The following is a 136,094-nucleotide window of genomic DNA, read 5'->3' as shown; positions in this document are numbered from 1 at the left end:
AGCGCAAGAACAATGACGACGGATTCCAGAGGAAGCGGCAGCTAATATGAACAAAATGTGCTGTTCATATAGCAGATCCGTAACACAATTAATTAGTAGGTCCTTAGAATTGCACCATAAATCAAATGCACTTGACTTGGGAGTGGAGTTGTGATGAACACCCCGAGGTTATAGTGTAGTTACAACAACCGGAATCCCTGCAAGGCAAAAATCCCCGTGAAATTCTGCTTCTCGAGTATACTGTAGCCACAAAATTCTTAACATTGAATGGGTGTAAACAAAGGTAATGCAAAAGAAAGGGGCCAGCCAAAGCACGTGGCCTTCAACTTTACATCACATCTAACGTCCATCCCTGCGTGCCGAAAAACCCTGTGTGCCGAAAGGACTTCATGGTTTGGGGGTCTTAAATCTCCACCACGTAAATATATAAAATCAGTTTGTTATTATTCTTTAGCTATTTCTCTACAAGGGGTTGTCTTGCAGTCAGAAAAATACTGCAGTTTGGCTATGCTGTCGATCGTCCTGTTGAGAGCGTCAAAAGCTGCTGTAGCTATTACCCCTTGCTCTATCATGACTATCGACCTGTCCCCAAAATTCGGGGCCGTGGCATAGAGTTTCTATTAAGTTCAAATATAGCTCCAAGGTTTGAAGACACAGAGTACAAGGAAACCTGCCTGCAGGATTTATCCGAACAAAAGTGAGAGGTACACAAAATGCCAGGCATCTTAATAAGCAAGGAAGGATTTATCGCCCCGTTTTATAAAGTCATATTCTAATCTTTAATAATTTAAGCACAGGTCAAATGGATAAGATAATATATTTAAAGGAAGGTATATAACTATCTTATAACTTCTCAACTGTTATAGAATATCCCTAATCTTGACCATTCAAGTCATATACCTTGTTCGATCCCAATAGATCAAAACACTTTAGACAAGCTCCTTAGCCAGACGCGCATGAAATAGAGCCAAAGCTCCCAATCTGACTGCCAGTGCAACCAAAAGTCTGACCACTGTGAATGCCGACAACCTGGTTTATACCCGAACAGTCGCCTGAATCGAAAAGCGTGCACTTATCAAGGGAAGATCCACTCAACCCTATGGCAACAGGACCAAAGCCAACGTTGATATTCACACAACCACTCTGCTCGTTGGGGCCAATATCGACCACAGTAGCCCCGTTGCACTTACAGTTGGTGCATGGATACGCGAACGCCTCGAGCGCCAGGGCGGGCACAGTAAAAGACGCCGAGAGAAGAGCAACGAGCTTTGTGAAATGCATTTTAATGACCTTCTTTTAACGTTAGAAAAGATTGAGTTAATATTATCAAGAGACGATTTGCAGGGTTATACTTTTATCTTATACATACGTTTGGAGGATATTTGTACAGCAGAATATTTTAGTTTGAATGTTGTGAAAGTAAAATAGAGATATCAAAACTAAGTAGTAACCAAAAGGTAAGTTAATCTATTCCTCTGGAGAACGAAATTTTTGAGAGCAGGTTTCAAGTATTTTATATTCGTAAAGAGAGCTAAATCCTGATAGTAAGTAAGCTGGACTGAGGTATATTAATAATTATGAGAATTGCTAACTGATTACCAAAGTCGGCCGACAATGCAGACCTGGTCACTGTGGGTAATTACTGAGGGCTGACTTGATTGCCATAGTCGGCCGACGATGCAGACGCGGTTACTATGGGTAATTATGAAAGCATCGAAGACCCTTAAAGCGGAAATAAAGACAAATTCTAACGCAGATTGCAGGATCACGACCCTGCAATTAGCGCATGCTATTTATGCAATTTGGAATAATCCTTCCAAACCCAGCTAGAGCTGACTTGATTATAAATACTAAACTATCAGGCAGGCTTTAATCACCTGTCATATTGCCGTCTGATGTAGGCCGCAGCAGCAAAGGGAGAATTCTGATACAGATACTTATTTCGGACTCAACTTCAATTTTTAATTTATAATTAAAATCCATTTTTAAGCTAGGGTTACCCTGGACCAGCAAATAAGACAGGCAGAAAACCTTGCATTCCGGGATCTACTGGGTCGAGCGAGAGCAGTCATATTAACGGAAGACTAACCCTGTAACCGAGTAAGATTTTGGTCCTCTATACCAAAAAAGACCCATAACCGTATCAAATCTGGTGATTAATGATCAAACTGAGACTAATAATAGCTGGGCCAATTATAACGCCGACGTAGCAAGCATAAGTAATGCGCTTAAAGATATAATGCTAAGCCTCTTTATAATTGTGGCTAATATTATACCGGTTTAGCGTGGATACTTTATGCGGGATTTACTTACCTAGTATACGTAGTACCTACTCTCTAGAAGAGATTCGTATAATTGAGAATATGCCTAAGCTAGAATTCATACCCCTTGAGATGCAGGCATTGAGCCCTACGAGACCGACTTCGTGGCTATACTGCATTGACTAATCATGCTAATATATTCGACAGGAGAGGATACATTTATATAGTATAACAGGTTGCTTGAGCCTAATTACTCTCTCAGCCGGAAGTGGCTTGCTAATAGTGAAAAATGTCGGGCCAGATATAGTGCAATCCTCCAAATACCTCAGCTAGGTAATAAAAACTTTATACTTAGAGGAATTTTCACGCTATTAGTAGCGCAATGGTAGCATAAAGTTTTCGAAGTCAGGTCAGACCGTCTTACCATATCTGCCCCCTCTACAAGCCCCCATATCGCCGGATCTCGCAGCATAATTAGCGTCGCAGCATACTCCCGAATCAGGTTAGACCCGTCGTCCCCGCTTCTTGTATGTCGCTCTCAAAACCAGCTTGCCTCCACGCGCACTTAGAAATTTCCTTTCCCCCCGTCAAGCAAGGGTCTTGAATCTGGCTAGCTAAAATCAGTTAGTATAGCGTAAGGATTCTGGATATAGATCTTTAACAAACTTCCAGAAAGGTAAGCCTTAGCAAACGGTTTTTATAATAAGCATAAGTACTATACAGTAGTAAGTTATTATAACCAGGTGGCCAGAAGAGTAAAAATGAAGCTTCTAGAATATTCTAGGTTAACTTATCCAACACCTTCAAAATCACCCAATGGTAGCATTTTAATATCTGAAGTACAATATATAAACTCTAGCTGCCCCAAGCCCCTCTTTATTAAAGTTATAAAATGTATATAATACAAATTATTCTACCAAAAACAGCTGTTGAAGCCAATAAAAGTCTTCTGGCTCAGATGACCCATGTATCACCAAGAGCTGTTCTACCCCTTCATGTCTGTTGAGTGCAGCTAGTTGTAAGGCAGTCCATCCACCTCTGTTCTCTATCCCCACTTCCGCGCCCTTCTTGAGCAGCAGCTTGACGACGGCCTCGTGGCCGCTTGCAGCAGCCCATAACAGCGGCGTCCGACCATCTTCGTCCTTTGAGTCAACATCGACCTTGCCTGTATCAAGCAGCAGCTTAGCGACAGCCTCAACCCCGAAGTATGCTGTCAAATGCAGCCCCGTCATCACCAGAATGTCCGAACCAGAATTGCAACAACGGTACCCGGAATCTAATGCCACAAGAGAGACCGCAAGTTCTGGATTAGTTTCCTGGCATTGTTTAGAGCAAGAAATTGACGGATAATCTTTAGGTCCCGGAAGAGAACATCTGGGACAAGTCCGGTTTACACGTCAGCCGCCACAAATCGGAAGGCACTATGGAAAGCAATAGTGAAGACACAGAATAGCAGGCTCAAATTGGCATTCCAAGCCGTGAAGGATCTACGCTTGGTGACCTTGAGTCTCCCTCGCTGAGGATCAGCAGTACAAGATCTGGTTCAGCGTCTGATTCGCTCTCACCCGTGAGCTCGAATACGAGTTACTTCTCTAGTTCTAGAAGTAGCAACGGCAATCAAGGAGAGCAACAATGAGATGCTGGGATGAAAACAGAGGAACAGAGGTTGAACTAAACAGGTTGGGAGATCAAATCCAACTTGAGATGGCTAAGTCCGTGTGGCCAGATACGGATATGCAATTTGTGCCCATAGACAGGTTACACGAGTTTGTTGAAAGGAGCATCGTCCAGAAGGCGCTCAACGCAGTCGACTGTGGCACGGAAAATAAGCTCAGCATCCGGCGGGATCACGCATCACTCTGTGATACGATCAGCGAGAGCACAAGCAAACTCTTTATTATCTTGGCCATGATGGACGAATTGCCGACGATTTTAGCCCTAGTCGACGAAGGCGTCCAAGACGGTCACCTCCCTTTTTTTCTGGAAGCCGGCAACAATACGGAACGCCACCTGTATCGCTATGTTGGAGATGAACTAAAGCGCATAAGGAACTTCGAAGACCACCATGGGAAGTGGTCGGCTGCGAAGCGCATTCAATTTTATCAATACTATCAGTGGCAAGTGCTCTCTCCTTGTTTCAGCTTGAGCAGTAATACCGGTCATGAGAAACTGGAACACGATAAAATAATACTACCGTTCATCGAGAAGTGGGTGCCTGATAATGATCCAATTATGGGAGGGACCTGCGCGGTACGAAGGGTAAAGATCCATATAGCTTATCAAAAGCATTATCTTCATGTGGGTTATTTCTGAGCGACCTTTTCGAGTCATGCCGACTCTTACTAACATGTTTCTAGAATCAGGAAGGTGTTAACCCCTTCTGCGCTCTCAAGAGTCTCAGCATTAATTGTCCAGTGGAAGAATGCAAAGCCGAGATTAGGAATCTATAGCGCTTCGCTGATCAAGACCAAGATCGTCCGACCCGGCTTCTGTGTGCATTTTAGCACAAGAAACAATTCCACCTGGTATTTCCTTGGGCAGATTCAAACCTGCTGGATTTTTGGATAAAGGAGTATCCGGGAGCTGAAACCCCTCCACGCGACTACTCTCTAGCTCGATGGGTGAGTAAAGTGATACTAGTCCTTGCCGAGGGTTTGCAAATGATTCACTGACCAGAGGTTCCCGGATCCACAGAAAATAACCGTGGAAGGCACGGCAATCTCAAACCAGAAAACATTCTGTGGTTCAAAGGTCCCGGCTGTGACGGCTTGGGTGGCCCAACCGGTGTCCTACAGATTTGCGACTTCGGTTTAGCCGATTTTCACAGCACACAGTGGGCACTTGTCCCGGCGGGGAACATCGGGGGCTTGACTCACGCATACCGAACTCCTGAATGGGACGTCTCAAACCTCATATCGCCATCATACGACATTTGGTCTCTGGGGTGTGTTCTCTTGGAGTTTGTCACATGGTACATGCTCGGAGCCAAAAAGGTCAAGAACTTCGAGGATAAGCGGGTAGCTGGGTCTCCCGAAATAGCACTTTCGACTACAGAAGACCCTTCTTCAGTTTATACAATCAGTCCGGTTGGCGTGGGTCGAGAGTGGCAGAGAAGAAGGCAGTTATAAAGGTCAGCCTCCTAGATTGTCCAAACGAAGAAAGAAAACTAATCTCATTTCTCACGAATTAGCACATTGAGGCTCTGCGAAAAGAAATAAAGTGCAGTCCCCTTCCTGTTCGACATGCTCAAACTCATCGAGAGGAACCTCCTTCAGATCAAGCCAGCGAAGAGGCTAAAATGCCCTGACATCGTCAAGAAGCTCAAAGAAATTCACGGCAAATGCAAGGATCCCGACTACTGCACCGCGACACAATACAGGAGGAAAGACATGGGAGTTGGCAGGTTCTTCCAAGCCTCCATACAGTGCTGCTGGAGTGGAACGATAACCGACGCCCCGCACCAAAACACGTCCCGTATCAAAACACGCGTTTCACACCTAAAACACCCACTTTTCACGACTTAATAACTTAAGAACTAATAGAGCGTTTAATATAAAATTTAAGACACTTATTAAACTTTAGTTAAATTTTATAATTATCTTATAAAAATATAAAAATGGACTTAAAAATAAGCAAATATTATTAAGCTTAGCCTTTAATTAAAATTTGTTTATTTTATAAAAACTTGTAATTATTAAGAAAAAGTATTTTCTATAGCTTATTTAGCCCTATATAAATGTATTAAATTAAGTAATTAAAGTATAATAGGGCTACTTTATTATTAATATAATTAGTTAATATAATAGCTTTTTTCTTTTATTTAATAAGCTTTAGTATAATTTAATTCTTTATAATCTTTTACCTAGAAATAATAATAAAAAAAGGAGAAAGATTATTTCTATTTGCCTAAATAGCCTTAATAATAATTATAAACCTTTAATTCTTAAGGCTTATTATATATATCTGTAATAAATTAAACCCGTAATTTGAATTCAATTATATAACTCGGTTATATAACCTTTATTACTATAGCTATAAGAGTATATAATATATAGCCCATATATATTTAGTTTATATAAGAATAAAATTCTCTTTTTCTTTCTTTAGTTATTTCTTTTTATATTAAAACTACTAGTTTTCTTTATATAAAAACCTGGCTTATAATATTAGAAATTACTCTTTTAATTAAATTATTATATACTAGTAGCTCTCGGAGTTCTTAGCTTTTTATTAAAATTTTATTGAATTTCTTTTAAATAAAATAAAATGGCTTTAAATAGCTAATAATTACTTTTTTAATAGCTAATATTCTCTTAAAATAAATTCAAGCCCTTAAGGGCCTTATATAAATCTTATAAGCTCGGCTTAATATAAAAAATGATTATTATTATAATTAGTTATCTAATATATTTATATTTAATAGCTTCTAAAAGAAATACTTTATTTAGATTATATAGCTATAAGCTAAGCTATAAATAAATATAGAAAATAATAAAAAAATTATTTATTTTTAGTACTATTATTCTCGATTATAAGAAAAAGCCCTATTATAAATTATATTATAAATAAAGAATATAGACTAATAAAAGATAATATTAGGGCTATATAATTAATTATATAAAAGAAAGTAAATAATAGTAAATAATAAATAATAATATTCGAGTAAAATAATAAGCCTTTTATAGTCTATTATATAGAGTTTAAATATAATCTTATAATTATAGATAAAGTTTTATAATTAAATCGGATTAAATAATTATTTTTGAAATCCGGTTTTTTAAAAAAGTTTTATATAGCTTTTATATTAATAGAAAAGGCTAAGAATTTTAAAGACTATATTACTATTATTTAATAAGTAATATTAGATTTAAAATAAGGCTATAATAAAAGCTATTAATTAATAAATATAAGCTTATTATAAAAAAGAAACTATAATAAGACAAAAACCTATATAAAATATACTAGAATACAAAATATAACTTAATAGTAAAATAATAAATTAAAAGCATAAATAGTATATAGTATATAAAAGCTTAATTAATTAAATACTTATAAGAGATTATTTTCTAAGTCTATAGAAAAACTAGCTTTCTTATATTATTTCCGCAAGTTATATATAAAAGGCCATGGCATTTATTATATAACCTAAATCTTAAAACTACTAAAATAATATGATTTTTAATAAGTATAGCCTGCTATATTATATCCGATTTCCTATTTATTTATACTTATTTCCTAAGTACTAAAAATAATAGAAAAATCTTATTTCAAGTCCGAAATAATAAAATATTTAGGATTCTTCTCTATTAGTTAATCTAATTTCTCTTTTATATACCTAAAATAAGACTTATTATTCTTAAATAGTCTTATTTTATATTCCCGAACTTGCTTAAAGATAATCCGAACCTGCTTAGCCATATTCTTATACTAAATCCAATATAGTTCTCTATATTAATTAGTATTTGCCTTTAATTATTACTTAATTTCTGCCTTTACTATAGGGTATTAAGGAGGCTTATTATAGTAAATCATATTATAAATCGCACTAATATACTCTAAATAAATAGCTTTTTTGAATTTTGTATTATTTATAATATTCTTAAATTAATCTTTAATAAGAAAGAAAAGCTCTAGATAAGAGATTTTAATAATCTTATAAGAGACTTCATTTTCATATATTTTATTCTTAATAGTAATTAGATTTATTAGAACTATAATAAAAGGCCTATTAAGTAGTAAATTATTATTAAGCTATCTTTTAACTTATATATTATTCGAGAATTAATACTTTCCTATAATTCTAGATTTATAAATTATTTAGCTAAAAGCATTTATTTATCTAGTTAAATAGACTATATTTAAAGTCTTTTCTCCTATTATCTTTAGTAAATACTTGCTTATTTCTTTAGCTATTTCTGGCTTAAATTTATTAGAAATAGAAAAGTAATTAATATTTTTAAAGAACTTTTTACTAAAGGTAATAGCCTTTTTATAGTCTATAAGAAAAATATAGCTAATATTCTAATACTCTTTACTAAGATAGAATTTACTATTTAAAGCTTTAGTAATAGCTAGATCTTTAGTATTACTTTTATACTAATTATAATTAATATTTCCAGAAATAAAGTATTAGACTAGCTAAGGATAAGTAACTAGGTAAATAGAATACTTACTTAATACCTCGTAAAATCCGAGCTATATTAATAGATCTGCTATTAAAAGTTAAGAGGCTAAGATAAAGTAGCTATTACTAAGATCTTTATATATTAATATATTATTTTTTTAGAAATAGAATTATAGTATCTCTATTTTCTTTATTAAGAGTTCTCGAATACTAAGCTTCTTAATTTATTTTAGGTAATTCTTTTTATAAATATAGCTATTTATATCTAGATTAGTAATACTAGATTCAGGAATAGGAACTATAGTATTAAATTAGAGCTATAGATTAGAGCGGAATTAATTAGAAATATAATACTTATATTTATACTTCTTAATTTCCTAGTTCTTAAAAAAGAAATCCTATATTTTCTTATTTACTCAAGTAATAGAAATATATTTCTTGCCTTTAGTAACTAGTTTTAGAATATTCTTGATCTCTCGTATATTAATAGAGAAAGTATTAGTAAATTACTAAGTATATATTATATAAGAAGCTTTAAGGAATCTATTATTAACCTTATAGTATTCTTACTTATAGATAGGTCCTAAAATACTATTATATATCTTTTTAAAAATATATTTATTTTACTAAATAAGTATTAACTTCTATTTAGCTAGTATCTTATAAATATACTAAATGCCTTTATTAAGTTTTCCGGACTTAATACTCTTAATTTTCCGCTTCTTAGTTCTGGGTATAGTTATGGGAATCTTTCTAGATAGTATTTTTCTCTTTAGAATAAAGAATTTCTTCTTACTTTCTTTTATTTTACTAATCTTATATTTGGTTTAGTATTTAGATCTTTATTATTTATTAGAAGTTTTAGGCTTAGCTTGCTCTCTATTCTTATTAGGTTCTTCTTATCTAGTTATACTAGTTCCGCTAGATTTACTAGTAGTTTTCTTACTAGGCTTTATTAAATTAGCTCTATTTTTCTTAGCTAGATCCGGTTAAGTTAAAGCTAAAATTATAATAGGGGCCTATTCTTTAGACTTATTTCGGAAAGCAGGAAAAGGCTTATTATTATAAACTTCCTTAATTAGAATTCCGGAAGTATTAAAGATATATTATCTAGCTTTAAGATTATTAGCTAATAATAGCTTAAATTCTAATTCTCTAGGTTCTAAAATAGCTTTAGTATACTTAAATACCTTAGTAATATTTACTTTAGTAAATATACTAGTATTCTAATATTTCTTATCCTTAATATATTCTAAAATAGCTTTATTAATTAACTAAATAGCTTTATATACTAAAGCTTTTATCTTAAAAAGAAAGTATAACTTTTTATAAATGTTTTTACTAAGGTTATTATAGATATTATTAATATATTAGCTAAAGGCTTTATTATATAATATAATTCTATTCTAATTCTTGGTTTCTAGACTATTTATTATAGTCTTAATCTTATTAAGCTTCTTTTATCTGCCTTTAGAAATGCCTTTAATAATATTCTCGAATTCCCTATTATTAGTTTAGTAGTTCTTTAGCTTCTTCTTAGTTAATTCTAGTCTAGTTCTATCTCTAATAAAAGTTTTCTACTTTAAAAGCTTATTATATATATTACTTAGCTTATCTAGAATATTTGTATTAAATTTAGTAATTATAACTATCTTTTCTAGTATTAGTAAGCTTTCTATAATTACTTAAGTTTCTTTAATAATCTAAACTTTAATATTATTAATCTATAGGCTTTTAATAATACTATAGCTTATAAGAACTAGCTATTATACTTTACTAACTTAAGAAATTTATTCTTTAGCTATTTTATTATTCTTAATAAATTATAAAGATATTATTAGTATAATAATTATAAGTTATAAAGTTAAAGGTTCTCGAGATTATAAGAATTTCTTTTAAATATATTTTAAAATAAAGAGTAAATTAGAATAGTTTTAGATTATATAAAGATATTATATATATTTGAGTTTTTCTTTTTTCCTAATAAGAAAATAAAGCTAAAATAGTAATATATATAATAGGGAAAGTAAGTATAATAATTAGGTATATTTAAGGTAATATAATTATAAATTAGAAATAATTATAGAAATAAAATATAAAATTAGGCTTTTATTATAGAAAAGAATATAAATATATATATCTAAGAAAATATAACTAAGGAAATAAATAAGATAAGTTAAACTAAATAATAATAATAGGGAAATAAGAAAGTAATATAATAAAAACATAAATATAGTAATAATATCTAAAGTATTAGAATATAGAAAAAAATAATAAAAATTTTATAATATAAGTATATTCTAATTTCCTATTTATTTAAAAATATTTCTATTAACTTAAAAAATAGTATAAAAGAAAAGAAATAATATAGAAAATATATAAAAGATAAGATATATAAATATATTAAAGATATTAGAAAAATATAAAGTAAATATTAATAGAAAAGAAGTTAGAATAATAGAATTAAGAAATAATTTAGAATAAGATATTACTTCTTCTAAAACTAATTCGTATTTCTTCTAAAAGCTAATTATATTTATTTAATACTTATTAAAGTTAACTTTATATAATATAAAATTATTTAGTTAGTTAGGACTTTAAAGTAATATTTATATTTATAAAAGTAATATTAAAAGTATTAGAATATATAGAAAAAAGAGCTATAAAATAGTATAAATAAGGTTTATAGTATTATTATTGAGTTTGGAATAATTAATATTAAAGTTAATATAAAATATAAAAAGATTAGATATTCCGAATTAGTATTAAGGATATAGGAATTATTTAGATAATATTTAATAATAAGAAATAGATTAATAATAAGAATTAGTAAATTATACTAGTTTTTTAAAAAAGTAATTAGTTTCTAGTAATAAAATAGTATTATAGTTAGAGAAAGAGTTCTATATAAGAGAAAATCTCTATAGAAATAGGAATATATATTATACTAATTAAGCCTTAGTATATATTTTTAAAGTAGTTATAATATATATCTTAAGTATAACTATAAGTATATAGGAAAAAAAGTAAGTTTTCTAGTATAAAATAGGCTTTAAATAAGCAAATCTAGTTTATCTAATATATAAGAGATTTCCAGAATTATATATTATTAAATATCTTTAGAAATAACTATTAGGTTTAATAAGGTTTCTTTTTTCTCTTATAGGGCTTCTAGTTTAGCTATTCCGTTTATATATAATTTCTAATTAGGAAGTTTATTTAGATATTATAAGAAAACTTATAATAGTAATTTAAATTAAAGTTGAGATTTATAAATATTATAATTAAGCTTTAGACTAGTATAAGCCGCAAGAATAGCTAGTTAAAAAAAGTAAATAAAGCTTTTAAAGAATTTCTAGTTTAATAAGATATATATAAAAGGCCCTTTTTCTTTTTCTTTTCTCTTTTTATCTTTAAATATAATTACTATCTATTACTATAGTTTGAAATTAAGAATTTATAAAATAACTTCTTAATTTCTTATTTATTTTTATATTAAAAGAAATACTTTATATTTAATTCCCAAGATCTAGTAATAGAATTTCATATATTAAAAATACTATCTAATAATAGTAATTAGATAATAATAAGAAATAAGTAATAATAAAGTTTATCTGATTTCTAGAATAGTAGTCTAATAATAATATTTTCTAAAAGTTATAAATAATAGCTAAAAAAATAAATCTAAAAAATATATAAGAAGTTAAAAGTAATAAGTTTTATTTTAGGTTAAGGAAAGCCCTTATTATTAGATACTTTTTTCTAGTTTTTTATAAAAGAGATATATTTTACTTTCTCTAATTCTAGTAATTCTAGAATATATATAATAATACTAGTAGCTTTCTTAATTTCCTAAATACTATTTCACTTATAATACTTTATAATTACTTTCTTTTCTAGTTCTATATCTATCTTAAAATATTTATTTATAAGTATATATTTATTATTAACTTTGTTTTTAGGGAAGTACTAGAATCTATCTCTTTTAATAAATTACTTAAATTAATTCCCGGTATATATTCTTTAGAGTATAATACTATTAAATTCTTTTAGTATATAGTATTTTTTTAGTTAATTTATATATCTTATTTTATATAGGCCAAGCTAATAATATAATAGCTTTATATTTCTTAACTTATCTTAATTTATTAATTTAATATTATATATAAGAACTAGATTCTTTTTTAGAAATAGGCTTTAAATAAATCTAGTAAATAATATTAAATTACTTTTTTCTCTTTTAGTATTTTTTATTTTTCTTTATTTTAGTTTCTTTAATATCTTTATTTCTTATTTATATTTATTTTATATATATTTCCAGAAATATTTCTCTATTATAAACTTTATTTTATTTAAGTATTCTTTAGATTAGAAAGTATATTTTTATAAGTAATATAGCTTTCTTATTATAAACTATATAAAAGAAAATAAATCTAGTTAATTTATATATAGTAGCTTAATTAGTAAATAGAATATATAATAATAAATCTACCTAAGGCTTCTTTCTATCTATTATAAGTATAATAAGTATTTAAATAATTAGTTAATATCTTTTTTTAATTATATTATTTCCTTTAAAATTATAAGCCAAAATAATAATTCTATTAATTCCTAGCTTATTAAGTTCCTAAATTACTATTTCTTTAAATTCCGATCTATTATTTATCTTAAGCTATCTAAATAAACTATATTTATAAATAATTTCTTTCTAAATAAACTTAGTAATTTTTTTACTAGTTAGGTTCTTTAAAGATCTAGCCTTAACTTATCCTGAAAAGTTATCTCTAATAATAACTAATAAGTTATATTCTTTATAATCTAGTAGTTTAATTATATTAATCCTAAGATAATAGAAAAGAAATATAGCTTTTATTAGATATAAAGCTTTTTCTTATTTTCTTTTATTCTTATATTAATAAATCTTATAAATATTAATATATTTCCGTATATAGTTATAATAATCTTCCTAATAATAATAGCTAGCTATTAAGTAAAAAGTACTCTTTTTTCTAATATATCTAATCTTATTATATAGCTCTTTAATAATAATTTCCCTTTATTCTTAATTATTAATAATAAGTTAAGGTAAGTATACTTTTAATATAACTCTTTATAATAATTAATCTCTTATACTATAATTTAAAGCTTCTTTACTTAACTTTTAAAACTCGGCTCTAGATATTTCTTCTAGTCTAGAGAATATTATAAAATATTATATAATATTCTAATATTATTTAAAATAGCTATTATTTATTACTTTACTAGAGGTTATATATAAAAGGCTATAGCCTTTATTATATAACTTCCGGATTTTATTATTTTTTAATATTACTAATTTGCTTCTAAATATAATAAGGCTTTAATTATTAATTTCATATAACTAGATACTATTATTTAAATATCTAGTAAAGGTCTTAGGAATCTGATTTCTTAAAATAATATTATATAACTAAACTAGAACTACTTTTTTTAACTAAACTTTCTATCTAATAAATACTATTCTAATAATATTAAGCTTTATTACTAACTATTTATTAATATTCTTATTATCTTTAGTATTATCTTCTTATTATAAATATCTTAATAATTCATTAGTAGTAATATATTTAGTTTCTTTAATATATTTGACTTTAAAGTTAAATAATTAAATTTATACTAGCTAGTAAGTAATTAGAGTTTTAGGAAAATTCATAGCTATTTTACTTAGTTATATAACAAGTATATTAGTATCTAGTTTAAAAATAAAATAAACTTTATATAGCTAGAATTATATTTTCTATAAATATTTTACTAGCCCTTAGTATTCTCTCTTAGTAATATTATATCTTTATTTAGTATTATTTTAAATTCTAGACTTATATTATATAACTTTCTTTTTTCCTTTATTATTATATTAATTAAGAGTTCTATCTTATTTATTTAGGCTAGTATTTATTACTAATATAATTATTTCCTAATTTTCTAATAAATTATAGTATAATTTATAAAGTATTAGAGTAATAGTAAGCTTTTTTTAAAGAATTTATATAGCTTACTTTTATTTATTATTCTAGTTTCACGTTATATCTTTTCTTATTAAGTAGTAAATAGGTTTAGTAATAATTATAAAGCCTTTAATCTAAATATAATAATAAATAATAATTCTAATAAATACTTTATTTTTAGTTATATTATTATAATATTCTTATTTTAAGATCTTAGTAATTCCTGAACTTAAAGAGCTTTTTTTAAATACTTTATAAATAAAGCCGCTAATAACTATATTATTATAATAGAACTATAATTTTTCTCTAATACTAGCTCTAGCTTATTTAACTTTATCTAAGGTTATATCTAGGTTTTAAAAATATTTAAATATAAAATACTAAATTTCAGGTAAAATAAGCTATTTATTATAGTTTATATAAGGTTTCTTAACTCTAATATTATTAATAAATAATATAGCGATTTTAGGAAATAAATTCTCTAGAATAGTTATAATAACTTATATAAATTATATAACTAAATTAGTAGCTTCCTAAAATAATATAGTTATTTTTAATAGTCTTAGAAATATTATAAATATAATTAAATCTCTATTATAAGTATCTAGTATAAGTTAATTATATCCGGAAAAGAAATTAATTAAAAAAACATAAATATATCTAGTAAATTTCTTTAAGATCTTATTAATAAACAGGAATAAGTTAATATTTTATAGGATTACTAAATTCATTTTTATAATAATATTAATTAGTCTATAGGTCCTAGTAACCTTTTTTATAACTAAGAACTATAAATTCCGGTAAGATTTATTATATTTTTTAAGAACTTTATAATCTAAATATTCTAATAATATTTTTATTATTATTAGTATTAAAGCTTTAAAATATAGGAAATTCTTTTCTTACTAGACTTTATACTTAATAGTCTTAATTAGAATAAATAGGCTAATATTCTTATAGACTTTTCCTATTTCTTTCTAATTAAATATAATTATATCTTCTTAATTAATTATTAATTCTTGAAATATAGCTAGTTTCTTTTCCTAGAGCTAGTTATTAATATCTAATTATTTAAGATATTCTAAAATAAGTTATAATTGTTTTAGAATAATTAATATTCTTAATAAAAAATAATTCTTATATTTCCTAATATATTCCTATAAGTATTTTCTAGCTTTAGATCTCTTAAACTAGTTCGGATATTTACTAGAGCCTTCTCTAGTTCTATTATTAGTATTTACTAGTTAAATCTTCTTGTTTTTTATTTTATATACTCCTATAACTAGAAATAGACTATAATTATTATTTTTTTCTTTAAGAACTATAGCTATTTTCTCTAGTATTTTTTTTATCTAATCTCCGGAATTTATAATTTTCTTATTTAGCTTCTTTTTAGTTAAATATAAAGAATGCCTTTTTATTTAGTATTTTAATATATCTTTCTTAAGTTCTTATATATTCTGGAATTCTTTCTAGTCTTAGATTCTATATTTCTTAGTTTCGGGAATATATTTCTTTATTATTAGGAAATATTATTTTATCTTTTTTTTAGAAATATTTTTACTTAATATTCTTTTTACTGCTTTTTCTATTAAATCCGGAACTACTCTTAATAATACTTTAATTAGAGCCTTTTCTGCTTTAGTTTCTCTAAAAATATTATTAATTTCCTAAATTTCTAAATCTAAAATAAAAGAATTTATAAGAAATCCTAATATCTTTTTATTTTCTTTAATATTATTACTAGTTATAATACTAGGCTCTATTTTTCTTTTTACTTTTAGTTTCCTGTTTTATATTACTTAATTTCTTAATTCTAGAAACTTAATACTCTTAAACTATTACTTCTTTCTATTTCCCGGTATTTTTTAAAAATAGAATAATTATAATAATATAGATATTCTAGTTATTTTTAGGATTAATAAACTTTCTATTTTATAAATTATTACTTTTATATATAATATTTATCTTTATTTTTACTAAGAATAATTAATTAAGTAAAATTTTTAGAGCTTCTTTAATTAGGAAAAATATATTTTTATATTTTATTTTATTTATAACTTTAGCTTTAAGTTTTACTATTTCTATAAATCCAAATTCTACTCTAATAATAATAGACATTTAATAATCTATAGTATTATATACTACTTTACTAATATTTCTTGAGATCTTTTTAAAGAAAATATTAACTTTAGCCCTAGTATTAATTATTTTTTTATATTTAATATTTCCTTAAAGTTCTTAAAATACGAATCGGAAATATAGAAATTATATAATATATTTATAAGCTAGTAATATCCGAATATTAATACTATTACTTTTAAATTAAATAATTCTATTAGTATTAGGTATTTAAGCTAGTATTTCTAATTCCTTAAATATTCTATTTATTATATAAGCTATAGCTACTAGCTTTATAGATTTTCTAGTATATCTAATTATACTTAATATAATAGTATTTCCTATTTATAAGATAGTAAGATAAAGAATATTATTCTTAACCTATTAGTTCTAAAATATAATAGCTAGATCCGGTATTTTTAAGGTATTAATAAATATTCTTATTTTTTTCTAAGTCTTTAGAAATAAAATAATTACTTTCTTTAGTAATCTTATTAGAATATTATTAACTTTAGGAATCCTATACTTATTATAATTAAGAATATACTAGATTCCTAATTTGTCTTATTTATTTCCGGAAGTATTAATATTTATATTCTTAGCTAGGCTATTTCCTTATTTATTACTTTTTAGAATAGTATTTTTCTAGTCTCTTATATAAGATAGCTTTTTTTCTATTCTAGCTTATTTTTAGAAAACCTTTTTAGCTATTTTTATCTCTTTTTTCTTTTTTCTTAATAAGAAACCTATTATAGTATTAATAGAAATACTATTTATAGCCAAATCTTAATATTATTTATTAATTCTAGAATCTAAAGTATTAGTAATTCTAATATAATTTCCTCTAAGGCAAAATAGCTATTTAGATTCCTTAGATATAACTTATTTATTTCTATATATAAATCCCGGTTAGCTAGTTCCCTTTTCTCTTTCTTATCTAGTAAACTAGATATTTCCTATTAATCTCTAGATATTTTTGAATTAAGTATTTAAGTTATAATTAAATTCTTTTTCTCGGACTTAAGAAATAATTTAGTTAAATTACTAGTATTTATTAGTAAGAAAAAAGGAAATGCTTTCTTATTTAGGCTTAAATAGTACTTTATATTATTTTTTATTAAATTAATAAGTATATCTATAGTTTATAAGCTCTTTTATTAGTAAGTAATAGAATTAAAAAATATAAATATATTCTGAATTAATATTATTATTCTTATTTCTATTATAATATCTATAGTAAATTTATTCTTTTAGTTTTAGGTCTATATTATAGGCTATATTAACTTAAATAGTATTTTCTAATTATATTTAAGACTAATTTCCTCTAGAATATAGTTATCTAGATTCTTTATCTAATCTAGTTTAATTATTATAGCTACTATAGTATTCTTTATAACTTCTACTATAACTTCTAGTATATTTTTTTTAAAACCCCGAATTATACTTACTAGACTATTAATACTATTATACTAGCTATAATTAATTAGATTATATAAGTAGGTTATAAATATCCTCCCGAATTATAATAGTAATTATATTAAGTTATTTTTATAGATTCTTTTAAGTTATAATAATAATAAATAGTTTTTCTAAACTTCTTATAAACTAGTTAATATTATTTCCTTTAGGTTTATTACTTTTAGTAAGTTTTATATAATTAGCTATAGGCTAGGTTCTTTTTTTACTTATATTTATAATAGCTTTAGGAAATATAATAAAAGAAACTAGTAAAAAATAATTATTTTCTGGTTTAGGAACTATATTATAAACTATTATATCTAAATATTCTTATTTAAGTCTAGATATATCTGAGTTATTAGTAATATTAAAATAATATTTCTTTTCTTTATATTAATAGAATATTATTATTTTCTTATATATTTTACTATATTTATAAATAGAAATATTTATAGGCTTAAAGTTTATATTCTTAAGAATATAATCTCTTACTAAAATAGATAATTCTCTTATAAATTCTCGGTATTAAGTAATTTTATTTATTTATTTTTTCTTTAGTAATTTCTTTAATACTTTATTAAATATATTAATATAAGATTTAGAAAAGATTTTTCTATTCTGGGTTTATATAATAATCCTATTAAGAAAGTTATAACTAATTTTAAGTATTTCCTAGTTATATTCTCGGAATTCCTTTAATAAGGCCTTAAAAAACTTGGTTTTCTAGTAATCTCCTAGATTATTAGTATAATACTTTAGTATAACCTTAATCTAATTCTTATAAATAGGAGAAATATAATAAATAATTCTCTTTCTTTTAGTATTATTAGAAATATAATAGTTCTTATATATATTTATATATTATTTCAAAAATATAGAAATATTACTTCCCTAAAACTATAGTACTTCAGGAGTTCCTATAAATAATAGGTTTAAACCTAATACTAGTATATACTTATTTTTAGTTATATTAATCTTAATAATTTCTTTTATAATTAATTATAGAGTTTCTATACCTGAGATTTTTACTAATAAGGTTCCTAAAAAACTAATTTCTTATTTAAGTATATTTTTTAATTTAGGAACCGGAATTAGAGAGAAACTAGTTAATAATAATAGATATAATTAAGATTCGAGTTTTAGTATTAGTAATAATAAGATAATAGCTTTTCTAGTCTTATTTCTATTACTTATACTTTCTTTTCTATTTCTTTAGCTTAATATTTATAATATTTCCCCTTGATTTTACTAAACTAAATATATCTATTAATATTATTAAAAGTAATAATAAAAATAATAAATATAATTTCGCTAATTTTTCTGATTTTTCTAAATTCTTTTTTGTTTTTCTATTTAGTATTTATTTCTTTCTCTAGAAGCTTCTCTAGTTTATTTATATAATTTCTTATTTCTTATTTCTTTTTAATTCTTATTTCCGATTTCTATTTACTATTTTACTTAAAATTAAAGGTATTTTCTTTTTTAAATATTTTTTCCGGACTTAGGAATAAGCTTTTTTATTAAAACTAATATTACCTCTATTCCGGTCTTTACTATAACTAAAAATAATATATAAATTAATAGTATAACTTTATTTCTAAATACTAAAGTCTATTTCTAACTAAGATCTAATTTATATTATCTTAGTATAATTTTTCTTATTTTATTTCCTTTACTTCTTTTTCTTCTATAATTAGCTTCTATTTCTATTACTTCTATATATTATACTAGTAACTTTATCTTATAGCTAACCTATATTCAAGTTACTAGATATATTAAAAATTAATATAAGATACTAAAATTAATATATATATATTCTTAATATTTTAGCTTTAGGCTTAAGGTATTATAATAGCCCTTTTCTTTCCTAACTTACTAAGCTAATAATCCGCCTTATAAATACTTCTTAGAACTTTATAAAAGTATTACCTTAATTATAAAGTTTCTATTTTCCCTATATTACTTATTATAAAATATATAAGAGAGAAATTATAATAAAACAAAAACTTATATAAAGTATATTAGAATATAAAACATAATTTAATAATAAAATAATAAATCAAAAATATAAATAATATATAGTATATAAAAACTTAATTAATTAAATACTTATAAAGAATTATTTTTTAAGTCTATAGAAAAACTAGCTTTCTTATATAATTTCCGTAAGTTATATATTAAAGGCTATAGCCTTTATTATATAATTTAAATCTCAAAACCGCTAAAATAATATAATTTTTAATAAGTATAGCCTATTATACTATATTACTCAAAAAAATAGATTATAAATAATAATTAATAAAATTAAAGCTTTATAAATTACTACCCTATTAAGATATTATTAAAAGATATATATATTAATTTTAGTTATTTAGCCAGATAAATTTACTTATAAATAAAGCTATTATAGCTAGTTAATTACTTTTAATTAAAGTAGACTAATTTCCGATTTGTTCTTAATAATAATATTATATACTAACTTGAGATAATTATATTAATTAATAAAGACTAAAATCAAATAAATATTTAATAGATTTTTCTTTTTATAAGAAAAATAATAATAGTATTTGAGTAGTTCTCTTATATCTAAATACCCGAGACAAGTATAAGCCCAAATAGTTCTTATAAGTTCTTTTTATTTAGAATTAGATTTGGATTAAGTCGAGTTTATATTAGTAGAGGCTTAATAGATTAATAAGGCAGATTTAGAAGCTATATTTAAATAATAGAAAATAAAGTACTATTATATATTAAAAAAAGAATAAAAGAAAGTATAAAAAGTTTAATCTTTTTTAAAAGAAATAACAATATAAATCTTAGTTTTATATATTAAATACTAGCTAGTTTATATTATATAATAGACTATTAAATAGAAAGTATAATAGTATATTTATAATAATTTACTTTTATATTAATCTTTATACTAATTAGTTTATAATTAAATTAGAAAGCGAAATATTTATATAATAGAACTTACTTAATAGCTAGCTAGGCCCACTTTTATTAATAGTATTATTAAGGTAATAGGGCTCGCTTAAGGGCTAGCTAGGCCTACTTTTATTAATAGAATTATTAATAACTAGATTAAATACTAGCTAGTCTATATTATATAATAGACTATTAAATAGAAAATTAAAAAGTCTAATAATATAGTAATAATAGTTTACTTTTATACTAATCTTAATACTAATCGGTTTATAATTAAACTAGAAAGCGAGATATTTATATAATAGGGCTTATTAGCTAGCTAGGCCCACTTTTATTAATAGAATTATTAAGGTAATAGGGCTTGCTTAATAGCTAGCTAGGCCTACTTTTATTAATGGAATTATTAATAACTGGATTAAATACTAGCTAGTCTATATTATATAATAGACTATTAAATAAAAAGTTAAAAGGTCTAATAATATAATAATAATAGTATACTTTTATACTAATTTTAATACTAATCGGTTTATAATTAAACTAGAAAGCCGTAATAGAGCTCGTTTAATAACTGGGCCCACTTTTATTAATAATAATTATTAATATTAATTATTTATTAATCGCTTAGCTAATAATAATTACTAATTAATAATTTTAATTAATAATTTATTAGAGCCTATACTAGTTATATATAAAAGGCTATAGCCTTTACTATATAACCTAAACCTTAAAATTACTAAAATAACATGATTTTTAATAAGTATAGTCTGCTATATTATATTATATAATATAATTATAAATTAAGAAACTGCTTTAAAAATATATATAAAACGGGTTTTAAAAAATATAACTAAAGCTTATAAAAAAAAGAGTCTTTATTTATATTATAGTAATATGAGCTATTAAATACAGAATTATATATATTTAATACTAATTAAATTAGAAGCTAATTCTAGAAGTTATATAATAAAGATTAATATTTTAAAAATATATTAAATTAATAAAATTCTAGAGAAACTTAATTCTAGTAACTTTAAAAACAAATAGACCTCTAGCTTTATAGAAAGGAAAATAATATAATAGATTAGATATATAATTTGAATTCAATTATATAATTTAATTATATAACCTTTATTATTATAATTATAAAAGTATATAATATTTAGCTTATATAAGAATAAAATTCTCGTTTTCTTTCTTTAGTTATTTTTTCTTATATTAAAACTATTACTTTTCTTTATATAAAGAGCTAGCTTATAATAATATTTTTTTAATATTTTTTATTAGAGCCTTAATTCAAGCTTCTAATTTATTTATATTAATAATATTTTTAGCTTTTATAATTTTATACTTTTAAAGAATAATATAATAATTATTAAATTACTATTTAACTTTTAATCTAATATAAGAATAAAGTTATATATAAATAACTAGCTTTACCTTAATAATTCAAAATATTTTATAATTATATAACTAGTTAATAAATTATTAAAGAAAGTTTTATTTCTAATAATAACTAATTAAATTTAGAATAAAAAACCTAAAGATATATAAAATAAAGGAAAGTAATAGCTAAAAGTATTATATTATATATTATTTTAATCTTTTACTTTTATTATTTATAATAATATTATTTAATTCTTTTTTTATATATTTTATTTAAAATCTTATTATTTTTATTATCTAAATTATATAAATTATTTATATTTCGCTTTTTATTCTTAAATTATAATATTAGCTTTTTTAATACTTCTTTCTTAATATAATATATTTTAGTAAATAAAGCTAAAATTTCTATAAAATTATTTATAACCTAAAAGTATATAATATTAAAAGCTTAATTATAATTAAACTTGGTTTTATATAAGTAATAGTAGTAATTAAGAAAGAATTATCTAATATAAAATAAATTAATAAGAGGAATTCCGGATATATTAAATGAAATATAGGATATTAATTATAATAAAAGAAACTAAATATATAATAAAAAGTTGTATTTTTCGGGATATTTTACTAGCCTCGGATTTCCCTAATAAAATACTTGATTTCCCTGACTATTAGTAAAGCGGATAAAGAAGAGAAACCGACTATTAATATTTCTTTAAAATATTAGTTTTTCTAGTATCGAATACCCCTAAGCTAGTATAGTAAAACAGATATTAGCAAAAGCGAGTTCTTTGCAAACCCCGACTTTTTAGGTTTAGCGAAACTTAACTTGTACATAACTTACCGGACACGTGAGGGGCTAGCATTATTAGCGACCGCTGCCGACGAGGCTAGCGTGTAAGGAGCTGCTTCTACTACCTGCTGGGTTGTCTGGATGTGTTACCCCATCTCCCTCCCTTTATCCTCCATTCTTGTCGATAGCGGCTATTTCCTCTTTCTACATCTAGCCTCCCTCCGTTGAACCACGACCTCGACACTATCGACTCCAGCCGCTACCAACGACCGAGCGGTGCTCCGGAAGGGGCGCAGCAGCCATCAGTGCATTTAGTCTCAGCTCTGCCCACTTTTCAGCTCTTTAATCAATTCCTCCTTTTTATCTGACAGAACCCGAGCCTCCCCAACCGCGATACAGCCTTCCCAAAGCCCTATCAAAAGTCAGAGATTTCTCCTGTCTTATTCCCAACACGCCAAGTCTTAAAACTTGCGAAGGTCTTTTACGACTTCCGGTTACGATATTCCTTGCCCTTGCCGGACACCGGGACACTTGTCTTGCCTTGACGACGAGCAGCCTTTCTCCTTCGTCCGATATTGGTCTCGCGACCCCGAGAGCCTCTGGTATCAGGCGTCGACAAGGTATAATCCCTGAGCCAATCAAATATCAACATTGCTCAGTTCTGACATTCTGATTTGTTAGTTTTAGACCCTTGAGGATATTTAATCTGCCTGCTACCACAGCATGGAGTCGATGCAAACTATATATCAACCGCTAGACCAGCGGCGCTCTCAAATCCGCCTCATTGAGATCATCTCTATCGGTGGCAGCGAGAAGGTCAAGTGCAAACTAAGCGTCTCGTCGCTCGAGGACAATGTGGAGTTCGCAGCGCTTTCTTACGTATGGGGCGACCCAAAAGTTACTAAAGACATTATTCTTAATAATGAAATCTTTCCGGTTACGACAAACTTGGCGGCTGCTTTAAAGCATGTGAAGGCTCACTGGTGTAACGCTTTCCCCGATCGAAACCCAGGGCTCTTCCGAATTTGGGCGGACGCTATTTGCATCAACCAAAAAGATCCGGAAGAACGAAGTAGCCAAGTTAATCTCATGAGAGATATATATGCGAAAGCAGAATTAGTCCTCTCATGGCTTGGCCATAGAATCGATGAGATCGACGTCGCTCTTAAGGCTCTTAAAACGATAGCGAAGGAAACAAGGGAATTAAGTAGCCCAGAGGCTAGTTTTGAGTGGTTGAAAAGCTACCCTACTTGGTACGCTGAACCCAAAGAGACTGGGGATGAGGCACCCTGGGATGCGTTTCCAGGACCCTGGAAGGCGACTCGAAATTTCTTTGGACTTCCGTACTGGCAGCGCGTCTGGATATTTCAGGAGCTAGTATTAGGGAAACGAATTCTCTTGATACATGGATCCACATCTCTAACATATGAGGAGTTGGATCAAGCAAGCAGCTGGTTTAATTCTACCAGAAAATGGATCTTGAGCGGCAGCCTAAAAAGGCAGAGCTTTTTAGGCCACTGGATTTGGTTCATATTAAGCTACAATCAGGTTAATATTGGGCCAATGCTTAGAGTGAAGTTATACAAAACAAAGGACCCGGGGGACTCTTGGGATATTTTCTTTTTATCATCTACGCTCTGTGCTACTGATCCACGGGATCATATTTACGGACTCCTTGGCCTCCAAGACTTTGCTATTGTCCCAGACTACCGGAAAGATCTCTGTTCAGTCTTATATGACCTTGTGGATACTTGGATAAAGGATTCCAACAAATTGGACTGTCTATTATACGCCGGTGTCGGAACTTTCGATCGAGGGGGTGCTTTCGAGAATTTGCCATCGTGGGCCCCAAACTTCCAATTCATTTCACAGAAGGGGGGGCATGGGTCGTGGTGCTTTAGATTAGGCCACGCAGATCAGAACGTATTCCATACAATCCAAACTCCGGCATTCACCGATTCGGCACTGCATATTTCAAGCCTTTTGGGTCCGCCAGTCGTCAAAGTCCATGAGGTCGTTCATTCCCTTGCTGCACAACTATTGGGGTTTACTCAAGATTTTGTTCGGCGTGCTCCTTCTCAAGCGAGAGGGATCCACCCATTGAAAGCTATATTTGAATTGGTCACGAACATGGTCAAAGAAAAAGAAAGCGACAAAAACTCTACCGTCGTCTTTGGAGAGCCAATTGTAAGACTGGCTATTGGCTTTCTTCGGTGTCTTCGACACCCCCCACCGGGTACCAAACAATCTCTACAAGCAAATTTGGAATTATTCGACACATTTTCCGACGCTTTCTTCAATATTTTCTTCCCTGGTCAAAGTTTCGAGAGGCAAGAATTTTTGGACAAATTTTTGAGCCAGGAGTATGTGGACAGAGAAATGAAAAGAATACAAATAGCAAATGAAGCTGTTCAAGAGTATTTCCGCTTTATAGAGGTTGAGGGTGGATACTTAGGTATGGCACCTAGGTTCTCACGTCCTGGCGATATAGTAGCTATTCTAAATGGCTGCAAAGTCCCAGTGATTTTACGAAAGCAGGAAGACTACTATATCCTTATTGGGACATGTAATATCCCTGGGCTCATGGAGGGTGAGGCTAAGGAGCTGTGCGAAAACAGAAGGGCAAGGTTCGAGGAGATCCAGATCCGATAAATGTTTCTTTTGTTATGTCCTTTATAGCCTAACCTAACCTAACCTGTACCGTGATTCCATACTCCGGGGAGCCCAGACTTGGGTTTCTTGAGCCATGATTAGCTAGTCTGACTTTCGTGTGGGTTTACTCATTTCGCTTACCTGTCCCTGGTATTCGGGTTCGGAGTCGACCGGATCAGCGTAGGGATTGGCGTTACCCCCCCCCTTGGATCTGGTAAGCGCATCGAACAAAATAAGCTATCGGAGCCGGTCTAAGGTAGGGTATAGATGTTTCTTCTTTTTGGTACGGAGTGAAAGCCACGCGATGGTTAAGGAAAATGGCATTGAAAATTGGACTGATAGGATGGAGGAAATGGATGAAGGAAGATGGGTCGAAAAGGGGGTTGTGGAGGAAGTAGCCTAGGAAATAGCTTGGGAAGGGACCGAGGAAGATATGGGCGGGGATGGGGTTGGGAAAGGAGTTGAAAAAGGAGTTGGGAAAGGCATTGAGGAAGGAGCTGAGAAAGAACTTGAGAAAGAGGTTACTGTAACTAGTCTATTCTTTATAAGAGATTAACTCAGATTAAAGTAACTGCAATTCCTAAATTTTCAATACTATTCAATTATTCACGCTGAAATATTAGTAATACTGTAATGGGGATATAAAACACGGAGTAATATAGAGTGTAGAATGGGCTTCCACAGTGTGGGATCACAGCGTACGAGTGAGACCTGGAATTAGAGAGTGAAGGTTGGTTGATTTCTAAGAACTAAGAAGGAGAGAGGGGTAATATAAGCGGACTGCGGACTATACGGAAGTCCGGAGGTCACATGACAAAACCACGTGACCCAGGAAATAAAATCCCCACCACAATACAGTAGTATATCCGCTATACTATTAGCTAAATATATAGAATAACTAGTTAGGACTCTAATACAAAAATAATAATATAAGATATCGGGAATATAAGGTATTATTTTATAAAGGCTACTAAATCCCCTATAATATCTTACTTTAATTTCTCTATAACTAGTTCTAGTTTCCTATAAGCCCTTATAAGCTTACTAAAAATGCCCTAAAGGCTTAATATAGGCTTATATAGCTTAATAGGTACTAAATGCCTCTAAATGCTTATAAAAATAGGCGAGTTCACTAATTAATAGCAAGTAAAAAAAGAGTAATTAGCCCTAATATATATCTTTTTATATATATTTAATTCTAAACTCTAATCCTAATTAATTAGAAAAATACTTTATATTTTTTACTTTATTTTAATTATTATTATAGCTATTTTTAAAGATTTATTTAATTTTTCTGATTTATTAAATAACTAATTAGAGCTTTTATTTCTTTCTAATTTATTAGATAATAATTTAGCTATATTAGTTCTTTTAATATTTGCTTTATTAACTACTTTTATATTTATTACTTTTAAACCTAAAAAGTACTTTTATTATAGGCTAAAGTATTATATAAAAAAGATTAGTAGTTTAATTAACTAAATAGAATTTTTTAAAAATAAAAAAAATAAAAAAATAAAAAGAAATAAAACTATATTTCCTAAAATATTTATATTTTTTAAATAATATATAATTACTTTATTTACTCAAAAAAAATATTATATAATAAAAGCCAGAGCCTTTATTATATAATTTAGTAAAGGCTTTTAGCTAAATATATAAATCGGGTTTTTATTTACTATATTATTTCTTTTCTTATTTATAAATATTAGCTTTATAAATATATAGGCAAAGCTTCTTTTTATTAAATAACTTTTTTCTAAGCTTCTAATATTATTATTTCCTTAAATATAAAATATAATTTCTATATAAAATATATATAATTCTTTTATTTTATAAATAGCTTTTTTAAGAGCTTCTAATTATATTTTATATATTTCTTATTAAAAATTCATTTAATTTTATACTTGTTTTTATTACTTATAAGTTATAGTTATAGCTATAAGTTATATTAAAACTAGCTTAGTAATAGGTTTATTATAACTAGTTAAAGAAGCTTATTATAATATATATTATATATTTCTAGGAAAATATTAAACTAAAAACTATAGCTTTCTATTACTTTAATTATTATATATTTAATATATTTCGTATTAAGCTTTTTAATTAGCCTATTTATTCGAATATTCTAGAAATTAAACTAAACTTTATTTCTAATCTTAAATTCCGGAACCTAGTTTTTTTTTTAGTTTATTATTTTCTTTTGAAATTACTAAACTATTATTATTATAGCTTATATTTATTCTTATATATTATAAAGCTTATATATAATATTATCTATTATTTAAATAAATAATAGTTCTTTGCATTTTTTACTAATTTTATTCTAGAATTATATTAGCTTAATATAATTTCTATAAATAAAATATTCCGATTATTAATTACTAATTTAGTATATAATAAGAAAGTTATTTAGTTTATTTAATTATAATTTATAAAAATATAAAGAAAAGTTTTAATTATCTAGTTTATTCTTTTTATAAACCTATTTATTTTAGAATAATATATTATAAATAATTAATAAATAATATCTAGTAATTTATATATTCTAGTCTATAATACTTTTATAAATTATTTTCTATAATTAGAAACTATTATTTTCGGAAACTTATATTAGTAATAATAAATTCTTATAAACTATTTTACTATTATTTTTATTATAATATTTATTATAGACTCAAGTATTACTTCTTTTTCTAAATAATTTATAATATTATTATATTAGTATATTTTTTATTTAATAAAAGTTCTATTATAAAATTAATTAAAATCTTTTATTAGATTTAATTCGAAATAAAAAAGGCTTTAGGAACTTCTAATAATAGTTTCTTTATATATTTCTTTTTAAATATTATAGTTTTATATAAACTAGTATATTTATTTTAATATATTTAACTAAAAGAATTATTATATAAAAAAGGTATTTATAATATTCTATTCTAGATAGCTATACTAAATCGAGTTATAAGTTTATTAAATTAGCTTTATATAAAGCTTTTCTAAATCGGGAATTTATTATTATTTCTAGAAAAGAAATTATTTTAATTAAAATAATAAATATTTCCTTATTAATATTTTAATTTTTAAATTAGTAAAAAACATTTATTTCTTTTTTTATATTATTTTAATTATAGCCTAATATAGCTTGCTTTTCTTTTAAGTATTATACTAAAGCTTTTATAATATATCTTAGGTATTATTTCCTATTTATTACTTTATTTATCTATTATTATTATAGCTTTTATTTTATTTTTAGCTTCTTAAGCCTAATATAGAAAGATCTTTTTATTTTAAAAGAAATGCCGTTTTCTTTTTTTTTACTTTTTTTACTAATTTATATTTATAAATTAAATCTCTATATTTTATTAGTTTTCTAGCTAGGTATTTCTTTTTTATTTTTTATTTTTTAAGCTAAGCTTAGAAAACTAAATAAAGCTTTTTTTAATCCATTTTCTTATTTATACTAATATTATAAGAATTATATCTTTAGAAAAATTATTAAAGCTTTCTAGTTTTTATAATATTTTAGACTAATAATAGTTATTTTCTTTTTTATTAAAAAAGTTCTATTCTTATTTTAAAAATATATTTACTTATTTATTATTCTTTCCTAAAATATATAAGATTTCAAAATTATATTATAAGAGAATTAAAAATTACCTTATTTACTATTTAGTAAGTTTCTATATTATTATAAAATACTTTAGATTTTTATAATTTATTTGGATTTTAAACTAGTAAATATTTTTTAGTTTTATAATTTATTTCTTTAAATAATAAATAATTATAAGTATTTTCTTATTATAGATTTTATAATTATATTTTATAAAGTTATTTTTTTCAAGAAAAAAATATAAAGTTATAAGACTTTTTTTTTATTAATTTATATAAGAATATTATTTATATTTTATTCGAAAAAGTTTATTTCGAGAATTATTTCTCAGTTATAATTAAACTATACTAGAATTAAAGCCAAAATAAATATTTTCTTAAACTTTTAAAAAGTAGTTTTTACTTTATTTATTTATAAGAATACCTGATTTTTATATATAAAATCAAATAATAATTAAATAATTTTTAAAAACTCTCAAATAAAATATTAGTAAAAATTAATAAATTCTAGAAAACTTTATATATCTTTTATTAATTTCGGGGCTTTCTAATTTAAAATAGCTTTAATCTTTATTAGATTTATATAAATATCTTTTCCGGCCTCTATAATAAATCCTAAATATTTTATTAATTCAATTTCAAATTTATATTTATTAATATCTAGCTATAAATTTATTTCTTAAAATTATTAGAAAACTTTTTATATATATTTATAATACTTTTCTTTTAATTTTAATAAATAAACCAAAATATTATTTATATAAATAAAATAGAACTTATTTAGAAAATCCCTAAAAATTTAATTAATATATTTCTAGAATATTTTTCAGGTATTTATTAGATTAAAAGTAGTTACTAATTATTTACAGAATCTATATCTTATATAAAAGACCGTTTTTTTTTAATAATATAAATTTTATAAAAACCTATTATAATATTAAACTTTATAAACTATTTTACTTTTCTAATATTCTAAAGAATCTTATAAATTAATAAAAGCAAGTATTAGTTCTTTTTTTTAAGCTTATTTAGACCCCGGTAATTTATATAAAACTATAATTTCTTATTAGGTTTTTATATAAAAAAATAGAAATAGTAATAGAAAAATAACTTATTTAAATAAATTCTTTATTTAGTAATTCTATAAGTAATTTTTATAATACTAGAAGCTTATTTCAGGATATATTATATAATAAGTTCTATAATATAATAAGTTCTTTTTTATTAACTTTTTCTAATTTAATTTAATAATTAATTTCTTTATTTTAATTAGATAAAATATCTTTTAAAAACTCTTATACTATTTTAGAAGCTTTATATAAGAATTAATTTTCTTTTTCCGAACTAGGGCTTTTTAAATATTTATTAAATTAGCTAAAAAAACTTTTATATTTCTTTTCTTACTTTTTTTAATTAAATAAGAAAATAAAGTAATTAAGACCTATATATAATTTATTATTTATAGGCTAAGAATTAGTAATTTACTTATTCTATTTTATATTAAGATTCCTAATAATAAGATAAATAGCTATAATCTTATAAATAAAATTATTATATATTTAAAACTATATTTAAGCTAGAGATCTTAGAAACTATATAAAGAAAAATATGAGATTTGTAATAGTTATTAATATTTATACTAAATATTACTATTTTACTAATTATATCTAGTATTACTTTATTAAAAGCCTTTATTTATTTAGTAATAATTAGTATATATTAGAGATTATATTAATTAGTAAAGTAAGAATTAATTATTTCATATAATATATATCTAGTATTAATAAAAGTTTATATAAAATACTTTTTATTAACTATTATTAATATAAGAAAAGAAAGTCTAATTATATTTTTCTGAAATTACTTTTAAATTTACTAATTTAACTTTATTTCCTTATATTTCTAATAGTAATTTTTATTAGAAACTAGTTTTTTCCCGAATTAAATAAATTTAAATTCTTTTTATTTCTATTACTATTTCTATTTAAGATATTAGTATTTTTTTCCCGAATTATTTTTGCTTTTTTAGAGCTATTTTTAATATTTTTATATTTTTTATTTTTACTTTTATCTATTTTTTCTTTTTTTTTCTTTTTTATTTATAAGCTTAGAAAAAAGAGCTCGAATATAACTTTACTTAATAATTATATATAAAATAATTATTTTAATTATATTAAAAATAAAGTTTTTTTTTCTTTTATTAATTAATTTTATTCTAAAAGACCTAATTAGAAGTACTTTTTAATTATTATCTTATATTACTTATAATAGGCTTCTATTCTATTAGCTAAATAAATAAAGTAGTTTTAGGTATAAAAAAAAGACTCTTAGGTCTTTTATTTAACTAGTTCGAGTAATAGGCTTTTATATTTTTAATTTTAGCTAGCTAATTATTAATTATTTATAACTAGAAATAGTACTTTTTATATAATTCTTCTTTTTTTATTTCTATTATTTCTTTTATAAGCTTAGTTATAATAATAACTTTAAAATACTTTTTTTTAATTTTATTTTATTATTTCTATTTTTTTATTTCTAGAATTAAATTATTTAAATTATTTAAGAATTTACCTAAGGAAATTAATTTTTACTAAATTCGATTTAATTTTACTAGGGCTTTTTATTATTTTTGAGAACTATAAAAGACTAGATTTATTTATTTAAATAGTTTTTTAATTATAAATCTCTCTTTTTTCCGGATATATTCTAGCTATAAATATATCTAGCTTATTACTTTCCCGGACAAGTATTTAAACCCGTATTAAATTCTTTCTTTCTTTTTACTAATTAAATTTTTATTAATTTCTAGTTTTATTTATAAGAGTTTTTTAAACTAGAAATATAGAACTAAGTTATTTCTATTAAACTTATTAGAATTCGGGAAGCAGGCTTTTAATTATCTTATAAAAAGAAATTAAAGAAATATATAAAATAAAAAAAGTATTTATATTTATAAAAAATTCGAAGTTATTATATATTTATTAATTAATTTAATTTATATAGCTAGATTTACTATTAAGTTTACTTATTATATAACTAGCTTTAATAACTATTAGAATTATATTATAAAAGCTTTTTATAGCTATTAGGGAACTTTATTTACTATTTTGGCTTTATAATATAGCTATTTATTTAATTAATTAATTACTAGAAGTATTATTCCTAAATTTTTATATAATAAAGAAATCTAATAGTTTTCTTTTTTTAAGCCAGGCTTAGGAAAACCCAAATAATTCCTACTATTAACTAGTTAAGTTAGTATTCTGGCTTTTATATATAATTTCGGGCACTTTTTATTATTAGCTTTTATATATTCTAAAGTTTACTAAAGTATTAGCTTTATAAATAGTTTTAAATAAAGTCTATTTCTAGCTTTATTTATTTCGAGCTTTATTTTCTATATATAAGTTCAGGTACTTCTTATTTCTAGCTTTATATATATAATCTCTAGTTAATAAAGATAAAAAAGAAAGAATTCTAATATTATAGGCTAGATCTTTATATAAAGAAAACTAGTAATTTAATTAACTAAATAGAATTATATTCCCTAAAGTATTCGAGTTTTCTAAATAATATATAATTATTTTATTAACCCAAAAAGGCATATTATATAACTTAGTAAAGGCTTTTAGCTAAGTATATAAATCGGGTTTTAACTTATTATAACTTTACTAATATTAGAATTAAAGCCTTTATATATCTGAGAATAAGAAGTTTTTAAAATAAATTAGAAAAGTTATAGAAATATCTAAAATAGTTCTTTATTAATTTATAGTTATAGCTAGAAAATATTAATAAATAAAAAATAAGTATATACTTTTAGAAATCTTTTATATACTTAATATACCAAGATTTAATTAATTTATAATCTTTTCTAAAATAATTAAATATATTTTAAAAGTTGTTTTTTAAAATACTATTATAAGAGGCTTTTCTTATATTATAATTATAAAAGAAATAAAGAAAAGAAACTATAAAAAAAATTATATTTAAAACTATATAAAAGGTTTTTACTTATATAGGCTATTTTTAATATAAATTAATAATTGAGCCTGGCTTAAATAGCCTTAATAAAATAGAAAGATTAGCCTAGTACTTAAAATAAGAATATTAGATATTTAATAATTAGAAAGATGTAATTTTTATAAATAAGATTATTTTTTAATTAGAAGAAATAAGAGAAAAGAAATATATTTAAAAATTATTTAAAGAAGTATATAATAAGTATTATATATAAAAGAAATAAAAAGAGTTTTCTGAGTTTATATTTTGGGATTCTTTCTTTTACTTAAAAAGAAGCCTTAATATATATAGAAAAAGAAGACTTTATAAAAAAAAAAAGAGATTATAAAGCTAATTTTAATATAAGGAATTCGTTAGTTAAAAAGGCTAATAAATAAAAGTAGAGAAAGAAATAAAGGAAATAATTTAGAAAATAGAAAAAGGCTTATAGGAGAACTTTTAGAAAAGTATAAAAAATATAAAAATATAATAAGAAAACTAGTACTTTTATTATAAAAAATAAATAAGAATTAATTAATTAGTACTAATATTAAAACAGGATCTTAATTAAGAAGCTCTTGCTCTTTATAAGGAAATACTAAAAGAATTATCTTTATACCCTTATATAAGAGAATAGTATAAGACCTTATAAGTTATATTATTAAAGGAAGGTTTATAATCTATAAAAGATTATAAAGTTACTTTGGTTAAGGAACTTACTTAATCTTAATATAACTGAAAAAGCCTGGTTTTGGATGAAAAAGGAGATTACTAAGCGGAGACCTACTAGTAGTAGAAAGAAGCTAAGAGTGAGATGGGAGAAATGCTGGGAAGACCTTTCCCAGAGCAAGATTCAAGAGTGAATTATAGTAATTCCTGATTATATAAAGGAGATAATATGTTTGGAAGGGGGAAATAAGTATAAAGAAGGTAGGAACAAGGGCCAAGAGAAAGTGGCTATATATTAGATAGTTATTTTTATAGATAGAATCAAACTAATTAAAAAATAATTGAAATCAGAGGTTTAGCGAGGTAAGCCACATTTCAGGGGACCCTTACAGGGCTTACAGGGGACTAGGACTAGCTATCCCTTCGCCCGGTGAGACATGGTCCGTACTAGCAAGGGGGCCTGGCTCAGGGCAAAAAGGCGATTTATGACTAATAAGTTTCTAAGCAAAGGTACGTCTTTTCGCCCTGAGCCAGGCCCCCTTGCTAGTACGGACCATGTCTCACCGGACGAAGGGATAGGGAAATTAAAGTAAGACCTTACAGGGCATTTAGTGGCCTTCATAAAATAATGCCCTGTATTCCCGATACTTTATGCCGTTATCTTCCCGACAGCTGTGGGATGGTCTTGCAATGAACTGCTTGTCGAAGTATGCCGGAAGATGATCTGTGTTGTGAATCTTGTGCATAAGCCACTGTCTCCGAGGAAAGGGGAGCTTGGGGAAGAGAGCCAGCAATGTCTGACAATGAAGATATTGACTGGTCGGCCTGTTGATGCTAGAGAGGCGCTTGCTATGGGACTTGCGAATCGGGTTGTGCCGAAGGGGAAGGCGTTGGAGGAGGCGACTGCTATTGCTAGTCAGTTACTGGTTTTCCCGCAGCTGTATATGAATTTGGACCTTGATTCGTGCTGTTATAGTGCGTATAATGCGAGCTCGTTCGAGGGTGCTATGCAGAATGAATTTGAACATGGGGTGGATGTTATTAGTGCGGAAAGCGTCAAAGGTGCTGCTTTGTTCAAGGAGGGCAAAGGACGGCATGGGAGTTTTGAACAGCCACAAAGCTTTGAACAGTCTAATAACAATCTCTTTTTATTCTCATCCTTATATAATACTGAAAGCGGGAACATTTTGCAGAGCATCACAAATCTCAGTTTGCTGAAAGCCTACGCGGTCTGCTTCTCACCACCCTCTTCTCTTAAAATGTCCCAGAAAACCCCGTACAATCTTCCGCAAAGCAAATAAAGGAATATTCCATTCGGAAGGGGTGTCATCCGGGCGGATCAGCCGGTACGCCTCGAACTTCTTGCCCGTATCTCTCCACTCAATCTTCTCGTCCTTGACCATAGCGAGAACAAGAGCTGTTTTTCGTGGCTCATACACTGCGTTCACCGCGCCTCGAAGAATCCGCACTACGTTGTTGAGATTGAACGTGGCTAGGTATGTGGCGAGAGCTACGAGGACAGAAACCCAGGCGAGAGTCTTTCGTCCATAGGCTTCGTTGATGCTCCAGACGGACTTTTGACGGCACCCATCAGCTTGAAGATTTTATGGACTTTTTAAGTGTTCGAAACTTACCATGCAGAATGCAAGAGGGAGGAAGAAGATGGTTATGTACGTCAGAAGCATGACGTTTTCGCCTAGTCGAGTTGCTGAGCGACTCTCGATAACAGCGCTAGCGTTGAAGAGCTGTTTGGCGTCAGACAGTTGCTAATCTCATACGTATCAGAAACCACTTACCCCATCCCTCATGACTTTCACTTCCTCCAATCTGCTTTCAAACCGCCGCCGTAAGCCCTCTAGCTCCTCGCAGGCCGTTGTTGCCGCCTCGCCGGCGGCCTTGACAGAATACCATGGCTTGCCCATGTTTTTGGCGATTCTGAAGTGTTCGGTCTTCGGTACGATGAACCGGGCCACACGAGCTTCCCGGTACAATTTCCACTGCTGGATGTCGTCGCTCAAGTATTTGACGAACTCGTTAATCGATTTGATAGCCCAATAGAACTTTCGAGACTGAGAAAATGACTCATTCTCGACGAAAGTAGCTTGCAGTTTCTCTGGGTACATAAACATGTGACCATCAATGATTCTTTCGATGCCTTTCAGTATTGAGTCCCAATGGATCACAATTCTTTTCATAGCTGCTGCGATATAGTAGATTGACTGACATTTGAGGGATGGTGATTATAGTTTCTCGTCTTGAAATGCAAATCCCTCGGCCGTGAAGCATAGAAAAGTCCAATAGTCTGTATCTAACTTCGTCGTTTCTCCAGGCACTGACAGAAGCTTGGAAAAGTTAGCATCACGACTTTTTAATGACTGAGGTTTCTAGTCTTACAGTGAAGGCGCTCTTTTGGAACTTTGGCAGGTCTGGATTATAGAAACTTTCAATATCCCAGCTGCCTATGGCCTGCGAATAGGAGCTCAAGATCTCGAAGTAAACAATGTGAAAGCCTTCATTTAAAATTCCCCTTCCATATGAAATTCCACAAGGATTTGTAGAGACCATATGAGATGTTTGAGAGAGACAGTGAGTATGTAGTGCCAGGTGCTTCAAAATTGTCCCGTTGTCGTGAGACATCAAGAGCGGAAATTCTTCCAGGATACTGGCCTCCCCATCCAGGGAAGGACTTCGGGGCTGAAAAGTATTTTCTTTGGAGAGAAGTCTGTAGATCCCCTGGCACAGGCTGTTTTTCGGTAAGCAAAACACTTGTCGTCACTTCTGCAACACTCACATCAGGCGGGGCCAAGGTTTACCGTGGCCGTTTATGGTGTCTTTATATTTCCTAGGCCTGTAAGTTAATTGCTCTCGATTCCAGACAACTTCTGCTCGTTGCGATAACATTCCAACACGGTACACCAGGCCAGATGAGGGTCGCCACTGGCCCTTCGGCCAGCCCCAATCAAGGATGTAGAAATCCCCACCGCAGTGGAGAAGGTCTCGATAAAAGGCCATTACTGAGCGTAATGGATGCATGTCTGAGCGTAATGGATGTGGGACACCGCTTGAGGAAGGGGCTAAGCGTATCAAAGAATCCATCGCGAAAGTCAAATCCACACGGCCATCGGCCGGTAAAGACCAGGAAGCCTCCGGGAGCTCCTTGACGTCTGGATCGCCATGCAGGGTTTCGGTATAATCCACTTGTTCGTAGAATGTACCATCGGTCACCAAGTCCAGTTCGTACTCTTGCGAAGTGACAGTAGCCAAAGACTTGTACAAGTCTTGTTCAGTCAATTTCCTATGCTCCGAGCTGGATGTTTCGAGTGCCGTGCGGACAGTGTGTCAAAAAAAAATCAAGGGTAATTAATTATAATTAACTATAGTTAATTATAGTTGATTATGATTTGATTCAGCAAATTTTGACTTGATTTGATTTGATTCAGAGGCTATAATCAAATCAAACTAAATCATTTGACACGCTGCGTGCGGACAACTTTCCTGATTTGTGATCCATTGAGTGGATATATCGTAAACACATCTTCGATAGCAGTGTAAATTGCTGTTATGTCAAGCACAGCCTCTGGTCGTAGCTGATTTAGGAACATTTTCCAAATACTCGTACTCTGCACATCAGTGAGGCCAAATTGTGTAGTAACTATCAGATCAATGTAATTGGAGAATTGGGGGTCAATTTCATCCTTTGAGTTACCTTGTGACCACTCTAAGACTCGAGTGAGGGCTATAACTTTAGTTACTGTCACCTGCGATTTGGATTTGACATACCGACTGCCTTCGATGCCGACTGGTCTGTTGTCATATCAATGATCGGCGCTGTGTCTTGCCTGAGGTCCTGGTTAGCTAAAACTTTAATTAAACATAGAACAGGTTATCTTACACAATGATAAAAGCCTGCCAACGCAGGGCTAAGTCAAATAGAATATGTGAAGTATCGCCTCTGTCATTGTTGTCAATGTCATCGACATTGATAATGAGCATTGGACAGCTGAGATGTTCTGCTAGAAGTTCGATGGCAAGCGTCCGTCCTGTGCCGGGGCTCCCTGTACTTGGTCAGCACGTCTATAAAGAGAGAGGCGAGGTATCTAACCTTTCATCATCACACGAAAGACCCTGTTATATTTTTATTGTATCAGATCTCTCACGAGATTGTCTTTGTGCGAAGCCTTTCAACGAAAGTCTCAGCTCTCATATTGAGCAAGTTGAGTGTTTCTCTATCGCTATCCGAGAGGGCCATTATATTGAACTCAGTGTAAGAGTCGCTGTATGAAATCGGTGAGACATTTCGATGGAGAATTGTGCCCATTTTTTGCTGTTGAGAGCAAAGCCAAGATGTCTCCAGGGTAGTAGCATCAGAATATCTTTTCCGGGTTTCTCATTCTCTCCCCCGAACCTCTCATCGCACACATGGGCTTCTAGACAACGTCTATAGCCGCATCTAACATAATTGGTTGTAGATTCCCAGTTACCTAGAACTGCTCTGGAAAGCGCGTGTTGAGAATAAGCTAAAGGGTCAAGAATCACTCGCTCGTTTAAGAGAGCCCGGTTACATTAGCAGCATATCAGAGGACGAGGACTAGTGACGATAAATCTCACCTTCGCAAATTTGACTGAACCCGAAGACGATATGCTGACTTGAGAGGATTTGTACAACCCTATGTGAGACAGATTCCCTCCCTACAAGCGAGAGTCAACGATTTGTCAGATCCTTTGAGACAACTTACTGCAAGATTCTGTTCTAACATCCATGCTGGCCCATCATACAAATAATGTAACCCACCTTCAGACCGACTCCTTTTGCATATTTCCCAAAATCGTTCCCCTCGTTCCAAAAGACGATCCAAGGTCTCTGACTCTTCTACTTTTGTCGGGTGATATTTCAAGGGACAGCATGGAAATCCCTCCAGATGTCTCTTACCAGCATATCGTGGTATTGACATTTTATAAGTCACCTTCTTCAAAGTATTTTGAACCCAATCATACATACTGCAAAATACATCTTGACTTTCATCATCGCCATGTTGCGCTGGCTTGCAAGCTTCAACCTTCATCAATTGGTCGTGGTCAGAGACAGCAGCCACCACAAGGCTACCCGGAGGGAAGAAAGTCCACAGAAACTCAAAGGTCGTAGAACCTGTGGTTTCGCGGTTCTCGCGACTTGTGACATACCTCCTTACCAACGGTACCTCTTTGACACACTCAAGCAGGGTTGCTAGCGCATGAACATTGATGATTTCAGAGGTGACTTCTCCGGAATATTCTGATCTCGACTTTCTCTCAAGGCTATCCCAATAATGCAACAGAGGATCAAATGGTTCATGAATCGCAAGTATCCCTTCATCAAAAACGAGGCCCGGATAGTCTTCGAGCTCTTCTTCAAGAGGCTTGAGGAGGGATGGAGCGCAGTTTCTGGAGGATGGCCCCGTACAGTAATGAGAAGAAGATGGAAGTAGCACCGGAGTTGATATTTTGCGCAGGGATTTCAGTGGCTGCTTGGAGGAAGTCTCGAAGAGAACGACTAGGAGTTTGCGATGAGAGAGTGTGTTCCAGAATTACGTGTGGATGAATGTAACGATCGTCCGAAGTGGCAATGGCGAAATCAGGATTCTTCAGCAAAACCTTAAGACTTTCGATCTGTTGGAGCAAGCCGCGGTCGAATTGACGATAACTTTGTTCCGGCGGATGCTTTTGTTGAAATTAGGGGCCTGAGGTCCCTAAAAGGCTTAGTAAGCCCTGGGACGGAGCCTCAGGGGCTGTGCACTAATGGGGCTTAAGCTATAGGCTTATTACTGAGTATATTATGCCCTGTAAGTTTGATTCAGGGCATAATATGCCCTGTGAGGCTAAATCGGTTCAGCTGAGGTTGAATGGTTCAGTATAAGACTCTTTGGTTTAGGGGTTTAGTATATGTGACTTAGGGAGTTCAGGGCTATATAACAGGCTACTTACCACTATAGAACAGCAGTCAATTCAGTACGTATTACTTGGTTTACATTGCAAGCACGTGATTCTTAGCTTTATTAAGCTAGTTCAACAGCTTTATGCCTGCCGGCAGACCCCCGAGCCCCACCTCTAGGTCCGAGATCCATGAGTTCTCACGAGCTACAAAAGCCCTCTTATCCCTGTTTGATAGGAACGTGGTGCTAAAAGAAGATTGGTATTCCTCTTGAGTGATCTTTTTGGCTATTCGTATGTATATCCAAAGATACATGTAAAATTCCTCAAGCCATATTGGACGTTGTTGACGGTCTCTATGCTTCTCGATTTGAGCAGGGATGCTTTGGAGTATAGTCCTGGCAATCGGGCGAAACCATTGAGGACAACGAAAACATGGGTAAATCTTCGCCAACTCTTTCCTCACTCGGGCGAAGATTTTCCAATCAATAGGCGATGACCCGTAATGAACAACCAGATCAGAGGCCAAGCCGATCTCCTGAACGATCCAAAGTCTGTTCCAATAAGGAAGCTCGGTACCAGCAGCCAACGAGATCCAGTCAGCTACGTATTGTCTTTCCTGGATTGCGGACAGTAAGGTCTCCACCCTGCTATCTCCTTTATCTGAATATACATTTCTGCTAAGGATAATTCCAAGGCGATGGAGAAATGGAACAAAACTTGAATTCTGCTTATCAGGCATTCCGAGCCAAGCATGAACTCGGCTCGCCTTCCGATAGATAGTTGCCATTTTCTGAACCTGGTGATTGCGCTCCAGGATATTGTGCTGGTCAATACACAAAGCGTCAACCCAGAGGGGACTATCTTTGATGGTGGGCTGAGCATCTGCCAGTGCCATTGAGAGATTGGGGGTAACAGTGATGAGTTGTCCCTCGATCATGATCGTCACCTCTGACTTTTCATCTCCCCATCTGTACGACAGAGCCTCATACCTTATGTTGTCATCCAGACTAGCATTGAAGATCTTCCATTGTGGAGGATAGGCAGAGGAGTCGAAGCGGAGAAGCCGAAATTGATTCAGCGTGAGATCCAAAGGCTGGTAAACCAGAGTCCCCATCGCTGGCCAGTCTGGGCTCCGCGATTCAAAATAAACCCAAGATAACAGCAGCGCATGCGGCTGAAATATCAGATGATAGATAGAAGGATGTTTGCAAGGCAGCCGCAAGCAATAAGAGAATTTGTTTGTTGAGGCAAAAGGTTCGCATTTCCCAACGAATTGCACGCACTTAACCACCTACCACCCGAACGAATAGCGATTGCAGCCGGCAAGGCTGAGGCGAACAATTATTGAGAAATCAAATAAAGAAAAAATAATTCTTCAGACACCGAGGGACTCCAAGCTTCTCTCAAGTCGAATCATTAGCCTCACTAAGGAAGGCGTCTTCTGGAGACTGTTGAACAGTCCCACCGGAGTGATCAACTTGACTTGAGTAAGATTGCTAATGACATCCAGGCTGGTCTTGGTGTCTGAAGTCAAGTGGAATGATGTTCCCAGAAAAAAACGCTGGGTTGCAAGGTGTGACGATGGACAGTATCAATTCCATTAGCCGTAAGATTTTGATAGAAGGTATCTGCGGAACCTTAGTTTTGGTCAACGTTTGACAAGTGTACTGGCGGGTTCGCATACATGTTCCTAGATTAAATTGCCTAATGTAGGTGCTTGGGACGACATTGGGCTTTACAACTTTGAGCAAAGTAGTTGCGGCAGAAGAAGAGGCCGCCAACACAACCAAAGGACCTGTCGAAAGTCGCATTTTTCAGATTGGTGGATTTCTTGTGTTGACTTTGTGATAGTCGGAGACCTTCTTACAGTTTATTGAAGGATAGTGGCACTATTTATCACTTACCCATTTTAAGCTATATCTGGATGCCATGGGTTGACCCTGCTCTATTGCTTGCGAAGTACTCCCAGGTTCTCTACCATCAAACTCCTGAAGTGGGCGAACCTCTTATTGGGCGACAGGCCGGACAGTTGCTCAATCTGCGCTCACATACTTGCATCTCGTTGGCCGAACATCATCTTCTTGCATCTCTGTGCAACCTTATCTTGCTCGATCGATTATGGTACTCCCAAAGGTAGGTCCTTTCCTTTCCGCCGTACACACGGTCCTCTCTCCTTCGCAGAGATGCCAATTCAATAACTGCTCGTATAACCAGATCGGAATGGATAGTCGCAATCGTTCGAATCATGCCCACTCGTGCAGACTGGGCTCGTGGAGACATTTCTCTGACTTCTTTGAATTCGAAAAGTGGGGCCGCTAGCACCGGCTTCATCGCTCTAAACCCGGGAAGAGGCTAATCCGACCACCAAAATTGTGCCACTCGCCAAGTTACTAATCTTGGGCACTTTTCCGAGGTGGTGCGCTGCTTCTTCGACATGAAGTTCTGGTTAGTTTTCCGCAAGTTCCCTGTCATCAGTTAGGAAGGTTGAGCCCTCAGCCAGCATAATTCCAAAAGAAGTCGATTACCTGGAGCCGCCAAGGCTGGACAAGTACCTGCAAAGACTCCCTGTGACTTCAGAACGTTGTATTTTGGTAACTAGTAGCGATACGACGCCGTGGTCGGGGACCCGGATAGCAAAAGCTTCCATTGGTACTCCTCGGTGCAAGAATCAGAGCAACTAAGCGGCTAGTTTCCGACGCTGACGTGCCGAAATATATGAATGTGTCCTATATTGTCGCCTTGCCACAGTTGTTTTCCCATATAAACATCGCTTCGTCTTTGCCCGCGAAACTTGGCATCTCAATCCTGCAGACCTTCTCCCAGTCAGTCATTTCCTTCTCAAAGTACTCTTCCATCGTGCAATCAGTGAACCCAGTGTATCTGTTTCTGTTTTGTGTTCCAACAACAATAATTCTGTCTCCTCGATATGCTTCCAGCAGTCTCCTCGTGAAAGTACCTGCTGTGACGATATAAACCATCAGCAACACCTTTCCCTGCCCGCCAGCATTCTTCCTCAAGTATTCAATTCCATCTGCCTTCACCGTGTTCGAAATCCACATTGTCCGATATTCGCTCGCCATGTTGTCAATAGCAACGACTTCAACATTCATGCGTCGCAGCATGTATGTCCAGTATCCATTCCCACTCGCCATGTCAATAACTCCCCCCTTGCCCAGTTGTGCAATGATATTCAACGCCTCCCAAGTCGGCACAACACATCCAAAATGATGATAAAGGACGGGAAGCACAGGGTGCGTCTGTTTGGCATTAAGAGGGTGCGAGTATGAGGGATTGGGAAGGGGGCCGAGGAATGTCGTCAGTTGGCAGGATTGTACCCAAACATCGTAGTATGGATTGATGTGCGCTTTTGATTTGGGGATCTTGAAAGGCGAAAGACGTCGTGATTGGAGGTATTCAGCAACAGTTGCTCGTGGGGAACCTTTCTTTGCATTCGAGTGGAAGGAAGTCAAGGCCCCGGCGGTATGAGTCGTCGGGGAGAAGATCGAGGTGTATGCCGTTATGTCCGCAGACGGAATCTTCAGTCAGTTAATACTGCTGTCGACTGCACACCCTCCCACAGAGCTCACCTCTATCTGCTGCCCATGCGCTTGATATTTCCATCTAAGGTTGCCAGTATGGACTTGCTCCTCGATCTGTCTTAGCGTCATCGCGAATGATTCAGCTCGATAGACGTAATTGTCTTCTGACGGGAGCTCGAACGTTGTTCGTATAGTCGCGAGGATGTTATGATCGACGAGACCACGCCAATTGGCGAATATTTCATCTGGAGGGGGCATGTTAGAGACATCTGGGTCGTTGAAGGTTTGAAGAGGAGTTGGGGTGATTTGAAGGTTGAAAAGTCGTGACGTCGGGGACTCTAAAACTCTCCAATTTTTTTAGCGACCCCATTATCCCGCCCCTGAGTGAAGCGAGAAAGCCCCTTAAGCCCCTTTTAAGAAGTTAGCGCTTCAGTATATCTTCAGGATCCCAAGTGTTTTGAGGAAGACCACAGAGAATTTATCCCATATGACACATTAGCAAGCATTTGTGACCCTCAGAGTGCGCTATCGCCACCGAACGGAGCATTAAGCCAGTCATGGCTAAGTCGGCACCTCAGGATCGGGGAGGGAGCACATTTAACCGTCGCAACCGACATACCCCGCCTAGAAAATGCTGACCCAGAACTCATTCCTGCTTGCTCACCTGCATATGAATCATGTCCGAGATTCCCAATCCTTTTCGAATTGCCATCATAGGCGGTGGAATTGGTGGCCTCTTCTCAGCTCTTTCGCTGAATTGGCACTGCAAAAATCATGTTCAAATATCAGCCTACGAGCAAGCTTCAGAGTACAAGGAGATTGGTGCAGGTGTGGGAATTGGAGTCAATGCTGCAAAGTTACTGTATAAAATTGGACTGGGAGAACGCCTGAGCGGGATATCAGGGAATACGGAAGGATTCTGGATCACCTTTCGACGATTTGACACTGGCGAGGAAGTTGTCACGGTACGGGAGGAGCTTGCACAGAAATTCAGAAACTCTCCGGTTCAAAGAGCCGAGTTTCTAGATCTGCTTCTGGCTGCTGTGAGGGAGCGAGGTGCGGCATCCTTGTTTACGAAGAAGTGTTGCAAGCACGTGAAGGTGTATTTTCTCCACCCCTTTAACTCCTTTATGCGGAGAACTAACTGTAGGCAGAGATTTGACAATCATGTGACCATTATTGGATGCGATGGCATCCATTCTGCCTTGAGATCCCAGTACGTCACTGACAGGCCAATATACAGTGGCAGGATTGCCTGGAGGGGACCTGTTGAGGTGCAAAGTATCGCAGAAGGGTGGCGTTTTCCGACCAAATCTGTCCAGTGGATGGCCCGAGACAGGCACTTTCTCGTCTTTCCAATCAGTCAAAACAAATTATTGAATGTGGTGGGGTTTGTCACCAAGGACCGGGTCGAATTGGGAGATCTCAAAGAAAGTTGGTCTTGCACAGGTGATATTATGGATATGAGAAATGATTTTGCTGGATTTGAAGAGACTGTTTAAAGGGTTATAGGTAAACTTACATCCACGCCGTCAAAATGGCTTCTCAATGATCGAGATCCGCTTGCAGAATGGGTGTACGAGGACGGCCAAGTGGTATTGGTGGGAGACTCCGCTCATGCCATGCTGCCATACCAAGGTACGCATCCAAACCCATATACTTTAACCTAATAACAAGTCAGGTGCTGGTGCCGGTCAGGCGATTGAAGATGGTTACATTCTTAGTCGCGCAATGCAGGACTTCTTCAAATCGTCTGTCGACATAAAAGACTAGCTGCACCTGTATCAAGAGGTGAGGTTACCCAGAGCTCAGAAGGTTCAAGAGACGACAAGAGAAGCTGGTGACATCTACGAGATGCAGTCGCCAGATATGAGAGGTCTCACATTTGATGATTGTATGCCATTAGTAAAGGCGAGGATTGAGAGTAGGATGAAGTGGATTTGGATGGAGGATATAGATGCCATATATGACGCTGCAAGGATCAATTTGAGGGGTAGTAGCATAAGCTAGAAGGAGAGAATGGCAGTCTCTTCGCCGCAAATAGGTCCAGTATAGAACCTTAACGTTTCCAACTGGATTCCGGCATAATTATCCACAATAGCAGCGACCCAGTCGCTGTAGAGGGCTGCCAATACACCTGCCCCAACGCAGAGGCACAAAACCCCCGTAAAGGCAGCAAATATATGTCTTGTCATCTTCCGATCATATGGCTCCGCATGCCATACTACTACAGCTCCAAACAAATAGAAAGCTCCTGTGATTGCAAGAAATCCAACTGTCAAGCACCAGACGATGTGATTTTGCCAGGACCCACGAACGAGCGAAAATAATCCGGCAGATCTAGCAATAGTGCCAGATAGAGGGAAAGCCATCATAAAATCTTCTGGTGGTCTGTTGGAAGCTTCCGTCGCCGCACAATTATTGAAGAATGAGTGGCGATAACAGACAAGATCAACGACATTGCCATTGTCCAAGATGCAATAACCATAAACTCCCACCCCTGTCTGACCTCAACATCGTAATATAGAGGTTGCGAGGGTAAAGAGTAGACCAACGATGGCCAGAAATGTGTTAATATCCCATGGTGATTCTCTTGAAATCGACATGGACTCCGACCCCTTGCCAACATAACGATGGTGTAATATGTGAGGAGGTGTGATACAAAGCCAATGCCCTCAAATGGGAGAGCATAGTATTTCAACTCGTCGCGGAGAGTTTGGCCCTTTGAGGATAGTATTATCGATCCATTGAACAATACTGGTGATATTTAGAGGGCTGACGGCGCTTGGGAGAACGAAAAGGGGAAGTGGATAATAATGCTTTGCGTGACGGAGAGTGACATGGCAGACAAAATCATTGAATTGAATTTCGGCTGCGATCGTGTTATAGTTTTTCCTGCGTGGGTTTCTTGGAAATGACCGAGAAACAAGTGATGCCAAGTGGGAATACTGGGGTGAGGATGAGGAACCAGCAGGGACTCCGTTTAACGTTTTCTAGACTCAGTAAACCCAGAGCCGCCACCGATCAAGAGGACTCCAGATAACTCAAGCCATTATTAGGAACCAATATACTGTTTCTGGCAACTGACATAGCGCTTACGCGGGTGCACGCTGCGTGGCTGGGTGAAGTGCCGACTTCAAACACCCACCAAGCCACTGCGGTTGTGGACAAATTGAAAGACACTATGAGGATACCTTATCTCTCGCAGGTTAACATATTGCTCTTACTCGACGAGCTGCTTTCCGCAGTGAATACGGTGCATGGACGTGGTACTTCAATCTTAGCTTATTCATTTTCGCAAGCGTTGCAGGGCGAGTATTTGAATTTGCAGACTGAGTCGCACCAAGTGATCGCAAGCTTAGGAACGCCAACGAACTATAAACACCCTCCTCGTATATTGTCAGAACGTCGATATAGACCTCCGGGGGCTGAAAAGCAGCAACAGGGATAGCTTCTGGCACAGGAACTTGTTCCTAAGTGGCAAGCAGCTTTTGCTCGTAGATGCAAGTGCTAAACGCTCATTAATTATAAGTGCGAAGATTTCTCTAATGAGTTCTCCAATTTTAGGGAACTTGCATACCATATGTGTGTACTTTCTTGTCCTTGAAGGCGGCTATGAGCTGGGCAAAAAAACACTTGAGCCTCGGCGTCCTCCCTCTTAAGAACCGGAAAAGTCAGTTAGCCTGAGTGCCGTGTGCAAGAAAAAGACGAAGTTGTCCTTACTTGCAAAACCCGAGTCAGCAAGGCCATTGCATATCCTTCCATACCATCCTTAATATAGGCGCGGAACTGCATCTCTAATTCCTCCGTTTTGGGGCCTGCTGGTCAAATGCCGATGGGGAGCTTGTACCTCTTCCCAAAAACGTTGACAAAGCTGGCTGCTTCCAGCCATCCACCTAACTTGAGAACCCTTAAAATGTTTCAGAAGAAAGATAAATGAACAGGAAAATAAATTCCTCGCCTGAATATTTCCTTGTAAATAGTTGGCCAGTTTACGGAGCAGTCAAGCATGAAACACATGAATACGAGACCAGTGCTACTTGGGGTGAACATCCACTGGATTGATGCATTGTCAATTTCCAATTTATAGTGGGAGATGGAGAAGTTGGCTGAACTGAAGACAAGTTGGTGCCCATTGCCTGAGCGGAATTGTACTGAATACTCACTTCTCTGTTCGGGTCAGAAAGAACAACCCGAGACGAGGGGGGGCAGCCAACCATGTTGCCCAAATGTCCGTACCTGTGCCGATATCTAATATTTGCTGGCAATGTATTAGTTAAGAAGAGCAACTGAGGGCAATATTCACTTGCATGTGGCTTCTCGGGAATTGGAGCAAGATGAAGCTTATTGTCGGGCAGGATAAGCAAGATATGGTAACTGTTGCTTGTTGTTATTATACTTCCTCTATAATGTGCATGGAGCTGACCCAAGATCCCGAACACTCAGCTATATGTCGTTGTTCGGCTGCGATAATTTTCTTGTGGAGAGGATGGAAGTTGATAGACAATCATGTACTGTACAATCCATCCTTGTAGCCATGATATCGCCTTCGATTCTCGTATCGAAACTTCGCGACACCAGAAGACAATGAGGTAGTGTCACTCCCAGTGCTGCTAACTTTGTTCGTGACAAATCATCTCAGTCAACTTGGCCGGATATACTCATTGGGATTTGCTTCAATTTCGCCTTCCTGGAGAATACATTTAGTTCGTGTTCCTGATGGATAGGGAAGAAAACCTTACAACTTCAATTGACAGCTGGGTTGCTGTGCTTTCGGTGGCCATGTCAAGATGCGTCCGTGAGAGTGGTATGCGCAGGAGAAGCACGAATTAATGAAAGAGAACAAAACGGGAGGGAGATGAGGCATTGTGGAGAGTTTGCCGCCTACACCGGGTACCGTATATATGCACTCGTTCCTCACTTAGTGCGCGTTATGCGACATGCTGGGATTTGTGTAGAGAGGAGTATTTATGCACCTGTGCTTCGGGATCCACCCCCCTGTCTAAACATGTGATCGCATTCTGTAAAATTGCCTCGGTTATTGACTGCATGCAAACCTTTATTTGAATCCCTCCCAACTTTCGCCCCTTTTCCATCTCTCATATCCCATTCTCTCCCCCAGATCTATCTCTTTTCCAGAACCCAAAATGCCACCCCTCTCCTCCATCCCCGTCTTCCTCGTCGCCACCGAGCACATCTACATCATGGTCCTCGAATCCTTCCTCTGGACCTCTCCCCGCGGCCGAAAAGCTTTCCGCACCACACCAGCATTCGCTGAGAGTACAAAGGTCCTTGCCGCTAATCAAGGACTGTATAATGGATTCTTAGCCGCAGGGCTGTACTGGGGATTGTTCCATCCGGTTCGAGACTTCGGGAAACAGATTCAGCTTTTCTTTTTGGGATGCGTGTTGGCTGCTGGGGCGGTGGGTGGGGCTACGGCAAATAAGAAGATCTTCTTTATTCAGGGTATGCCGGGGATGGTTGGGCTTGCTGCTGTATTATTATCTTGAATGTTATAAACTTCAATCGGCGTCTTTAGAAATGCGTGATATTAATAATACTATAAGAAGCTAAGAAGTGGCTTTATTATCGAGAAGTATTTGTCTTATTTTTCTTAATTCTATTAAAATAAGCAAATTTCAGTAAAATATAAGTATCTTTACTTTAGAAACTATTAAATAATATTAAAGAAAATATATAGAAATATAATATAAAATAATAAATTAAGTAATTATAAAAATAAAATATATATTAAGTTATTTAAAAGTTTCTTTTATTAAAAGCAATCAAATATAAATATAAAAAGAATTTGAATTACTAAGGATTTAATATTATATTTTAAATAATTTTTCAAGAAAAGAAATTAATAATAATATTTAATATAATTTGAAAAACATATAATTATTAATTATAAAAAAAAAATTATTAATAAGTATTAATTAATTAATTAATAGTTTTATATTTTATATTAAAATTAAAATTATATTACTAGATTTAGTTATAGCTTTATTTTAAATTCAAGTAATCTATATTATATTGCTCTTGAATAGAGTAATAATAATAGAAGTGAAATTCACGCACTTTAAAGCTTTAAAGCAAGGCTATGTAGATCGAGATAAAGAACAGGCAATACAATAGGATGCAACGCAAACGAAACCTCTCAGAAAGCAGAGAAGAAGTTACTTGCCATCGGGAAAACCCTCTGTCAAGAACGCCACGCCATGGGAGGGACTCAACCTTGCCCCCAATATTACTTCACTGTCGAACCTTTTTCTCCCATTGCCACCAAACCTCTAATTTATTTTAACCTCAAGACTGCAACCCTGAGCTACATAGTTGGAACTAAGAGCGGTAATAGCAATGGGTTTAAGTCAAGGTAACTTAGCCAACAATCTTTAGCATAATAAAATCTATCTCCCTAGTAATGAGGGGCAACGCAGGCATAAAGGTTCAATGCAATGTGGCCTAGATATTCCATAAAATATGCTCTCGCTCCGTTTGAGTCTATTTCGGGTTCTGATCAGTTCTTTTTGAAATAATTGACACTATCCAAAAGTCTCGAGGCAATCATCGGCTGAGGTAGCCTCACGATCCCTTCGGACTTCTATTTTGGTTACCCTATTCCAGGTATGTATATAGTATTCAGGGATCATTTATTGCCATTCACATGGGGATCCTCGGAAATAGCATAGGAAAAGCAAAGGTATTATTATTAAGATGGTATAGTATATGCAAGTGCGACCTACGATAGGGCCTCGCAATAGTGATCCGTGACATCTGGGGCTGAAACATCAAACTTCTTAATTGGACTTGCCGTTTTTGGTTTCTACTCTCACCACCACAGGCACAGACGTGAAGACAGATGGCCATGCCAACTGAACATTATCTTGCTTAACGTCACGACAGTACCGTAACCATATAGCCCAGGTAAGGTTGAAATAAGCTGCAATTCCGGTGAAGATATGCCTGTAAATTGCTATTAGCCACTTTATCACCATCCAAATCAACAAAAATACTCACCACCAGCCATGGCCTTCTAGTAATATGCCCCATGGCAAGCCAATATCTCGGCGCCAACGCCGCAGGGTTCCGCAGAAAATGTTATCCAGGTTCCAAATAAGAAACCCACCCGCGACAGCACTGAGTCCGCAGGAAATCATCGTCCACATTGTCTTGAGAATGTCCTCATCTCGACGATTAACTCTGGCCTGCTCCGCAACATCGCTAATCAAATCGACGTCTCCCCCTTTAACTCGTCGTGATGGTCGAAGCAGCAACTCCATAATCCACATGCTCCTCAAAACGACGACGGTAGTAAGCAGCGCAAACATATTTTGGTGGAATACTGGATCCTGGAGGTAGTGATAGCAGCCCGTAATAAACACAGCAAGGGACAAAATAGCGAGGAAAATTGCAAGACAAGCGCGAGTGGATTGGCGGTGGGAGAATACCGCGTAGACCATAATGCACGTAGTGTAAATCATAGACAACTCGTCGAGAAGTTGCATGGGGTCTAGGTGAAGGTTAGCCTGCACCTTTGCCCCTCAGACCACCTACCTTCTTCTTCTATGGGCTGTCCTCAACCTAGCTATTCACACTTCCGGGGCAGTTGCTCTTTACCTCCGGGTCACAGTGAAGTCTCAACTGCCCTGCAATACGCCCTTCGATTATCTACGAATCCTTTTTACCCCCGTGTCAATGCAGCGGCCCCATACCATTAAAGTGCTTCCAGAAACATATTGGTTCATTGCAATTAGCTGGTTCACCTCCATTCTTACCGTCTGCCATGTTTTATACGGCAACCTTGCCTTTTCTAGCATGCTTTTCATCTCAGTGAAGGATAGCCTGCGGGTCATCTCTCGTTTTATGGCTTCGGTGATTTGCTGTCGAGTTATTCTAATGTACGAGCTTGCGACCCCTCGAGACTCGTTCAACTTCAATCCTAAATCAAAGGTGGGGATGCAGGGGCAGGCGGGGGAGTTTAGTAACGTCAGTCATAAAGGTTCCGATGCCGCGACGCGCACGGGAACAAAGGAAATCCTCCTAGAAGGAGGACATATAGAATGTACTACAAGTGGTTAGACGCTAAAGGATAGTTGAGAATTGTGGCCAATTCTAATGATAGTTGGGGTCAGTCTCATTAAATCTTCTAATAATTCAAACTATTCAGTCCTGCTTGGTGCTCGTAATCTTAATAGGCAGGCCCGAGGGTTCGCCAGGGGGTGGAGGCTTGTTGCTTGCGCTTGTTGGCTTCATACAATTTGCGTTGGCCAAAAAGACGTCTTGGAACGCGATCAACAATTTAACTTCATAACTAGGATCCACAAAAAAGCGCTTAGTGCATATATTGCGGTCGAAGGAGAGTTACAGGTCGTATTACAAGGAGAGATTCGAGATCCATTTCACTTCGGCGGCTTGAGACTTGGGTGCTTAAATGAAGTATTCTATCTGCACATCTAACAAAGTGCCGTGTATCGGCTGCCAAGTAGGTTCCCAAGAATCCCAAGACTCACAATTAGTAGACATACAGGGAGGACTTTTCTTAATTTATATCGGATTTTCAGATGTTCCCCCTCATTGCTTTTGAGGAATTTGTTAGATAATTTAGATTGCGATGGAGCAGTCTTGCTGCTTCGGTAGCTACAATTTAGTCGGGGCTTTATGGCACACGTAGGTATCTTGGCTTTCCTTTATCACATTTCAATTATCTTTCCCAGTGTATTAAACTGCATGAGTCAACGAGCCAGACGTTACTGAGCGTATGGAACTTTGGAGAAGAACAAAAGGCGAACTCCATGGCTACATACCGACATCTCAAACAGCCGGTCCTGAGCTTTGGCTTGCCTGCACGAGATGCTCTCGGTTTAGCCCCCTGCGCGTCCACCACTTCCGACATTTCGTCCTCGTTACCTCTCTACAATGTAGATGCAGAGGTGACGCTCTTTCGGTCGAGCCGCGATTCGAGCGTGTTCATCTTCCAAGGCTGACGGTCTGGGAAATTTATGTATTCTTGGGACAAGGTATATTTGCTTGGTAGATGCGATCCACCAACCAGCGTTCTCCTGATCAATGAGGTTGCGTAACTGCGTCTGTCACGTGTGAGTTTTCGCGCTTGGGAATACCCTGACTCAATTCGGCGAGTGATGCGATTGAACGAGCTTGAAGAAGAAAAATACAATTTCCGGAAATGGCAAATGCTTTCACACTCAGCTAGAGAGACATTGACACAACCTGAAATGCCTTAAGAATAAGCTGAAATTGGAGTGTTTCAAACTATTGGGATGGAGACCAAAACACACTTACCTCAGCTGATGGAACTTTGGGTATTTCAGAGTAAATCCCATGATCCTGCGTCAGTAATTGCATGCCCGATCAAAAAGAAATCTTCATATTGTGCAGATGACTCTCAGCAAGTAGATTTTTAAGCAGTTTGCCAGGCGTGAGACAATCTCTGCCCGAGTTGCGAAAATAATGTCAGGTTTCCTCCGATGAATTATTGTAAAGCTAGGTGGCGTTGGGGCTTTATCAAGATTAATTGTTCCTGTTTTTGGAAGCCAAGGCTAGGAACACGCGATTGTATTTCCATCTAACGCTTCTACTTTCTTCCAGTGAGTGCTCAAGTCGCAATATGTCAAATGGCGAGACTCAGCCAGAGAGCGTGGGAGGAAACACGTGTATTCAACCTAATACTCCACTTCCCAAAGCTTTCAAGCTCGCCTCATATCTACCGGGACTGTGATCAAGTAGCATGCCTCCACCAAATCTAATCTCCCCAAATCTCTTTTCCACATCCCGTATATACTTCAACACACTCCTCGTTGCAGGCCTCCCAAGACCTCTTTCTTCTTCTCCAACCTTGAGAAATGCATCCCTTTGCAGAACAGGCATTGTCTCAACAATGAAGACTTCGCCGGGAGGAAGAAGCTTCGCCGATAGCATGGACGCGCGCAATGCTTTCAGAGCAGAATAAGCCCACTGATCGTCTTCCTCGTTTTCGATGCCCGGTGGTCGATTGCTGTACCATTTATCCGCGAAAGTGCCTGTGATGCCTGCCCAAACACGATTTCGGACTTCGCCTTTTGCTCCTGAATCATCTGTTTTGAATGCTAGTGCGACAGCCTGTAAATCATGTAAAACTCCTAGTGAGAGATATGGCACAAGGTCTTGGCCATTGATAATTGTTGTGATGAGACCGCGAGTTGCAAGACGGAGTGAAGGGGAGAGAGTGGCAGGAGGTCCATAGGCGTAAACGTGTATCGGTCGGCCTGATGGCAGGGACACTCTTGGGAGTGGAGCTCTTCCTTTTTCCGACTCTGAATTTGTGATCATCAACTGCGGAGGCCTGTGATCTGAAGATGTGTAGAAAGTACTAGAGGTTGGGTCCGAAGATGGCTCGGATATCATGATTGCCAAGAGAGCAGTGACTCCTCCGCCCAGAGAATGGCCGCACATTAACAGTCCATAATCTGGGAATTCCTCCAATGACGCAGCAATGGTGGCCATGACTCTTCCACCCGCACCATCCAGCAACCTCTTTGCAGAAGCATGGATCCCCTTGTGGACTTTGTAGGACTTTCCCCAGTAGGAAAGCTCATCATAATCGCAAGTCATGTCTGTTAGCACATCTTCAAATCCAAGGGTACCGCGGCAAGTCAAGACGACAGCCTTTGATTCGTGGTCTAACGACACGAAATGTACCATTGGAATACCAGTATTTGTGTTTCCGGATGAGTCCGTACCACCCTGTGGGTCGACGAAGGATGAAAGAAGAATCGTATCTGGTGGAAGTTGTGTATGAGTTGAGAAGGAGTGGTGTTCATGGTGATGTTTGGTGTCGATTTCCTTGACAGCTGGAGATTTAGATGTTGCGATGCCCATAATGCGGAGGAAGCTAGCTCCGTATGACGCTGATGCAAAGCGCACAAAACGTGTAATGTTGCGAACTATATGATGCTGAGGGAATAGTCCGTCAACAAATCCCGTATGCGTCAATCTCTCCAAGGTTTCTGAGTCGACAAAGGCGCTACGGCGCGAGGGATTGGAAAGGACGAGGGAAGTTGCAGAGTTGTTGGTTTTCAAAGTGTAGATACTTGGAACATGGCTCTTCGATCGTCGATGGTTCAATACTTGTGAGGTCGGTTGTTGTTGTTTAACGATATTCTTTTCTGATCGAGCTCGCAGCAGGCTACTTTGGGCCTTCAGATGTGTTCGAAATGCAGTTGGTGAGCCCGGCCGAGTGTCAGCGGAGTGTATCGAATATGTATCGGTTTGAGACACAACAGAGTCACGTCGTCGTTCATGTATAGAGTAGTAACTCGCCCGCGAGGGGCTTCGAGGAATATCAGGTTGCATGACACCAAGATCCCTCGAGGAGAAATAATTGGGGTTCCCTTGCTGTGGTGGGCGAGGAGCATCGCGGGCTGGAATAATGCTTGAGATTCCTTGTGGGACAGGGAGATGGGATTTTGTGGATGGATTCGGAACACGCCAGGGGGGTTTCGATGGGCTAGCTTTGCTCGACGATTCAGTAGCAGAGTCTTTGTTCCACAGATTCGAGAGGGTTGTCCCGGATCCCTTTTTGAGAGCATTTCGAAAGGAGGCCCTCTTTTCAGCGTGAGTTGTGGCTGGTCGTTCGGCTTTTGACTTCCTTGTTGGTGGAGGCTTCGTAATCGCGGCTTTCTTGGGAGGCGGATTGTCAGAGCCACTGATGGATGAGGCAGAGCTCATTGGTTTTCTCGAACGCTTTTGATTGGCAACATTCTCCGCGCCCTTCAGCGCGGGCGTTGATGAGCTGAAGGGAGTTTTCTCCTTCCCCAAATCCACTAACTTTGATGCTCTGTGAAGTGTGCTGGACCTCACAGGGGAGTCCTTCTCGGGGAGCTCTAGCGCCTCACTTGTCGTTGGGGACGAGCTAGGAGACACTTCAAATCCAGAAGGCTTCCGTGTATCAAGTAAAGGAGCATCTTTCATCTCCTCGTCGTTCTCGACAGCGTCTTCGGCGTGTTCAATTGCTCCTTTTGCTTCGACAATGGCTCCTCGTAGCCTATTTCGAACGATCCGATACACAACCCGATACCCTGGTATTAGAAGACGTATCTTCTGTTCATTTGTCAAAACTTCCCCACTGAAATCATCGTTCCCAGTATGATGTGCGTTCTCTTCCACGATTTCCACACCGGGTGGAGGCGACAGATCTGGAGGCTGTGTGCCGGTAATCTCAACTGTGATGGTTTTCGTTGTCGTAGTCTCCGTCGTGATAGAAACGGAAGCATCTGCCGGGAGAGATTGCATGATCCGTTGCTTGAGATTGATCTCTGGCATATCGTCCTCGGAATCCTCATGACTTATCGCTTCCCTCTCAATCGTCTGCACGACATGGTCCCCATCGGTAGTCATGAACGACAGCGAGTCTGCTCGGACCAAAGCCTTGTCGTTGTTTGACCCCGCGTCTCCAACAACATCCGCTCGACGTCCATCGTCCAGGACGACCACATCCCACACAACCTCTTCCCATTTCTTCTCCCTGCACTCATCTTCCGTGATCTTCCGGCACCACCGTTGTAATAATGCTAGACCACAAATGCCCAAGAGTAGATCTGCCACTCCCACCTTCTCTCCCTCTTGTCCAGTGGCAGGATTCTGAAACTCCCTTCTAATCAATGTAATTATGCTGGCGATGGCTCGACTCGAATCGGTACTGCCCAGTATACTATCCAACGCCGCCAATAGCTGTTGAGATATATCCGTTGCAGAGTTCAATGCAGCTGCAGAGAAGTGAAAGCCCGTCGAAGCCGCGAAGGAAATGTTCGTGATGGTTGAGTGGAGGGTGGCAATACTTCGTTCCAAGATCCCCTCGGCTTCTGCTCTTCCCAGCTCTCCAGATGCGCGGTTTGACACATCTCGACCTGCCCGGCTTAATATGCCTTCAATTATCGCCCTGCTGAGTTCCAGTCCAGTTAAGGTTGTAACGCGTGCGCCATCGAGGGCAAGCCCACCGATGAATGTGCCGAGTCGTAGGTAGAGGGAGCTCGATCGAGTGACGAGGCTCACCACGCCGGCGATGGGTGCTGGAAGGAGAGTTGAGCTAGGTGCGTGTTGAATTTCGTTCCCTTTCTCGGTAACATCATCCTGGTCCATGGCGGGTTTGAGGATGATTCTGAATGTAGAGGGTTGCTTCTGCGTCGCAGTTTGGTGCGTCCATCAAATTCGTGGTTGTTGCAGGGGAAGACGCCGGAGGAAATGGCGAAAGAAACATAGTTTGCATTGGCAGGGTATGAAGTCTGTTTTGTTGAGATGTCCTGATCGCTGAGCGGTTGTAATTGGACTGTGGTGACTTTGACGTGTCGCGTTTTGCTCATGCGAGGACTTCAATGCAAGGGGCCTCGGCATGTGATAGTGGGATGAGTCAGCATACGTCAGAGGCAAGGGGCTGCCAAAAATGACACCCAGTTCTTGAAAGGTATCCTTGATATTTGGAATATAATTATGAATATTTAATAGTCATCTGACGTCTTACAAGCGTGCTCAATTCCTATAAATTATACCTCCAAGCCTAAAAGATGAACTCGCTTAGCAAAAGGGGTAAAAGTGCCTCTCGTGGCTTTCTTCACGCCGAATACAGTTCCTCAAAAGCCGAACGACATATCAGAGCACGAGGTAATCAGGTCCTGACCTTGACTCGAACCTTGTAGAATCCTTGCTTGAACCAAGGCACAGTATGAACTCTCAATTCATGAGATTGTCCCTGTACCAAGCTCAATTCATACCTCCGTATTAGTGTAGCAAGAATGAGCCGTAGCTCTTTTAAGGCGAACCTAGCCGGATTAGCATCTTCAAGTCTTGAATTCTGAGCCACTTACTGCTGCCCAATACAATTTCTTGACCCAGCCGAGAATGGCAGGAATGCTTTGCGATCTGCCGAAACGCCTTTGTAATCACCGAGCCATCTTTCAGGTATGAAAGTGTCGGGGTCAGGCCATATTCTGGAATCTCGTTGCATTTCATTGATCCATGCGGAGACGATTGTCTATTCATTTAGCTGTGGATTTCGACGGACTGAATCAACTTACATCTTTGGGCACTTCAAAGCCGCAAAGTATTGTGGTTTCTGGGACGAGCCTTACAATGCCTTCTTGAAGTTAGTAGAGATGTTCAACGAAGCATAATAATGTGGGAGTGTATTTTGAGACGCATGAATGAAAACACAGGTGGGAAACCGGTTCGTTGCACATCGAACTTTTCATAATAAGAACTTGTGCACGCTACAAGTGGCCTCGATGAGTTTCAACACGAGTTCTAAACATGAATTCTGAGTATAAGTTCTGAACATGAGACCTTATTATGAAAAATGTGCAACAAACTGAAATTCTTTAGTTGAAGAGTGGGTATACTGAGCAAAGGTGAGAGGAGTAGCACCTGTGGTGCGATGTGCCAAAAACTTTAGAGAAACACAAGATGAAAAAGCACTGGTTCTCGCCAAGAATTACAGAACTTACCAGCAGTGACGATTGGCATGATTCTCATACTCTCGTTAATGACGGAATTCAAGTACGGCAGATCTTGCGTTTTGGCGAATGTTATCGTATCTTCGAGTGATGGAAACGTCGAGTCGATTTCAGATATTAACTCCTTCAGCTTTTCTTGATTGTTGAGTAGCAGGAGGAGTGTGAATGTAGCTGTGAGACTTGTGGTGTCACTTCCTGCGATCCTGGATAATAATTAGCCTCTGGTAGTAGCGGATTTGGCAAACCAACATGAATAGAATCATCTCAGCTCGGATGTGCTTGTCGGTGAAGGATACCGGGTCAGCGTTGTTCGTGTCTATAAAGATCTGGAGAATATCCTTTTTCATGATGCCCTCCTCAATTTCCTTCCGACGCTTGGAAACAATATCCTCGACTAGGCCAGATATCAGAGAACTCGCTAATGGTACGCCAGGCAAGTACTTGATGAACGGGAATTGCGCATCAAGAGCAACCCGCTTCAGATATGAGGTGAAAATGTTCTTTTGGGTGTTGTCATCGGACTCCACCAGGTTGAATGATCCACCAAATGATGCTGCGCTCATGACGTCCTACCTAGTCAATACGATTGCCATGAAAGGGAAATGTAGACTCACGGATGTCAGATTCCCAAGCACTCTATTCATGTCCACGGTCGCACACCCTCCCTCGTCCTTACACCTAGCGTCGAGGACTTTTGTGAACGCTTGGAGACATTCATGCATAAGTGGTTCTAAGCCATTCAAATAAGTAATCGAAAATCCCGGAGACAAGAGACGTCTCTGGTGTCAAGTTAGTTTCTACATCTTCGCTCGGTGGATGTACTCACCTTCTGTTTATATTTCACTTTGTCTGTTTCTGTAATCAAGCTGGTGACATTTGGGTCTTCTCTAGCAGACTCATAGTCACGAGATTTTCGAAAGTCATCATCTATGAGTATCTTTTGAATGGTAGCCTTGTCCCTGAATATGATATCTGCCGGTCCTGCTGAAATGTTAATAGGGTTCCATTGCGTAAAGTTTTATATGCTCACCAACTCGGACGATATCGCCATACTTCTTGAATAACCTTGGTCCGATATTCATCTGATTGCCCTTGACGCATTGTATGATCCATGGCCAAGAGGTAAATTTGCCTATCATAGGTCCTGGAATTTTGGAGAGGGGGCCGGTGAATGCTCCCAGGAGAATGACACAACATCGTCGAAATACCTCTGCTACGAGGGCATAGATCAGCAAAATGCTAATGCTGTACATCCTGAAGGCTTGGATTGATTCGAAGAGGAGAAAGCTTCAATGGTGAAGAAGATGGGAGACGAGCTCTCGGATCGCTGGGATCCGTGCGGGGTTTCATATACGGTGACTGATCCGGGCTTGGCTGCAGCATGCGACTGGCCTCATCACTGCGAAATCCTAAGACAACTCTTCATAAAAACTTCTCTTTGAGAACTTTCACTTGACATCAGTCCGTATCCATGGAGTGCAAAAGCAGAAGGGTGTTGAGAGGAGGGAGGCAGGAACAGGCCAACTACCGGTACGCAGGCGCAGACCTAATGTTTGTTACACCGCCTTGAGTTCTGCTGAGCAAAAGTCGGCTACAGCGCATTGCTACAGGGCATTTCACCACAGCCCCTGCAAAGGCGGTGTGACAAACATTAGGGCCTGCACCAGCGCACAGAAGCTATAAATAGAAGGTTCGGCGCCTCGGCTGCTGCCGAAATGCTCTGCCCTGCATCAATGCCAGGAACCAAAACCTGATCATCATGACACAACAAAGAACAGTAACGAGACATCTTCTCTACTTCAGGACCTCAACCTCGACTGCTGCTTATCCGTTATCCACTCAAGACCAATTGGCTGGCTGATAGAGAGTCTGAAGGTATGCTCCCTCCCGAAGAGCTTCTGCATTCAGCATTTGTTGACGGGAAATCCCCAGCTTCATTGAACCACGACACCTTGTCCCCTTCGAACCCCAACACTCCAGACCTTGACGAATATACTCTCCAGACCACCGCAGGCATGCCTGAAATCATGGAACCCGCGAATGGTGTGCCCACGGAAGAAATCAACAACCTCAAGATCACCCCCTCCATCACAATGACCGCCGCAGACGACTCGCCATCAGAGCCAGAAGCAGGCATGTTCACCGACGAACTCATCTCTCATACCATCGCTGCCACCCTCCCACCTACATATGTCCTCCGCCCCTTGCGAAAATCAGACTATGCGATCGGCTTTCTCGATGTTTTGCGAGTCCTGACAACCGTGGGCGATATCACGGAGGAGGAGTGGAATGAGCGATACGACTGGATGAACAACCAGGGCAAGGGAGGATACTACATTATGGTCATCGAAGATCAGGGCAAGATTGTTGGAACTGGCGCGTTGCTTGTCGAGCGGAAATTGTACGTTTTGCAACGGCCACTACGTTGATCCCTTATTCCCTTGTTCCCTCCTAGAGCATCTGCTAACCTTTCTTCCCCGCAGTATCCATCACCTAGGCCTCGTCGGTCACATTGAGGATATTGCAGTCGCGAAAGACCAGCAAGGAAAGAAGCTCGGCCTCAAGCTGATCCAAGCTCTCGACTTAGTGGCGGAGAAGGTAGGATGTTACAAGTGCATCCTCGACTGCAGCGAAGCGAACGAAGGATTCTACGTCAAGTGTGGATATAAGAGGGCGGGATTAGAGATGGCACATTATTATGATGGCAGTACGAGTAAGGACATGCAAAGCAAGGCCTCGTAGGACGAGGAATGGTCGGAGTTGACTGTATATAGGGAGTCATTTGTAGGAGTACCGGTCAGAACTCAAGGCTTCTGGACCACGAATCGGGAATAGAGAACGGCCTTTGAGTGCGGAGGTCTCTTTGATGTTGATTCCACCCTGCCGTACGGTAGGGAAATGAAGCTACTATTCGCACCCAAAACCCAGGGGCATGTGCGACGGTCGCCGAATGATTCACGAGGGCGCAGGTGATGCCATGTCTCGCCGGTCTATTTATACCTGCCATGTTTACAGATCAACCTCGTTCTCTCCAGGCAACATTTGAGCCAAGATTCATCAATATCGTGTCTAGTCAACACGAGTTCCATCTCAGTTCACATCGAGCATTTATGCTCCGCCATGGCTTACTCTTTAGGATCCGATGCCGATGACGAAGATTGCGACTCGATTTTCAAAAGGGTGCGTTTTGTTGACGAGCGCTCCAAAGAGGCAGAATTCTTCAATCTTCTTCTTGAATCTCACATGTCAGACAAGGTGATCCGTTGGGACTGCTATGAGCATATTGGTTGGGTCTTCGAGCTGGAAGATGTGGTGCTGGATGTGGAGAACGGGTCCAGCGATACAGTCATAGTGCGAGTCACCTCAGGATCCATGCCGCGAGTTTACATCGACCCTTTACGCCAGGAATCGCGACGATTGGTATCGGCTGCGCTGGCTGGTCGGGGTGGTGTTCTGGACTTCGCTGTCACGCTCCTACAGCTAGTTGAAACAGCTGTCATCCATGTTCACGAATGGAAAACCCGAGGGAAGACGGAGGGGCACTCAAAGGGTTGGGATATTAGCAACGCTTCCGAACAGGACATTTTCGATAATCCGCTCGGTCTTGACCTCGACACCGTCGACGATTCTGCCTTCCACTTACTTGGCAAGACTGTAAAGCAACTTTGCGAATCTTTCGAGGATGATGAGTTCCGAGTCCTTCATGTCGAAAATGTCCTGAGGAATGATCTTTTGAAAGGGTTTAGAAAGAAACAAGGCCGGATGCTAAAGCAGTTGATGCAGTGCCCCTACTGCCCCTACAAGCAGATGCGTGAATGTGTCGCGCATGAAACCATTCCGTACGGCTCATCAATGGACAATCGTGATGACCTCGCTCGAGACCTATGCCGACCTCGACCTACCTTCCATGGCACAAATCGCTGGGATGTCTCCTCTATTGTCCGATGGGGGTTTGTCCTTCCTGGTCAAAAAGCGGGAAATCGCACTGTTGGCATCGCATTCGGAAGTTCGTTTGGAAGGGGTATTTACACCTCGCCCGACGCTGAATATGCATTGATGTATTCAGAATGGTCCGAGGAGTGCAACGCATGGGGGAAGATAAGACCAGCATACTTGCCTGGCATCCGTTTGATCATCTGTGCAGTCTTGATGGGCCGACCGCTCCAAGTCACACGCGAGGCGACTCGGCGGACTATGGAGATTGCAGACCAAACAGCAAATTCTCACGTCTCGCCAAACAAGTACGAATACGTTGTCTTCGACCCCGCTCAGATTATCCCCTGCTACGTCGTCCATCTTGACTTTGGTCTTGAGGCCGCTCGCGAATGGTTGAAGTGGGCTCCTGCAAACAAAGACACTTACAGAAAAAGAAAACGCCGCCGAAAGGAGTCTCTCTTGAAGCGGGATATGTTACCCGGAGAAGTAGAAGCGTTGAAGCAAGCCAAAAAGGCAGCCGCCTCAAAGTGGTTCCCATATGGTTACGGCCCTGCAACCGGAACCTCTTTTGTCATTGAAGAGATTGGTGCAGTATCAGACGATGAAGAGAGTTATGGCGAGTATCAAGGACAGAGACAGGAGGTTTGTGATGAGTTGAGGGAGTGGGAGATTGAGAAGGCCAAGGCTGGGAGTTGGTTTGACGAGTATCAGAAGTCAAGAGGGGAGGAGAAGAGGATTAGGACGGCAGGGAGTGATGACAATGACGACGATTGAACCGGCACCTTGCCAGCCTTGCCAAAAGAGCGTTCGATTAGTTTTGGATGTGTTGGATTTTTGAAAATGGAGGCGTTGACCATGATGTTGAGTTACCTCGGATCCGTAAACTACGTCTTCGTCTCATCTTTGGGAATCCCTATTCGAGCTAAAACCTTTCTTCGCTTTCACTTGGCTTGTCCGATTGTATGTTTGCTTTCCATTTTTTTGGAATCCCAGTGCGTGAAAAGCTTTATTCCTCGCTTGGTCCTCTCGGGGGAACTCCTTGTATTACAACCATATCCAGACACCTGAATTCTAACACCACTGGAATAGATGAAACAAAGAGATGTGAGCTTCGTTAGTCCTTTATTATTCAACAAGAGGTTGGTCAAGCTAATTCCAATTGTTTGGATAGGTATGAATAGCTCTAGGGCATTCGAGGGGGAAAGAGTCACACCGTCCCTGCTTGACAATGGCTTTGTGTATCATCAAAGGATGAATAGGCACTGTAACCAACGAAAGGGACATAGATCAAGTATGAAAATAAGGTATTATCTCCTTGTATAGAAGGACAATTCCATTCTCTTTTCTCTTCTCGGCTTTATCCTAAATAAATTCCATTACTGGAACCGCAATGAGACCAAGTTCATCCAACTCCTCGACGCACGCGCTGAGCATAGATGCAGCTCAACGAAAGTCCGTGCCAATATCCGGTACGACCCTCTTAGATCTTACATTCGCCCTTTGGTTCTCCAGATTCATCGGCTCTCATCAATTCCTCCAGGGGAATCTGGTCACCATTGTTATTACCTCGCTTCTGGCTAAATCCTGCCTTTCAGCACCCAACCTCCACGGCACTCCTTCTCCGTGCTACACTGGCATCTTCTCTGCTCGTGATTATTCCTTCCTTATATTCGCATGCCTCTTATCTCCGCAGAGGCTTCGAAAAAAAGAAAGAAAAGAAAGAAAAATTACATGGGCTGCCCACCGATCTTTTAGGTCTGCCATGCAATTTATCTTCGGTCTTAACTCATCTTGGTTTCAACCAGACCTTTCGCATAAGGCTCAATTGTGTGGAAAGTCGCACTTGGGCCACTGAAAGAAGGCGAGCAGAGGAAAGGAATTTTGCCAACCCGATGCCTATTAGGAGGTCTCGTATGAAAGGTTCTTGTGCTTGGCTCTCATAAAAGTGGAGGGATTTCACATTCAAGTGCAGCTGGGCCATGCGGCCCGCCAAATGGAGAAGGGTGACGATATGCAAACGAAACAGATTCTACAAGACCGCATCGCCGTCTTTCACAGAACCCTATATTGGGCTAAAGTTGGGGCTACACAAGGCAATGACTAACCAGTACGGAGGTTATTATTTCTTGGGGGCTGGGGGAAAGCTTGCCGAGCCTGGCTCAACAACACAGTTTCCTGTAATACATAGCTTCATTGACACGGAAGATACGCGCAGAAAGATGCCGAAGCTAGATGTTGCATTCATAATGTCGAGAAGACACTTCCAGAGAGTTGGAAATGCCCGAAAGCATTTTTAAAGGAGATGCAGAAACGGCATCCAAATCGATGGGTTGGAAGGGGTGATGTACAGGTTCAGGCACAAGAATTGTTCACAATGATGCAATTGATCCTGGAAGATAAAGCTATGAAGCGACTTAATCATGCTGCTTTTGCTGCGGGCCAGTAAACTTGTCGTCTCAAATAGATCGAATTTGAAAGCTCATTCATCTAACACTCTTAACCACAACTACGTTCCAACTGGTAATCCTGCCTGAATCCTGAGTAACTACAAAGTGACACATTCGGGTTCGCGATGAAGTTGAGAATCCTTTAAAATCCTGTGATACGTTACTGTATTGAAGAGCTGGATACGCGAGCCTTCTAGGTTGATCTTGAGGAGATAAAGAATCAGATTCGGCGAGCGGGTTTCATTTCGGCGACAAAGATGTGCCTCTCTGCAGACTGCGGCAGCATTTGGCCTCTCTTGTTCCTTGAAGATGATTCGAGATTGCGAAAGGAGTCCACGCTGTATACGTCCTGAGCATACCTCAGTTATCTGCCTCCGTGGCTAAAAATACATTTCACATTGAATCATTGTCACCAAAGCACAAAATGTAACCATGGGTACTCCGAGGAAACACAGCGCCGGGCCCAAAACCGCGACTGCCATTCCCTGATAGTTCATCGTCTCCTAGTTTTCTCGCCAGAATCCGTATAACTATAATAGATGTTAATTACTATCTGAAACCAATTTTGCTGCCATTGCTAATGCGGGACTTTTATTTTCATTTTTATTACGTTGGTCTACTGGCCCATTTTCAGAGGTGGGAGCTTTTTCAAATACCCTTTTTCGACAGGAGCTCTCTTGCGCTATTGCTTAGAGTATATTTCCTTAAAATCCTTATTCTTCCTCACGTTACTTCAACTTACCTCTTTCAAACAGGCCAGATACATCTATTTACAAGACCTCCTGCTAGAGTTTCTACACTATTTCGACTGCTTTTGGATTACATTCGAGAAGATAAGGAGGTATATTGCAAAGAAGAAGATAATTTGGAGGGGGAAACATTGGAGGATTATTGAGAAGCCATCTCCCTCTCCCAGCAACTGGGTAGAGCAAGAGCTTTGGACATACGCCACACGAGCCCAATTCAATGCCTCGAGCGACCGAACCTTCTACGAGGCAAAAATGGGGTGGGACGAGGATTGGCGAAGATTAAAGCAACCAGGCTATGCAAGAACCAAAGACGCACTTCAGGATTAGCAACAGGAGTTTGCAAAAATGGAGAGGCTGGGGTACTGGACGTAAAGATCGAATTGCGGAAAAGCGCAGAGGGATTTGATATCCTGACAAATCAAGAACGTCGCAATACAATTAATCAAGGAGAGAAGCAGAGGAAGACAAGGCTCGATTCAAAGCGGAGTTGGAAATTGAGAAGAGGAGACTGAGGAAGGAAGAGGGGCAGCCACTTCCAGTAGAGGAAGATCGTAAGGATACGGTGAAGCTGAGGATGAGAAATAAGTTTTCTTGCCCCCCTTTGGCCCATCAAGGCCGAAACTGACAATTATTAATCAGAAGCTAGTATTAGATATTTTAATGGAGTATGATATTTTCCTTTAATTACAGGTCAATAAAGAAGGAGAAACAAACTGCTTAAATGAAATGTATCCGTGAGATAATGTGTTAATGAGTAACCCTATAGTAGTATGTAGGGTCTAGTAGGAATCCTGTTAACGTTCCAAAATCCAACGACTGGATTGAACGGACTACCCTTATCAAAACCAACACGATCCACCTTTATGCAAACTCCAAATCCATCATCCGAACCATCAGTCACACTCACGGGCCAGGAGAGTAGTCGTTGCTCATCCATGAGGGCCATGGGCGGAATTCTAGGTGCAGTGCTTTGTGTGAATGGAGTGAAGAGATACTTCGAGTGGTAATCGTTAAAGAAGGCGTATTGTGGTCCAGATGTAGATTGTGCCATGTCGTCGGAATCGCTCAGATGCGTGTCATTGAATTTCCAGAGATTGATTGCATCGCCTGCAATTATATTCTGTACCATCCAATAATAAGGGGTGAAGACAACTTGCGTTGACTCGGGTCCGAGGAGCAAGAGGTTCTTGAATTTTTCCAATGATATATCATGGATGCTAAGCAGTAATTTGTCATCATCTCTAGGATCTAGGGAACTCGGTGAGGTGTCTCGTTCCGCGATGCCTAATATGTGCTCCGCAGTTTTGTTGAACATTAAGAGTGAAATCCACAAGGCCTCGGCAACAGTACTCAGTTGTCGATTTCGAAGTTCCCGAATGAGATCCCAAAAACAGTCTAATTGGTTGGCGGTAGTCATCCCCCATTTTTCATCCAGGCTGGAACTGTTTTTGGTGTCGGCTGGGTTGTTCGATAATCTTTTCTTGAATATTTCGGCAAAATCAGAAAAATCAAGGGTCTCATAGCGGTGCCACAACCACCCATATATATGGAGCCTAGGGTTTGAGTCAAGAAATTCAAGGGCGTAACGCTTATTGTCCTTACGTATGCGTGGCCGTTCTGTGAAGCCTTCCGCCAGGCGGGGAGCCCATGAGAATGTTGGTGGGCCAATCTCTATATCAACAGTCCGGTGAAGAACATCCTGCCCGTGGCCAATCTGGAGCGTGATATGATCCCATGAGAACTGCTCAACACCAAGGTCCTCGTATTGTATTCCGTCTGGCAGCCTCGCCAACGACAGGTCTCCATTCAATAGTGCCAAGCAGAACACAGATACAGCGAGATCGTATCCCAGTTCCTTAAGCTTCTGAGCGTCCAAACGGACCTCGTAATTGCAGAGATTAGCAATTATCGCAAGACGATTAGCAATTTAATAGTTATGCTTTGTCGAAAGAAACTCAACGGCTTCGGCTGCGGAACAATGATATCGTCCTTGATGTTTGCGTGCCACGCGGCTCCCCCGGCTTTTGCTCAGAAAGCTCTGGAAGTATATCTGCCACTGTTGGTCTGGCTCTATACTCGCTTTGAATTTCTCAATGGAGGGTGGTCTTCGGAAATCCCTGTTATGCCTGGAAGATCTCCGCCTATCATCGAACCAGTCATCTTCACCATATCGTGCTGCCGCTCGTTCATAATACCATACTGCTTTTTCAATGGTGTCTTGAAAAGCGCCAGCTAACTTAGCACACGCGACCCGGAACTCACACAGGGGCAGTTGAATTTCTCTGTCGAGACTGCCCATAGAGTCCGGACGTATCAAAGTGGAATGGCACCTCAAGAGCAGAATTGTGGCACTCGCGGCTGTATTTTCCTGAACTATCCAGGCTCGGCCGAAATAATCGTCCTCAGTGATCATTTTAATAACCTCGGCCATTGCGGTAAGCTCCTTGCGGTCAAGATACTCTATCCATTTGCGCCACTCTTCCTCGTTTAGAGTTGGGTGAAGACTGACGTCCATAGCCTTCGCTAAGGCGCCTATTTGCTCCTGAGAAGTGATCTCGCATTGGAGTACTGCCAAGCATAGAGACGCGTTCTCGTAAACAAGGTCCATGGCCTGGACACCTATCGTTTTATCTGCCATATCATCTTGCATGATACACTTCTGGTCGATCCAAACTAGCTGATAGCCATGATGCAGGGAGAACTTGGTTGCACGATCGATGACGGTGGATAGGTGGCCTGCGGCCATCTGGGCTTCAGAGTCTTGTGCCCCTTCCACTGCTGCCGAATCGGCATTGCTAACCCACCATCGGTACGAAACCGCAATATAGTGATGACAGTTGGGTGTCTCCTGTACCAGGCGGAATTCTTTGGAGTCCAGAAGGAAAGGAGATGCTGCACTAGCGCACGAACAACATGCTGGCAGAATCTCTTTGCCACGCTCGGCACTCTCCTCCCAGGCGTAGCAAGTACAAGTACACATCTGCTTGGTAGGTTTTGGATTCATAGTGTTATCAAGCCTCACAGTGGGTGTCGGTCCAGTGAGAAAACGCAGATTCGATGCCCAATCAGTGATGTTGTCTCGCTTGATCCTATACTTTTGTATCTGCTCTAATTGCTTTTTGAGACCAGTTGCAGTGCGCTAAAACTTCTCATGCATGCCGATAGTCTCGATTGGTGGACGCCAGGATGTCTTGGTTTCCCAGCGCCATGGAAAGAGATCTTGACTCGTTTTCTCGTCTTCCTTGGACGCAAAGCAGAGCAGTGGGATCTTGGTGTCGTCTTTCATTTGAGAACTAAAGTAGAGGTTAGCGGAGGGAAGAAATCTACTAAAATGTGCACACTTAGGCTCTCGCGCTTCTGGCGCCCAATTCCGCTCCCACTCCTCCGGAGCTGCTCGTTGCAGGTCCATTTGTGCTTCAGTTTGGAGGCCATTGCTCGAGCTTTCTGGAGATAAGGCGGATACGTCTCTTGAACTATCCATATCTATGACATGAGGCTAAAGGGAAGCATGAAGAGAATAGAGAAAACGAGTGATGCCTAAGAAGCGACTGGTGGCCCAATGGATTTCAGGCTAAATTACCAATCACGTGCTTATACTCGTCACATACCTTATAATTCTAGTATAGTATTGATGTATATTAATACCGGAAATTAGGTATTAAAGCCAAGCCCGCAAATATAACATAACACGATTTCTAATTCCGATATATAAGTGCACTAGATTTTTTGGCTAGTCAGGTTATCCAAACTGAATATTGATCTATCATGATTAATTAGCTATTGCTTGAAATCTATTTACCATGACTGACGAGAAGCCTATACAATATAGGTTCCACAGCACAGTCTACTTTCATCAACCTTTCTCGGCCGTCGCACGACATATTATCATCTCACCAACACTGCCAACCCACTCGAAACATCAAGAAGCCATTTTCCGCCTCAAAACCAACCTATCCTCATCAGCGCCTTCTAACGCCTTCTCAACGGCTCTCCTGATCCCTTCTTCCACGGGAACAAGCGGCTCATACCCCAACCACTCCCTCGCTTTCTCAATCGAGAAGTGCGTACCCCTCCCCAACCTTGCCATTCCCTCACTGGTAAACCTCTGCCTCCGCCTCCCCAGCGTGACCGTCCAACTAACCCAATCATTAACACTCGCTGTCGCAAGCGCAAGGTGCATCGGGACAACGCGGGTCCACTCCGGCTCTGTGCGGTCGCCCGCCGCGTACCAGACCTTGCGGGCGAAGTCGTACCAGGGCATGGGGCAGCCGTCGGTGATGAAGAAGGTCTCGCCGTCGACGCGGATGGAAAAGCCCTCGTCGAGGCTGAGGAGGAGGACTTTGGCGGCGAGGAGGTGCGCGTGCACTGCATTGTCGATGTAGACGTGCTCGAAGAGTTTCTTATTGGGCCCAATTTGGAGGGTGGATTTCCCTTGGTTCATCATCTCAAGGAGGGAGGGGATGACTTGGAGATCGCCGCCGCCGTAAATGGGAGGCAGACGGAGACAGAGGGTTCGGAGGCTCCAGGAGTTCGCGTTGATGACAGCTTGTTCGGCGAGGGCTTTGGACTTTTGGTACGGTGTTGCGTTTGACTTTTTTGTGTGAAGTTTTGCTGTCTCTTCTGTGAGGAGGTGGTTGCTTAGATCTATTTCGATGGCTTCGTCGCAGCTGGTGTATACCAGAGCATGCACGAATGGAGATTCCGCAGCACATTTCAGCAGGACTTCAGTGCCCACTATATTTGTATGGTTCTGGGACTTCTTGTTTGCATTCGGACTTGGAGATGCAGCGTGGAAGATAACTCGAGGCCGGATTCTATCCAGCAGTGATCGGACATCGTTTTCTTTTGTGATGTCTCCGGCGTAGTAAAGTGCTCCTGCATGTCGATTGTTCTGTATAGTGCGGCTTATAATCGACACCGACGAATAGCTGGGAGAATGAAGAAGAGCTAGGACAAGATGTGATCCAAGAAATCTACCTCGCGGAAGGATCAGCCTTGGTGTCCGCTCCACATTTAGATGGGATTCTGATATACCCGCAACCCCCAACTACAAGCACGGGAGCGTCACCTTTGACCAGGTCGTCTGTCTCTAGTGTTTCCATCTTCGCGACTCAATATAGTGGTTAGAAAAGACCTGCCATTCTCGGAGTTCTCATCGCGCAACGTGGATCTTGAATGGAAGAGAAGAACGTTGTCAATGAGAGGTAATTTACAAGATGACTGCGGCCGACATGCATTGCAGCGCATGTACCGCAGTTCTACCATCTTTACCACTCGGCTGGTGATGCAAGGCGTACCTTGCTCGAATAACATTACCGTTGAAGTTTATTTCCCTCGACCCGACCAACCAAAAGCCTAAGAATGATCTTCGGCAGCCGCAGTCAGGGCTAAAGTAGTTCAGCACTGTAATATTATGGGACCGAGAGCCGATCCAGCCCTACGATAGATAACGCTTTCTTCGGGCCAAAAGCTTGATATACCCTGCTGTTTTGTTAGTAGATCTGACATGCCCTCTCCACTGGCCCGTATTCAGCTGGCCAATCAATATTAATCCAATGCGAGGTACCCGTAATAGGTATTCACATCACTACAAATCGCGATATCCGTCATTCTATCGCAATGAACAGATAACTTCTTATAAGGAATTGAGAAAGTTCGAGGGTAATATATGCGATTGTTGAATTAAGCCTTAGAATTAACGGAGATAAAGCGCTGAATTAATTAGATCGCGATATGCTTAGCTAAAAAGTAGTATTTTTAAGAGTATTCAGGGCAACTGATGTCGCTATCGCCGTGCTCTGAAAATCGCAACCTCGCTTTACCTGATTCATAAAGTTTTGAGTAGTAATTAGGGCTATTTTACTGCATAATCATTGTATCTTAGACGAATTTATTAAATAATTTAATAATATGGAGAAAATCAAGTCTAGCGACAGCGATATTAATACAGTAGCATTATAATTCTTTCCTATTAATTGATTGGCCAACTTAATACGCCGGGTGGAGAAGGGTATGTCAGATTTACCAACGTCGCTTATTCCACTTCGGTCATTCTCAGATTTCCTTTTGTAGATACAAACAACTGGTTCGAGGTGCAACTTCGGCCTCTCATGACTTCCGGTTTGTGTTTCATACAAATTATTACTGAAGATTTAACATCGGCTCGTAAAGGGGTATTGGGGTCAATGGTGCCATCCATGGAGGCCAATCATCAAAATCCACTTGGCAGCTCACGTCAGAATCTAATAAAATGCAAGGCATGTCCCAAACTGGGTTTCGCTTGCCGTATTCAGAAGTTCGGAATACGCTTTCGCGGGACGTGGGATAAGTGCCCGAATTAGGGATCGAGTGAACGAACACGCAATGGATCTCTTTCGCGTGGCTACAGGGAGGTGAGATCTCCTTATCGACTGCTGGGATGCTGTGCCTCTCCAGCTTTCCGTATTGAAGAGTCGACGGCCTGTCTCCCAAGTTCTGACCTCGGCTCCACTTCATAACGCGTCTAAGAAAAAGGATGGAGTTGAAACCTGGGGGCATCAGTATTTTCTGTACTCACTGGAGTCTTTCTCGACTTGAAGGTTGAAAGACAGGCAGACAAAGCGACAAAGACGGAAAAATACAAAAAGGAAGGTTTGTTCAATTGGTATCAAAAATGCCGCTGTCCAACTGCAAGTATACATGTCTTCACAATGTTACTGACACTCGTCATCCTCCATCATCGCTCATCATCAAATCATCAGACCGCCTCTCTTGAAAGCTCGTATGGTAAACGCCAGCTCCCCAAATCTTCCCTGAAAGTCTCCCCCAAGATATCCACAAGAAGTCCCCAATCCACCCTCTCAGGAACCTCTCAGTATCTATAAATCGGTGCTTCGTTCCCCGCTTTAACGCCATACCCACTAATTCTGCTCGCGGGGCCCGCCGCCCTCTCCTCGACCGGACTCTCCAGCTCAGCAGCAGCATGCATCGTCATGTTCCCCCTGCTGCTATCTTGTCTATTCACGTAACTCTTGGTCTCCTTGAAGCCAGGATGATACGGCTCAATCCCCAACCTGTCATTGAACTGTCCTGTCGCTGCCGATGGTCTGTCTTCTGGGAATGGGGGGACTTTCTTGGCCTTTTCTGATGAATCTGAAAACGGATTCTCGTTATCGTCATCGAGACCTGTTGGTGCGTAGTCGCCAGGAGGTGGGATTTGAGGCGCTGGCTTGCGATTAGGTGTTGGTTTCGACAGCGTAGGGGGTGGGCCTGGAGGAGCTGCGAAGCCAGACTGTGTTCGATTCGGCGGAGGACCCGGAGGAGCAGGGAATCCAGAGTCGGTTCTATCTGGCGGCGTCAACCCAGGTGAACCATTTCCTAAGCCTGCAGCCTTCCTCGCAGCCAGTATAGCTCGCTGGTGTTGATTCATCGCGGAGGTAAGCTGCTCGTTGGTCTCAATCAACGTCTCCATCGTATCGTTGTCTGGGCTGGGGTTCTCGGCGATCATGTATGCTTGGATACTCCTGCTTGCACTCTTGCACCGATCTGCAAATTCGCGGAGCAGTTCGTTGGAGAGGATCTCGGATGGGGGCGTCGATTGCACGACTTGGGAGAGGAGACCCGCAGAGGTGCGTGCTTCTTCGATGCGGGAGGAGAGCTCGTGGGGTGGGGGAAGGGAGCGCGAGTTGTGGTTGCGAGAGAAGTAGTTTTGGCTGTTGGGGTCGAAAGGAGGGGCGTTCATTACTCTTGGTCCTGCTGGGCCCTGTAGACAAATGGTCAGTCAGGATCCGGACAGGTTGCATAGGGGAAGAGAAGGGAGAGACAAACATGGATCTTGACCATCCTCTCATGCTCCTTCTTCCACATCTCGTTCAGCAGCGCGAGTCCCTCATCCTCCGCCTTCGTCCGCTGAAAGGTATCCAGCGTCTCCATCAATATTTGCTTCACGCTTGGATCCCTTCCCACCCGCAAAAGTCCCTTGACCGTCTGCACGAACTTCGCGTCCATATTTCTGGTAAACGTCTTACCTGGATTGTCGGCCAGGATCCGGATAAGCATTATGCCATTGTACTGCACGTACGGCTTCGACGAGTTATCTTTCGAGAGGTACTTTCTGATGACATAGGCTGCTTTCTCTGCGGCGGCTGGGGATGATTCGCAGGACTCGACGATCGTGGGGAGGTAGAGGACTTCTTCGCCCTGCTCCAAAGCGCCAAATCAGCATTGCCCTTTACACCCCTTATGCCCATCGTAGTTGTGTTGTAGAGATGGGAACATACCGAGCCATTCGGGCCTCCAGACTCGCAGAACAGTCGCTGCGCAGCATCAGCATGTTTCAAGTGGACGTAATGCTCATTGCGAGAGAGATATACATACCACACTCCTCGCAGCATTTGCTTCGGGCGTGTCGAGCTGCGAGTCTGCGGACGCATTGTCGCCATTGGAATTCGCTGCAAGGTCAATCGTCAGCGTCGCGTCCCTTTTCTCCGGAGCGCGCGGGTCGGGTGCATCCTTACGTTTGCGCTTCAGCGAACCCAGCATGCGATTCATGTTCATGCTCTTCATTGCCTTCATCGTGCCGGCGCAGTGCAAAACAACAGTAACGTGGTCGGAGAAGGTGGAGATGAAGGAGAAAGTGGATGCTTGCAAAGCAAAGTCGCCGCGATTATTTTGGGTTGAGGATCTTGAGGATCAGAGGCGGCGCAGTCTGACGTTTATCCTGTGACAGTTTTGGTTTGACGCGAGATTGGCGGGTCGCGGTTGCGGTTGCAGTTGCTGCTGCTGCTGCTGCTGCTGCTGCTGCTGCCTCGTGGTGGTTCTGCCGTCTGCGGGTGATACTTTCAGGGACCACCGACCACAGGACACTTTCTCTGTCGTTTGGACGAACTTAAAATAGCTGCACCTGTGCGTGCTGCGCTCAAAACTCAAACGTCGTCCTTCTCGAACTCCTCTCTTCTCTTCTCTTCTCTTCTCTTCTCTTCTCTTCTCTTCAGACAAAAACTCCGGGTTGATATACAAGTACTATGCAGCGGTGGCCAGTGGCTTACGCATATCGAGATACCCGTACCCTGCCTGGCATGGAAGCCGCGGTACATCCGCCTCTGGTCGTCGTCATCTCTGGCAAAGTGCTCCTGTATGTACGAGTACCGCGAGTGCCAAGCACGCAGTCGATGCACAGCCTCATTGAGTTGTGGCCAATTCTCCTATCATTTCGTGACGTTTGGCTGCCGCTTGGCAGCCGTTGGGCAGCCTGCCGCGTTTAGGGGCCAACCACGGTAGTCCAAGGCAGATGCGGACTGGTCAAGTCTTGGGCCAAGTCTTGGGCCAAGTCAGCGGGTGTGGATTAAACGCGTGGAGGCAGTCAGACGACGAGAGGTTCAACGGTGAAGTGTCGCTTTGATTGCTGGTTTTCCAACTGGGATCTAGCTAGGACTTGAAGATGAGATGCCATTGTTTCGGGTATTTTAATTTTGGTGGTTCATACATAGTCTTATGTTTTTGAACCATTCTCTCTGAATAGATCATTCGCAGTCATTTCACCCATAATAAACTCAAGAAGAGGGGTTCAGCCCAAAATGGCCAGAAGCCAAGCTGGTCCTCAGAAGCAAAGAACAACACGTTGTAACGGATTCATCGGCCAAGTTCTCGTTCTGCAATTATTAGTATTTACATCTAAACATTAGTATTATCTAAGTTATCTCTCTCCTCTATTTCGCCTTTCCTCTTGTCTCATATCTCATTACATTCCATCCTCTCCATTATATCATCAACGTCCCCTTCAACGGCAGATCCCTCGAACTCGCGCCGACCCAAAGGTCATACCCCCCACCTTGCAACACCCATCCCTGACTCGCAACATCCCACGTACTCAGATCCCTCCTCATCAAATCGAACTCGACCGTCACTGTCCCACCTACCGGCACTCCAACTTTGCTAAAGCCCCTCAACTGCTTCAACGGCCCACCGGGGATGCGGACATATAGTTGTGCAACCTCGGAGCAAGTCATATTCCCGGTGTTCGTGATGGTGGCAGTGACTTGTGCGACCACGTCCCAGAGACTGGCGATTCCGCCCGGAATGATTGGGGAGGGAGGAGGAGTGGGAGCGGTGCTAACACCGTCGAGTTTCTTGATCACCAGATTGGAGTACGAGAATGTAGTGTACGTAAGTCCAAACCCGAATTCATATCTTGGCTTGATGTTCTTCTGATCGAAATACTTGTAGTCGATGAACACGCCCTCCGAAAAGGTGCTTTGCGGAAATAGTGTGTAGTCTCCCTCGGGCAGGCTGGGTTTGCCGCCATTCGTATAGGCGCTCTCATTCTTAGCGACTGTGTAGGGTAGTTTGCCGGAGAATGATTGTTGTCCGTACATGAGTTGAATGAGCGCTCGCCCGGAGTCTTGGCCGGGCAGGTGAGCGAAGATGACGGCTGTGATGTTGGGATGCTCGATCCATTGGTCGACGAGGCGTATGCCAGCGTTGTGGATAGTCACGATTGTGTTGTTGCATTTCGATGCCACGTTTTTAATAAGGGCATCGGAGTAGTCGTCTGAATATTGTCAGTGAAGGATAACGGAGGGAGGGACGGGGGCACTCACCATGCAGACCAGCCCGATCATCCGCCTCAGTAGCAAAAGCATTGATGAATACAAGGCAGGCATCAGTATTGGTATCAACCGTCGGATCCACATTCATGAAATCCCAGAACAAACTGGTGTCATCCTGGTATGCTTGCTCTTTAATCGCATCGAACGGAGCCGAAATATACGCTGGAGAATTTGCACCACTTCCTCCTCCACTGATGATCGTTCCGTTGAATGCTATCTGAGGCGGTGCAGTGCCAGAGATGAAAGGTATGTAGCCCAGAACAGACTCGTAGCCATACACCCAAGTTCCACCTATGAAATCGTTTAATCCTCCAACATTCATCTCGAGAGGGCTGGGTGCGTCGTATCCGTAGATACTGAGGAGCTTCGGTTTCTTCAAGGGCAAGGCGTTGTTCACGTTCTTGACTAGCACGTGACCTTCGAGGGCTCCGTCGATGAGGAACTGTTTAGATGATGGATCCCGAGCGTAGACGGGTGGATGAGGCGTGTAGAATATAGAAGGCATTCCAACGCCTCTGGCGGGGAAGCCTACGTCTTGACCCATTTGATACCAGCTTGCCACCAGTCGAGTGGCCATATCTGTCACTCTGGACTCCGCAAGACTGCCGTTCTTGACTGCTTGCGTCAAGTATCCTCCATCTACTCCCCAGAAGCTAGAGCTCGGCATCGCGACATCCAGGCCAGCTGTTGCTGAGGATAATCCGGTGTCTGATATGGGTTAGTACAGCCCTCGTTTCTGCATCAAAATACTTACGCTGTGCTCCCCAATCACTAACCACAAAGCCTTCAAATCCCAGCTCCGTCTTCAAAATGCCATTCAGCAACTTGCTGTTCTGACAGGAATAGGAATTGTTAACTCGGTTGTAGGAGCACATGATCGACCCAGCTCCAGCATGGACCGCATTCGCAAACGGCCACAAATACAACTCGTGCAGAGTCTTGTCGTCAATGTTAGCTGAAAAAGCCTCGACATCACCAAATGGGTTCCGGTTCGTCTCTTGTTCGTTGGCGATATAATGTTTGGTCGCAGCCGTCACACCAGCTTCCTGCATGCCTCGGACAGTTTCCCCAGCAAGAGTACCACACAGATATGCTGCCTCAATGAGAATCTTCCTCCAAATCTAACAAGGAGACTCACGATCATTGCTAAACCCCTCCCAATTCCTACCACCTTGTGCCACCCGTCCAAGCGGCCCAACAACCGGGCCTAACGCAACATGTACACCTTTCGTCTTGAACTCCCCTCCCATATGCAACGCTCTCTGGTACGCCAGATTCCGGTTCCATGACGCGCCTACATGTATCCCGCTCGGCCAGCCATTCACGAAATCCGTGTTTCTTAGGCCATTCCCGGCATCTGATATACACACGCCAGGCCAATTGAGTCGGGGAACAGTGCCTGTCTCGCCTGAACAGCCCGTCCGGGGCGTGTAGCCTACCGTGATGTTCGCTTTCTCTTCGAGGGTCATCTGGGAGACGAGGGCAACTGCTTTCGCGTTCGCGGCTGCCCATGATGGGGTCCCTGTCATGGGAGCTGAGAGCTGTTAGAAAATGAATTATTTAAGTTGAAGGCTCGTAGCCTTACGCGAAGGGTAGACAGGTGGAGATTGGCCATAGAAGTGGGTGTCAGAGGTGATCTCTGCTGCCGATGTGAGCGCCGTTGAGAGAAGTACAGCCCGCACCAGCTGCCATATTGAAAGCGAAACCATGACTGTCGTACTTCGCAATGAAGGCAGTTTTTCCGGGGAAGCTCAAGCTCATTTAAACAAATCAGTTGTGCTTGTTTCGGGTTGGCCCGTTTAAGACATTTGTGGCTGACTGCACGATGCCAATGTAACGCCGTATCGATGCTATCCAATGATTCGGATACGATGGAGGAAGGGAGGAGGCGCAGCGAAATACAGTAGGGTGCCATAAGTATTCGCACAGGGTCAGTGCTCATCAGCCAATCACTTCTCTTAGAAGTCTCAGTGTGAATTGTAGTTGGTTGAATACAGTGGGTCCGCACGGGCCATGTGCGAATACTTATGGCACCCTACTGTATTGAAAATTAGGTTCTTTTTACGATCGTGTTTGTGAGGCTAGGGAACCCGGCATGTGCAGCGTTGGACTTGAGTGGACTTATAATGAGGTGTCGAAAGCAGGGTCAGGTAGCGACAGGTGGGAGCTATCTACTTTAGGAGCTCAGAAGAGCGAATTGAACTGAGTTTCGTGGCTGAGATTTAGTGCTGCGTCAAAAGAGGGTCTTGAGGGTCTTGAGAAGCTGGGGGCGGGCAATATGAGAAGGGGGAGAAGATCCCCCGAGCTATGGAGATGAAGAATGAGGAGGAGGAGGAGGAGGAGGAGGAATACATCGCACTCTGTCTAGGAGTCCAGGAATCCAGGATTGATGCGGATTTTGCGGGGTGATGATTTCCATGCCATGCCATGGTGGCATTCCCTGCAATGTTGGGCCGAAATCAGGGGACCCCAGCCACCGCTTTTCCGGCGGTGGGGTGCGGGGCCTGTCGATCTTCTCTGGTTCTCAGCTTCTCTGCAACCATCACTCTTTCCCACAACAACACCCGTCCTCATACATCTATCTCACTGCATGTCCACCACGTACTGGCAACACTGTCGTCTGATCACAAGTCTCATCTACTTCGATTCATATCCGATCCGATGTCTGTGCCAAGTAGGCGACTAAATCCACCACTCTCGCCGTCCGCCGTTCTAACTTTGGCAGCACGAGCACGAGAGCTGGAACCCCAAGTGGGGTGCTACAATACCCATAGTAAGCTAGGTGAGTCCTGTGCATCAATATTGAATTGTCAAAGTATCTCAAGGAAGATATTCGATGTCTCTAACTACCGTGCTATTGAACGCATAACTCCAAAGCCACCAAAACTCGCGCAGACCTTCCAACATAGAAATAAGCCACTCCCCTATGACGTTGAAAGAATTCTCATCTTCCGCCATGGCCAAAATTGTGACGTTGAACAGCTTTTCCTCTTCTTGGAAGTTGCTGCTTCTTCCTCGGATCCTACTACCCTCGAGCTCACAGCGGTCGAATTCGACTCGGAACCTTTCAATTTTTCATATAAATTTATCTGTTGAAGTGCGGCAGCATATTCTCTGGCAGCCGTTTGGTCTGGAGTCGGTTCCTCAGCCTCCCTCATGTCTCGCAGGACTCTTCGCAGAATCTTCCCGGCGGGATTCCTAGGGATCTGCTCAACGAAGCAGACCTCTTCAACGTTCTTATATCGAGCTAAACGAGTTTCCAGAAACAACTTGATCTGGTCCGCATCTACGGAACTGCCCTTCTCAACAACTACGAACGCCATTGGACTTTCGCCGCATCCATCAGGTGCAGGAATGCCAATCACGCCTACGTCTAAGATATTTGGGTGTTCCATCAAAGCAGCTTCAATTTGAACAGGACTGACTTGCCAACCGCGAACTTTGATCCAGTCTTTTGAACGACCGACGGCGGACCAGTTCTTGTCTCTGGTATGGCTAATATCATTGGCGTGTATCCAGTTGTCCAGTGCGAATGCTTGGTCAGTTGCAGATTTGTTGTTGAGATATCCTTTCATCGCGAGAGGGTTGTAGATGTGGACCTCTCCAAAAACATTTTCTTTCGTCAAGACGTTTCCTTCTCGATCGGCGACTCTGGGCCATTTGTCAGTTGGTAATATTAGAAACTGTTTGTTCTACACTACCTCGTCTTACTTCCGGGCAGTAATTGGCCAATATTTCCCGTCGTGTCCTTCCGCTTCTCTTTCCAAAACGCTCCCGATCCATCCTCGGTCATTCCATCCCCAATTGTTATCCTTGCCTGGGGTAGCAACTTTGAATACATCTGTTCCTGGATACCGAGTGGGAAAGGTGATCCTCCAACAAGGACCTGTTGGAGTGATTGAGGCCTTGACGCCGGATATTTTGACAGGGTGAGCAAGATAGGCGGCACAGCTATAGTTCTAGTGATCTTGAATGTCTCAATTGCGTTCATGAAAGAATTCTCATCAAACCGTGGAAGGGTATATATTGTCATGTTGTTTCTGAGTGGTAAAGCATGTTGAACTGGCGCCGTGAACATATGAAATGGAGGGATAGCCACAAGATATGAGATCTGTTCACGTCAGTTATTATTACCCAGCAGTCTTTGCGACTCACCCCCTCCTTTGCTAGCAACTGCTTCTCTATGATCGCAGCTTGAGAAGTTAAGTACGAGTGAGGAATGATAGCTGCTTTGGGTAGTCCCGTTGTCTCACAAGTACTGACGTATGCTGCAGGAGTAGACAAGTCCTTTACTTCGATCCAGTCTTGGTCTCCGTGCTCCAGTAGAGCATTCCACGAGCGGTGATTTGTCGGAATAGTTTCATTTCGAAAGTTCAAGACGAAAATATTCGAATCAGGTATGCCAAACTCTCTGGCGGCTGCGATTGAGATGTCAAGTGTCTCCAATTCCGTCAGGATAAATTTCGCTGCTATGATTCTGACGTGGTGGGTTAGCTCGCGGGCATTGTAGCAAGGATTTGCTCCAGTGAAGCAACCTCCGGCCCCGATTGTCCCAAGATAAGCGGCAGTGTAGTTGATCTAGAACAATGTCAGTGAAATTCAACTGAGAGATTTTCCTCGAACACTCACGTCATTAAAGTTAATCATGCAGACGGTGTCGCGCCCCACTAGGCCATGATGATTGAAGCCACAAGTGAGCTGCCGAACCAATGTTCGAACTCCATGAGCAGAAAGTTTGCGAGTGGTATCATTTGCATCGATATAGGCCTAACATCTATTAGTCTGGTTTTCCAATTGTTTTTAGGTTGTGTGAGAAGCTCGCTGATTGATCTCGACCCTCTCTCATGCGACTGAATGCCCAAGTTACAATATCCATTTTGACAGATGTAGAAGTTTGTGTTTACGGATGTGTCAGGGAGCCAAGGTTGAAACTTAAGTACTCGTCAAACTATTTTCGTCTAGAGTTCCCATCCAAAAACCCCACTCCTAAGCCGAATTGTCATACTTCTGTTTCTTACCCAGGGCACCACACCAGTCCATTTCTAGCACTTTGAGTGGCTTGCTCGATTTCAAAGGTGTCTCAAGAATGTCTTGCAATGGAGCCTATAGTGCTGAGGCCATTCTTGGCAGGAAAGAAATTATTTGGAATTCGGTTATTTGGAATCCCCGACCCCCAATCGCGTAATAATGGAGGAACACCGATCGTGCTCACTCCATGCCAAGAGCGCAACATACTCAAGCTAAAATTCTCGAATTAGTTGAAACTCCGACTGCTCGTCGTTCAACTCTGCTGGTAACCCTCCGTTATCGCTCATTAGACGAGTAGTCTTTGCTGTCGTATTAGAATGTTGCCAAATCGATAATTCTATCCCGTCACACTGTGCCAAAGCCCAGCTGCACCAGAAAATTCTAGGTCAAATCACCCCATTGGAAACCTCAACTCTCACCCGGCTGCGACTCCCACCCCCGCTGAGCCCGAAAAAAAATGTATTGTACAAGACCAATGTAGCGCGGGGCTTGCAAAGCCAGCCAACGAAAGCATGGCTCGATCGAAGTATCGGCAGAGTTTCAGCATGGAGTTAATCCGTGCGCGCCTCTACCAGAACACAACCCCGGCGATCTGCATTCCAAATGTTGGAGGGCGATTACAATACTTTATCAGCACAGAGCACCCGCATGGTACATGCTTCAGCAATCCCGGTCCCGCCCGCTGCAAGTCAGGCCGGCCGGCGGAGCCGGCGGAAGTGGATCGGCCTTGGCTTTTGATATTATAGTACCCCAAGCTTGCCTGATCAGGCTTGAGAATAAGTCACAGTTGGTCTAGGCCTCAGTTGGGTTGTGACGAAACTGCACGCTGGGAAGCACGTCTTGTGTCACGGCCTGGACAAGCTGTGGAAGTGGAAATGTATGTGTTTTGGTATGAATATGTATGAATGATGGTGCCCTAATGGCGGTGAAGAAGCTATATATATGCCTGTGCGCAGCACGTGACATCTTGTCTGGCCAGAATGTTGACCGCCAATCGATATAGCGCCACGCCCTTTCAATTTGAATTTCACATCCGCTTCGCCAAATAAAGTCGTCCCCACCCCACGTCTTTCTATCCAAGGCTTCAAGTATCTCAAAAAAGACAAATCCGTCTCGTTCTCGGATCTGCCAAATTCTGAAAGCACACCATTCTTTATATACTGCAAAGAACTTCTGCATTCATTTGGCAACCGCTTCAATTGGCTCTGCAACGAACTTTGCAATAGATATTCTTCGCGGGAAGTCAAAATGGGAATCCGCGAGCGAAATCTCCACGCCTTCACGTTATCTATGCTACATATTTGCCTCTTCTAGCAACCGGTGTTGACTCCTCCGCACCCTGTGTTGGTAGGCGACATGGCACAGTGTCTGTGATACACAAGGCTTGTCTCCCTCTCAATCAAAGTTAGAGACACTAAATAAAAGCATCCCCTCAAAGTGGGGGGAAGCAAACCCTTCGAGGCAGGGTACGGAAGATCAGGTCGAATGAAAGAAAGCTCTGGCGCAATCAGATATCAGAAGCGTGATGTGTGGCAGCACTCCATGCTCTCTAGGATCCGAGAAGCAAGACTTCACAACAGACCTCAACCTCATATACGCCTCGGACCATGAACCTCTTCCTTCAAAGAAGCATGGAGAGTTCTTTCGCAATGCCCGGCATACATTCTTCGCTGTCTATCGAAAGGTATTTAGTGTCGTGTTTCTGCTGAATATGATTGTTGTTGTGGTTTTGATGGTTGGGAACAAAATGAGGTTGAACAATGTTGGCTTATTAGCTGGCTTGGCGAGCGTTGCGAGTGCCAATGCTATGATTGCGCTTTTGGTGAGGCTGGATTATGATGTTAACGGATTCTTGAAGAGAGTTGTGGGTTCTGTTATACCAAGACGAACTCAAAAAGTCCATGAATATAATTCTTGATCTCTATAGGATCTGCTGGAGCATGCCAGTCTTGGCCCCTCTTTGCATACGTCGAGTCCTCTGAAAAGCTTACGAGTACGGCGGAATCCCCAGCGGGGCGTTCGTCTGCTTAGTTACGTGGTTCACGCTCTTCACCGCCCTCTTCACCCAAGAGTCCAAGACTTTGCAATTTCGCCTTCATCGATCTTAACAACCTCTTAGACGCTCGTCCTCATCATCTTCAGTCTCATCATCACCGCATCTCCGAAATCTCCCATGATCTCACACAACACATTCGAAAACTTTCATCGCTTGGGGGGTTGGTTTTTACTTGCCTTGTTTTGGGTAGAATCGCTGCTCTGTGCCCAATGTCCATCCTCGCTTGACAAAACCTCCATAAAATTCCCCGCCTGTTGGTTCCTCTTAATCTTTACCATCCATGCGGTCCTTCCCTGCTTTCGCCTTTACAAACTCCACGTTGTGGCCGGGAACACTCAAACCATGCAATCCATCTTCATTTCACGGAGAAGATCGCCCTCTTCGTTGGGCACCGGATCTCTGCCTCGCCTCTCAGGGAATGGCATTCATTCACATGCATCCCCGCGAGAGAGGGATCAGGCAGAAGTCTGCTGATCTCAAATGCAGGAGACTGGACTCGGGATGCAACCGAAAACCCACAATTCTATCACTGGGTTAAAAGAATTCCAGTTACGGGTGTCCTACTCATGGCTCTCCTCTTCAAAAAGGTCATCATCGTTACAATTGGCTAGGGAATCAGTTTCTGTCTGGGCGTAATCCAAGATGTTCCATTTGTGGATACCAAAATCCGCGTGGTCTGGAGTACGCCGAGTTCGTTGGAGACTTATGGGTAGGAGATTTGTGCGGCTGTAAAGAAGGTCGATCAGCGAGGCGTGATTATTGAATATTGATACGGGGAAGATGAAGAAAGAGGGGAGGGGAAGGCCGGGCTCGACGAGGATTGTTTGGGTACTTCATAGGAGGGAGGAAGTAGAGGCGATTTTGTTATTTCCAATCCAAAGGTTAAGAGGAAGGTTGTTTATGGGTTAGAGAGCAAGGGTGTTCCTGCTTTTGGGCCGATTTGGGATTCGTAGAATCGTAAGGCAATACTCTCTTGAGGGGGTGGGATCCAGACGAGTTCGTTGGAGCTCTTTCTCAGATAACTTGTCGCGCGAACTAGAGAATGCATAAACAAATCCTCGCAACCCCTTTCCATGAGTTAGCTCGCTTGATTTCAGGGAAAGATCACATAACACGTGACAATCGTCTGAGACAATCTGTGACAGGGGCTCGTTTCAAGGATCTTCGCCGCTACTTTCATCCGTACTTCAGCCGTTTCCTTCCCTCGTCCCATTTTCTCCTTTCATAAACTTTCACCCCAAGCTATACTACATCCCATCTATAGCTCGTTTATAATTTCATAGCTAGCAAGTTTTGTTCACCATGGTATGTGGACCTCGGCTACAGCATGGTGGGCTGTGTTGACCGCTCTTAACGCTGGGATCTTAGGCTCATAAACCACTTTCCCCAGAGGAGATACAGATATTCAAAGACCTATTTGATTCTTATGTGAGTGCAGGCTTTTCCAGTAGAGTGCGGAAGCATTGGCTAATTCGAGACAGGATGCAGATAAAGGAGGTTCGTCACCGCCCCCCCCAAGCCAGCTCTTCATCAGCAGCGCTACCCCTCTTTCGCTTTGCTGACAGTAGGCCAGGAAATATCACAGTGGAGGAATTCGCACGGGTGATGAAAGAATCAGGCCAAAATCCCAGCGATGATGAAGTGCAGCAGATCATCAAGGAGGTAGATCCATAAACTTCGATGGTCAGCATCCCCCCATAGTTGCTCATACCCTTCCTTCTATACCCAAGCTAACATGTATTATAGGATTCATCTCCATGATGACAGGAGGCCGTTCGAGACACTCTGCCCCTGAACCGACCGCTCCAGCTCCAGGACCCGTCCCTACCCAGGCTGCAGCAGTGGCAGGCGACAGTGAAGCAGCCTGGAAAGAGTTCGATCCAAGTCTAAAGAGTTCCATTACTGCTGCGCAGTTCCGGCAGCTGATGGCAGGCCTTGGGGAAAACGTAACCGATGCGGAGGTCGACGAGTTGATTGGGACGGTCGATGCGGAGGATAAGATTAGCTGTAAGTTTTCTTTTCTTTTTCTTTTTCTCTGTTACAGAGGAGAGCAGACGGTGAAACAGTGCTGACTGTTGGCTTTGAAGTTAGGGAGTTCGTTCAATTTGCCAAGAGTAAAGAAGTTGACGATATTGTTGATGGGTATGCGTGAAGATGACGGAGTGTGGAAGCCTGGATTCCAAGCGTATTACACCATTGCGTTAAGATCAAGAATGCATCATCACCAATCGCAACATATGTTTCACACAATCAGATCTCGGAGGACTTCAGGACTCACTAGAAAAGAAAATTACCCAACCCCCCACACTAACCACAACAAAGAATCATTGACATACCTATTAGATAGCGAACCTGGGAAAGCCTAGTAAGAAGAAAAAGCTAGATCTCACGTCGCATAAACTCTTGACATCCCCACCTTGTTCTAGCATTGTAGCAAATGATGCTAGCTTAGCCAAATATAGTGAGTGATGAGGGCTTCGGAGCTCCTGATTTGTACCCCGATTAGTGCAACCTCTAAAGAACGTGCAACCGAAGAAGATCAAAGATCCTCGTATCGACGTAGAGCAAGAACAGGGCAGGGATGAGCCAATATCATTATCGTCCCCTCCTTGTGTCCAACAAAAACGCATGGTGTAACTATAAACAATATCTGTCCATTTCCTGATTTTCTTTTCATTACATCCCAAGCAGGTTCTCAAGGGCAAGGGAGACATGACACAATGCGATGGTGTTACCCCCCCCCCCCCCATACTTACCAATAAAGAGAGCAAGTCAACTCTAAACAATGCTTGTTCATTCACTATACATCTTTCCATCACGACCCAGCTATTTCTTAATTATCCCGGCTTGGGTCTTGATGGACGATGTCAGATGGGTTTACAGTTTCCGTGCAAACTGTATCAGAGCCCAAATTGGGGCGGCGAAGCGGACTGGTGGAGGTGGGAGTACGAGTAAGGGAAAAGGAAAGCGTGAGTGAGCTCTTTACTTGACATCAAATGAAATGGAATGTTCATAAATGAACAACATAAATTATTTTTGGATATGAGGGGTAATGAATGACAGTTATACGTAAATTGAGTGAGAATTGGGTGAAGAGAAGAATAGAAAGTGAAGATAGGGGCACTTGTCGCTTACCGAGAATTGGCGTTGAAGCCGGGTCGCTTTTAAAGAAATAACAAGGAATTCAGCACTGAATGGGCGGAGAAGTAACTTGACTTGTCGCTTTGCCAATCGTAATATCCCCTACACTTGCACTCGAGCTTATACAAACCTTTGTTTGTTCTTGTCCAAGCCTCGTTGACAAAAGAATTCCCGAGCCTTAATCATTGAAAGCTGCGACAAACAAAGTCACAATACACCCTCGCAACGCATCACAAGACGACTCCCTCGAGAACCCACCAGCGACAACCCTTTCTTCCTCTACATTGCCATCACGGCACATATATCTTGCAAGCCAATACCTCATTCAGACTCGATTCCGTCACAATGTGCAACAGCTACGAAATCCAATACACGCTCTGCGGCCATACTGTTGAAATTGGTACGCTACCATAGCTAGCTCACCAGTCCTTCCAGCACCAGGTTCAACCACTAATTTAGGGTTCTCCACTCTCATTTGTCATGCGTTACTCGCTGAGCTTACCAAGCTTACTAGTATATCGTCATTTTGATTACTTTTGATTTATTAGCTGATTGATAATGTATCGGAGAAAGCGGGCTCGGCATTACCGGTATCGCCGAAGGGTAATGGGAATAAATCCCTTACTTTAGACACTTTTCCTCTGTTTTTACACTTCACTCTCCTGTATCTAGTCATTCTACAGATTATCAACCTCCAACATATCGATTTTCCATTAATAAATCGATCACTTTCCAATAGGTTCTGAGCCCGGCTAGTGCTTTACTAAGCGATCCAAGCGTCACTTGACATTAGTACTCGCTTGTCCATTCCAAAACCATTTCCAAAAAATCATCAAAATCGTCAATTTTGGTGAATTTCACCCATTAGTTCGGCTTCGCGTCAGCAGAATTCGCCAAAAACACAGCCATTTTCGGCCAGAAATTCTCCGCAAAATCCAATATGCCGGATTCCAAAAAATCAACCCATATCACCTATAAAGGTACGAAAATTGAGCCTCTCTCGGACGACAATATCTACTCCTGGATAAACAACGCTATGAACCTCTTTATCGTCGAAGATCTATGGCAATTTGTCGATCCTGATCAAGCTCCTGCTCTTATAGAAGCAGGCCCAAAGGACGATAAATCGATTACTCGTTAATTTGCAATCGCCAGAGCGGTACTAAGTTTACTTATTACCCACGATACCTGGCAATAATTCAAGGAAATCAAGCTCGCATACCAAATTTGGAGCCAGATTCAAGCTAAAGCTGGATAGCTAAAAGCTTAAAAGGAAGCCCTATACCTTTAATAAATGGAAACTATCACGTTTAATACTACTATGGGAATGGACGACTTTATTAACCGCATTAGTCGCAAAGTAGCTAAAATCAAGGGGGTAAATAGATCGATTTCGGACGTTTCTGTATCCGGATACCTGATTCGTGGCCTCCTAAAGAAATACGACTTATACAAGCCCCTCCTGAATTCCATCAGAGCTGACGTCGATAAATTAAAGCTGGAATTACTCAAAGCGGACGCTTCCACTAAGGAGGAAAAGCTCAGGGCTAAACCTCCCGCTTTTAACCCAGATATCACTCTAAAGGCACTAGCTATCCAAGGGGATGGTGAAAATCAGTCAAATAATAAGCCGAAGCGTGGAAGAGATCCAAATGCCTATTATACGTTCTACAAATTCAAAGGACACGATATTAAAGATTATACTACGTATAAATTAGCCCAGGATTACTTTAATTCCAATGGAAAGGACTCTAATTCCACTAATTAGGAGGCGCTATTAGCTCTATTAGCTCTATTAACTATCTATAAAAAGGCCTATACTGCCAAAAAATCAACTACTAGAAAATCGACATTCAGTGCCCTGCTCAGTAGCTAATCACATGACGACAATTTTGCGAATATCTGGTATATTGATTCGGGCGCTACGGACCATTTTACGGGGAGTAAAAGCTCCTTTATTACCTATAAAGATATAGAACTATTCCCTATTACCCTTAGTAACGAATTTACGATTCTTATTAAGGGTAAGGGAACTATTATTCTATCTACCACTCCTGAGCTAAAAGTATAGCTAAATAACGTACTATATAGCCCCTAATTCCGAAACACGTTATTATTATCGATTCCCAAAATTACCCAAGCTAGAGGAAGCATTAATTTTTCCACTGGGAAAGCCCATATTATTAATGACGGAACGACTATAGTAACCGGTATATATAAACCATTCACTGGGTTATATTAGCTTGACTAATTTGGTTTAGGGCGTGCCCTAAAATCGTTAAAATCGGACGCGCTAGCCTCCCTGGAAACCTGGTACTAGAGATATGGCTACCTAAATACGAAGTATATCCTGGAATCGGTAAACCACGTTAATGGACTCTAATTCAAAAATCAAAACCCGTTTGACTGCGATCCCTGTAATATGAGCAAAATTATTAGGGCTAGTATGAGCGATTTATACCCTAAAAAACTGCTTCCAGGAGAGTATATCGCAATCAATATGTGGGGGCCATTAAGGGTAGCCTCCCTTAGTGGAAACACTTATATGCTGTCCACTACCTGTAAGGGATCCAAATATCGTATGGCAGCGTATAATTCGGATAGAAAGAGCTATTTTACCGATCTCCAAAATCAGGTTACCTTCTCTAAAACCCAAACTGGGAATAAAGTCAAATGCCTATGTCTTAATAATACTCCGGAATTTGTATCGGGCCAAATCAAGGAATAGTGCAAATTAAAGGGTATTCGCTTGGAACCAACTACTACTTATATGCCTGAGCAGAATAGTGTTTCTAAACGCAGTATGCGTATGATTATCGAATCAGAGCGTACGGAGCTAGAATAATCGGGCTTACCATACGAGTTTTGGGAGGAAGCCGCTACACATGGGATTTACGCCTATAATTAGTGCCACCTGCCCAAAATCGGTATGACTCCGTACGAAGCGTTTTATGGGGCTAAACCGGACGTTTCCAACTTACGCATATTCGGCTTCTTGGCATACGTTCATATACCTAAGGAAATAGCTTCATGGTATAAGCACATGGCCAAAGCCTTTAGGGGCATTTTTACCGGCTATGGTGGTTCTGGATACCGAATTTGGAACCCGCATAAGCGGATATTTGTCATTTCTAACTATTGTACTATTAAAGAACACGTCAAGGGAGTTTTACTCCTAAACCCAGCGTCCCAGCTATATAGAAGACTAGTGGGAACTACTACAGAATCTGATAATGGTTCCACCGATAATTCGGACAACCCCGATACAGATTACGGAGATACCATTATTATTAATACTGGAAATCAATAGCTTAATGATCCATCAGAAAACGATGGAGAAAATCACTCCGATACCGAAGGGGGTGCTACTGAAAACGCGTCACGTGACGCAATTAGGGGTGCTCCTGACCTAAGCGAGCCCCCTGAGCCCCTATTTGAGAACAACCAAGAACCTGTAGCACCCACAGGTGCTTCTAAACAGGGTTCTACAAATCAGGAGGCGCCCAAAATGGTCAGTTTTAGGGGTAAACTACTCCCTAGACGTCCGAAATCGACTAGAATTGCCGGGGAAACAGTGGATCACCGAGCTTTAATAGTTAGTAACCAGAATACAGAAGCTTCCAAAATTCCATCGTTAATTAAAGAAGCTCTCTCTGGTCTAGATGCCCATCTTTGGAGACCTTTAATTAAGAAGGAACTAGACTCCCATTTGCGGAACCATACCTGGGATCTAGTGGTACGAAAACACCAAAAAACCATCGGATGCCGCTGGATCTTCAAAATTAAGTCTAATGGACGCCACAAATCTAGGCTTATAGTACAAGGCTATACGCAAGAACATGGCGTAGATTACTTTAAAACGTTCGTACTAGTTACTAGACTTTCTACTATTCGAATCATGTTAGCCCTAGCGGCTAAATATGGGCTATATATCCAATAAATGGACGTTTAGATAGTGTTCCTATATGGAGAATTAGAAGAAGAGTGCTATATGGAACAACCTCCTGGTTTTACCAAAGGAACGAACCTTATTTGCCGCTTACGGAAGAGTATTTATGGCCTGAAACAAGCCCCTAGGGTTTGGTATCAGGTAATTGATCGTTTTTTCCACTCTATTGGGTTCTAGCGATCACTTAGTAATCCAGCGCTCTATATCTACCGGGAATACGAGATTAATTAGCTACTAATTCTAATTGCTATTTACGTGAACGACATGATTATTATAGGAAAAAACATGAACCATATTAATAGAATCAAAGCTCAATTACATCAGAAGTTTGATATGACTAATATGGGAGAAATTAAAACGCTTCTGGGTATGGAAATTATACGTTTGCGGGATGGTTCGGTGTTTTTACACTAAAATCGATATCTTATGGACATGCTCCTAAGGTATTAAATGGAAGGTTACATGCCTATTACCACTCCAATGGCCGAACCTATGGCACCTGATGGAATTAATATTAATATTACTAAATATTAAAGTCGAACTGGATTACTTATGTGGCCATTATTAGCTTCACGACCCGATTTCTGCTTTGCCGCAGGGTACTTAGGACGTTCCAATTCGTGTCCTAAAGCATCGCATGGTACCGCACAGAAGCGTATAATGCGATATATTAAGGGGTCACCTGATATGGGCATTCTATATAACGCTTCGTCTAATAAAGGGCTTATAGGGTACTCAGATGCCGATTATGGAGGCGATTTACAGGATCGCAAATCAACCTCCGGCATGGTTTTTATCCTATTTGGTGGTTCTATTAGCTGGGCTAGTACCAAGCAAAAAACTGTCGCTATAGCCACTGTTATAGCTGAATATGTTGCCCTGACGCCGGCAATTAAAGAAGCTTTATGGCTAAAGCAACTGTTTGAGGAAATATCGATTCCTATGGGCTTAATCGAGGTAAAAACGGACGCTCAGGGAGCTATGGATCTAGCTACGAACGCCCGATTTTCGCAAAAAACCAAGCATATCGATATTAGACACCATTTTATTAGGGACCATATTAATACCAAGGAAATCGATCTCAAGCACGTTCCTACGGGGGAAATGACGGCCGATATTCTCACCAAACCACTCCCTAGACCGGCTTTTGAACTGCTACGATCGAAATTGGGGCTTATTAGCCTCACTGACGTCGAACCTCGACTATAAGGAGGAGGCGTGTTGAAATTGGTACGCTACCATAGCTAGCTCACTAGTCCTTCCAGCACCAGGTTCAACCACTAATTTAGGGTTCTCCACTCTCATTTGTCATGCGTCACTCGCTGAGCTTACCAAGCTTACTAGTATATCGTCATTTTGATTACTTTTGATTTATTAGCTGATTAATAATGTATCGGAGAAAGCGGGCTCGGCATTACCGGTATCGCCGAAGGGTAATGGGAATAAATCCCTTACTTTAGACACTTTTCCTCTGTTTTTACACTTCACTCTCCTGTATCTAGTCATTCTACAGATTGTCAACCTCTAACATATCGATTTTCCATCAATAAATCGATCACTTTCCAATACATACCACCACCTCCAAAAGCCAAGCAGATCAGTACTGGGAGCTCTGCCGAAACGCCATCACCATAAACAAGAGATGCGACTTCGCGGTGTTTGCTGAGGCGTACAAGGACATGAGAGGACGGTGTCCGCAGTGTGTGAGAAAGTGGGTCGAGGAAGTTGACGAGAGGGAGGAGAAGGCGAGGGAGCAGTGGAAGGAACGGTTAAGGGCTACCGCCGCAAGAGGGAAAGGAGGGGAGACTGAGAAGTTGCGCTGATGGAGAGGAGGAAGAGGTTGAGATCGAGAGACTGTGTGGCACGAACTCTTTGAAGCTGGAGTAGTGGAGCTCGATCTTTCGGTCGAAGATGACTTTGGGAGTTTTGTGAGAGTGTACAAAAGGAGAACCGAGCTTGGCAAAGCATTCGAGCGAGGGCGACATGGACAAATTCTGAAAAGAACATTATGGCTGACTGTTTTCGCTGAAGTCACAATGGATAATAACAAGATCTTCACGGGAGGTTCTTCGTCTGGAGTGGGAGGGATCCGAAAGGATGGACACATGGCTAGCACCGATCATTCTTTCCTCTGGGAAAGCCTTCAATGCCACTTCGCCAGCGTCTCGAATTGCAATCCGGGAACACCAAAGGTATTCATGGGAGCGGGAGCAAAAATAATGGACTCAACAGTTGCTTCTTTTCTCCGAGACGTCCCTATTCCAATAAGCAGAAAAGTTCAAACCCCAAATCTTTACCTGCAACTTCTCCAAACTTTCCTCTAACACCACTTTAGTTCTCACTTCCTCCCCTCCCACTCCACCCCTCAAATATCCCTTCGTTTCCCCCACCGTATCTCCAGGCTGATAACACCCGCCACTCCCAGCAAAATGCCAAAAAGTCGATCACTAAACCACTCCCCAGACACAGGAATATTCCACCACATTTCCATGCCTCCCGTACCCATCTCCGTTAAATAAAAATCTGCAGTTTTGCCAATTTGTGATTTGGGCGTCTAAGGCGTCGTTTCTTTATCTTCGTCGGCTTTTGCCCCTCACTTTGCTCGCTTAGTGAAGAAACAAAGAAAAAGAGCAGAAAGAAGGTGGAAAACTGTAAGACGGAAAGGAGGAAAGGGGACAGATGGGCGGTTGCGAGGAGGAAGGAAATGAGTGAGTTGGGGGAAGTCATTTTAAAGACCTGGTAGAAAGGTGTTCTACATTCCGTCCGAAAGAGATCCCTTCCTTCTTATAAATGTACTGGGAATGGGATGAGGCGAAGCAACGACGAAGCCTTAGCTGATGTTGGCAGAAGAAGTACGTTTAATAGGCTTGGAAGTGAACCAACTTATGGAACGGCGTTGGAAGTTGTTGGCTAGACTCCATTGGCTGATTTGGAAGAATCTCGGCCCGTTCCATGTAGTTGGAAATAATTTGCCACTATTATGCCGGGTAGAAATATCTCCGTAGCATCCCCGCGAATAAGTTGTTTGTAGTCGACAAGGCCAGATCGAATGAATTGGACAACAGACTGGAGAACAAGTGAACACGGGGAACTCCCACTTTGGTAGTGCGCGGTAACCGTTTGCGGATTTAGGATACGGATTGGAATGAAGAAAATAGATTATTCCGCGAAGGAGGTTGGAGGAGGAATTGTCAATTAGCTATTCGTGGTCTACACTCATAAGCCAGGACTTCTCCCGCAACCACCCCGGTCATAGGAGCTCTTCATCCATGACTTCACGATCGTACAACACGTAAACCATCCATCATCGTTATCTCATCATTCATCTGCTACTCGCGGCAGCAGCAATATGCGTCAACATAGCAAGATCGTTCAAATTCCTGTCCTGCTTCTCTTGATGGTTCGGTTGCTCACCATCTTGAGAAATCATCATCGCCACTCCTGGGCCCTCCGCTATACCTCTAGTGCTAAGACTAGGATCAATATGATCTGCATGAACCTGGCCATTCTCGCTTCCGGCCGAATGAGGCTGCTGCAAAGTCGCTGATAGTTGCGGTACATAATCCAATTCTCCTTCTTTAATGTCTTTCCAGCTGCACTTCGCGTGTTTCTTTGTGCATGCTTGACAAGCAGTGAGATGCTTCGTGCAATCGAACTTCAGCCTTCGACATCGATCGCATGGAGGATAGATGGCGTCTCCTCTACTCAATTTCTCGATCTTAGAAGCCATTAGGATTCGGTATTGGCCTTCGGTACCATCTTCGGAGGGGGTCAGGGGATGAGACATGCGACGAGAATCTACTTCTTGACCGTTGAAAGTGTGAAACCCGGCATCGGTGCTGATTCGACTTGCCTTCGGACGCGGTTGTGACATTGAGGGTCGGCGTTCATCGGATAGAAACTGTTCAAGGAGCTGCTGTTGGATCTTTGCTGGTTCACCGTTTGGTGGAATTGAAGATCTGGCGTTGACGGCAGAGAATGGTTGTGGTGAGAAATGTTGAGATGAGACCTCATCAGCGACTGGTTGGTCTGCAGCCTTTCGTAATAAGACAGCGGCTTTGCGTCCTTTGAGGTGGTAGTTGAGCTGTCTTGCTTTGCTGGCTACGGCATCGGCTTTCTTGATAAGCATCGTCAGCCGATTCTCCAGGATATTCAGTGTTCCCAGTTCAGCGGTCTCGTCTTCAGGAATTGGCTGTGTTGGTATCATCCGCTCGGGTGCGCCAGACTGGATTAATCTGTAATCATCCTCTGTGATCTCGACTTGTCCTCCTTTGATCCAGAATCGACAAGCCCTTGCCCCAGGATTCGACTCGCTGAGGACAAACTCGGCCGGGTTGGTGCGAGCAAATGTGACGATGTCAAGCCAAGAGACTGGTGATTGATCTAGGCCAAACGATGGCGAGGTGATCTTGATAGGACCATCGAACAACTTCTCGAAGGACTTTAGCAGCAGAGGACCAACGAGCTTGGCACCAAGATTGGCTGCGAGGCTTTCGTGACGTTGGAGAACACCTGCAGAGATCAGAAAAGCTCAAAAAATCCTATTCCCATGAAAGGAAAAATATCGAATAATCCAACGGAAGAATTTAACGCTTCAAACCCGGCGGAGCTTCCCCAAGCTCCCAAATCCCGTGACCGGCCTCTTCGTTCACATACCTTCATAATCATCAATCATCCCCAGCACATTCGCAAACGTCTCCCCATCCCCCTCAATCAACCTCAACCTCTCCGCCTTCGCGCGGACCAAATAATTGATCTGCGTCACATTCCCGATGCCGATTTTGGGCACCCCAGCAGCGGATGCAGCAGCAGGTCTTCCTTCCTCTGCACTGGCACCAGGAACAGGGCTGCGTTTTCGCTTTAGGCCAGCTTGGTGTTCGCTATTTGGGGACTCCATTTTGGAAGCAGCTGATTTACGTAAACCGGTGGAGGCGGCGATGTATTCCTGCTGGTGGTCAGGATGCTTCAGGCGGGAGCGGGGCGGAGCGTGCTTGCTTTGCTTCACCGGACACGTGAATTCCCTCCTCGCGCAGGCCTCGGTATAATCCGAAGTCAATCCACGGGTGGAGGATACGGAGAGATATTATTGCAATCGTCGACTCCTTCTCGTCTCCCTCGCGCGCTGTTCCGTCGTCGTGGGGTGGGTGATACGTGAAGAGAGGAGAGGAAGGAAGGAGAGCGGATGCCCATCCTCCGCGGCGGCTTCCTCGGTTGCGTTGCGGCGCTGCGACACGTGATATGAAATCTTCCGCCGCTCACTAGGCTCGATTGGGTCAGAGGTCCATGCCTCCATAATTCTTGAGCCTCAACTCCACCCCACCGCGCGGACATCAAAAGCAAGGAGCATTCGAGATCCATGCACCTTAATGTCGGAACGAGGTCAACATCGAGGAGGACGGGGTGGCGGTAGAAGTTTGTGTTCCCCTTTTCATCGCCTCATCCTTCTCCTTTCCTTCTCCTACTCATCCCTCCACCGCTGGAAGCGGCAACAAGAAAGCTAACAATTCAAAGGTGAACACCGCGGAGGACGAGGTGGCTCTCGAGGCGGACACGAAGGCCGTGGTGGCGGACACACCGGCGATCGCGAACGGCCAAAGAAAGAAAACATCCTCGACCTGGGAAAGTACATGGATAAGAAGATCTGCGTGAAGTTTACTGGTGGGCGGGAAGGTATGTCTTTCCCTCCCCTCTTCACGCCACAAGCTTTGGAATTGGTAGAAGGATTGAAGCTGATGGTTATATTCTGAACAGTTACGGGAACACTGAAAGGCTACGATGCGCTCATGAACTTGGTGCTTGATGATGTGGATGAGGTTGTGCGCGACGATGAAGGCAACACTTCGGCTCGTCCCCTTGGTCTTGTGGTGGCGAGAGGAACGCTACTGGTTCTTGTAAGCCCTGTCGATGGTAGCGAGGAGATAGCGAATCCGTTTGTGCAGGCGGAGGAATGATGATTCAATCGAGGAGAGGAAGTCACGAAGAGGTTACGGGAACGCAAAGGGCTGCAGCGAAGTCTGCTTTACATGATGGATCGGTGGGAACAAAATGGCGACTGCAGATGCAACCGATTGCAAAATGGGAGGAAACACTAAGGGCTTTAGCATAGATTTGCAATGGAGCGAGGATCGCGATGAATGAAATGTAGAGATTTGCATCTCGATGCATGACGCTCTGCAGTCTTTTTGGATTCTCTGAAATTATTCTTGCCATGACTACGGAGCGCTACTTACTAACTTGAACCGATGAATTTGCAAATGTTTTTGATTATAATTGCTTGCTTGCTTGCTTGCTTCTCTCTGCATACGTTTCTCGTGAGCACTGAATATTTCTCCCCGCTGCTGCATTCATTCCACCTGGCAGCTCTTCAGCTCGTCAGTGCAAGCAAATATCTTTGCTTTCTGATGATTCATATACCGATAATACCTCATACATATCCAAGGCCATCGCCCTCCTCCTCTAATACCTCCCCCCCTTGACGACAGTCGCCGGCTTGGACAACTCGGCGAATGCCAGCTGGATCTGCTTCTTCAACTCCTGATACGTGACAATGATACAATCCTGCTCATCTCGACTGATAAGTCTGATCTCCTCCTTTGAGCCGGCATCCAATTTGTTCAGATGGGTCAGAATATATCCCAGGTCGACCTGTGGTCGCAGGGTGACAGGGTCGCGTGCGTGAAACAGAAAGTCTCGGAACAGCTTCAAGATGTAGCGTTCACCAACCTCGCTCCACTTTTCCTGTCCGTCGTACTCAGGTCGCTCATTGATCAAGCCAAGCTTAGTCACGAGGCGGAACAAACGACCATTCTCAAGTTCTCCAGCCAGGACGGTATTGAGAGCATCATTGGCATGGAGAGACGCATCGTAGGATGATACGAGGTGACTCGAAATGCTGGCCAGAAAGTCATTGATATTCTTCGTAGCTGGTACGTGAGCTGGAGTCAGGAGCCAAACGATTGCGCTACGGAAGTCAGGTGTGTAAGCACGCAGAAGCTGCTCAATGGAGACCTTTGCGTTGATGCTGATGTGCTGATTATTGGCGGCAATCGAGAGCATGAGCCTTCCAAAGTGGAGGAAATCTTCTTGTTGCAGCTCATGGATTGGACGATTGGCCTCGAACTGAACGACATCAAGCACAGCGCACCCACTGAGACGAACACGGTTCTTTTCGGTTAGGATAACCTTGCTTGCTTCAAGACAACGAACCGCTAAATTGTTGCCATGGACTGCCTTGATAGCTGAAGCGATTTGGACAATGTAAGACCACAGAACCTGTTCGTTGGCAGGTGCACGATGACCGTAGCGATTGGTTGGCGAGAAATGGTGTTCAGCGAGCGTCTTAGACATGGGGTGGTAGTTGTAGACGAAGATGAGAGAGCTGTCGCCAAAAGCTTGAGTAGTGAAGGAATTGATAACAGACACGACGCCGCCGTTGTAAATATGTTTCCACTCCTTGATACGTCCTATCGCTCCCGCGTTGCTCAGACGAAATCCTGCAGATCGTTAGCATTGACACCCAGGATTTCCAGGACAAGTACCTTCGAGTCGGCGCAGAACATAGTATTTACCATCCTCCTTCTGAGCCTTGTAGACCCAACTTGGGAAACCAAAGACAGCAGCGCTCTTGTTGTTATTAGTGTCCAATGGGACTAAGCTGTGATATTTTTCCTTTTCAAGACGAGGGAGTCCAGAGTCTGCGCTCGTTAGATACAGAGAGTTGTTATATTCACGGAGACTTACTTGGCATTACTTGGCGGGTGGCCTCGGACTTTCTCTGGAGGTCTTCTCGAAGGCTATTGGGAATGAAGAAATCGTGGACAGTTCTTTGGTACGGGGTCAGATCCTCTCTGTGAGGTCCGATAGGGGCGTAAAGGTGGTATTGGAGCTTGACGCGTTAGCAAGGGAAGAATAAACACTGGGAGACCCACTGGCTGAGCGGGCGCGGCGAACGATGGTTGGGCTTGGTAGTAAGCAGCTCCATTGCTTGGCATGGCGCTGTTATCTGCTTGAAGGTATGGGTTATACGGTGCTGAAGGCATTGCGTCGGCGACCGAAGACATGGAGAACGGATCGTAGGGCATCTGCGCGTCTGGAGCAGTGCCGTTGGCGGGAGGCTGGAGCAGGATCAGCGCGATCTGGACAGAGAGAAGGGGGTGGGACTCACGTTTGTAGATATATCATAAGTCTGCTGCGGTGTGAACTCCTTAATCTGTGCAGGATTGAAAGTGGCCGGTTCTGTCTCTGCTTGCGGGATCGGTGTTACGGTGCCTTCGCTTGTCAGCCTCTCCTACGAGGCAGATCGCGGAACTTGCTTACCACTGGCCAAGCCGCGAGGAGTGAAAGGAGCCGCATTTACAGCTTGGGATGATATTGCAGAACTCTTGCCAGGGGCGGAGAGAGTGGCTGGCGTGAATGCAGGGGAGTCTACACTTAGAGTCTTCTTCGCCGACCTGTTTAGTGGATTGTTAGCAAGAGGGCCTATCTGTGGCGGCGGACGCTTCGGCGATTGCTTCGTAATGAAGTCTCTCCAACCCGGACTCGAGCGATCCATCGGACTGTCAGGAGAGATTGAGCGGTCGTCCTCCAGTTGTTGAACAATTGTTTCGGTCACCCCCATCGCAGGAGGGGCTGGGTTGGGTGGGGGCGGTGTCTTCTCTTGGGGACTTTCGTAGAAGCGATCGGGGCTGTCTAGCCGTAGACACGGTTTGTCCATGCCGTCGTGGATGGGTCGAGGGGTGTAGCGGGAAGGTCTGACAGGTCTCGGCCTCTGGGAAAGGGCGTACTCTGTCGAAATGGGGACATAACAGTTGCGGTTTGATTCGGGGAGGAGCGATGGTGGGACAGTTCCAGGGAGCAAGGAAGGCGTTGTCAACCTTGTTTACGCAACCATGCAGGCGAGTCATCGGATTTTCACCGCCCTGGAACCTAGGATCTCCAAACAAGCATCATTCTCTCGAGGTACCCACGAGGCTTTCAGATGCTTCGCGATGCCTGCTGACGCACGTGACAGTTACTGGAAGTTTTCGAAGCCTCGGGATATCCTTCAATGCAATACCAACAATAGACGGTGCATCGATTCCGAACCAATATATCCACGGTGGATGGACAATCAAGAACAATCCAACGACGCTGCTTTGGCTAAGAGGGGTGGCAGGACAAGTAGGGGGCATGCCCAAGCCATGTGAAGTCTGGCGCGTGCCGGGGGATGGAGAGAGTTGTGCCAGAGCAAATAACGGAGTGAGTCCAAGGGAGGCAGTACAGAAGGTCTTGCGAGTGCTTTCTGGAAGAGCATGTGCGAGGCTAGAGTTGAAAACTCCGCATGAAGTCTTAGGCGTGGTTTGAAGGAGGATTTGCCAGTAAAATGAGCTAAACGTCGAGGGAGACGTCTAGCGCGTGCTTGCTGACTTGCAGCATAATAGTTATGACTCTATTTGTCAAGTGGCAAACATGGGAGAGATCAATTTTCGAAGCGTTGTGTAGGAGGTACGTCGGACTGAATTGTAGCAGCAGTCTGGGGGCATCTAATTCTTGCGCGGGTGAAGCGTTCAAGGGGACCCGAGCAAGAGCTGTGAAGATAGAGAAGGAAGTTGATGGAGAGATGATTGCGGGGTAACGCGGTGGAACTGGAGCTGGAGGTACTTCCCGGGATGTGAGGAGAGAAGCTGGAGTATAGTTGCTGCACAGTATGGAGTTTTCTTTTCGGGGCAATACTGGCCGGGAAGCAGCCGCGGTGTGGAGGCGTTGATGCGTAGAATGGCGGGGAGAAGTTCCAGATGCCCCAGCTTATTCAAAGGTTTGCCGACACAATAAGAGCCATGACCTCTAGTGTCCTCTATCGTCAAGAATTTTGACTTGAGCCGAAGGAGGTTGGATCAGCTGATTTGCTTTGCTCCTGGAAGTTTCTGTGCTGCATGGCGCACGAGCGAAGAAGCGGTAAGTGGTACAGCAGTGCCGGTGAAGAGACGAGCTCGTAAACCAAGTCTGGTAGTTTTGCAGTACCAGAATAACACGGGAGCAACAATGGGCAGTACAACAGGAGCCAGTCATACGGTATTTGAGGATGATTCGTCCAGCGAGGTTGGCGGTGTTGTGCAGGATGTGTATGCTGGGAATAGTCAGCTTGCGCCTCCCAGCAAGGAAGTAGATGGGAAGTCACGTACTGGTAAAGCCCAAGTGGGGAGAGGCCCTGCTTGACGGAGAGAACGAGAGACTGTTCGAGGGATTCCGCCTGGTCTAGTGTGCCATTACCAGGTCTGCACACGAGGGATGGTCTGAGGGTGCTGCTTATACCGCTGCTTATGAAGCAGCTATTGAACGATCGTCTCGAGATATAAGAGCGTTCGACAGCAAAGCTGCGAGTGAAGCTTGCTCGATGGCTCCTCGGAGAGGTGTTCAGAGAATGGCTGAAGTTATAAAGCGAAAATGTGGTGCATGAAAGGAGGTGGTGAGGTGCTCAGCACCTGGGTCCAGATAAACGTCATCCCAGGTCTTCGCCAGTGAAGACTAAGCACCCAGCAAATTGATGCTCCTCTACGCAGATCAAAGTCTCTCCCCCTTGTCCAAGCCTGGAGATTTTCGTGGGGCGATTGAAGGGCGTCCGTATGTGTACCGGAGGCACTGTTGTTTTGCGCAAATGCTCCAGATACTTGTGATACCGCTCCTCCACAGACGGCCGAAGTTTTTGGCTGTCTGCAAAGTCCTTATTTGCCCCTCGGGAGGTCGAGAAGAGTCGAGCAAGCCAGTCCGGTCGATCCTGAGCTGAGGTCCAAGTCCAGCAGGAAAGAAGAGAAAACACTTACATATCAGATGGCAATGAAAGGGTTTTATTTGGATCATGGTTGAAAGCGCAACCTTGATCCTCATACCGACAATGGCCATATATCAACACATTTCTGCAAAGAGTATCCTTTGCATTATCTAGGTCGTGTTCCATCAGTCCCCGATGTCCTGTCTTTACCTAGATCCGCGATCGGCAGAGCCCACGTACCTCGTCCCTTTGGTCTCGGGGAACTTGCAACCTTTCGCTGGTCGGGCTGATTGAATCGGGTAGAGGCCATCTTGTACTGTGTTCTTCGCCCGACTTCCTGCTTTATCTGCCACAACCCCTAGGACACGTTACGAACCCTGTACTCCCGAGTTAGCCGTGTCCAGCAATTGCCTTCGACTAACAAAGGAGTATCTTGCGATGCAGATCGTTAGGTGGAGGACGGGGACTCGGCCGGTTTGGAGGCAGGCTGAGGGAATCGAGGCAAGGCTCTGGTAGGAGCTGACATACTTGATTCTGGCGAACATTTCCCAGGTTGCGGTTCGAGTTTGGAGGGGCTTGGCCCATCGAGGAGGAATAGAAGAAAGAGGTTCTGCTATGTCGGTGAAAGGGGGGAGGCAGTCACAGATGCATTGTGACAATTCCTCGACACGATCGGTGGATGTGTTTAGCAGAGAGGATCACTCAATTCATTGCAGTTCAGGGTTTACGCGGGGCCGTCCTCGCATACTTGGCATCAGCCTCAGAAGGCTGATGCTGACCCTAGTCGGCTCTGGCAATAGCGCGCGGTGTTGCAGGATAATCCGGCGCCGATGGGGGCTAATGATTAATCCCTGCAAGGACGATATCTGTACAATGACCGACTCTGCTCCTGCATTTGACATCTGGACTGACATCCTAATTTTTTTTAACATTCCCTCCAACCGTATTAATAACCCTCATACACTCGTTTCTTTGTGAAGGCCCCCACCTTGCGGCCTGACATGTCTGTCTGAGACCACACACTGTCTGACCACCACCCCTCTTCTCCAACAATGGCGACACCGGACATCGACATCAGCCGGCTGTCAGAATCGCAGCAGCTTGCCCTGCAGCAGTACACCTCGGTCACAGACCAGGACGTCAACGCAGCTATTCCGCTGCTGCAGCGCTCGCAATGGAATGTTGAGGTGAGGTTTTGCAGCTTCTCTGCGGTCGCATGCATGTGCTGATGTTGGAACAGATAGCAATCGCCAAATTCTTCGATGGGGAAGGCCCTGACCTAGTGGCGGAAGCTCTCGCAGCACAGAGTGTCCCTCCGCCTCGAGCTGCAAGACAAGAGAACCTCCAACACAGTCTGCTGCATGGCCATGCTTCCCGACCGAGGCAATCCGACTCCGCGCCTCGAATAGTCCCACAAGCCGATGACGAAGTAGTCCGAAGACCACCCTTCCTCCTCGCCCTCCTCTTTGCCCCATTCAGCATGCTCTACAAACTCTTCTCGACATCCTTCGGGCTGTTCTCTTTCCTATTCCCATTTCTGCCAAGAGCATTACGTCCGGCTACCACGGCTGGCACGGCAAGAAGAGCCAACACGGCTGGAAGGAGGTCCCTGAAACCCAGAGACGCGTCGGCGCGGTTAAAGCGCGAATTTGAGGAGGAATACGGAAGCAACAGTCTGCCATTCTTCGAAGGAGGATACGCACAAGCACTCGACCTCGCAAAGAAAGACCTCAAGTTCCTCCTGATCATCCTCCTCTCCCCCGAACACGACGACACCTCCTCCTTTATCCGAGATACCCTTCTCTCCGCCGAAGTCCAGACCTTCATCAACGACCCATCGACCAACATAATTCTCTGGACTGGCGATGTTCGAGACTCCGAAGCCTACCAAGTTTCTTCCGCCTTGCACTGCAACAAGTTCCCATTCACAGCAGTTGTGGCAAACGATCCCGCTGTAAGCAGCACGAATATGTCCGTCATTGCGAGAGTTACTGGGCCGATGGATGCAAGCACATATCTCGCCAAGATCCGAAATACAATCTCAACGCACGGGGAGCAATTGGCCAGAGTACGGGCATCGAGAAATGAGCAGAACTTCGAGAGGACCTTGAGGCAGGAGCAAGATTCAGCTTATGAACGATCACTGGCACAGGACAGAGAGCGAGCCAGGTTAAAGAAGGAGGCAGAAGCTGCTGCCGCAGAGGGGGAGAGGAGGAAAAAAGCAGAAGCCGAGGCTGCGGAGACATTGGCAAAGGTGAAGCTGCAGTGGCGGAAGTGGCGAGCATCACGAATCGAACCAGAGCCAAGTGCAGACACGAAGGACGTGGTCCGGATAGCAATAAAGATGCCAGAACATCTGGAGGCCGCGAGGGTTACACGACGATTTAAGGGGCAAGATGACATCGAGAAGCTCTACGCTTTCGTGGAGTGCTACGAGTTCCTCGGCGACGAGTCTGTGAGCACGAAGGTCATCAAGCCAGAAGGCTACAAGCATGAATTTGATTTCCGGCTTGTGCAGACACTCCCTAGGGTCGTGTACGAGGTCGCTGAGGGTGGGACGATTGGGGAACGAGTCGGGAGGAGTGGAAATCTTATTGTTGAGCAGATCAAGCCCGACGAAGATGAGGAGTGAGATTTTGGTTTGATTTGCAGCATAGAATCTGCGAACTGTAATCTGTGTTCTATTAGAATCATCCAAGTCTTAGGCAACAATATGTCGTTCTTCCAATTTCTTGCATCTTACTTTTGTGCTTTTCTGGTTTGTTGCTTCTGCCACCACCTCCCCGATGCAGCCGTTTCTATCTCCTATTCACCTTTGCAGAATTCGCTTCGAGATCATGGCTTCGCACAAAGTCTTGGATTCAAAAATTACCCTCCTTCGTCCTTCCTTCTACAGCAACGCCTCGAAACAAGAGTCAAGATGTCAGCACACAACTAACCCTCGCATTAATTCGGCGCACAAACACCTTCTCCAGGTCAAGCTCCACAGTGTTATACGCCACAATTCCAAGCTCCTCAATTCCAAGCTCCAGCTCCTGGGGCTCCAGTTCCCCAGAATCCCCACGCGGCACGCCCCTCAAGGCGCTGGAGGTCCTGTGGCTGCTGTGGCTGCACCAGAGCCGCCTGTAGGTGGCCATGGCCACTGGGATGCGTTTGGATGGCGCCTTCCAAATCTACGTCCTCTACTAGCTAGCAATTTGTCTCCTGATGGACATGAAGCCCCGAACCCCGGCTTCCTGGCCCAGTTCCACTGCAGAGTCAAGCCCAGTAGGGAAACGCTGCATTCCCCGGCGCTGCTCCGAGTGTTGGGTATGAACATTGGTTCAATTGGAGCCGGAGCTTCGGTTCAGATTTATTATTGTTCAAATCATGCCCAAGTTTCCGAGCAACGTCAGAACCCAAGTTGAGCTTGGCCGTGGCTGCATAGTCAGGTAGATTCTTCTCTCACAGCATAGTTTAGTCGAGTTTGGATCATTCGCTGATCTTTGCTCTTTCTCAGCTCCTCAGGTTTCCTCCTCGAAGTTTCTAAGTTACAAAGATCAAGTCTACACTCAAGATTATAACAATATCGGATGCCGATGCTTGTGAGGAAGCTGTGTCTCCCAACCCATCCCTTCCTCGCTAGAAATCTCTTGCGGATGAAGTATTGGACATGGTCTCAAGATGTGCGCTGTACCTTTCCTCTCCAGGGCTGCAAATCCGAGCCTTGCTGCGTTCCGCTCAAGCGAGTACCGGGCAAGGCTCGAAATTGTACGTTCACAAGCTAGAATATAGTTGCATCCCTTCAATATGGCGCGGTACAGTTATCGGAGGCGAGTAAGAGAAGCTTTGGTTAAAAGCCAAGATCGGAGGTATGGTGCATCTCAAGATGCAGCCAAGTTACTAGCATGAATAGATTCTTCTGGACTTTCCAAATAAGTCTCGTCATGTGCCCGTTCCTTGATCTGTGCGTTCATTCCCGCTGAGGTGCTATATGGATCAGGTCTTGTCCAGAAATATCTTCATGTGATTAAGAGCCTGCGAGCAATCGGTGAGGATATCTAATGTAGCCGAGAGCTTTCGTGTCGTCAGCTCACAGTCGTTCGAAAGAAGCGACGGAGTAGGCATCGTGAAACGAGTTTTGTAAGTTCGTATTCGAATCAAAGAGGGGTAACCGTCCTGAAAAGAGTCTTGTAAGCTCGTATTCAAGTTCTTTTGTTCATTGGCTCCTTTACATCTGCTCTCAGATGGCACATGAACTGTGCATCAAACGATACAGTAGCTTGTCCCCTCGTCTGTAAGCACAGGAATGTGCTCGTCGATGATCGACACTGGACGTCAGGTGTTCACGTTTAGGCAACATGCAAACCGTCGCTGATGACTGCCTCCGATGAGGTTTCACCTTGATGCCACGCGAAGTTGCGTTGAACATTCTCCGTGAGGCTTCGCTTTGGCTTACTCAAAGCCACCACAAGCCAAGACTGCACTGCACATTGGCTGGACTACCGATTTTGTTCGCCTATATTTAGAACGCTGCTCTCCGGTTACAGGAGCTTCAAAATCAGTCGTGTGCCAGTGTCAGCAGAGGCTCTCATGATACGTTGCGACTCTTCCAGCTGGGAATCTGTTGTGTAAGTTCTTGTTCGCTCTTGGTTGGAATGACGTGAGCCAAAATACTTCGTACAATAATGATAACGCCCTAGTAATTAAGGTTCAAACCCCAGCTTGCTGGGAATTGACTTCACTCAATTGACTTGCGCCTCAAATGTCAAATAAGCGGGGTACATAGGCAAACTGCTACCCACAATGCTAGAGTATTAGATAATCGCTGCCATATTCCAAGATCTATGTCTAAAAGCTAGACAGAACATGCCGGGGATAAAAATAAATCTAAACTGTGATGCGCAGGGTGGCTGTTCCTCCAGCCTTACAAGTCACGCTTGGCACGCTTGGCATGCCGCCACTCCGAGGCTATGCCGAGGACAACCAAACTGCGTATTTGCTGGCCCCATACTCCAGCTTTGCGCCCTAAGGTAAGAGGATCTTCGGATGTGCGTCAGGGAAAATACGGCCGAGACCCAAATACTCCCATCCAACCAAGTGGCTCAGGACTTCAGTCAGAAATATCCGCGCCTCCGTCGTGTAACTATTTCGCTCTCACGAGCAAGCCCAGCTCAGCGGCTGCTGAGCCTCGTGTGCTCAATGACAACGCCGATTCCCATCTTGCATATTTTCCGTCAAATCAGGTGAGCAAAAACGGTATGTGCCTGCTCGGAATATTCTTTAACAAATCACAAGGCACACTACTATGAGGCCAAGGGCTCTGGGAGAGGCTGGGTGAGGCAGGATCCCATCACCGACATGACGCATGGCGTTAGGCATTCCTCACCAGCTCGTATGAAGGCAAGAGTAGACTTATTACCTGTGTGAACTCTATATAAAGAGTATTCTTATCTCCCGAACTATGTATCCATCAACAAGCAGTCCAAACTTCAAGTCTCATTATTCAACTCCACTTCTATCAACTTCCTCAAAGATTTCTCAAATCCTATAAAATGGTTTCCTTTACCGCACTTGCATCTGCCGTCTCCATGGGTCTTCTGGCCACCACAGCCAGCGCAGCCCCAGCCATCGGGGAAAGAGATCCAGTGCCACAACCACCACCAACCTGGTCCGTCATCGACCTGAGTCTCTACAAGACTCTCCAGGCTGGCTCCCAAAACCAATGCTGGTGGTGGGTGGACCAAGGCCACCCCCCTCCAAGCGAATTTGTGCCAAACACTCCGTCGGGAACCCACAGCGCTTGCCACAAATCAGACTTTTACAACCTCAAAATCGATCACATTGCTACGGGCTATAACTGCCAAGGTATTTCCACCCAAGCTCAAGTTTTGGACACAGCTTACTGACTCCTGCTACAGTCAAGGTCTACAGTGATGACAGTTGCGCCACCGGCGGTTACACGATCACGTATCCGACTGTGGGAGATTGCCAGTATCCTTCCGGCTCTCTCGTCAACTTCTACTCGTGGGAAGTTTTCTGCCAGTAAGCAGAGCATCAACGGTGGCAAAGAGTGGGATAAGATCGAACACATAGAATATGGTTGGGGACATGGACAGTCTGGGTATTTTTGACTTCTAAATTGTTTTATTAGGGTTTAGCGGGTTTGTTTCAGCATCTTGGTGTCACGGTAGCTTAGAAATTTATTAGCGCATTTGCAATTAGGCATACTTATCTCGTTCCTCGAAACTATGAGGACTTTTCCTGAAAACTATTCGTTGCATTTAAAATGTATGCTCCCTTTAGTCTATCCCACTTGATCGCCAACTTAATCGATTGCCACGTGACACACGACCCTTTCTTTCCCAACAGAACACTTAAAAAGATCTAAGCAACTTTGCGGCCAAAGTGAAAGTGTTGGGATGTCGGATGTCTCAGGCCGTTATAAGTTTAGCTCAAAGGGCATAATATGTCTTCCCCTCCGGAGAAGGCTGTTGATCTTGAAGTGCTGTGATTCAAGTGAATCAAGTGAGTCGCTTGGGCTTCTCGATGGATCTCTCTCCAAGTTAAGACAATCGTCGCATAAGCATTGAACCAAATATGAAGTTAATATGAGGAAAAAGAAACTCTATTAGCCTAAACTAGAACGCTTTTCTAAAGAAAACACAATATCGCTAAACCTCCTCTCCCCTATTTTATCTCGCTTAAGCCCCTAATCCCTTGCCACCGTTGAATGGCAAGATCGGCAACCAAGACGTTTGGAAGACCTTTCCAGCAACGATCTCATCCTTATGTTACTCCAACTCCTCAACATCCCAGTTCACGCCAACCATACTGCCTTTAAGGAAATCTGCTCTCGGCTGCGCAAGATACAGCGCGAGCATGCCGGTCAGATCCTCGTGATCGTGCGCAAACTGCAACCAGTAAGGGGTTGCCATTTCCGTGGGTGAGATTCCTGGCATTGTAGTGAAGACTCGAAGGGTTGGGTATTCTTTCGCGTCTGTTAGATTGGGCTATGAAAGAATTGGGAACTTGGAAGGGGAGCGGGGGTGTTGCCTACCTAGCTGGAGATGCTCGTTGAGTTTCTGCTCTGCGATCTTGCTAATGTTGTATGCTGAACCTCCTTCAGCCGTGATTCCTGCACGTCCAGACGAAACGGTGATGATCGTCCCAGTTGGTTTCTTGGGTTCGGGCTGAGCTTGGATGAAGTAGTGCGTCATATGTAAGCACCTTTGAGGTTGATCTCCTTCAAGAGGTGTTAGGCGTGCCCCAAATGTCTCAAGAATTAGAACTTACGATTCCAGTCCACCACTCGTTTGGGGCAGTCTCTCCAATGAGCTGGTCATCTTTGAGATATCCAGCATTGTTGATCAAAACATCGGCCGGTCTTCCAAAGGTGGTCTGCACTGAGGCAAAGAGGCTTTTCACTTGCTCTTCGGATGTAATGTCTGCTTTGACAGGTAAAACTTTGGACGATGGGCTGATTTTGTTGAGCTCGGTCGCAATTTTCTCAAGTGCATCAATTCTTCGTGCTGCGATCACGATGCCAGTAGCACCTGCACGAGCCCAGACCCTTGCAGCAGCCTGGAAAGCTGTCACGTGCTGCGCACAGGCGTATATATAGCTTCTTCACCGCCATTAGGGCACGATCATTCATACATATATTTACACAAACACACTACATTTCCACTTCCACAGCTTGTCCAGGCCGTGACAAAAGCTTAGCTATAGACGTTTGATCGTGAAGGGGATTTTCTTACGGCTTCAAGTCCACCGCTAGCTCCAGTGATGATTATGATCTTCCCCTTCTGTGAGTTTGATGGCTTGGAAGGGTCAATAGCTGGGTATGGGTCACGACGTTTGGTCGCGGTCGGCATGAAAGGGGTCGTAAACTGATCGGGGTCGACTTGTTGAGCCATTGTATCTGTCGTGAGTGTGCTTCAATTGAGGATTGAAGTATAAAGTGAGAAGCAATTGTACTATGGAGAGAGAAGGTTTGAAGATTCTGTTGTGGCCGATTGAAGGTGATATTGAAGTGATTGAGGTGAATATTCTAGGAGACGAAGGGCTATTACATACAGTATGGGTTCTAAGAGTGGATACTTCAACCTACTGCACAGTCCATGAATCTTGCGTTCTCAAACTGCTATAATTGATCGTTCCGTGCTGCCAAATCAAATGGCTGTGCATGCATGGAACCTATTGCCTCGTTGTAGACAGTCTTGCGTGGGTACCGCCACTCCTGCAGATCCATTTCTAGCCCGTGTACATGTTACAATATCAAGAATTGAATCCCTCGACGGAGGACTGTAACATGAAGCAGTATTATAAATCCGATTGCATGCCCAGGGGCTTAGGAGCAGAGTTGCTGGTGACTGCTGATCATTTCAAAACTAACACCAACGGAAGATTTATAACGGCATTTGCGCAGGAAGGCCCTGCTGAAACATGCTGTCGAATGCCAGTCGGAGCAATCATAACCAGACCCGATCACTAACGTGGCCGAACGCTGAATAATCCAAGTCTGGTTGGTCATTGGTTGCCGCCCTTGGTGGTACCCCGCTCAATACTTCATACTATCACGATTGGAGAAAGTAAAAGCAGCAAGCCGTGGAAGCCGGATTACCAATCATGAGAACCAGGAGCTGACCCAATTGGCCGCCCTGTGAAGTCGTCGGCAATTCGTCGGCCGTAACCGATTTCCAAGGCCAATGCACACCCCAAGCGAATACACACCCCAAATTTTCAGCCCACCTCGGACTTAATTAATTAATTAATTATTAAATAACCACACTATTAATCGGTCTAAAATTAAAGATATAGAGTAATTGAACTAGGTGTATTAAGTTGGCTAATCAGGATTTTTCATTTTCTAAGACGTTATAGTAAAATAATCTCCCTTCCTAATCGGGATATCTATACTATCCCTATAGCTTTAGAATCGTCCTCCTCTATAATTACCGCTTCCTGAGCCCCTAAATTCGATAAAATCGAAGACCCTACCCTCAATATTACTATACGAGACGGTTTGGCTTTCTTAGTAGCATTTCTAGCTACCGTAGCTGCCTTTCTTGCTACTGCCCTTTCCAAAACCTCTATTTTATACTTCTCTCTCCTTACTCCATTATTAATCTCTTTTTGCTTCGCCTTCCTTATCTTCTCTACTTCCTTCTCCTGCTTTTCTAAGGCATCTTTTATTACTTTCGTAATCTTTATATCTTCCTTTGCCTTCTATTTATCTAATTTATCTTATTTTACCTTTATAATCTTTATTTCCTTAAATAGTATTATAGCTAGTACTTTAGCTATTTCAAAGAACTAGGCCTTTTCTAAAGGCTCTCCTATTAAATTAAGCTTTTTCCCTTAATATCTCTTCTTCTTTTCAAGCTATAAAGCTTCTTTTAAATCCTTTATATAATACTCTATAATAGAAGCCTTTACTATATTCGACTTATTTGCTTTAGAAAGCTTATAAAAGGCCGCTTTAGATAGGTTCTTTATATAGATTTTTGAGAATTACCATATATGTTTTATAGTATAAGAAGTTATAATTATATTAGGAAGAGCTTCTGGAAAAGTTTATAGCTTTAATAAAGTAATAGCTAAAAGAATAATTAATAATTAGTATAGCTATATACCTGTTTTATTTCAAGCAAATAAAATATTTAATTTAGATATACTTTTATCCTAAACAGGCTTGAAAACAGACTAAAATATCCTTTTTATTAAAGAAGAAATATCCTTACTAGTATTTAAAAGCCTATTAATCTCGGTAAAATAATAAGTAGAAAGTAGTAAAAAGTAGCCTATATTAAGAGATTAAAGATAATATATTAAATATAGAGATAAAATAAGAAGCAGAATTTTAAGGTAATTATATATTCGTATAAACTCTATATTAATATAGCTAGAATACCTATTTATAATTAAAAGCCTTTTCCTATATCCTGCTTTCATATAAGTAGCGGGATTAAAAACCTGGGTAAGATATACTATATTACGAAACCGGGCTCTGGGCTTGGAAAGCAGGTAAAGTAGCTCTTAATCCGAGGATTCTAAACTAAGAAGGGAAGCTCATAAGTATAGTATTACGGGTACGGTATTCAGGGCTTGGAAAGCAAGGTAGAAGGTCCCTTATAAAGACGATTTAAAGCTAAGGAAGGGAAAACTAGAATATAAGAGGCTGTAAGAGAGTATATATACCCTATAGTATACTAGTCCCGAAGGGGTTTAGCCTTCTAAGTATCTCTAGTATATTCCAAGCATGCTTCCCTAGCAAGGCGGCCATATTACGTATGTCTAGGAGGCATCTGGTATCTGGCAAGGCATTTCAGATACCGGGTATCTGGGAATTATAATATTACTCCCCCCTTTAGAATAAGCTCGTTCCCGAGCTTTGTAAAAGCCGTTAATTCATCCAATTTCGTACTATTTTCCTTTCCAAAGTGTCTCGGATATAGCTATTACATATAAAAGGCCAGTGCCTTTATTATATAACCTAGAAGGATTTATTATTATTTCCGTATAATTCTAAATAAGTATTGTTTTTTATATAGTCTAGCCAGTATTACAAAATTATAGAAGTCCTAATATATTAATATTATTATTATAAAAACTCTATAAAACCAGGGGGCTATTACTTAGTACTAAAGCTAAATACTATACTGGATCTTTATTCTAATTAATCTATTAAATTCTATACTTTAGCCTATTTCTTACTAGCTTAATTATAATAACCCGTTTAATGCCATACTTTATTTACTATTCTCTAGTATTAATAGGAGTAGTTCCGGGTTTACTTAATCTAGTAAAGAATTCTGGAGATCTTTTTATAGCTTCTCTATATAGAAAACTAGATATATCTTTATAGTTTCTGGTAGTTTTAGAAGAAATAAGTAATTATACTATTCTAGAATCTCAAATAAGTTCTTTATTTAGTTCCTAAGTTTCCGGTTCGGATAATTGAATTTCTAGTACTTTATAATAACTTATATTTTATTTCCTATTTTGAAATTAATTAGATAATAGTATTTATTAGCTTATACTATATATTATTCCTATACTTACTTTATATAGCCTTAAGTAAGTTATTATAATTTATATAATTAATTTACTAATACTTTAGCTTTATTTCTATTTAGCTTCTTTTTAAATAAGTTAGCTTTAATAAGAGAGTTCTAGTTTAGAGAAATATAAGGCTTATAGCCCTTTTTAGTTATAAATAAGAACTAGCTAATAGTTTCGTACTAAAGAGAGGCTTATTAATAATTAATTATAGTAATCTATTTATTCTAGTTATTCTAGTAATAATTAATATATAGGTATAATCTCTAATTAAAGTATTAATTAATAATATTTATTTATTTATCCGTTTAGGAATAATTAGCTATAGAAAGCTTAAGCTTTATATTAATTCTTATATAGAATTTGCTTTAAAAATCGGATATAAATTAGGGTCCCTGATTTAATATAATTATTTCTGGAATACTTATTTAATATATTATATAAAATAAAAATAGAAATACTAGCTATTTAGCTATAATTATATCTTATACGGGAATTATAATTAGATACTTAAATAAGTAATTTATAAATATAATAACTATATTATAGCCCGATTTACTTTCTAGATAGCTTTTAAAATCTATAATAATATATTATTATAAGTAATTAGGAACTAGAAAGAAATAAAATAAACTAGGCTTTTTATTTCTAGATATATATAATCTCTTATAAATATAGTAATTACTATAGTATTAATTAATATCCTTATCTATAGATAGCTAGTAATATTACTTCTTTAATAGCTAATAAAGCTTTATATATCTAGAATATTTAGAAAGGGATTTATTATATACTTTATAAATTAGGGTAATCTATAAAGATAGTCCGGGAATTATTTTATTCTCTATAATATAAAGTCTTCTATAGTATAAAAGAAGGCCGTCTTATAATATCCAGATATTACTTTTAGCTTAGGCTATTATATATAGCTTTTCTAGATCTAATAATATATAATTATTTTATAGGATCTTATTTATAAGTTATAAACTACTATATTTGGCGGGAGTCTCTAATAATACTTCTATAGGGGCTACTATAATAGAGTCTATTAGTAAAGCTTCTAAGAAAATACCTTTTTCTAGAAGAATTATATCTTTAATAAGAATATTCTTTTCCGGAAAGTCTTTAGTATATATTTGGTTTTCGGGGCCAAATTCCGGATTAAGTAAGCCGACTTTATAAAATATTACTATAAGCTATAAGTTATAAATAATTTCCGGATTAATCTTATTTTTAGAGAGAAATACTTGAGTTTATAGCTTTTTTTTAATCTGGCCCTAAGTATTTACTTTATTTTATTTTTATAATAAAGTATTTATTTATTTATTTAATTTTTTAGAATAATATATAAGCTTAAAATAATAGTAAAATAAGAGCTTAGCCTATTTAGCTTATTAAAAAAAGAGCTTCTTAGTAGTTATAAAGTATTCTAAAATATAATAATTAGAATAAATCTTAAAAGAAGTATTCTAAAAACTTTTTAGCTTAGTTTTCTATTTTTCTAATACTCGAATTATAATAAGTATTTCCTTATTATATATATTATAATTAAGCTTTACTAGAAGTATAGTTTTAGAAAAATAAGCTATAGGATACTAAAGGCCTATTTCTGGATCTTATTAAAAGAATAGGCTAGTAATTACTTTTTTAGATATATCTATTTTTATTATTATAAATAGATCTAAATTATAGTATTATAAAACTAGAGTAGAAATTATAGCTTTCTTTAGGCAAGTAAAAGCCTTTTAGTATTACTTGAATTATTTAAAGGAAATATTATTTTTTATAAATAAGATAAGAAATTTAGTAATTCGCCTATATTTTCTAATAAAGTATTTATAAAAGTTATAGAAGCCAAGAAAGAACTATATATCCTTAACTATTTTTAGGAATTACTAGTTATATATTACTTTAACTTTATTAGGATTTATTTTAATACTAGATATAGAAATAATAAAGCCTAAATATTTTATATATATAACTTTAAATTCCGATTTTTTAATATTTATTTAGAGACTAATAAGATATAAGTAATCTAGTATTTTTCATATATATTATTTATATTTTACTAGGTTCTCTAAATAAATAAGAATATTATTAAGGTATATTATATAAAAGTTATTTAGATATTTAAAAAGTATATTATTTATATAATATTAATATATAGCCGGGCTATTTATAAGGCCTTTCTAGAGAATATTATATTTATATACTTTATAGTAAGTATGAAATATTATTAGCTCCTAAAAGTTCGAGTCTATAGCTATATAATAGAAAGCCTAATAAATATCTAATTTAGTATAGATCTTGGCCTTAAATAATTAATTTAAAGTCTTATTAATAAGAGAAAGGAAATATTAATTCTTTCGAATAATATTATTTAAATAGTAGAAATTAATATAAAAATATAAACCTTTATTTACTTTTTTTATAAAAAGAACTAGTAAAGTAAAAGAAACCTAACTAGCTTTAATAAAGCTTTTAGTTAGATTATTTTCTAAGAAATACTTGATTTCTAGAAACTCTTAAATAAACTATTACTAGAGGAATTAATATCTAATACTCTCGGTTTTCTTTAGGCCTTTAATCTAAATCTTATAGTTATATAATCTATAGAAAAGAAGAATATTAGATTTCTTTTTAGAAAAAATAGAAGTATATTTCTTGAGTTCTAAAGGTAATATTCTTTATAGCTACTAAAGCTTTATTTCTTCTAGTTATTAATTTTCTGGGCCAGGAATAGCTTCTTTTTCCCGAGCTTTAAGCTTCTTATTAATTTTATAGATAGAGATTTAACTAATAATATTATTTTTTCTCTTAGTTATATAATTAAATACTATAAAAGTAAGAATAGCTAGGTCTAATATTTGCTTTTTATTAAGGACTTCTTCCCGTTTCTTTAGCTTTTACTTGGGTATTATATTTTAATTAGGCTATAAAAGCTTCTTTTCTATAGTCTTATATAATTTCCTCTAATTAGTTTAAAAAAAGAAAAACTACTTTAGAATAAAAGGTTTCCAGAAATAGCTTATAATAAAATCTTATTAATTAGTATTCTTTTAATACTTCTTATTAGATTACTTCTCTAGCTATTATTATAAAATACTAATAATATAATTAAATTATATAGATTTAGGCTTATTCTTTAGTTATATAAGCCTATATCTTTTATAATTAACTAGAATATTAATATATATTTTTTATTTTTTATTAAGAATAATATTATAATTTCTAAGATTTAGGATAATTATAGATATATTAATTAGAAATAAGACTTCTATATATTTCTTAGTAGATTTAGCTAGCTTTCTATTAAAACTATATATAATATAGGATAAGAGAAAGAGTTATAATTCTATTCCTAAAAATTACTCTATAAGCTAAATAAGCTTTATATTAATAAAAGTATAACTATTAGCTCTAGTATTAATAAGAGAAAATAACTTGATTTCTAATTTATTTATATTAATAATATAGGGTATTATAAGAGTATTTTTTCCTATTAGATAAATTAAGTTAATCTTTACTAAATTTATACTATAAGCCCCTAAAGTAAAGACTTTTTTTAGAAGTACTTATTTCCTGGTTCTATATTAGAATTAGAGTTCGAATTCTTTAAATACTTTACTAAAATAATATATTCTAGTAAAATAGGAACTAAATCTGGCTTAATTCTAGAAAAAGCTATCTTGGTTTTTTTATTATATAGAATCGAATAATATTTAATATAGTAGCCAAACTCGTTATAATTATAGTATTTAATAATTAAGAGATCTTTAGTCTTTATAAGATATTACTTATATTTATAAGGAAATATATACTTAATAAAAGTAATTAATATAAGCTTTTTAGGCTTCTTTTTAGGAATATACTTTTTAGGAATATCTAGAAATATAGTACTAGAAGTAAACTTAGATAAAATAGCTTTTACTTTCTTATACTTTTTAGTCTTTTTATATATAGCCTTAATTTACTAATTATTAATAGTATAGTATTAAGTAAAGCAAGTAGTATTAATAAAAGAATTATTATAATATATATATATACTAATTTCTAAAGCTTTAATAAGAGCTTTTTATTTAGTTTATATTTAATATCTTAAAAACTAATATTGCTTTTTATAAATAATTATAAGAAAAGAATATAGAACTCCTAAAATACCTAACTAGAATATATTTAAAACTTACTAAAATTATAATAAGTATTCTATATCTTATTAGAATTAAAGTATAGCTTCTTTAGGTAAGAATAGAACTTTAAGAGCTAATAGTATTAATTCGAACTATCTTTATCTATATAAGAGTTAGTTAGGGCAAGAGTATTACTAGTAAGTTTACTAGAAATATAAATAATCTTAAGATTCTCTAAGAAATATAAATTAGTATTTCCTTATAGCTTATTTTTAATCTAAACTAGCTAGTTATTAAAAATAGTATAATTTTTAGTAAAAAGAGTTAGATCTAGGAGCTTAGTAACTCTAGTATTTCTAAAAGAAATATAAGATATAAGAGATTCTAAATAGAAATAAATAGGAAATAGTTCGGAATTCTTTTAAAAGAGGTTTAGAATAGCTAGAGTAAGTAAAATAGAAGTAGTTAGAGCTATTATAAGCTAATCTACTATAGTTATATAGTATTTAATATTATTCTCGAGCTTAATATTATAGAGTTTAGTATTCTTGAAAGTAGCTTTATTATAATTATAGGTATTCTTATATAAAATAGCTTTTTAAATATTTTTCCGATAGCTTTTTATAATAATATTAATATCTGAGAATAAGATATCGGGTTCCTTGGCCTATTTATATAATTCTCTGGTAATAATATAGTCTTTAATCTCTAGAAGCTTTATAATAAAAGTAGAGAATTCTATTTCTATAGACTTGTTTATAAATTCTCTAGGAATACTAATAAAACGTTTGGTTCGGGAAGGGCTACTAATAGAATAACCTGAACTAGTAGGAGCTTTACCGGAAGCCTTAGCGGAAGTTAATATGGTTTCTGGTTATATAATATCCTGAGAAATCGACTTATTATACTTTTTCTTTACTATATCTTCCCTGGCAGTCTTATTACTAGTATATATATAGGGCCTATAAGGTTATAAGATAGGGCTTGAGGGTAGTAGTCAGGTTACTGGCCTGTATATACCTATTACTCTAGGACTTGGTTAAAGAGTAGCCTTTTATTTGAGGTTCTTTGATTTTCGGGTTTTTAGAGGGGTTTCTAATATACTACTAGTATATATTTATAAAGATATAAATACTTGATTTCTCTAAGGGTTCTGAAGCTTTTCGCTTTTGTTATTCTGGAGTCTATTACTCGTATTTCTGAGGTTCCGTTATCTTGGCGGCGCCTATATTTCTAATAGTTCTGAATTGGTTTATTTAAAATCCTCTATAGGATTAAAGGAAGTGAGCTTTGAATACTATTACGGGTATAGTATTCAGGGCTTGGAAAGCAAGGTAGAAGGTCCCTTGCGAAGACGATTCAAAGCTAAGAAAGGGAAAACTAGAATATAGGAGGCTGCGAGGGAGTATATGCACCCTATAGTGTACTAGTCCCGAAGGGGCTTAGCCTTCTAAATATCTCCAGTGCATTCCAAGCATGCTTCCCTAGCGAGGCGGCCGCGTCACGTGCGTCTAGGAGGCATCTGGCATCTGGCGAGGCATCTGGGAATCGTGACATACAGGAGCTTTGGTGTTCTAAATACTAGCCAGCCGTATGCGTTATCGCGATCACGTAATGCTAAATTTACTAGTGAAGCGGTAGAGCGTAATATACTATACTAAGGGCATTAGATAACTATTTATTTATACTAGATACAAACCAGGCATATTCTCTCTTTTTTAAATCGTCTAACTAGCTATCCTAAAGATCGCCAGAGACTTCTTTATAAATAAGAGCTAGTAAAATCTTTGTACTATTTATATAAATAGAGTCAAGCAAGCTAATAAACTCTCGCAAGCTATCTTGCTTTATTACTATAATTTTCTTACTATTATATACTTGTTTTATTATTATATACTTTATTATATATATAATTCTAATTAAAAAACCCTTCTTGTCCTAATTCTATATGTTTTCTGCCATAATATTATAATTCTCGATTGCTTTAATTAACTAAGTAGAGAGAGGGATATTAGCTATTTTATTTATAAAATATATAAGAAACGGATAAAATAATAAAATTAAATACTACTAAATTAAAAAAGAACTAAATATAGGGCCTATATTCCGATTTCATTTACAGATTATTAATATTCCGTAAATAAAGGCTCTTAAGACATATAGAGTAATATTAGATAAAACTAGCCGTCTAGTTCTTGTTTATATTGCCTCTAATAATCTCTTCTGCAAGGTTTTTAATAATCTATAAGGTTAGAAGAAGCCTATATACTATAAGCTTATTAATTTAATTAATGAGAGCCTCTTCTTATATATCGGTAAGAAGTTTATAGTATAGGAAGGTTACTTCTTATCTGGAGGTATATATCCCTTTATACCTTTATATAAGGATAGTACGCTCAATACTAAAATCCCTAGCAACCTGGCTATAATTGGGTATTAATTACGTATTCAGTGCATTAATCACTTTCTCAATATCTTATTCGCTGACTATTTTATCGAATTTTAAAGATGGTGGGATAATTTTTGGGGGGGTGTGCATTCAGTGTGGGTGTGCATTGACCTTGGATCTCGGTTACCCCGTCGGCCGATCGGCCCTCTGTCTGCAGGTACAAACAACCAAATCATCCTCAACCAAACCCATCCCGCTTCCAAATCAAGAGTTCTTAGCGACCAAAAGCTGCCACTACTCCACGTCCCACTGCAAGTAAGCCAACTCCAAACTTACTCCCCGAAGACTCCTTGGCGACGAAGGCCGAGTTCGATTCGCAAACGGATCCGGAAACTTGCTAACATCACTCGCAGTCATATTGAGCGGGAGTATCGATTCCATCCAAAACGGAATGCCCGTCTATTTGGACAATATGATGAACAGCAGTACAAATTCCATTAGCGTCCCATCTTTCACGCGGTTGGAAGGGTTGCCCCAGAATTTGTGATCACCCAGTTTAAGACCACAAACTGGGAAACTTAGGAAATAAGTACTACGAGGAAAGCACAGAAAAACCCAGTTGCACCAGTAGACGACAGGTCGCTGAATATTCAGAATTGCAGGTGAACTTCAGTCTGGGTAGGCTGCGTTTCCAAGCACCCTTGGCTTCGTTTTTTCTTCCTTTTGGCATTCACAAATGAGCAAAGGTGTGGATGGGAGCATTGAGAATCTGGGACCTAACCGCTTGAAAAGAGCCACGGTCTTGTTCTAGTCATGTTGTGTAACGGCGGAAAGAGATTTTCCTATTAATATCCCAATACAGTATTATTGGGCGGCATGATCCTCCATCCCTGTTCAAGGCTGAGACATTCACCCTCAGCTTGGCTTTCCTGGCTGATAAACAGCTCGGATGATACGCGGGGCTATCTTGTCCCACACGCTTTGTCCGAATTGGCTCTGTTGCATAACATTACGTTCAGACTGAGGAGACATGCAAACTGAGTCGCTGAAGGCTTGAAGTTATTCGGCAGCTTTTATAGCATGGCCCACCCTCTCTTGGTGGCTCCAAGCTAAGGCTATTTCGAGGCTCTCGAAATCGTTGTGCTCACTTCCTCAACTCACTGCTTAGAAATCACACTTTATATAATATGGTCGACTGTGCAGCCGGTTCGGTACAATGCGGCACAGTTTGCGCCTCTGTACTGACGGATACCTTCAACTGCGGGTCATGCGGAAATGAGTGTCCAATTGCTGGCAGCAATATACTAGCATTCTGTTCAGATGGTGTTTGTGAGAAGGGTCCAAGCTGTCCTTCCGGATTAAGAGCTTGCGGAACAGCTTGCTATGACTTCTCAACCGATACCTACAACTGCGGAGATTGTGGTCTTAAGTGCGCTGTTGTTGGCGGTGGTGGATTGGCAGCCTGCTCAGCTGGTAGATGCATCTCCATCGCAGCAATTTCCTCGTCAAGCCCCACAAGCTCCCCAACGAACTCGATAAGCTCCACAAGTTTCACAACATTCTCGATGAGCTCGACCATAAACACAGCAAGCTCCATGCCAGCGCAACACAGCCCGAACGTGGCCCCAGGGTCCGCTGCTGGCATTGGACTTGGTTGTGCTATTGCCGGTGCCCTACTGGCTAGCCTTATTATCTTCCTCACCCTGGTCCGTCGAAAGCGTCGACAAGCAAGCTCTCGGCAGCAGCACTTTCCATCAGAAGGAGGAGGGCTTGGCGCTGCCGAACTTGGATGAAAACTTATCATACAAGAGAAACACGACGTCGCAGAACTTGGAGGAGGGCATAGGATATGAGAGGAAGACGGCGTTGCGGAGTTCGGAAGAGGACATAATGTATGAAAGAAACCTGTCGCCGAAATTGGTGGAGGATAAACTATATGGGAAAATATGTTGCTGAACTTGGAGGAGGGCTGAGGGCATCATCACCGGCACCGAACACAATCCACCGGTTCAAGACGTCGGATTTTAGTTTCAAGATCCCTCACAACCGTGTACTCAGCATACGGAGAGTTCGGCTGGCAGAATCTAATGTCAACTTTGAATTCCCCTATGACTTTGACCCACGCAGAACAGCGCATTATTACAAGGGCCAGTTATGAACTCTCTTCTACCCGATTGACATCTAGAGTTCCGGCGATGATTGCAATTGTAACCCTGGTTGGTACTCTAATTACTGCTATCTTTCGCACGATTAAGTAGATCAATCCTGGTATTACTCGAGTTTACAACGAAACGGCGCACACCATCGCCGTCGTTTGCATCCTTTTCGTAACCATCCTGCAGGTGTGGTTTGGAGCGAGAATCGGAACTCTCACCAGACGCTGGGACAATTTATATCTTAGAGACCATAGAGAGGAATTGAACACTTTGGACATTCTGGATCGTCAAATCCTGCCCCTTTTCCCTCCCCTCCAACTTGCCACAGGCGTGGACTTGGGTTTCCAAATGACTTCCTGAGCGGATTGCGATCTTCTTCTCTCGCTATCCATTGCAGCACACAGAATCACAGATAGAATCACTTATATTACCAAAGAGCCAAAATGGCGCGGAAATAGTGGGAACTTCATGGGCATCAACAGCTCGTGGAGTGTATTCCATCAATGACTCTAGACAGTTGTGCTCCAAGCCATTCTCAGTTGTTAGCAATAAGTTTCTTCTTCGCTGTTTGTGGGGCCTGACTTCCAGCGTACTTCTTGTCAGCGTCAAATACCGCAGTAAAATCAAAACTCGGCATCGGTTGCCGTTCATTAAGTTAGATTGGCATCATGATATGCTGGATTTTGAGCTTCGCACTTGACGGCATCGCTCGACGGTGGGTCTGCCAATCTTTCGCCTTCCAGGTTCCAGAGGATAAACTCAGAACGATATGAAGGCGGCCCATTGCTAAAGATGCATTCGTGACCTCTGTGGTAATCACTCTCGTGTTGCTCGTTCAGGTTGGAACCTACAACTCCTGTTGGTGTAGATCATCATTTCACGAGATTGTTAACACGATGGGCTACACAGACAAGGAGTGGGACAGAACAAAACTTTTATGGTCTGCCCTCCCATTAGGTGGCCTCATAGTTAACCTTTTACTTATTTCGTGGGTCGAGTTTACGTCCTGGGATGTTGATGGTCGGTGGGCATAGGTACCACGGTTTGCCGGGGTTTTAGTTGAACCATAGTATCGCTTAAGTTGAACTATATTATCAAACTCTGCATATGCTCGTTTATTTAGCTGAACCATAGTATCGCTTAAGGAAGCGAGACAGCTAGCCGAGCAAATGAATAGGTTTTGTGGCCATTATATTTTAGGCATATGCTTTCCTTATACTCTGCATATATATAGGCTATAAGCTATACGGGCTAGGAAGGTTGGGGTTAGTCCCGAGCTTGCGAGGGGGCTTAGGGTCAGGGGTTAGGGTCTGGGTTAGTCCGGGGGGTTGGGGGGCGGTGAGAACCCCCCGGCATTGGGATATATTAAAGCGTAAAGGCTCTATAGATCAGGGTTAGCATATGCTAGGCATATGGATTCTATATGCCGAGCATATGGGTTTTATATACCGAGCATATACTTGAGTAATAATAATAATAAAGCATATACTAAGCATATGGGTTTTATATGCCGAGCATATGCTTGATTAATAGTAATAATAAAGCAGGATATATTCTAACTTACTTATATGCTTTTTGGTAATGAGGGTAAAGCATATGCTAGGTATATGGGTTCCATATGCCAAGCATATGCTTGAGTAATAATAATAGTAAAGCAAGATATATTCTCACTTACTTATGTATTTCTTAGTAGTAAAGGTTAAGCATATGCTAGGAGTATGCCTGGCGGGCCGTTGGGAGGAGGTCGGGGTTGGAAGGAGGGTGTGAACGAGGACTGGTGTCTATGTATTATTAAAGCTAGTAGACACAGTGTGGTTTTTGGTGAGGGAAGTTGAACCATATTATGGAAAATACAAGGGTATTCTCGCTGCTGATAATATGGTTCAACTTAAGCGATACTATGGTTCAGCTACTGGCTCCGGTTTGCCCTACAGGGCGGAATCCCTTTGTGAAAGAACGAGAAGGAAATGGAAGCAGAATGGAATCTACTAAGAGGTTCTGTCAGAGAAACAAACAGCAACGTGAATTTTGGAGGGTGAGGTGGGCGTGGAATTAAGGCTGATTCCAGGTGGACCAAATCTGTCAGATGACGAGCAGCTGATCTTGCCTCAAAACGGACCAAATAGCTGAGAAGGCAAACCAATTGTGGCTGCTTGGAGGACGACCAATATGTCTCAGGCAATTATTAGATTTCGCAGCTGTCTTTGCTTCACTGGTAGCATAGACTGGGGACCACTCATTATAAAGAATCGACACGGTTCTATTAGTGTTGTCGCTGTTCTAGATTTATTGAGATCACATGGCGTTACAAACAGAATTCTCTCTCCGTGAATGATTATAAGCAATCTAATTTGACTTTTTTTATTTTTTTTACATAACTAGGGGCGAGAGACCACAGCTGAACACGTAACATTATCTCATCGACACTGGGTTAGCAGCATAAGAAAAGTATCGAATAAATATGACAGGACGAGAACAGATAGAGGATAGGTACATGGCGTCAGGGCTTATATGGATTAATGTGTTCTATAACTTAAGCCTAAGGCCATTCGAATTAATTTATTAAGGATTATGACACAAAGCTCAGCCTAACTCCCTAAAAACCTTCCTTGCTTCACTCAAAAGCCAACACAATACTCTCCATGTTTGCCTCCCTCCTCATCTTTTGTTCGTCCCACCCGATTTGCCAAACCAACGTCATTCGCCACAACCTCTTTTCCATCTCGCACAGCCGACAACTGCAATATATGAGCCACAGTTCCGGTCCTGTCGCCATCTGTCTCCGTTTACTCTACGACATAGGATGGATAAACGAGCTGGCGATTCGTGAGTGTGAGGCGGAGGTTGCTGAATATGTAGTCATGGAAGGAGTTGAAAGCAAATGGCATCCCACCGCCACTAGCTGAGTTGGTACTTTTATTCTCGCAAAGCTCAGGAGATCCGGGAAAGCGGTGGATGAAGGGGGAGTACTTTTCGTTCACATGAGCAGACCAATTCCGCTTACATGCTATTTCTGCGATATCATCTTGGTCTTGAATGGAGATGTCGAAAAAGATGTTTAAGATGTATGTCTGCAGGGAAAATAAGGAGGTCGGGGAGGATGATTTTGCGGATCTCGGAATTGATTTGCCAGGTTTATGTTGTTTGGGCTTCGGTTTAGGATGTGGGAGAAGGATATGTGACTCATTGTGAGAATTAGAATTGAGGTTGGAAGTGTTAGAGAAAAGAAGTAGATCTGAATAATTATAATTGAGTTGAGAGGTGTTAAGGTATTTATATACTTGAGAAGATATTTCAAGGCCGCTAGGCAGCTATAGCCTGACCTCAGCGAGATCGCGATGTATGACTGGCTCTTTCAGCTTGCGGGTATTGGGACATCCGTGTTTACGTACTTAGTATGAATGAAATATTTGAAGTCAGGTATATAAGAAATATGCTCTCGGCGCCTTCTTTTATAGTAGTCTAACACCTCACATTCCCCCAAAGCACCACAAACTTTGACTTCGCTTAGGGAAACTACGGGCTATAACACTTCGAAACATTAAGGCATTAACCAGATCTATAAGCAAAATAAGGCATTCTAAGTAAATAAAATATTCCTAGTAATAACTCATGTCTTACTAAAAATAAGTAAATAAGAAAGACTTAAACTTTTGAAGCCTTCCTTATAGGCATCGGAAAACATCGAGACGAGAAATTTGTTATACTGGCCTTAAACTCCGAGAACCTTAAAATTTGGTATTTCAGAAGGCATTACTTAATAACTATTAGTATAGCTATTTCTTTGGGAGTCACGTGTGTAGTTACGGGATACGAGACATAAGATAGGTAATAAGATATAGGAATTATATATAAATTAGAAAAGATTTTAGATTAGTTCTAAAAATATTTAATAGCTTAAAACAAATCTAGTTTATTTTATATTAAAAAAAGAAACTATTTATTAACTTTATAAAAGTATTTAATGGCCTATAAAAAAATATCTAGTTTTAACTAATTAATAAATAATTAGTTATTTAATTAATTAATTCATTATTTATTTAACTTTTATTATTTTTTAAAACTAATTTCTTTTAGTTCCAAAATTACTTTTTTTAGAAACAATTTTTTTTATTTATATAATATTTATATTTATAGAATTCTTTTTCCGAAATATATATCTTATATATATTCTTATAACTCTTTAATTATAATATGAACTTTATTATTAAATCAAGTTCTTAAACTTTAGATATTTCCGGAATTATAATATTTTATTTCTTAAATTTCTTATTATAAATAAAATATTTAAGAGCAAAATATTTAAATATCTAGTATCTAAATTAGGTATTTAGTATTTTAATTAGATATCTAAACTAAATATTTAATATCTAAATTAAATATCTAAATCCTTTTATTATTAAACTCTTTTTATAAATCTATTATAAATTACTTTATTTTTAAATTTCTTTTATTACGAATTATATATATATATTAAAGAAAACCTAAACTTGATTTAGTATAAATACTAATAAGAAAAAGAAACTAATTAAGAAATAGAAAAATAGTATTAATTTAGTAATTATAATAAAGAATAATAATAATTTATAGAATCTATTCTAGAATAACTTTAAGAATTTTAATATTATAATATATAATCTAATTAATTATATATTTTTATAAAATCTTTAAATCTAACTTTAATATAATAGTATTTATATTAAATAGAATTATAAAAACTTTACTATTATATAATTCTTTATTAATTTTATTTAAAAGAAAATAAAAAATATAAAAAATAAAGCTAATATTATTAATAATAGTCTAATTAAAATAGATTTTTTTATAGAAATCTATTATATTAGTTTATTTTATTCTAAATAAAACTAGATATAAAAGAATTAAATACTTTTAGTTAAGAAATTAAGCTATTTATTTATTTCTTCTAAATTAAGGCTATTTATTACTTTTACTTTTACTATTATTAATATTACTATTAAATTCGAACTTCTATTAATTAATATCTACTATTATTATTAGAAAATTTATTAGAGAAATAATAAAGATATATTCTAAAATATAGAAATATAATAGAATTAATAATAGTTTTAATTATAATTTTTTTTAATATTTACTAATATATAAAGCTTCTAGAAAAGATATTAATAAGAGCTTTTTTTATTATATTAAAAAAACTAGTATAAAACCACTTTTATAATAACTAGCTTTTAAGTTATATATATAAAAAAATCTATATAAATATTTATAATTCTTTTAAAGAATTCGATTTCTATTATTAAAATTTAAATAAATAAAATATTATTATTTTAGTAATTATAATAATAAAAGATTTTAAAAAAAAAATCTTTGAATTTATTTAAATATTAATTAATAATTTATATAAATTATAATATAGTTTTATTTTTATTTTATAAAATACCGAATTCCTATATAATAAAATTATTATCTTTTATTAAAGCTTACTAATATATTAATATATAGTTTCGGATCTTTTTAATAAACTCGACTAGTTTATTAATAAGCTTTAATTATTTATTATTATTTATAAAAAAAAGTAATAAATTAATACTAAAACCTATTTTACTAATTAATAATACTATTTTTTAAAAATTTTAAACTATTATTTATTTAGAAATTATTAATATAAATCTAGTTATAATTTCGAAATCTATAATAATTATTCTAAGTTCTATAATTATTCTAAGTTTTATAATTATTCTAAGTCCTATAATTATTCTAAGCCCTATAATTATAATAATTATATTTTAAAATCGTGTTTTATATATAAGAAACCTAAATACTATTTATAGAAATATATACTAAAAAAATAAAAAACTAAAAAGATTTAATTTAAGAATAGAAATATTTATTAATTTAGATTCCGAAATTCCTATAATTTTAATAAATACTTTAATAGTATTTATATATAATATATTATTAAAATTAAAGGAAAAGAAAATAATAAAAGTAATAAAAATAAACTAAAGAATAATATTTTTAAAGTTTTATTAATAGAAATAAATTAAGGAAAGAAATATTATTTAGACGAGATCTGGGCCGCTTTACTAAAATTAAAGCCTGGCGACCCTATACAAGCTTCGGGGCCAGTCTTTAATTTTGCCCTGATCTTGATTCGAGATTAATTAGATACCTCAGGTACTTATTTAAGGGATATCAGCTTTACTAACTTTAAATTCACTTTGAAAATTCACTTTTTAAAGGCTAAAAATTTTCCAGGTAAGCTAAATAAGGTAGGTTTTAATTTCGAATTCCAAAGCTTCCTTCCTTTAATAAATATACATATATATACGTAAGTCAACCCTATACCCGCTACAGGCCTGCCCCTGGCCTGTAATACTCCTTACGGTCCGTAGAATATCTTCTTTCCTATCTGCTCCTGCTGCTTTAGTAGCACCAGTACCAGCCCCAGCTATAGCTCCAGCTTTAGTACCACCACCACCACTACCACTACTACCACTACCAGCACCAGTACCAGTAGCAGCAATAGTAGCAGTACTAGCAGCAGTAGCACCAGCACCAGCAGCAGCAGCAGCACCAGTACTAGTACCAGCACTAGTACTAGTACCAGCACTAGTACTAGTACCAGTACTAGTACCTGCCCTGCCTGCCCTGCCTGCCCTGCCTGCCCTGCCCGCCCGCCCAACCCGTGCCATAACAGCGCTCTCTTTGCTGGCTCTGCTACGGGTGCCTGTTTTGCGGCCCGGCCATACCACTAATCCCGCCCGGCCTACTAACCTGGAGGCTGAGCTTAGCCAATTTATTAGTCAAGTTTATACTGCCGGGTATACATATTATACTAGCGGGTCGGGTATATAGACGGTATATATGGTTATAGCTAGTTAGTTTAGAGGAAGCTATACTAACTGCTATTATAGTAGTAAGAATGCCCGTTATTCTTTCTATAAGTGCTTTTTATACCTGTTTACTAATCTTTTACGGACCGTAACTAACCTAACGGGTACTTATAGGCACTGCTACTGCTTTCCCTCCTCCTCTAGCTCTAGCTCTAGCTCCTGCCCCTGCTATTACTAACCCATATCCGCTTTGCCGGGTCGCTCCCGGTAGTTATATAGGTAACCGGATCACTTCCGGTAGATTATCTTTATATATATATATCCGCTATAGATTATTACGGATTATAACTAATATATAAATAGCCCGCCGCCCTACTACCCCTTACTACCGCCGCCTACTTACTCCCTCTCAGAGAGTATGCCGTTTCGCTAAGCTCTATAAGGAGCTAGTGGCTCTTTATAAAGAGGAGGCGGAGGTACTAGAGGAGGAAGAGGGAACGAATTATTCGGTACTAGAGATAGAGGAGGAGAAAAGAAAGGAGGAGGAAGAGAAGAGAGAGGAGGAAAGGAAGGAGGAAAGGAAGAAGGGTAAATAGAATAAGAAGTTATAAATCCTATAAAGAATTACCTAGAAGAGATATATACTTTTAATACCTAATAGTATAGTATTCTCGGTCCGTTTGAGCCCTAAAATATTCGAAGTAATAATCGCAAGTTACTTATAAATAGATACGGATACTTATAGGTAGTTACGGATAGTTACGGACCCCCAAATCCCTTAACCCGACCCATAAGGCTATCCGGTACCCGTAAGGCACCCGCAAGAAATAAAGTACTAAAGTAAATTAGCTAAGACCTCAGGATAAGTTATATTAAGTATTCTAGACAGGTTCTTATATAATAGAAAAATACTTAAGCCTTCTACAAATAATATATAGGAAACCCCTATATAAAACTGCCTATAAGTAAATACGGGCGTCTATAGATCTAAACTAATAGTATAAAAGAACTAACCTTATAACTTATTAATAGTTATTATAAAGTATAAACGGACCGGGAACTACTTCCGGAAAAGAATAATCCCCAGGCTAGTATCTATTACGAATAGCTTAATCTATAGAATTACCTATAACTAGCCATTAAAATCCTCTCTAAGTAAGCGGGCCTTAATATAATATACCTATAAGCTTATAACTACTATCCAAATTCTATTATATAAACCCTCTTATGAATATAGGTTTTATAAGAGTAGTACCGGAGCCCTAATCTTAAGAGTAAGCTGAGATAATAGTAAGAAAGAAAGATTAATACTTTATAGCTACTTTATAGGTAGCTTATATAAGTTATTACCCGAAGACTTATCTATATTCAGGGAATCTACTAATTAGTATATCCGTAATTAGTCTAGTAAATATCTAAGGATATAGATATTAAGCTCCGAGACTATAATATTTAATATAGTTAAGAGGTACTGCCCGCGGAAGGTTAACGGATCCGTAGTAGCCCGGGAAAGAAGATCTGGGGAATAAACGTGGCTAATTAGATCCGTAATTAATACTGGCTAGTTTATATAGTCTGGAATTACTACTATTTTATTAGGGTCTGGGTTATTAGGTAATTCGCTAATCTAGTAAATAAACTCCTGGCCATTCTTGCCCTTATAAACCTATATATTAGTTTATAAGCGGAGCTACTTGAGCTATAGCCAAATAAATAATTATTAAAGATATATAGTAATAATATCTGCCCGTAAACCATATAGTATAACTAGAAGAATCTAGGTAAAGTCCCTACCGAGAATTACAGGTACTTCTCTAAAGAGAATATTATCTGCTACGGACTATAAATTCACTAAGAGCCAGTAAATAACTTCAAAGTAGTACTTATATTATATTAGTATCTCGTCCCAGATAATAAGATCTATAGACCAGAAAATCTATCCAAGAGTACTCTGCTTTATAATAGAACTTATAAATAATTTATAAAGCTTAATTAGAATCTTGAACTAGAAGTAAGACATATATTTATTTAGTAGTAAGAGAGCCATAATACCTATAGATACTATATAAAGAACTATCTGCCCTTACCTATAAAAGTAATAGTAAAGCGCCTTATATAAGAATGTCTTACCTATATTACCTGGCTCTTATAAGTAGAAGTAGGCTATTTGCGGATCTAATTTAATAGCTATTATAATCTCTATAAAGTACGATTACTAATTAGGATTAAGCTAGGCTTATATTATAACTATAAGTAATACCTAGTTCTTAAGAGTATATAATACGGATAAGGAATAATACCTACTAGTCTAATCCCAGACAAAAGACGGGAGCCTATAGTCCGTAAGTGATTATTACTAGTCTATAAGCCTATATACGAGCAAGAAGAAGCCATAATTATAGTACGGGTTAAGAAGTAAAAGTAAGAAACTACTATTATAAGTAAGCTAGTACCAGAGATTATTATAGAAGTAGTACTTATACCAGTTCCAGATTACTAACGGGTCCGTAATTAGCCGCTAGTAGAGGCTAGTCAAGAATAATATCCGTAAACTATCTGCAGATATAAATAGAATAGCCTTATTAAAATACTAGTACTATTCCTAGTTATTCTCTATTAAGTTATAGGTAATATAGGCAGCCTAGTATATTAGGTAACGGATGCCTTTAATTAAATATAGATCCGTAAAGAACTATAGGCCGCAAATAACTATAAGTAAGAGCCATAAGTAGTACCGCTTGCCCGAAATAGGGCTATAGTAATATATATGGCCAATCTGATTATTATTACCCTACTAGTAATGCTTTTATATACGAGTCTTTAGAACCTATATAAAGTAGGCTAGAAACTCCGAGTATAAGTACTACTAGCTATCCTTATATATAGTATTATATTTAAAGAAAGCTATTAAGGTTAAACGGGTATTTGCGGTCTTTGCGGCTAGGGCTATAGGAAAGATATTATCCGGAAAGTAGACTATTTACTTCCTCTTAAGATAAACTATAAGATACTAAATAAGAGGAAATTCCTGATATATAGGAAATTCAAATAGCCGCCAAATAGCCTCATACGAACTTACGTAACAGGCATATATATACCGGGTAATCTCGTTATCTATAGCTGTAATTATAACTATTATATAATTTACTCCTTTATATATATTTATAAATATATTTAATTACTTAAACCGAGATATATACTTCTATATTAATATATAAGCGGAACTTCTAGAGAAGATACGGGTTATACGGAATAACCTAGTAATTATTACGGATGACTTACTAGTTCTAAGTACCGGATTTACAGACCATAAATATCTATCTATTATTCCGGTAGTAATATTTAGGATAGCTATTCTCGTAAATTATAATATGGTCCGTAAAAGCCTTTAGGAACCTTTTAGAGTATACTAACGGGCTATAAGCTTCTCTATAGACTATATACAGGGCCCATATATAATCCTCTCTATATGGACCATAAGATATATTACCTGTAACTAAGGCTAGAAGCTCGCCTATAGGGTCCCATAACGGATCTAGTAGCTTAGTATATATAACTTTATTTATATACTTAGGTATATTAAACTTTACGGATACTTGCAAGAATAAGAACAAGTATAAATACGGAAGCCCTCGCTTCTAGTACTCGATTATATAAATATAGCCCGTATATGGTCCGAAAAGGCTATTCTTGAGATCTATAAGAAGCTCTTGAATCTTGAGTTGAAATATATAAGTAATTAGATCTGGCCGGTCTATAGATTATAAGCCGTATAGCTCCTGGATAATCTCTAGCCATTGCGGATTAGTTATAAAGGTAATAAAAAAGGTAGGCTTTCCAAAATAATAAATAATAGCTATTAAATCTTGAAAAAGCTACTATATAAACCGATCTCTGCCTATAAAGGAGGATAGAAGAACGAACCGCCGACCTAGATTAGCCGCTAAGATATCCTTACGGATAAGAGTATCCGTTAAACTATTATATATGTCCGTATAAATCTTGTCTTAGTACGAATAAAGCTAATTAAGAAATATAGTCTTATAGGTAATAAAAGCATCTATAATATATTACTAAAAAAGCCGGTAAGTATAAAAGAGAAATAATATCTTGTAATTACAGGTATATAAACGGAACTAGTAAAAGGGCCGCTACTCTAAACGGATCCGTTAACGGGTATAATAGGTATCCTGTAAGGTCATTCTATAGTACTACTCGTATTTACTATATAAAAAGAGAAATATATAGTAAAGTAGTATATATATTATATAAGTAATAGCTACCTAGTAAAATTACGGACCTTAATAGCCAGGCTTATGAACCGCAAGGAGGATATTATATTGATTCTCGTCTATAAACTTGTCTGAAAGAATTCCTGCTAGCTCCGTAGCTATAGAAAGGTTCTCGCAGTAATAGTCTGCCCCAGACTAGAGGATTAGGCATATTTACAGGCTAAGAAGAATCCGAAAGTGACTCGTTTAACTAGCTAATTACTCCCGGGCTATCTTATAGATTCATATAAAGGGATTACTATAATCCGCAAGTATCTCGTAAAGGCTATAGAAAATAGCTCGATCGAGTTACGGGCAGTGCTATAACCGGAGATTAGTTATATAGTCTGGATTATAAAAAAATAACTAGGCAAAGGCCGGAACCTGCTACGAGCCTGGCTTCAAGGGTCCCTGGTAATAAAACAGCTCCCTATAGATCTGAAAGTAGTAAAGACTGTAAGAAAGGTCAGTATATATATCTTTAGTATAGCTTACGGATATAAAAGCAAGCGCAGAGTTATATGCCCTTATATTTTAATAAAAGCTATAGGCTTGCGGATTATTCCCTTCGAAAAGCGCCCGTAAAAAGGACAGAGGTACCCGTAACTTATTTACTACCATATCTCCTTTCTTATAATAGAGCTCAAATCTCTAATTTATACCCGTAATTGCCTCCGATATCTAGTACCTTATACTATAATCCTTGTACTTAATATTTATTAGGCCAAGATTATAAGCGGGCCGATCCCGGAACCATAAACGAAAGCTAATAGGTAAGACGAGAAGAGAAGGAGGAGGAGAAGGAGGAGGAGGTAGTAGTAATAGTAGAGCAGCCTCTACTAGCTAGCTACGGGCCGTATCTAGCTCATTATAGGTTTAACGGATCCGTTTTCGAGGCCGAGGGTTATCCTCGTCTGCAGGAGGCCATATAGGTCCGGTACGTATCTATTAAGGGGCATTCGGATTAATATCTATAAGAGGGAGGTGCCTTGCAGCCTATTTGGCCTAAAGAAGGTCAGTAACCAAGTACGTAAGTCCGGGCATATGAGAGAAAAGAGACCTTATATCGCAAATATATCTTATACGGGTCCCCTTTAAGATTCAGGGAAAACCCGCTATATTAAAAGTACTATTTATAACCGGAATAATAGTATAATAGGAAAGAATTTATATTTGACGATTATAGGCTAAATAAAAGGCCAAGGGATATATAGGGTACGGTAAAGAGCTTTAGTATTCCCGGAGCGAGTAACGTATAGGGGGCTTAGGGTTAAGTTTTGGTATTCCTCATATAACCCGTTTTTTAACTGGGTAGTCCGACCATATAATAGTATTATATAGATTTCTATTTTATTTCTATTAAAAGCTTTTTAGCTATTTCTATTATTTCTATTTTTACTATTTCTCTAATTAATACTTTTATAAATAATTTTCTTTTTCTTTTTTATATATATTAAATAATAAATAAAAACTATATTTTAAAGCTTATTAAATAAATAAAAAATATCTAGATATTTATAATTAATACTATATTAAAATATAATATTTATTACTTTTATAAAGTTATAATTTATTATAGTTCTATAAAAAAAGCTTATAAATAAAATATTTATAAAAGAACTATTTATTAAAAAAATTAAACTAAAAAGAAAAAAGAATTTCGAATTAAAATTCTTTAAATATTTATAGTTTTTCGCTTATAGCTTAGCTTAATAAGACTTAATATTCTAAATTTCCCAGAATATAGCTTCTTTTAGCTTTATTATATATAATTATTATTTAATTCCAGATATTAGATATTTAAATACTAAATACTAAATATTAAACTAAAATACTAAATACTAGATATTAAGCTAGATAAAATATAGAATTATAATATTATTTTTCTTTTTAGAAAAAGCTTATTTTTAAATAAATAAATATTATAAAATTATTATTTAAATTATTATAGTTTTTTATTTCGTTTTTTTATATTTATATTTAATTAACTAGCCTCTTTAATAAACTTAGTTATTATTAATTAGCTAAATAATAGTTTTATAGCTTATAGGAAAAGTATTTTAAATTAAAAGCTAAATATTAATTAAAGTTTTTATTATATCTAATCTAATTAATCTTATATAAAAGCTTATTCTATTTTATTTTTAATATTAGAATGTTTTATATTTTATATTCTTAGTTTATTAGTACTTGAATTAGTAATAATAATTTAGGGTTTTAGTTAAATAATAGATTATTAATAGTTTTATATAAATAATTAAAAGAAAATATATTATAAATTTTAATACTTTTAAATAATTCGATTTTATATAAATTATTAAGTTAATATAGAATTAAGTAAAGCCTAGCTATTTAATAATTTAGTTTATAATTAAAATATTATATTTTCTATTTTAAATTCTATAAAATAATATTTAATATTAATATATATTTTTTATTTTCTTTTATATCTACTTTATATTTTTTTTATTTAATTAGTAATCTATTAAGCTTTAATTTTATTTAGTTTATTTTAAAATATAATTATTAGAATTAATTAGTTAAAAGAAATTTATAAAAGCCTATTATTAAAAGATTTATATAGGAATATATTAATAGAATTATATAAAAGAATAAATTAAATATAATTAATTATTAGTAAATATTTATTTTAATTATTTTAATAATATATAATATATAAATATAATTATTAATTAATATATTAGTTTATAATTTTTGTTTATTTATTAGTTTATAAATAATATATTATTAATAGGTTTAGTTTTATATTTGGAATTTTATTAAACTTCTTTTAGAATATTAATATAAATTATAAGCTATAATCGGAAATAATAAAAACTAAAAAACTATAATAATAATAAATAATTTAGAAATATATTTTTATTTTATTTTTTATTATAATTATTTTATTATAAAAAATAGAAATAATTTATTTATTTAATTAATTAATTATAATATATATATAATATTATAATCGGATTTTGAATTAGATATTAATTTAAAATTTATTATAATATATTAATATAAGTAATTCGAAACTAGTAAAAAGTAAAATAAATTAGGGATTTTATTTCTTAAAATATTTATTTATTTATATAATTAATAATTATAAATATATTAAATAATATTATATTATATATTCTTCTAGTAATATTATAGCTATAATAGTTTATATATTTTATTTTTATTAAAATATATTATAGAGGCTTAGTTATAAATCTTATAAATTAAATCTATATATAATTATTTTTCTAATATTATAAATTATTTATAATATAATAATAATTTATTTCTTATAATAAAATTAATATTATTTCGTTTAATCTATTTATAAAAGGCTTATAAAAAGAAGGTTTTATAATTATTTTATAGAATTTATTTAACTAAATTATTTATTTTATTAAGGTTATTATTATTATTTTAGAAAAGAAAAAGAAAATTAATTTTAATATTAAGGTTTTAGAATATCTTTAGATTAATTTAGTTTTTTTTAAAAAAAAGATTTTAGTATAATATTTTTCTTTTATTTTATTTTATTATATAATTTTATTATTTTAGTATATTAAAATATTAGTTTTTGTATTTTATTTATTGAATTTATATTAGATAATAAAATAGTATTTAGTTAAGGCTTTAGCTTATTTAGCTTATTTACTTATAAGCTTTTTTATTATTATAAAGTATTTTAATATATAATAAATTTATATAAATCTGGATTTAATAAATAATTTTTTAAAATTTCGAATATTCTTAATCTAAAAATTATATAATAGTAAATATTTTTTTATTAAATATTTTATAAATATTATTATTTTTTTAAAAGAAATTATAAAAAATTATATATTTTTATATTATTAAAAAAGAATATTAGTTTTAATTATTAATTATTATTTTAGGTTATAATAATAAAATAGATTTAATAATATAAATTAAATTTTAAGTTTCTTAAAAGTATTTTAATAAATCTTATTAAATAAATAAAAAATATTTATATATATAAGATTTAATAGAAGCTTAATAATTTTATTATAATTATAAATAAATCTTTTATAAAAGTTATAGAATTCTAGAAAAACTTATATTTCTTTTATAATTTAAAAAGCTTTTTAATTCTTTATAATAGTAATCTTTTTAAAATTAATTTTAATATTATTTATAGAAATAATAAAGCTAAGATATTTTATATATATAATATAGAATTAATATTTTTTAATATTTATTTATAAACCTATATTCTAGAATTATTAAAAAAAATTCTTTATATAAAATTTATATTCTAATTTATTATTAAAATAAATAAAAATATTATTTAAATAAAATATATAAAAGTTATTTAAATAATTAAATAGAATATTATTTATATAATACTAATAAATAATTAGCTTATTAATTAATTTAAAAAATAAAACTTTATATTTATATATTTTATAATATATATAAAATATTATTAATTTTTCTAATTCGAAATTTATATAAATTTAGTAAAAAGCTTTATAAAGATTTTAGTTCTATTAATTTTAGTTAAAATTTTATTAATAAAGGAAAAAGAATAATAGTTTTTATAAATAATCTAATTAAGTTTTATATTAATTAATATAAAATTATAAGCTTTTATTAGACTTTCTTATAAAAAGAATAAAAACTATAAATAGTAATTAGCTAAAAGTAATAAAGCTTTTATTAAGGTTTTATAAAAGATATTTCTTTATAG

At 38.3% G+C, this 136,094-nt stretch overlaps 33 protein-coding genes across 33 annotated transcripts; 13 read left to right on the top strand and 20 right to left on the bottom strand.

Annotated features, from left to right (window-relative positions):
* Window positions 1-942: 942 nt before the first annotated feature.
* On the bottom strand, window positions 943-1,281 carry K444DRAFT_629071 (uncharacterized protein; the record flags this gene model as incomplete). The annotated part of the gene is made up of 1 exon (XM_024883001.1): window positions 943-1,281. One exon carries the CDS (start codon window positions 1,279-1,281, stop codon window positions 943-945), a length of 339 nt encoding a protein of 112 aa, XP_024737971.1.
* Window positions 1,282-3,870: 2,589 nt separating this feature from the next.
* On the top strand, window positions 3,871-4,711 carry K444DRAFT_720852 (uncharacterized protein; the record flags this gene model as incomplete). Its single annotated transcript, XM_024888494.1, has 2 exons — window positions 3,871-4,559; window positions 4,619-4,711. The coding sequence occupies exons 1-2, from the start codon at window positions 3,894-3,896 to the stop codon at window positions 4,709-4,711; spliced, it is 759 nt and encodes a 252-aa protein (XP_024737970.1). The 5' UTR covers window positions 3,871-3,893.
* A 167-nt stretch (window positions 4,712-4,878) lies between these two features.
* K444DRAFT_629069 (uncharacterized protein) lies at window positions 4,879-5,389 on the top strand (the record flags this gene model as incomplete). The annotated part of the gene is made up of 2 exons (XM_024883000.1): window positions 4,879-4,882; window positions 4,938-5,389. The coding sequence occupies 2 exons, from the start codon at window positions 4,879-4,881 to the stop codon at window positions 5,387-5,389; spliced, it is 456 nt and encodes a 151-aa protein (XP_024737969.1).
* An 18,395-nt stretch (window positions 5,390-23,784) lies between these two features.
* K444DRAFT_527441 (HET-domain-containing protein) lies at window positions 23,785-24,453 on the top strand (the record flags this gene model as incomplete). The annotated part of the gene is made up of 2 exons (XM_024874637.1): window positions 23,785-24,274; window positions 24,359-24,453. Coding segments are annotated over 2 exons (585 nt in total), but the record flags the coding sequence as incomplete, so codon positions are not given.
* Window positions 24,454-34,424: 9,971 nt separating this feature from the next.
* Window positions 34,425-35,205, top strand: K444DRAFT_720850 (uncharacterized protein; the record flags this gene model as incomplete). Its single annotated transcript, XM_024888493.1, has 3 exons — window positions 34,425-34,427; window positions 34,797-35,116; window positions 35,181-35,205. The coding sequence occupies 3 exons, from the start codon at window positions 34,425-34,427 to the stop codon at window positions 35,203-35,205; spliced, it is 348 nt and encodes a 115-aa protein (XP_024737967.1).
* On the bottom strand, window positions 35,130-36,424 carry K444DRAFT_588556 (uncharacterized protein). Its single transcript, XM_024878063.1, has 4 exons — window positions 36,382-36,424; window positions 35,784-36,329; window positions 35,622-35,732; window positions 35,130-35,561 (listed from the first exon to the last, which is right to left on the bottom strand). The coding sequence occupies exons 2-4, from the start codon at window positions 36,180-36,182 to the stop codon at window positions 35,226-35,228; spliced, it is 846 nt and encodes a 281-aa protein (XP_024737966.1). The 5' UTR covers window positions 36,183-36,329; window positions 36,382-36,424; the 3' UTR covers window positions 35,130-35,225.
* On the bottom strand, window positions 36,137-37,267 carry K444DRAFT_385938 (uncharacterized protein). The gene is made up of 3 exons (XM_024872387.1): window positions 36,779-37,267; window positions 36,382-36,730; window positions 36,137-36,329 (listed from the first exon to the last, which is right to left on the bottom strand). The coding sequence occupies exons 1-3, from the start codon at window positions 37,081-37,083 to the stop codon at window positions 36,228-36,230; spliced, it is 756 nt and encodes a 251-aa protein (XP_024737965.1). The 5' UTR covers window positions 37,084-37,267; the 3' UTR covers window positions 36,137-36,227.
* Window positions 37,268-38,158, bottom strand: K444DRAFT_385916 (uncharacterized protein). Its single transcript, XM_024872385.1, has 4 exons — window positions 38,090-38,158; window positions 37,880-38,042; window positions 37,768-37,826; window positions 37,268-37,723 (listed from the first exon to the last, which is right to left on the bottom strand). The coding sequence occupies exons 1-4, from the start codon at window positions 38,097-38,099 to the stop codon at window positions 37,452-37,454; spliced, it is 504 nt and encodes a 167-aa protein (XP_024737964.1). The 5' UTR covers window positions 38,100-38,158; the 3' UTR covers window positions 37,268-37,451.
* A 2,259-nt stretch (window positions 38,159-40,417) lies between these two features.
* K444DRAFT_510762 (heterokaryon incompatibility) lies at window positions 40,418-40,885 on the bottom strand (the record flags this gene model as incomplete). The annotated part of the gene is made up of 2 exons (XM_024873448.1): window positions 40,418-40,557; window positions 40,615-40,885. Coding segments are annotated over 2 exons (411 nt in total), but the record flags the coding sequence as incomplete, so codon positions are not given.
* Window positions 40,886-42,623: 1,738 nt separating this feature from the next.
* K444DRAFT_527511 (uncharacterized protein) lies at window positions 42,624-43,694 on the bottom strand (the record flags this gene model as incomplete). The annotated part of the gene is made up of 2 exons (XM_024874641.1): window positions 42,624-43,433; window positions 43,485-43,694. 2 exons carry the CDS (start codon window positions 43,692-43,694, stop codon window positions 42,624-42,626), a joined length of 1,020 nt encoding a protein of 339 aa, XP_024737962.1.
* A 419-nt stretch (window positions 43,695-44,113) lies between these two features.
* Window positions 44,114-45,446, top strand: K444DRAFT_652502 (FAD/NAD(P)-binding domain-containing protein; the record flags this gene model as incomplete). The annotated part of the gene is made up of 4 exons (XM_024885802.1): window positions 44,114-44,885; window positions 44,949-45,074; window positions 45,118-45,187; window positions 45,233-45,446. 4 exons carry the CDS (start codon window positions 44,114-44,116, stop codon window positions 45,444-45,446), a joined length of 1,182 nt encoding a protein of 393 aa, XP_024737961.1.
* Window positions 45,411-45,790, bottom strand: K444DRAFT_612322 (uncharacterized protein). The gene has a single exon (XM_024880107.1). The coding sequence runs from the start codon at window positions 45,629-45,631 to the stop codon at window positions 45,443-45,445; it is 189 nt and encodes a 62-aa protein (XP_024737960.1). The 5' UTR covers window positions 45,632-45,790; the 3' UTR covers window positions 45,411-45,442.
* An 890-nt stretch (window positions 45,791-46,680) lies between these two features.
* On the bottom strand, window positions 46,681-47,455 carry K444DRAFT_612321 (uncharacterized protein). Its single transcript, XM_024880106.1, has 3 exons — window positions 47,160-47,455; window positions 47,017-47,093; window positions 46,681-46,946 (listed from the first exon to the last, which is right to left on the bottom strand). Exons 1-3 carry the CDS (start codon window positions 47,229-47,231, stop codon window positions 46,910-46,912), a joined length of 186 nt encoding a protein of 61 aa, XP_024737959.1. The 5' UTR covers window positions 47,232-47,455; the 3' UTR covers window positions 46,681-46,909.
* A 331-nt stretch (window positions 47,456-47,786) lies between these two features.
* K444DRAFT_385860 (uncharacterized protein) lies at window positions 47,787-48,371 on the bottom strand. The gene is made up of 4 exons (XM_024872384.1): window positions 48,179-48,371; window positions 48,098-48,126; window positions 47,863-48,046; window positions 47,787-47,813 (listed from the first exon to the last, which is right to left on the bottom strand). The coding sequence occupies exons 1-3, from the start codon at window positions 48,301-48,303 to the stop codon at window positions 47,883-47,885; spliced, it is 318 nt and encodes a 105-aa protein (XP_024737958.1). The 5' UTR covers window positions 48,304-48,371; the 3' UTR covers window positions 47,787-47,813; window positions 47,863-47,882.
* Window positions 48,372-48,515: 144 nt separating this feature from the next.
* Window positions 48,516-49,030, top strand: K444DRAFT_612319 (DUF1304-domain-containing protein). Its single transcript, XM_024880105.1, has one exon. The coding sequence runs from the start codon at window positions 48,584-48,586 to the stop codon at window positions 48,944-48,946; it is 363 nt and encodes a 120-aa protein (XP_024737957.1). The 5' UTR covers window positions 48,516-48,583; the 3' UTR covers window positions 48,947-49,030.
* Window positions 49,031-50,236: 1,206 nt separating this feature from the next.
* Window positions 50,237-50,944, bottom strand: K444DRAFT_527520 (uncharacterized protein; the record flags this gene model as incomplete). The annotated part of the gene is made up of 2 exons (XM_024874642.1): window positions 50,237-50,402; window positions 50,457-50,944. 2 exons carry the CDS (start codon window positions 50,942-50,944, stop codon window positions 50,237-50,239), a joined length of 654 nt encoding a protein of 217 aa, XP_024737956.1.
* A 1,900-nt stretch (window positions 50,945-52,844) lies between these two features.
* Window positions 52,845-56,766, bottom strand: K444DRAFT_612318 (uncharacterized protein). Its single transcript, XM_024880104.1, has one exon. The coding sequence runs from the start codon at window positions 56,571-56,573 to the stop codon at window positions 53,115-53,117; it is 3,459 nt and encodes a 1,152-aa protein (XP_024737955.1). The 5' UTR covers window positions 56,574-56,766; the 3' UTR covers window positions 52,845-53,114.
* Window positions 56,767-56,940: 174 nt separating this feature from the next.
* On the bottom strand, window positions 56,941-59,331 carry K444DRAFT_612317 (cytochrome P450). The gene is made up of 8 exons (XM_024880103.1): window positions 58,971-59,331; window positions 58,767-58,921; window positions 58,555-58,719; window positions 58,190-58,509; window positions 57,932-58,143; window positions 57,506-57,564; window positions 57,296-57,462; window positions 56,941-57,250 (listed from the first exon to the last, which is right to left on the bottom strand). The coding sequence occupies exons 1-8, from the start codon at window positions 59,191-59,193 to the stop codon at window positions 57,097-57,099; spliced, it is 1,455 nt and encodes a 484-aa protein (XP_024737954.1). The 5' UTR covers window positions 59,194-59,331; the 3' UTR covers window positions 56,941-57,096.
* A 334-nt stretch (window positions 59,332-59,665) lies between these two features.
* K444DRAFT_385745 (acyl-CoA N-acyltransferase) lies at window positions 59,666-60,894 on the top strand. The gene is made up of 4 exons (XM_024872383.1): window positions 59,666-59,815; window positions 59,873-60,341; window positions 60,424-60,653; window positions 60,715-60,894. Exons 2-4 carry the CDS (start codon window positions 59,956-59,958, stop codon window positions 60,726-60,728), a joined length of 630 nt encoding a protein of 209 aa, XP_024737953.1. The 5' UTR covers window positions 59,666-59,815; window positions 59,873-59,955; the 3' UTR covers window positions 60,729-60,894.
* Window positions 60,895-61,300: 406 nt separating this feature from the next.
* K444DRAFT_474924 (ADP-ribosylation) lies at window positions 61,301-62,503 on the top strand (the record flags this gene model as incomplete). Its single annotated transcript, XM_024872927.1, has 1 exon — window positions 61,301-62,503. A coding segment is annotated over one exon (1,203 nt), but the record flags the coding sequence as incomplete, so codon positions are not given.
* A 3,284-nt stretch (window positions 62,504-65,787) lies between these two features.
* On the bottom strand, window positions 65,788-66,744 carry K444DRAFT_385726 (uncharacterized protein). Its single transcript, XM_024872382.1, has 2 exons — window positions 65,907-66,744; window positions 65,788-65,851 (listed from the first exon to the last, which is right to left on the bottom strand). The coding sequence occupies exons 1-2, from the start codon at window positions 66,487-66,489 to the stop codon at window positions 65,820-65,822; spliced, it is 615 nt and encodes a 204-aa protein (XP_024737951.1). The 5' UTR covers window positions 66,490-66,744; the 3' UTR covers window positions 65,788-65,819.
* A 2,155-nt stretch (window positions 66,745-68,899) lies between these two features.
* K444DRAFT_588537 (NAD(P)-binding protein) lies at window positions 68,900-70,219 on the bottom strand. The gene is made up of 2 exons (XM_024878062.1): window positions 70,107-70,219; window positions 68,900-70,045 (listed from the first exon to the last, which is right to left on the bottom strand). Exons 1-2 carry the CDS (start codon window positions 70,172-70,174, stop codon window positions 68,992-68,994), a joined length of 1,122 nt encoding a protein of 373 aa, XP_024737950.1. The 5' UTR covers window positions 70,175-70,219; the 3' UTR covers window positions 68,900-68,991.
* A 1,203-nt stretch (window positions 70,220-71,422) lies between these two features.
* On the bottom strand, window positions 71,423-74,001 carry K444DRAFT_612311 (uncharacterized protein). The gene is made up of 5 exons (XM_024880102.1): window positions 73,568-74,001; window positions 73,428-73,501; window positions 73,331-73,366; window positions 72,879-73,250; window positions 71,423-72,813 (listed from the first exon to the last, which is right to left on the bottom strand). Exons 1-5 carry the CDS (start codon window positions 73,623-73,625, stop codon window positions 71,923-71,925), a joined length of 1,431 nt encoding a protein of 476 aa, XP_024737949.1. The 5' UTR covers window positions 73,626-74,001; the 3' UTR covers window positions 71,423-71,922.
* Window positions 74,002-74,682: 681 nt separating this feature from the next.
* On the bottom strand, window positions 74,683-77,438 carry K444DRAFT_612309 (glycoside hydrolase family 3 protein). The gene is made up of 5 exons (XM_024880101.1): window positions 77,244-77,438; window positions 76,797-77,192; window positions 76,413-76,751; window positions 75,650-76,366; window positions 74,683-75,600 (listed from the first exon to the last, which is right to left on the bottom strand). The coding sequence occupies exons 1-5, from the start codon at window positions 77,365-77,367 to the stop codon at window positions 74,810-74,812; spliced, it is 2,367 nt and encodes a 788-aa protein (XP_024737948.1). The 5' UTR covers window positions 77,368-77,438; the 3' UTR covers window positions 74,683-74,809.
* An 826-nt stretch (window positions 77,439-78,264) lies between these two features.
* On the bottom strand, window positions 78,265-80,534 carry K444DRAFT_652494 (acetyl-CoA synthetase-like protein; the record flags this gene model as incomplete). The annotated part of the gene is made up of 5 exons (XM_024885801.1): window positions 78,265-79,309; window positions 79,360-79,769; window positions 79,814-80,236; window positions 80,288-80,425; window positions 80,526-80,534. 5 exons carry the CDS (start codon window positions 80,532-80,534, stop codon window positions 78,583-78,585), a joined length of 1,707 nt encoding a protein of 568 aa, XP_024737947.1. The 3' UTR covers window positions 78,265-78,582.
* A 3,582-nt stretch (window positions 80,535-84,116) lies between these two features.
* K444DRAFT_720818 (uncharacterized protein) lies at window positions 84,117-85,121 on the top strand (the record flags this gene model as incomplete). The annotated part of the gene is made up of 3 exons (XM_024888492.1): window positions 84,117-84,174; window positions 84,262-84,404; window positions 84,473-85,121. Coding segments are annotated over 3 exons (543 nt in total), but the record flags the coding sequence as incomplete, so codon positions are not given.
* A 7,875-nt stretch (window positions 85,122-92,996) lies between these two features.
* Window positions 92,997-94,906, bottom strand: K444DRAFT_560497 (uncharacterized protein). The gene is made up of 2 exons (XM_024876902.1): window positions 94,489-94,906; window positions 92,997-94,344 (listed from the first exon to the last, which is right to left on the bottom strand). The coding sequence occupies exons 1-2, from the start codon at window positions 94,727-94,729 to the stop codon at window positions 93,155-93,157; spliced, it is 1,431 nt and encodes a 476-aa protein (XP_024737945.1). The 5' UTR covers window positions 94,730-94,906; the 3' UTR covers window positions 92,997-93,154.
* Window positions 94,907-95,442: 536 nt separating this feature from the next.
* K444DRAFT_612303 (U6 snRNA-associated Sm-like protein LSm7) lies at window positions 95,443-95,987 on the top strand. The gene is made up of 2 exons (XM_024880100.1): window positions 95,443-95,502; window positions 95,584-95,987. Exons 1-2 carry the CDS (start codon window positions 95,460-95,462, stop codon window positions 95,781-95,783), a joined length of 243 nt encoding a protein of 80 aa, XP_024737944.1. The 5' UTR covers window positions 95,443-95,459; the 3' UTR covers window positions 95,784-95,987.
* Window positions 95,988-96,019: 32 nt separating this feature from the next.
* Window positions 96,020-101,309, bottom strand: K444DRAFT_612300 (PAB-dependent poly(A)-specific ribonuclease subunit PAN3). The gene is made up of 9 exons (XM_024880099.1): window positions 101,108-101,309; window positions 100,820-100,956; window positions 100,632-100,749; window positions 98,149-98,282; window positions 97,997-98,100; window positions 97,761-97,946; window positions 97,573-97,717; window positions 97,371-97,526; window positions 96,020-97,325 (listed from the first exon to the last, which is right to left on the bottom strand). Exons 2-9 carry the CDS (start codon window positions 100,887-100,889, stop codon window positions 96,289-96,291), a joined length of 1,950 nt encoding a protein of 649 aa, XP_024737943.1. The 5' UTR covers window positions 100,890-100,956; window positions 101,108-101,309; the 3' UTR covers window positions 96,020-96,288.
* A 151-nt stretch (window positions 101,310-101,460) lies between these two features.
* K444DRAFT_588517 (uncharacterized protein) lies at window positions 101,461-103,305 on the top strand. Its single transcript, XM_024878061.1, has 2 exons — window positions 101,461-101,766; window positions 101,820-103,305. Exons 1-2 carry the CDS (start codon window positions 101,632-101,634, stop codon window positions 103,209-103,211), a joined length of 1,527 nt encoding a protein of 508 aa, XP_024737942.1. The 5' UTR covers window positions 101,461-101,631; the 3' UTR covers window positions 103,212-103,305.
* Window positions 103,167-104,068, top strand: K444DRAFT_385474 (uncharacterized protein). The gene has a single exon (XM_024872381.1). The coding sequence runs from the start codon at window positions 103,366-103,368 to the stop codon at window positions 103,984-103,986; it is 621 nt and encodes a 206-aa protein (XP_024737941.1). The 5' UTR covers window positions 103,167-103,365; the 3' UTR covers window positions 103,987-104,068.
* A 1,938-nt stretch (window positions 104,069-106,006) lies between these two features.
* Window positions 106,007-106,858, top strand: K444DRAFT_385447 (uncharacterized protein). The gene is made up of 2 exons (XM_024872380.1): window positions 106,007-106,426; window positions 106,480-106,858. Exons 1-2 carry the CDS (start codon window positions 106,114-106,116, stop codon window positions 106,605-106,607), a joined length of 441 nt encoding a protein of 146 aa, XP_024737940.1. The 5' UTR covers window positions 106,007-106,113; the 3' UTR covers window positions 106,608-106,858.
* Window positions 106,859-107,262: 404 nt separating this feature from the next.
* K444DRAFT_652489 (NAD(P)-binding protein) lies at window positions 107,263-108,715 on the bottom strand (the record flags this gene model as incomplete). The annotated part of the gene is made up of 6 exons (XM_024885800.1): window positions 108,319-108,715; window positions 107,855-108,142; window positions 107,789-107,804; window positions 107,619-107,756; window positions 107,371-107,549; window positions 107,263-107,340 (listed from the first exon to the last, which is right to left on the bottom strand). Exons 1-6 carry the CDS (start codon window positions 108,475-108,477, stop codon window positions 107,263-107,265), a joined length of 858 nt encoding a protein of 285 aa, XP_024737939.1. The 5' UTR covers window positions 108,478-108,715.
* Between the last annotated feature and the right edge of the window lie 27,379 nt (window positions 108,716-136,094).

The sequence above is a fragment of the Hyaloscypha bicolor genome, assembly GCF_002865645.1.
Source record: "Hyaloscypha bicolor E unplaced genomic scaffold K444scaffold_57, whole genome shotgun sequence".
In the NCBI taxonomy this organism is placed as follows: domain Eukaryota; kingdom Fungi; phylum Ascomycota; class Leotiomycetes; order Helotiales; family Hyaloscyphaceae; genus Hyaloscypha; species Hyaloscypha bicolor.
The sequence above is the reverse complement of the archived record's forward strand: the minus strand, read 5'-3'. Positions and strand labels throughout refer to the sequence as shown.

Coding starts and splice junctions, on each gene's coding strand:
- K444DRAFT_588556 (XM_024878063.1), bottom strand. CDS start 36,182: ATGAAAAGAATTGTGATCCATTGGGACTCAATACTGAAAGGCATCGAA. Junction 35,733..35,783: donor TGAAAGTCATGAGGGATGGG/GTAAGTGGTTTC, acceptor GACGCCAAACAG/CTCTTCAACGCTAGCGCTGT. Junction 35,562..35,621: donor TCCCTCTTGCATTCTGCATG/GTAAGTTTCGAA, acceptor TGCCGTCAAAAG/TCCGTCTGGAGCATCAACGA.
- K444DRAFT_385938 (XM_024872387.1), bottom strand. CDS start 37,083: ATGGATTCTTTGATACGCTTAGCCCCTTCCTCAAGCGGTGTCCCACAT. Junction 36,731..36,778: donor AAACCTTGGCCCCGCCTGAT/GTGAGTGTTGCA, acceptor ACCGAAAAACAG/CCTGTGCCAGGGGATCTACA. Junction 36,330..36,381: donor TCCAAAAGAGCGCCTTCACT/GTAAGACTAGAA, acceptor AACTTTTCCAAG/CTTCTGTCAGTGCCTGGAGA.
- K444DRAFT_385916 (XM_024872385.1), bottom strand. Junction 37,827..37,879: donor TGGCAGGCTTTTATCATTGT/GTAAGATAACCT, acceptor CCAGGACCTCAG/GCAAGACACAGCGCCGATCA. Junction 37,724..37,767: donor GTCGGCATCGAAGGCAGTCG/GTATGTCAAATC, acceptor CTAAAGTTATAG/CCCTCACTCGAGTCTTAGAG.
- K444DRAFT_612322 (XM_024880107.1), bottom strand. CDS start 45,631: ATGACAAGACATATATTTGCTGCCTTTACGGGGGTTTTGTGCCTCTGC.
- K444DRAFT_612321 (XM_024880106.1), bottom strand. CDS start 47,231: ATGCAGTTCCGCGCCTATATTAAGGATGGTATGGAAGGATATGCAATG. Junction 47,094..47,159: donor TGCTGACTCGGGTTTTGCAA/GTAAGGACAACT, acceptor CCGGTTCTTAAG/AGGGAGGACGCCGAGGCTCA. Junction 46,947..47,016: donor CAAGAAAGTACACACATATG/GTATGCAAGTTC, acceptor ATGAGCGTTTAG/CACTTGCATCTACGAGCAAA.
- K444DRAFT_385860 (XM_024872384.1), bottom strand. CDS start 48,303: ATGCCTCATCTCCCTCCCGTTTTGTTCTCTTTCATTAATTCGTGCTTC. Junction 48,127..48,178: donor CCCAGCTGTCAATTGAAGTT/GTAAGGTTTTCT, acceptor TGTATTCTCCAG/GAAGGCGAAATTGAAGCAAA. Junction 48,047..48,097: donor ATTGAAGCAAATCCCAATGA/GTATATCCGGCC, acceptor CAAAGTTAGCAG/CACTGGGAGTGACACTACCT.
- K444DRAFT_612319 (XM_024880105.1), top strand. CDS start 48,584: ATGCCACCCCTCTCCTCCATCCCCGTCTTCCTCGTCGCCACCGAGCAC.
- K444DRAFT_612318 (XM_024880104.1), bottom strand. CDS start 56,573: ATGGACCAGGATGATGTTACCGAGAAAGGGAACGAAATTCAACACGCA.
- K444DRAFT_612317 (XM_024880103.1), bottom strand. CDS start 59,193: ATGTACAGCATTAGCATTTTGCTGATCTATGCCCTCGTAGCAGAGGTA. Junction 58,144..58,189: donor GCTGAGATGATTCTATTCAT/GTTGGTTTGCCA, acceptor ATTATTATCCAG/GATCGCAGGAAGTGACACCA. Junction 57,463..57,505: donor GCTTTGAAGTGCCCAAAGAT/GTAAGTTGATTC, acceptor CTAAATGAATAG/ACAATCGTCTCCGCATGGAT.
- K444DRAFT_385745 (XM_024872383.1), top strand. CDS start 59,956: ATGCCTGAAATCATGGAACCCGCGAATGGTGTGCCCACGGAAGAAATC. Junction 60,342..60,423: donor TTGCTTGTCGAGCGGAAATT/GTACGTTTTGCA, acceptor TCTTCCCCGCAG/TATCCATCACCTAGGCCTCG.
- K444DRAFT_385726 (XM_024872382.1), bottom strand. CDS start 66,489: ATGACTACCGCCAACCAATTAGACTGTTTTTGGGATCTCATTCGGGAA. Junction 65,852..65,906: donor TCGTGTTGGTTTTGATAAGG/GTAGTCCGTTCA, acceptor GATTCCTACTAG/ACCCTACATACTACTATAGG.
- K444DRAFT_588537 (XM_024878062.1), bottom strand. CDS start 70,174: ATGGAAACACTAGAGACAGACGACCTGGTCAAAGGTGACGCTCCCGTG. Junction 70,046..70,106: donor CTTGTAGTTGGGGGTTGCGG/GTATATCAGAAT, acceptor TCCGCGAGGTAG/ATTTCTTGGATCACATCTTG.
- K444DRAFT_612311 (XM_024880102.1), bottom strand. CDS start 73,625: ATGAAGGCAATGAAGAGCATGAACATGAATCGCATGCTGGGTTCGCTG. Junction 73,502..73,567: donor GGGTTCGCTGAAGCGCAAAC/GTAAGGATGCAC, acceptor TTGACCTTGCAG/CGAATTCCAATGGCGACAAT. Junction 72,814..72,878: donor AGAGGATGGTCAAGATCCAT/GTTTGTCTCTCC, acceptor ATTTGTCTACAG/GGCCCAGCAGGACCAAGAGT.
- K444DRAFT_612309 (XM_024880101.1), bottom strand. CDS start 77,367: ATGGTTTCGCTTTCAATATGGCAGCTGGTGCGGGCTGTACTTCTCTCA. Junction 77,193..77,243: donor TCCACCTGTCTACCCTTCGC/GTAAGGCTACGA, acceptor AACAGCTCTCAG/CTCCCATGACAGGGACCCCA. Junction 75,601..75,649: donor TGATCGGGCTGGTCTGCATG/GTGAGTGCCCCC, acceptor GACAATATTCAG/ACGACTACTCCGATGCCCTT.
- K444DRAFT_560497 (XM_024876902.1), bottom strand. CDS start 94,729: ATGGAGTCCCCAAATAGCGAACACCAAGCTGGCCTAAAGCGAAAACGC. Junction 94,345..94,488: donor GATGATTGATGATTATGAAG/GTATGTGAACGA, acceptor TGATCTCTGCAG/GTGTTCTCCAACGTCACGAA.
- K444DRAFT_612303 (XM_024880100.1), top strand. CDS start 95,460: ATGGATAAGAAGATCTGCGTGAAGTTTACTGGTGGGCGGGAAG. Junction 95,503..95,583: donor GTTTACTGGTGGGCGGGAAG/GTATGTCTTTCC, acceptor TATTCTGAACAG/TTACGGGAACACTGAAAGGC.
- K444DRAFT_612300 (XM_024880099.1), bottom strand. CDS start 100,889: ATGGCCTCTACCCGATTCAATCAGCCCGACCAGCGAAAGGTTGCAAGT. Junction 100,750..100,819: donor CCCGAGACCAAAGGGACGAG/GTACGTGGGCTC, acceptor AACACGACCTAG/ATAATGCAAAGGATACTCTT. Junction 97,326..97,370: donor TGTTCTGCGCCGACTCGAAG/GTACTTGTCCTG, acceptor AACGATCTGCAG/GATTTCGTCTGAGCAACGCG.
- K444DRAFT_588517 (XM_024878061.1), top strand. CDS start 101,632: ATGGCGACACCGGACATCGACATCAGCCGGCTGTCAGAATCGCAGCAG. Junction 101,767..101,819: donor GCTCGCAATGGAATGTTGAG/GTGAGGTTTTGC, acceptor ATGTTGGAACAG/ATAGCAATCGCCAAATTCTT.
- K444DRAFT_385474 (XM_024872381.1), top strand. CDS start 103,366: ATGCAGCCGTTTCTATCTCCTATTCACCTTTGCAGAATTCGCTTCGAG.
- K444DRAFT_385447 (XM_024872380.1), top strand. CDS start 106,114: ATGGTTTCCTTTACCGCACTTGCATCTGCCGTCTCCATGGGTCTTCTG. Junction 106,427..106,479: donor TACGGGCTATAACTGCCAAG/GTATTTCCACCC, acceptor CTCCTGCTACAG/TCAAGGTCTACAGTGATGAC.